Here is a 144,179-nt window from a genome sequence, read left to right on the forward strand (position 1 = left end):
GCAAAGATATGATAAAATTTAATAACAAAGGTCTTTTCAAACTATTTTAGCAGTGCTACTTCCACCAAGGAAAGAAGAAAAGCATTTAAGGCAAAAGTAATATAGGTAAGGTTTAGGATATTTAATATATATGATTATATATATACATTTTTTGAATTTTCTATGTAATTTTAACAAACATAACAATGTTTTCTCCTATTTTATTTATTACAAAATTTGAATGAAAAGGATAATTAATAGAATATTTTCTGTTGTTCAAACTCATATAATTCCTTCTCCCATACAAAAGCCAGAGAGTTTTACTCTCTTGCAACACACTTTTTTTTTTATGAAATATTCTAAGTATAGATTTCAAGCCATGTATAGTTTTTTGAGAGGTTTTAAACATCGATACAATAGTTTAAGGTATATTAACACCATATTTAATATGAACTCCTATGTAACTTGCATTGCAATAAAACAACCATAGACATTAATTCCTTTCCCGAACATAGTTATCATTTGAACATATAAGGAACATATAAAGAACTTGAAAATTTGCTCAATCCCACTAAATCTACATCCATGATATAATTTTCATTTCCAACATAGAAGTAAACTTGAAACTTGCCTAATTAAATCAACACCATTTCCATCTTATTTTGATGTGCATCTTTCCCAAATTTAAAATTTAAAATTAAGTCAGATGACACAAAAAAAAATCAACGCCAATTTTATTGGCAAACTTGATTCAAAGGCTCAGCCGAAAAAGAATCAGGAAGAAAACTCAGCTTTGTTGCCAATTACAACAAGGTTTAAAATATAATTACAATAGGATCTCAATCCCAAGTTTCAACAATTTAATCAAATTTTCTTCATGAGCTTAATCAAGGGATTTATAATGTTTTCTGCAACTCATTTCTAGAATCATGGAGGAATAGAATCTAATTAGGTGACCAAAAGCATGAACAAGAACAATTCAAAACATGCATATTTATACAAGGTTTTCACAACAAGATCTACAATAAATCAACATTAGGGAAAGGTGGATTCTTTCAACTAGGAGAAGTCGAGCACAACACCAAATCAGATGCCCAATCGGGGCTAATTATCAAGAACTTTCGTTCTTCCATTTAGAAATTCCATACTCATACGAGGTTTGTGTTGACGAGTAGGGGCCCATAACACCCTACCCTTTCTCCCTCTTCTCATCTTGAGAAGAGACTCTACGCTGGTTGGAGTCCAACTAAACAGACCTTTCTCAAAATTGGTCACTTTTGCCCTCTCCAAGGGTGAGTAATACCAAAACACCCATGCAAGAAAACTCTCAAAATTGCAAACATAAACAAGAAAGGAAAACAACCAAAATAACATGGTTTTCAAATCTTCCCAACATACCCACAACCATACAATATTGAAACAACAAAAAAGTAGCATGAGCATGAAACAATACATAAAAATTGAATAAGGGAGATGAGAATTTCCTACCTTCACAAAGAGATAATGGCAAAGAACAAGTTTGAGTAGAGTTTCCACTTCCTTCTTTCAATCTTCAAAACTCCACTCTAAATGTAGAGATTGGGTAACAACCTCCACAAGTCTAAGAAGGGCCTCTAAATAAACCTTAAACTCAACCACCAAAAGGGGCAATATCTATTTCCATCCACTAGCAATTCTAGAAACTCCTAACTCAACCTACACTATGGTTAAACCCTAAGTGAAGATGAGGAGAGGTAACACAAGATACCCATGGTCGCACAAAGGCAAAAAGAGACTTTTTGAGTGACCTCAAAAGTCAATAAAAAGGGCTTAGGGGTTGAAAAAGACCCCTAACCCATACCCATACCCTTTGGGTATAATAATATCAAGTTTTAAGCCTTAGGAAAGAGGTTTAGAGCCAAATAAAATTTAGGAATAAAATAGGACCATCTAACTACTCTAACTTTGTAGATTAAACACTAATTTGAATTAAGGGATGACTAACCTCGATTAAGAACCCAAAAGCAAACTGAAACCAACTAAACCAACTTGGGTCCAAAGGTTAAACAACTAACCCTAAAATACACACTGAAGCACATAATGATTTACGAGTGTCAAGGGACACTAAAAGAACATAATTACAAACATTAACATTCATTCAACAAAGAAGATACATACATATATCTTACAATACAATACGTCAATTATGAACAACAAGGTTTTAAAAATTTGCACAAAGAGATCAATTATGTTCCTCCGTGGGGTTTCTCGGCTAAATATCTGCACACTCATTGCACACATCAGTAGTCCCGTAAAATCACATGTACATAAATGTATACGTATCAGAAATTCATATAAATTAAAACATACATCAATAAGGATTTCTTCATCCTGCTTAATTCTTAATAATTTAAAATCTCTTAAATCAAAGTCTCAATCCTACATTTAATGGTTTCATCAACATACATATACATGAAACTTTAAATGAAAATCATCAAATATATCTGAAAGTAACATCACACAGCATGAATAATAAAGTATGTTCTAAGCATCAGATAATGTCTTGACATCTCGAGTTGTGAATATTAAAATAATAGTAATGTATCACTATGCTACGATGGGTTGGGGCGAGGCCTCACGCAAGTTTGAAAAAAAGTTGAACAGATTTAACCACGGTTGACTTGAGTTGACTAGTTTCAAAAAGAATTTTGAAATAATTAAACGAAATTATTTAATTAAATGGAGTACTTACTTCTAATTAATTAAACAAAGTTACTTAATTAAATAAGAAGCCATTCCTAATTAATTAAATGAAGTTATTTAATTAAATAAGAAAAGTGTCTCTAATTAATTAAAGATTACTTAATTAAATAGAAAAAGTAATTATGAGAGCATATATCATTTTATTAAATTAAATATCTCAACAAAATCTCTCTTCAGTTCAAAAAGAGAAATTTCCAGTTCACTATTGATAAAAAATGAGTTAAATCAGTTAACTCCTTTTTCTACTCAAATTGAATCAGTTAACTCCTTATTTTACTCAAATTAAATCTATTGACTCCCTTTAATTTGGAAATCTCCCTTTATGACTAAACTTCACCTTTAATCCTGACCGTTGATTGAAATCGATCTCAACCGTTGATGAATTCCAAGAAAGGATATTTAGGAGACCCTCATCTCTTCATTTTAAAAGGTTGAATGAGAATTTGCATCGAATTGTTGCTGGAATTCATACTCACATTTGCTCATATTCACATACGCAAAGATCAAGTTTGACCAAAAGTTGACCAGATTTAACTACGGTTGACTTGAGTTGACTAGTTTCGAAAAGAATTTTTAAATAATTAACCAAAATTATTTAATTAAATGGAGTACTTACTTCTAATTAATTAAACAAAGTTATTTAATTAAATGAGAAGCCATTCCTAATTAATTAAATGAAGTTATTTAATTAAATAAGAAAAGTGTCTCTAATTAATTAAAGATTACTTAATTAAATAAAAAAAGTAATTATGAGAGCATATCTCATTTTATTAAATTAAATATCTCAACAAAATCTCTCTTTAGTTCAAAAAGGGAAATTTCAAGTTCACTATTGATCAAAAATGAGTTAAGTCGGTTAACTCCTTCTTTCTACTCAAATTGAATGAGTTAACTCCTTATTTTACTCAAATTAAATCTGTAAACTCCCTTTAATTTGAAAATCTCCCTTTATGGTTGAACTTCACCTTTAATACTGACTGTTGAATGAAATCGATCTCAACCATTAATGAATTCCAAGAAAGTCTATTTAAGAGACCCTCATCTCTTCATTTTGAAAGGTTGAATGAGAATTTGCATCAAATTCTTGCTAGAATTCATACTCACATTTGCTCATATTCACATACGCAAAGATCAAGTTTGACCAAAAGTTGACCAGATTTAACCACGATTGACTTGAGTTGACTAGTTTCGAAAGAAATTTTGAAATAATTAAATGAAATTATTTAATTAAATGGAGTACTTACTTCTAATTAATTAAACAAAGCTATTTAATTAAATGAGAAGCCATTCCTAATTAATTAAATGAAGTTATTTAATTAAATAAGAAAAGTGTCTCTAATTAATTAAAGATTACTTAATTAAATAGAAAAAGTAATTATGAGAGCACATCTCATTTTATTAAATTAAATATCTCAACAAAATCTCTCTTCGACTCAAAAAGGGAAATTACCAGTTCACTATTCATAAAAAATGAGTTAAATGAGTTAACTCCTTTTTCTACTCAAATTGAATCAGTTAACTCCTTATTTTACTCAAATTAAATCTGTTAACTCCCTTTAATTTGGAAATCTTTCTTTATGACTGAACTTCACCTTTAATCCTGATCGTTGATTGAAATCGATCTCAACCGTTGATGAATTCTAAAAAAGTCTATTTAAAAGACCCTCATCTCTTCATTTTGAAAATTTGAATGAGAATTTGCATCAAATTGTTGCTGGAATTCATACTCACATTTGCTCATATTCACATAGGCAAAGATCAAGTTTGACCAAAAGTTGACCAGATTTAACCATGGTTGACTTGAGTTGACTAGTTTCGAAAAGAATTTTGAAATAATTAAATGAAATTATTTAATTAAATGGAGTACTTACTTCTAATAAATTTAACAAAGTTATTTAATTAAATGAGAAGCCATTCTTAATTATTTAAATGAAGTTATTTAATTAAATAAGAAAAGTGTCTCTAATTAATTAAAGATTACTTAATTAAATAGAAAAAGTAATTACAAGAGCATATCTCATTTTATCAAATTAAATATCTCAACAAAATATCTCTTGAGTTCAAAAAGGAAAATTTCCAGTTCACTATTGATAAAAAATGAGTTAAATCAGTTAACTCCTTTTTCTACTCAAATTGAATCAGTTAACTCCTTATTTTACTCAAATTAAATCTGTTAACTCCATTTAATTTGGAAATCTCCCTTTATGACTGAACTTAACATTTAATCCTGACCATTGAATGAAATTGATCTCAACCATTGATGAATTCCAAGAAAGTCTATTTAAGAGACCCTCATCTCTTCATTTTGAAAGGTTGAATGAGAATTTGCATGGAATTGTTGCTGAAATTCATACTCACGTTTGCTCATATTCACATAAGCAAAGATCAAGTTTGACCAAAAGTTGACAAGATTTAACCACGGTTGACTTGAGTTGATTAGTTTCAAAAACAATTTTGAAATAATTAAACAAAATTATTTAATTAAATGGAATACTTACTTCTAATTAATTAAACAAAGTTATTTAATTAAATGAGAAGCAATTCCTAATTAATTAAAGATTACTTAATTAAATAGAAAAAGTAATTATGAGAGCATATCTCATTTTATCAAATTAAATATCTCAACAAAATCTCTCTTCAGTTCAAAAAGGGAAATTTTTAGTTCACTATTGATCAAAAATGAGTTAAATAAGTTAACTCATTTTTCTAATGAAATTGAATCAGTTAACTCTTTATTTTACTCAAATTAAATCTGTTAACTCCTTTAATTTGAAAATCTCCCTTTATGACTGAACTTCACCTTTAATCCTGACCGTTGATTAAAATCGATCTCAACTATTGATGAATTTCAAGAAACTCTATTTAAGAGACCTTCATCTCTTCATTTTGAAAGGTTGAATGAGAATTTGCATCGAATTTTTGCTGGAATTCATACTCACATTTGCTCATATTCACATACACAAAGATTAAGTTAGACCAAAAGTTGACCAGATTTAACCACGGTTGACTTGAGTTGACTAGTTTTGAAAAAAAATTTGAAATAGTTAAACGAAATTATTTAATTAAATGGAGTACTTTCTTCTAATTAATTAAACAAAGTTATTTAATTACATGAGAAGCCATTCCTAATTAATTAAATGAAGTTATTTAATTAAATAAAAAAAGTGTCTCTAATTGATTAAAGATTACTTAATTAAATAGAAAAAGTAATTATGAGAGCATATCTCACTTTATTAAATTAAATATCTCAACAAAATTTCTCTTCAGTTCAAAATGGGAAATTTCCAGTTCACCATTGATCAAAAATGAGTTAAACGAGTTAACTCCTTTTTCTACTCATATTGATTCAGTTAACTCTTTATTTTACTCAAATTAAATCTGTTAACTCGCTTTAATTTGAAAATCTCCCTTTATGACTGAACTTCACCTTTCATCCTGACCGTTGATTGAAATCAATCTCAACCGTTGATGAATTTTAAGAAAGTCTATTTAAGAGACCCTGATCTCTTCATTTTGAAAGGTTGAACGAGAATTTGCATCAAATTGTTGCTAGACTTCATACTCACTTTTGCTCATATTCACATACGGAAAGATCAAGTTTGACCAAAAGTTGACCAGATTTAACCACGATTGATATAAGTTAACTAGATTTGAAAAGAATTTTGAAATAATTAAAAAAAATTATATAATTTAATGGAGTACTTACATCTAATTAATTAAACAAAGTTATTTAATTAAATGAGAAGCCAATCCTAATTAATTAAATTAAGTTATTTAATTAAATAAGAAAAGTGTCTCTAATTAATTAAAGATTACTTAATTAAATAGAAAAAGTAATTATGAGAGCATATCTCATTTTATTAAATTATATATCTCAAAAAAATCTCTCTTCATTTCAAAAAGAGAAATTTCTAGTTCACTATTGATCAAAAATGAGTTAAATGAGTTAACTCCTTTTTCTACTCAAATTGAATCAGTTAACTCCTTATTTTACTCAAATTAAATTTGTTAACTCCCTTTAATTTGAAAATCTCCCTTTATGACTGAACTTCACATTTAATCCAGACCGTTGATTGAAATCAATCTCAACCATTGATGAATTCTAGGAAAGTCTATTTAAGAGACACTCATCTCTTCATTTTGAAAGGTTGAATAAGAATTTGCATCGAATTGTTGCTGAAATTCATACTCACATTTGCTCATATTCACATATGCAAATATCAAGTTTGACTCAAAGTTGACCAGATTTAACCACAGTTGACTTGACTTGACTAGTTTTGAAAAGAATTTTGAAACAATTAAACAAAATTATTTAATTAAATGGAGTACTTACTTCTAATTAATTAAACAAAATTATTTAATTAAATGAGAAGCCATTCCTAATTAATTAAATAAAGTTATTTAAGTAAATAAGAAAAGTGTCTCTAATTAATTAACGATTATTTAATTAAATAGAGAAATTAATTATGAGAGCATATCTCATTTTATTAAATTAAATATCTCAAGAAAATCTCTCTTCAATTCAAAAAGAGAAATTTCTAGTTCATTATTGATAAAAAAATGAGTTAAATCAGTTAACTCTTTTTTCTACCCAAATTGAATAAGTAACTCCTTATTTTACTCAAATTAAATCTATTAACTCCCTTTAATTTGGAAATCTCCCTTTTTGACTGAATTTCAACTTTAATCCTGACCGTTGATTGAAATCGATCTCATCTGTTGATGAATTCTAGGAAAGTCTATTTAAGAGACCCTCATCTGTTCATTTTGAAAGGTTGAGTGAGAATTTGCATCGAATTGTTGCTGAAATGACTTGAGTTGACTTGTTTCGAAAAGAATATCTCATTTTATTTAAATTAAATATCTCAACAAAATCTCTCTTCAGTTCAAAAAGGGAAATTTCCAGTTCACTATTGATTAAAAATGAGTTAAATGAGTTAACTCTTTTTTCTACTCAAATTGGATCAGTTAACTCATTATTTTACTCAAATTAAATCTGTTAACTTTCTTTAATTTGGAAATCTCCCTTTATGACTGAACTTCACTTTAATCCTGACCGTTGATTGAAATCGATCTCAACCGTTCATGAATTGCAGGAAAGTCTATTTAAGAGACCTTCATCTCTTCATTTTGAAAGGTTGAATAAGAATTTGCATGGAATTGTTGCTAGAATTCATACTCACATTTGCTCATATTCACATACGCAAAGATCAAATTTGACCAAAAGTTGACGATATTTAACCACGGTTGACTTGAGTTGACTAGTTTCAAAAAAAAATTTGAAATAATTAAACGAAATTATTTATTTAATTGGAGTACTTACCTCTAATTAATTAAACAAAATTATTTGATTAAATGAGAAGCCATTCCTAATTAATTAAATGAAGTTATTTAATAAAATAAAAAAAGTGTCTCTAATTAATTAAAGATTATTTAATTAAATAGAAGAAGTAATTATTAGAGCATATCTCATTTTATTAAATTAAATATCTCAACAAAATCTCTCTTGAGTTCAAAAGGGGAAATTTTCAGTTCACTATTGATAAAAAATGAGTTAAACCAGTTAGCTCCTTTTTATACTCAAATGGAATCAGTTAACTCCTTATTTTACTCAAATTAAATCTCTTAACTTCTTTTAATTTGAAAATCTCCCTTTGTGACTAAACTTCACCTTTAATCTTGACCGTTGAATGAAATCGATCTCAACCGTTGATGAATTCTGAAAAAGTCTATTTAAGAGACCCTCATCTGTTCATTTTGAAAGGTTGAATCAGAATTTGCATCGAATTGTTGCTAGAATTCATACTCACATTTGCTCATATTTAGATATGCAAAGATCAAGTTTGACCAAAAGTTGACTAGATTTAACCACGATACACTTGAGTTGACTAGTTTAGAAAATAATTTTGAAATAATTAAACAAAATTATTTATTTAAATGGAGTACTTACTTTTAATTAATTAAACAAAGTTATTTAATTAAATGAGAATCCATTCCTAATTAATTAAATAAAGTTATTTAATTATATAAGAAAGTGTCTCTAATTAATTAAAGATTATTTAATTAAATAGAAAAAGTAATTAGGAGAGCATATCTCATTTTATTTAATTAAATATCTCAGCAAAATCTCTCTTTAGTTCAAAAAGAGAGATTTTCAGTTCACTATTGATAAAAAATGAGTTAAATGAGTTAACTCCTTTTTCTACTCAAATTGAATTAGTTAACTCCTTATTTTACTCAAATTAAATCCGTTAACTCCCTTTAATTTGAAAATCTCCGTTTACGACTAAACTTCACCTTTAATCCTGACCGTTGATTGAAATCGATCTCAACTGTTGATGAATTCCAAGAAAGTTTATTTAAGAGATTCTCATCTCTTCATTTTGAAAGGTTGAATGAGAATTTGCATCAAATTGTTTCTGGAATTCATACTCACATTTGCTCATATTCACATACGCAAAGATCAAATTTGACCAAAAGTTGACGATATTTAACCACGGTTGACTTGAGTTGACTAGTTTCAAAAAAAATTTTGAAATAATTAAACGAAATTATTTATTTAATTGGAGTACTTACCTCTAATTAATTAAACAAAATTATTTGATTAAATGAGAAGCCATTCCTAATTAATTAAATGAAGTTATTTAATAAAATAAAAAAAGTGTCTCTAATTAATTAAAGATTATTTAATTAAATAGAAGAAGTAATTATTAGAGCATATCTCATTTTATTAAATTAAATATCTCAACAAAATCTCTCTTGAGTTCAAAAGGGGAAATTTTTAGTTCACTATTGATAAAAAATGAGTTAAACCAGTTAGCTCCTTTTTATACTCAAATGGAATCAGTTAACTCCTTATTTTACTCAAATTAAATCTCTTAACTCCTTTTAATTTGAAAATCTCCCTTTGTGACTAAACTTCACCTTTAATCTTGACCGTTGAATGAAATCGATCTCAACCGTTGATGAATTCTGAAAAAGTCTATTTAAGAGACCCTCATCTGTTCATTTTGAAAGGTTGAATCTGAATTTGCATCGAATTGTTGCTAGAATTCATACTCACATTTGCTCATATTTAGATACGCAAAGATCAAGTTTGACCAAAAGTTGACTAGATTTAACCACGATACACTTGAGTTGACTAGTTTAGAAAATAATTTTGAAATAATTAAACGAAATTATTTATTTAAATGGAGTACTTACTTTTAATTAATTAAACAAAGTTATTTAATTAAATGAGAATCCATTCCTAATTAATTAAATAAAGTTATTTAATTATATAAGAAAGTGTCTCTAATTAATTAAAGATTATTTAATTAAATAGAAAAAGTAATTAGGAGAGCATATCTCATTTTATTTAATTAAATATCTCAGCAAAATCTCTCTTTAGTTCAAAAAGAGAGATTTTCAGTTCACTATTGATAAAAAATGAGTTAAATGAGTTAACTCCTTTTTCTACTCAAATTGAATTAGTTAACTCCTTATTTTACTCAAATTAAATCCGTTAACTCCCTTTAATTTGAAAATCTCCGTTTACGACTGAACTTCACCTTTAATCCTGACCGTTGATTGAAATCGATCTCAACTGTTGATGAATTCCAAGAAAGTTTATTTAAGAGATTCTCATCTCTTCATTTTGAAAGGTTTAATGAGAATTTGCATCAAATTGTTTCTGGAATTCATACTCACATTTGCTCATATTGACATGCGCAAAGATTAAGTTTGACCGAAAGTTGACCAGATTTAACCATGGTTGACTAGTTTCGAAAAGAATTTTGAAACAATTAAACGAAATTATTTAATTAAATGGAGTACTTATTTCTAATTAATTAAACAAAGTTATTTAATTAAATGAGAAGCCATTTCTAATTAATTAAATGAAGTTTTTTAATAAAATAAGAAAAGTGTCTCTAATTAATTACAGATTATTTAATTAAACAGAAAAAGTAATTATGAGAGGATATCTCATTTTGTTAAATTAAATATCTCAACAAAATCTCTCTTCAGTTCAAAAAGGGAAATTTCCAGTTCACTATTGATCAAAAATGAGTTAAATCAGTTATCTCCTTTTTCTACTCAAATTGAATCAGTTAACTACTTATTTTACTCAAATTAAATCTATTAACACCCTTTAATTTGGAAATCTTCTTTTATGACTGAACTTCAGCTTATATCCTGACCGTTGATTTAAATCGATCTCAACCGTTGATGAATTTTAGGAAAGTCTATTTAAGAGACCTTCATCTCTTTATTTTTAAAGGTTGAATGAGAATTTGCATCGAATTGTTGCTAGAATTCATACTCACATTTGCTCATATTCACATACGCAAAGATCAAGTTTGACCAAAAGTTGACCAAGTTTAACTATGGTTGACTTGAGTTGACTAATTTCGAAAAAAAATTTGAAATAATTAAACAAAATTATTTAATTAAATGGAGTACCTACTTCTAATTAATTATGTAACGCCCCGTCAAGAGATCCAAAAGAATTAACCTAAAGTTGTACTAAGTTTGCTAAACATTTTTTTTTTAAAGTAAGAATGTATAACATACACATCAAACACATAGTAGCGGAAGCAATAACATGTAATCATCAACAATCATACATAACAGGTTACATTCCTTAAGGATCCCAAGACGTTGAGTCACTTTTAAATTTAATTAAATTCTAAGTCTAACAACTACCACATACATATGAAAGAATAATCAGAAAGTCCAATGTCCATCATATACATTTGTTTCGAATGCCTCTTGAAAAATAAATTCGGAATGCTCAATCATCCACTGTACATGTCACAGGGTATGAAAGGCTTAAAAGAATATACATATGTAAAGATAAAGATACAACATCCTCAAATCCATGATACAAAGTACAGTAAAATAAATGAAATCATCCACCATACATGATACATCAATACATCCATAATGATAAAATATTCTTGTACAGAATGAAGGTAAATGCCAACTAAGAAAACTCCAGTCACGGTGACCACGGAATGAATGTCAATGGTAAGAGTAAAAAGCACTACCACCCGACCACGTGGAACCTAAATGGTCCACTCCCACCGTGCTGAGGAGATAGTCTCAAGTCCCAAATATTATAACAAAATCTATAATCATAAATACTCTCTAAGTCTAGGAAATCCTATAAGTATGCTAACTCAAGGGCTCCTAAAAAGATCGACATCTAAACTCAGAGGCACCACAAAGACACGTAGGAAACTTGCTATGCAAGCAAGAAAGTGTCATCGCAAAAATTACGTCGAAAGTTACCCGAGCAATCCCTTAGGAATCCCGGGTCCCCTGTGATCTTGCGGCCACTAGTATCCTCTCGTACTGACGAAGCATACTATAGAATGCAAGGTCGTAACCAAGCATTCTCTCTACCCCATCCTAGTCTATACTAGCACTCAAGGCATGGGAGAGAACGTACAATTATCTTATTAGATTCATTTAAGTCAGTATTTAGATGAGATATTTTCACTTATTAAAACAACTTACAATGGGTTACCCTGGCAGCCACTTAGGGCCCTGGCCCCCATCGCAAGCCACTTCCCGACACTACACATAGATAACCTACCCTAGGCTCATGAAATCACAAATCACAATTATCACCTCAGCCCTATACAAGCGACTAAAAAACATCAAATGATAATCATAATGATCACAACAGTTCTCTATCAGCAACTAAAGGCATCAATAATAAATCACAATATCCCATGGGTCTCCAACGAGCAACCAAAAAGAATTCGAATAATAGAACACAAAACTGATCGAAAACTCCAAAATGGTCAAGTCAGGTAACTCAAATATGTACACCTCAACTTCACACAAGGAAACTGGAAAGTAATAACAAATAGTAAAACATCTATATCATAGAGCATACCATCACATTACCATGGTTGGGTAAAAAAGATCGAGATCCAATCATCATAACATCACATTCACAATCTCGAACCTCTGGTAACAACCTAAAACTGGTCAATACTCTAGGACCACCCAAAACTCCAATCATATAAAGTATAAGGAAAAACAAGGTACAAGCACATGTTTTCAATTTTAAGTTGAATGTGAGGTTTCAATTTCCATTTCAAATTTTACTAATAAGCGATAGAATATTTTCATCGTTTTCCTTATAGTAAAATTTAAATAATAGCTTAAGTATAAAACAAATATTTATCCCATGATCAATTTCCTAATTTTACTAAGATAAATATTATTATATTGACTCTAAGCTGATGATGATAAAATTCTCATTGATTTTCATTAATCTAGACTTAAATTAACTAAACGCCTAATTTAAAATAATTAATTAATATTTTTAATTAATTGTACACAATATATAAATTATAAACAAAATATTAATAAGTAATATTTTGTATATATATATATATATAAAATGTATTATTAATATTAATCTTATTAATAACAATTATTAATAAAATGAATAATTATTATTAATAAATTTAATAATTATTATTAATAAATTTAATAATTAAAAGTTATACATATTATAAAAATTAAAACGTTTATAGCCCGCGCGGCTTCCTATATACAAAGTTGTCAGTCGCATCAACAGTACTATGTACTGTTGCTGCTGCCACAGTCTGTACTATGGGCAGTGGTGGCAGTTGCTGTAGGCAACAAGTGGGGATCGGGTGGGGTGACATTTTTTTATTAAAAAAATGCATTTTTTAATTAAAAAAATGTTTTAACAATAGAATTTCGTACATAATGAATTCGATTGTAAACAAACTTATTTTTAAATGAATATGTATATATATATATATATATATATATATGTATTCATTTACCAATAATTCAGAATTAAATCTGATAGACAAAAATCTAGATCCCCATTTCTTATTTTCTTAACAATATTTTAAGAAGATTTTCCAATAAGATTTCTACCCTTTCTGATACGTTTTCACAATTTACGCTCTATTGGAAATAAATTATATAGATCAAAAATATCCCAAATACAGAATAATTTTTCAATATCCAGAATTCACAAGCATGACAGGAACTAAAAGAACGTAATTGAATTATGCAAATCTTCACAAGTGTCTACCTGGACACTGATGCTAATCTGCTACGCTCCAGAAATCTGTAGAAAAAAATTCCTCTTTCAGAACCTTTCCTTCTCTAAAATTTTCCTTCCTTTCTTCAAAATTCCTCAGCCCCTTGAAAAATGAACCCCCAATTTGTGATAAAGTAGTTCTCTTCCTATAATTGGGGCACTAATTGTGCATTCCCCTCAGAGAACTCTTTGCTCACACCTTTTTAACTCTTTGTTAACTTTCATTTATCTTTTTTTTATCTTTTCCATGCACATACAATAATCCATTAAGATTAATTTATTTAATCTTTACTTGACCTCTTTTAAGTTGATTTATTTAATTTAATCTCATGCACCTATTATGTAATCATAAAACTTTTAATAATTTAATTTTTCTTTTTCCACTTCTAATTTTTTTTTTTGGAACAATAATTTTGATAACTATCTATTAATTTTAATAATAATATTATCTAGCATTTATTTAAAAATGCACTCCAAATATATGTAATATATTATTATTAAATTAATTAAATATTATCATGTTCAAATTTAAACTTATAGATTTATTCACAAATTTAATTCTTTTTATATGACTCTTCTATATAATTAATTTCTCAATTAATTAAATAAAATATTAACGTACAAATAATTTTTCATTAAATTAAATTATTAATTGAATCTTTTAATTAGACTTAATTAATAGAAAACACATCAAAGACTCATATAACAACATACGAAAACCCATCATAGAAAAATACATACTAAATCAAACAAAAAGGGTTATAATCATGAAATAACATCATTTGATGTATTCGGAGGGTACTTAACTCAGATACTTGCCCTAATTATCAATTAGGAAAATTGGGTAAAGGGTTTAGAAATTGGACTTAAGAGTTTATCTCCCCTCTCTTACCATTGAGACAATGCGATAGGGTACACTCATCCTGGAAATTCAGAGAAGTCGATACCCGATACGTGCAACCTGCATAAAATTCATGCATGTACAAACACAATATTCTAAGCTAAACAAACAATGGCAGAAAGTGGTGCATCGTGTAGATCCCGACTAGCAGGTGACTACAACTCCCTTCCTTAACCACATCAGAAACACCATACATAAAGAAAACAAACACGCACACCATACACATGCAGTATGGGGTAAGTATCCATAATAAAGCACATGTGATAATAAACCATCTAACTAATCATCCTTGATAACTAAAAACAATGAATAATCATCATACATGCATGAAATATAGAGTACCAAGTAATCTCATCATAAAATAAAATGAGTGTAAAACAACATCTGATAATCTCTAAAATAATAATACTAATCATCAAACATAAAATTGGCCTAAAAGAGTTTGGCAAGGATGACAGAAATGCGACTTAGGGGCAGGCACTACAAATTAAACAAAGTTATTTAATTAAATGAGAAGCCATTCCTAATTAATTAAATGAAGTTATTTAATAAAATAAAAAAAGTGTCTCTAATTAATTAAAGATTACTTAATTAAATAGAAAAAGTAATTATGAGAGCATATCTCATTTTATTAAATTAAATATCTCAACAAAATCTCTCTTTAGTTCAAAAAGGGAAATTTTCAGTTCACTATTGATCAAAAATGAGTTAAATCAATTAACTCCGTTTTCTACTCAAATTGAATCAGTTAACTCCTTATTTTACTCAAATTAAATCTATTAACTCCCTTTAATTTTGAAATCTCCCTTTATGACTGAACTTCACCTTTAATCCTGACCGTTGATTGAAATCGATCTCAACCTTTGATGAATTCTATGAAAGTCTATTTAAGAGACCCTCATCTCTTTATTTTGAAAGGTTGAATGAGAATTTGCATCGAATTGTTATTAGAATTCATACTCACATTTGTTCATATTCACATATGCAAAGATTAAGTTTGAACAAAAGTTGACCAGATTTAACCACGGTTGACTTGAGTTGACTAGTTTCGAAAAGAATTTTGAAATAATTAAACGAAATTATTTAATTAAATGGAGTACTTACTTCTAATTAATTAAACAAAGTTATTTAAATGAGAAGCCATTCCTAATTAATTAAATGAAGTTATTTAATTAAATAAGAAAAGTGTCTCTAATTAATTAAAGATTATTTAATTAAATAGAAAAAGTAATTATGAGAGAATATCTCATTTAATTAAATTAAATATCTCAACAAAATCTCTCTTCAATTCAAAAAGGGAAAATTTCAGTTCACTATTGATAAAAAATGAGTTAAATCAGTTGACTCCTTTTTCTACTTAAATTGAATCAGTTAACTCCTTATTTTACTCAAATTAAATCTGTTAACTCCCTTTAATTTGGAAATCTCCCTTTATGACTAAACTTCACCTTTAATCCTGACCGTTGATTGAAATCGATCTCAACCATTGATGAATTCTAGGAAAGTCTATTTAAGAGACCCTCATCTCTTCATTTTGAAAGGTTGAATGAGAATTTGCATTGAATTGTTGTCGGAATTCATACTCACATTTGCTCATATTCACATATGCAAAGATCAAGTTTGACCAAAAGTTGACCAGATTTAACCACGGTTGACTTGAGTTGATTAGTTTTGAATTTTTTTTGAAATAATTAAATGAAATTATTTAATTAAATGGAGTACTTACTTCTAATTAATTAAACAAAAGTTATTTAATTAAATGAGAAGCCATTCCTAATTAATTAAATGAAGTTGTTTAATTAAATAAGAAAAGTGTCTCTAATTAATTAAAGATTATTTAATTAAATAGAAAAAGTAATAATGAGAGCATATCTCATTTTATTAAATTAAATATCTCAACAAAATTTAGCTTCAGTTCAAAAAGAGAAATTTCCAATTCACTATTCATCAAAAATGAGTTAAATCAGTTGACTCAATTTTCTACTCAAATTGAATAAGTTAACTCTTTATTTTACTCTAATTAAATCTGTTAACTCCCTTTAATTTGGAAACCTCCCTATATGACTGAACTTCACCTTTAATCCTAACTGTTGATTAAAACCGATCTTAACAAGTTGATGAATTCTATGAAAGTCTATTTAAGAGACCCTCATCTCCTTATTTTGAAAGGTTGAATGAGAATTTGCATCGAAGCGTTGCTGGAATTCATATTCACATTTTCTCATATTCACATACGCAAAGATCAAGTTTGAGTAAAAGTTGAGCAGATTTAACCACGGTTGGCTTCAGTTGACTAGTTTCAAGAAGAATTTTGAGATAATTAAACAAAATTATTTAATTAAATAGAGTACTTACTTCTAATTAATTAAACAAAGTTATTTAATTAAATGAAAAGTCATTCCTAATTAATTAAATGAAGTTATTTAATTAAATAAGAAAACTTTCTCTAATTAATTAAAGATTATTTAATTAAATAAAAAAAGTAATTATGAGAGCATATCTCATTTTATTAAATTAAATATCTCAACAAAATCTCTCTTCAGTTCAAAGAGGGAAATTTCCTCTTCACTCTTCATCAAAAATGAGTTAAATCAGTTAACTCCTTTTTCTACTCAAATTGAATCTGTTAACTCCTTATTTTACTCAAATTAAATCTGTTAACTCCCTTTAATTTGAAAATATCCCTTCATGACTGAACTTCACCTTTAATCCTGATCGTTGATTGAAATCGATCTCAACCGTTGATGAATTTTAGGAAAGTCTATTTAAGAGACCCTCATCTCTTAATTTTGAAAGGTTGAATGAGAATTTGCATCAAATTGTTGCTAGAATTCATACTCACAATTGCTCATATTCACATACGCAAAGATCAAGTTTGACAAAAAGTTGACCAGATTTAACCACGGTTGACTTGAGTTGACTAGTTTCGAAAAGAATTTTAAAATAATTAAAGGAAATTATTTAATGAAATGGAGTACTTACTTCTAATTAATTAAACAAAGTTATTTAACTAAATGAGAAGCCATTCCTAATTAATTAAATGAAATTATTTAATTAAATAAGAAAAGTGGCTCTAATTAATTAAAGATTATTTAATTAAATAGAAAAAGTAATTATGAGAGAATATCTCATTTTATTAAATTAAATATCTCAACAAAATCTCTCTTCAATTCAAAAAGAGAAATTTCCAGTTCACTATTAATCAAAAATGAGTTAAATCGGTTAACTCCTTTTTCTACTCAAATTGAATTAGTTAACTCCTTATTTTACTCAAATTAATTCTGTTAATTCCTTTTAATTTGGAAATCTCCCTTTATGACTAAACTTCACCTTTAATCCTGACCGTTGATTAAAATCAATCTCAACCATTGATGAATTCCAGAAAATTCTATTTAAGAGACCCTCATCTCTTCATTTTGAAAGGTTGAATGAGAATTTGCATCAAATTGTTGCTGGAATTCATACTCACATTTGCTCATATTCACATACGCAAAGATCAAGTTTGAGCAAAAGTTCACTAGATTTAACCATAGTTGACTTGGGTTGACTAGTTTTTAAAAAAAATTTTAAATAATTAAACGAAATTATTTAATTAAATGGAGTACTTACTTCTAATTAATCAAACAAAGTTATTTAATTAAATGAGAAGCCATTCCTAATTAATCAAATGAAGTTATTTAATTAAATAAGAAAAGTGTCTCTAATTAATTAAAGATTATTTAATTAAATAGAAAAAGTAATTATGAGAGCATATCTCATTTTATTAAATTAAATATCTCAACAAAATCTCTCTTTAGTTCAAAAAGGGAAATTTCCAGTTCACTATTAATCAAAAATGAGTTAAATCAGTTAACTCCTTTTTCTACTCAAATTGAATCAGTTAACTCCTTATTTTACAAAAATTAATTCTGTTAACTCCCTTTAATTTGAAAATCTCCCTTTATGATTGAACTTAACCTTTAATCCTGACCATTGATTGAAATCGATTTCAACCGTTGTTGAATTTCAGGAAAGTCTATTTAAGAGACCTTCATCTCTTCATTTTGAAAGGTTGAATGAAAATTTGCATCAAATTGTTGCTAGAATTCATACTCACATTTGCTCATATTCAGATACACAAAGATCAAGTTTGACCAAAAGTTGACTAGATTTAACCACGGTTGACTTGAGTTGACTAGTTTCGAAAAGAATTTTGAAATAATTAAATGAAATTATTTAATTAAATGGAGTACTTACTTCTAATTTATTAAACAAAGTTATTTAATTAAATGAGAAGCCATTCCTAATTAATTAAATGAAGTTATTTAATTAAATAAGAAAAGTCTCTCTAATTAATTAAAGATTATTTAATTAAATAGAAAAAGTAATTATGAGAGCATATCTCATTTTATTAAATTAAATATCTCAACAAAATCTCTCTTCAGTTCAAAAAGGGAAATTTCCAGTTCGCTATTGATAAAAAATGAGTTAAATCAGTTAACTCCTTTTTCTACTCAAATTGAATCAGTTAACTCCTTATTTTACTCAAATTAATTCTTTTAACTCGCTTTAATTTGGAAATCTCCTTTTATGACTGAACTTCACCTTTAATCCCGACCGTTGATTGATATCGATCTCAACCGTTGATGAATTTCAGGAAAGTCTATTTAAGAGACATTTTGAAAGGTTGAATGAGAATTTCAATCGAATTGTTGCTGGAATTCATACTCACATTTTCTCATATTCACATACGCAAAGATCAAGTTTGACCAAAAGTTGACCAGATTTAACCACGGTTGACTTGAGTTGACTAGTTTTGAAAATAATTTTGATTTAATTAAATGAAATTATTTAATTAAATGGAGTACTTACTTCTAATTAATTAAACAAAGTTATTTAATTAAATGAGAAGCCATTCATAATTAATTAAATGAAGTTATTTAATTTATGAGGCCTCACCCAATTCGTCATAGTACCAATGAGATAATTGCATTACGGTGATTTTAATCCTATGTTTGATACACTTTTAAGACTGTAGGGTTATGTCATTTTAATATCTGCATTTTGATGATTCGCAATTACCTCTACATATTATGACCTAATTGATGCATTTAATGATTCTATTTCATTTGGTAAGCTATTGACATTGCTTTAATAGAAATTGAATGGTAGAAATGCTTGTAATATAAGAAGGTAATGTTGAAGTGAAAATTAGAGTTAAAAGATAAATTTTGTTATGCATTGAGACCTAACCCGCATACCTAGGGATTCAATAGTTATGGATTCAACATCTTGTCGTAGAATATGAAATTATTCAGAATATTAATTTGACCATGTTATGTTGATAAGTAAAGTTTAGTTTTATAGTATTTTGAACATTTTACATGGAAATTGTTAGAAGAAGTAATGTAATTATAAGGAATGAAGTATGGAACTCAAATGTCAAATGTGATATGTAAGTTTTGATATTTTAATATTTTGAAGGTTATATTTGAAATGATTAAGAAAGGGAAAATTAATTTGAGATGATGAAATATATGCAAGTCTAATGTTGAATGAGATAATGATTCATTTTACGTATGCTTATATGATTTTCTTGGACTACTGACGCTCGAGTTTAGTGTGTAGGAATTTGATCATGCGTTAAAGGGGAATTAAGTCTCAAACTACTACAAACATGACATAACCAAGGTTGAATCAATGGAAAAGATTCAAACCTAATTGTAATGTGTTTTATTTCGTATATGTGAATTGTATGTGTGCGTAGTAGCCTAGTTCATGTATTATTGTAAAACAAGTCATTTTTTTTAATATAATGTGATATTTTTTGTGTGTCACTTGACACTTGTGCTTGTTATGTGATATGACATGTTATTCATCAATGGATCATGTGGCCACCTTATTCTGTGATAAATGCCTCAATTGAGGAATTTGATTATTGCCTTAGTCAGTAAAAGGACAAGGTCATCACCTTGGGGAATTTGAAATTTGAATCACCTATCTTTGGGAGGGTCATAAAGTAACTTTAAGGTAAGTTGGGATCAAAATTAACCCCGCCCATGTTAGTACTATAGGCTAGGGAGCTATTAATGACCTCTAGGGTGTCTAGTGGACCTAGGAGACCCCATGAAAATGACATTCTTTATGGAATCCGAAAATGAGAAGGATATATATATATAGAGGTATGGCTAAATGAGAAACCACTTTGCCACTCTCTAATTTTAGAGACAGTTAGGTTTTGGAGGGAGAGGAGGGGAGCTCTACTGCAACTATCCTTACCATAGCTTGGACCAAGGTTGGCATCTCAAGCTTGCTTCCTTTCCTTTTTCTTTCTTTTAGCATGGTTAAGCCAATCTGCAAGTGTGGAGTTTATCAATGGAGTATGCATTGCATTGCATTGCATTGTGGAGTAGCATTCATGTGAGTGTTTGAATGGTGTTCATTCCATGTAGATTAGTGTGACACCATTGTGCATCTTGTTGTATTGTGTGGAGTATTGTGAGTATGAGGTTTGGATTTACTCTATTTCCTTGTTGCATTATGGGTGTTGATATTGTGTTGTGATAATGTGATGTGCTCTTGAAAATCTGTTGTTTTATTGCTACTTGGTTTTGTTTTCTTGTTGTGCTTGAGTGTTCTTATGGGTGTGGGACTTACACTCACCCTTATGGGAAGGGAAGAGAAGTCCAGGGTGAACAGGCAGCAGTTGGATTGCATAGTTGAGGACGTTGAAGTATGGGCTCCATTGTATGCCATTGTAATATTCATATTTTTCCTTGGGGGAGGATAAGAAAAAAAAAAAAAAATGGTGAGGAAGGAAGTAACTGAAGTATGGGTTTGTAGGAAGCTAAAGCTGTTGGTTGTGTGTGGTGGAGGATGTTATGTTGGTAGTGTGTGTGGTGGAAGATGTTTATGAATCCTCGAAAGGGCATGATATTATGAAGCCCCGAAAGGGCCTTGTATTTTTTTTATTTAGCCCTGAAAGGGCATGAGTTTTATGGAAAATATGATATGAAATGGTAAACCTCCTTGTGTTTCCAACTTCACCCTATGTTCAAGGTTCCAATGGTGAGCCTTTGTGAAATATCCTTGGGATGGGATTTGTTGGAGTTTTGTTATGTGGTGTATATGTTTCTTACAAGAGTGTATGTGGATTTTCTTTGAGCCTTGTTCCCCTAGTGCGGGGGTGGTCTCTTTGAGGCCTATGGTTGGGTGGAAAGCACCCATGGTCCTTGTTGTTTTGTTGTGATGCATTTGCAAGTTCTTAGAGAAAAATCTTGGAAACTTGGAGTCCTTGTTATCTTCCATGTGCATAGGAGGAGAAGACAATATTGCATTGAGATGAGATAGAGAGAAAAACTCCATTTTGTTATGTGAGCCTAAATGTATTATAAGAGAAAGCTACTATCTTGGTTTGATTGTCAATGGAAAGGTTGTGAGTGCTCATGTGTAGTAAAAGTATTTTCCATTGTGTATATTATGATATGCTGACTTCACCACCTTTTTGTGTATCATGAGGGTATCACTGAAGATAATTCATTGTAATAATATTGTTGTTTTATTAGATGGTAACACCAATTAGAGATCCAAATTACTTGATGCTCTTGAGTGGAATGCAAAAGAAATTTGATATCATAGAAGAGATAATATTCATAGGAAGGATTATCCTGGTGGATTGCTATTATCATTTTAGTTCCATTGTTTACCAATTGTGAATGTACATTCAAATCTAGATCTGCATAAGAAGATAATGTTGAGAAAATGGTTTCTGAATTTCATAATTCATAGATAGGGATAATCCAGATAACTTCATATAAAGTCTTGTCATGAAATGTTGAGTTATTGGATTAAGTTAATGCTTTGAATGCTAAATGAATCACAATTTTAAAACTATACTTAGTTTATAATTATCTCCTAATTATCCTTGCAATAACTTACCTTGAATATCCTAGATTACAGAAGAAGAAAATCAAGTGATGATATAAAATATACAAGACTTAAGACATAAGCTTGCTATAGGTGCACATTTTATCCTCTACAAAATGTATGAGAAAGTAAAATAAATCTCTTCTCTTAATACATACATTAAAATATTCAAGAGTATTCCTTAGACTCCTAGGACCCTATAACCTATAAAGCATATTTTAACATAATAAACTAACCATCATATTAATTGCATTAGAAGGGACCTAATATGAGACACATAACTCGAGTCAACACCCTATCAAATCAAAAGAAACTTTTAAAAATATATATATACAATACTCATGTTAAACAAACCTAAACTAGCACCAAGTAATATTTTAAACAAGACATAGCGTGACAAACAAACTACTATATTATCTACCCTAGGTTAGCATGGGTTGGTGGATGAGAAAATTTTTTAATATGCTATGGAGACCAAGGTATTTAATTTCTCTAACATGACCAAGACTTATTTCATCCACCTATTCCCTAGGCGCTTTGTGCCTTCAAATATTAAATTGGAATACCGTGCAAGTTTATGACATAATTCTAACAAGAGGGAATGGCTTCCATTTTGTCCTTGACGCCTTGATTTTCCTTGGAAGAAGTTATAGAATTTTATATGTCTTTCCTCACCCACCTAATTAAGACTAGGATAAACTCCATGCTGTCAACAATATGGGACCAAGTAGCAAGTCAATTTAACATGGGAATTTGAAATGCATATCTTCTAGCTCAAAATTAATAGGATTTGACTCATGGAAAAGGCGCCTATGCTTGTCTTGGCCAAAACATTGGTAAGTGAGTCCACCATGGAGAGAAACCCAAGGAATTTGCTTGGTCTATGGGTAAGTGAAGAATATTATGGGGTAGTAGCACATGGGTAGTAGGGTGATTTGGAACTTTGCTAGAGAAAAAGTATTTCATCTTCTTAAAAGAAATGTGAGTGGGGTCAAGTTAATGGACTATGACTAATAGGGTATTTTAGATAAATGGATAGTTAATATGTTCATATGCATTCATTTTGTTACCTTAGTATTAGTAAGGATAGATTATCTTTTATAATCATTCTTTTATGATATATGTTTATATAAATGAATTGATCATTCTTTTCACTACAATTTCAATTGTAGTAGGTATTGACCCTAATATTAAAATGTGATATCGCTTGCATTAGAGATATAATATGAATAATAAATAGATAATTCGATCTTAATAACTATGTCAATGAAAGATGTCAGTTGGGATATGAAAAAAATTAAAATATACACCCATTGATTTTGGGAACATTTTAAATACTCTAGCAAAGTGTTAAATAGGTATATATTGTTATTTGAATTGATTGCCTAGAGTAGCATAGTTGGCATCAAAGTTGATGATAGTTCTAATGGATGGTTAATCGAGGGTTACATGCATTGGAGAAATGTTAACTCATATGAAAAATTAGTAAAGATGACATTGAAATGTGGAGTACAGATTGAAGTGGTAGGTATGAGTATTCTCTTTCCAAACCCTGGGTCAGTAGATGTCAAAGGGATGTCCAACTCAGTGATGATATAGTTGTAACACACATATGTCTTTTGGAAGTTATTTACGCTTATGAAATTAATTAATTAAGAATAATAATAATAATAATTTTTTTAAAAAAATTGTGCTTAATGTACATTTAGGGTAAATTTAGGGCATGACATATTTAAATAAGAAAAGTGTCTCTAATTAATTAAAGATTATTTAATTAAATAGAAAAAGTAATTATGAGAGCATATCTCATTTTATTAAATTAAATATCTCAACAAAATCTCTCTTCAGTTCAAAAAGGGAAATTTCCAGTTCACTATTGATAAAAAATGAGTTAAATTAGTTAACTCTTTTTTCTACTCAAATTGAATCAGTTAACTCCTTATTTTACTCAAATTAAATCTGTTAACTCCCTTTAATTTGGAAATCTCCCTTTATGACTGAACTTCACCTTTAATCCTTACCGTTGATTAAAATCGATCTCAACCATTGATGAATTCCAGGAAAGTCTATTTAAGAGACCCTCATCTCTTCATGTAGTGCCTACCCTCGTTCACATCTTTTCTGAACATTGTTGTTATTATCAGACTATGATAGACTAGTTTTATGTTGATGGATTAGTGGTATTGTTTTGACACTATCAGAGATTATGTTATGGATTCAGTGGTTATATGATGAGATCATTTAGATTTTACATTTCATGCATACATGATGATCATTATACTGTTTTCAATTATTATTGATGATTAGATGGATGGTTTATCATCTTATGTGTTTTATTATGGATACTTACCCCATACTTGCATGTGTATGGTGTGCATGTTTTCTTATTGTATTGCTTTTCTGATGTGGTTAAGGAAGGGAGTCGTAGTCACCTGCTTAGTCGGGATCTACACGATGCACCACTTCTTGCCATTTTCTGTTTAGCTTAGCATTATATATATTGTATGTACATGCATGGTTTTTCTGCAGGTTGCAGGTACTGGGTATCGACTTCCCTGAATTGCCAGGATGAGCATACCCTATTATACTATCTCAATGATAAGAGAAGGGAGATAAATTCTCAAGTTCAAATCCCAAACCTTTAAACCAATTGTCCTAGTGAGGAAGGACAAGTATCTGGATATTTTACCCACCGAATGTGTTGGATGACATGATCTATGATTTTTAACCCTTTAGACTGATTTTGAGTGATTTGCTCTATGATGGGTTTTCATATTTTATCTTGGAGGTCTATGGTGAATTTTCTATTAATTATGTCTTAATAAATGGATTTAATTGATAAATTAATTATTTGAGAAAGTTAATATAAAATATCATGTTATTTGATATTTTTGATTGTAATTAATTAAATGTGAATTATTGAGGAAAATGAATTAAATAAAAGAAAATTAGAAATTAAAATTAATAATAATAATAAAATAATAAAAAAGTAATAAATAAATAATAATAATAAAAGTTATAAAAGTTAAAATTAAAGTTAGAAATATTTAAATAAAAATTATATAAAAAAGTGAATTGGAGTTATAAGCTTGCATGGGAATTAATGCACTTCTCTATTTCTCAAGTGTCAACAACATGGGGGTTAGTGCATCAATTAAGCACATGGTGTCTACAACCCTAAGGCTCATCTTGAAGGTTGGAAAAGACCCATGCTTAGTTGGTGACACCTTCCAGCTGTTTCTAGAAGCATTCTAGATGTTTCTTGAAAGCTCTTTATATTCAGGCATTCATAGAAGCTTAGAGATAGCGTTTGGAGTGCAATTGGAGCATTGGAGGACTCGAGAATTCTAAAGAAGGGAGGAGCTTGCTCTGCAGATTTTGTGACGAAGAGTGATTTAGTATCAGAATCCAAGTAGATTCTTGTGATTTTACTTATGCTATTTTTGCATCATGCATTCCCTGTCTTCTTCATGTCTTCCATGTCTTCTGAGAAGTTTCATATTTATATGCATTCTCAATGTGGGTAGATTAATTTAATTGGAGAATTTTATATGAATTCTATAATGAAAATATCTTATTCTTGATTGTAGATATAATCTTTGTGGGAAAAAAAAAACATACATGGTTATGTATTCAGATCTGCATACATATACATATATATAAATATATATTTATATATATGCATATGTATACATTTATTATGGATCTATTATAAAATTTGAATATATATATATATATATATACATACATATATATATACATACATACATACATACATACATACATACATACATACATATATACCTATGTATATTTATATATAATGCACCGAATTGAGCGATTAATAAAATTGCAGTGGAAAATTTATTAATTTGTATAGCGATCCATATCGCATGAAACAAAAGTTTATACATTATATGATGTGGGCACGATTCGTACCCCACGCTAGCGGAAGGCAAAGACTTGCCATCGCAGGTCTGCGGCGAAAGGGGTACTACGTACCCACTATCGGCGTAGTGCCTGCGACTGCAGGTACTGCGTACCACAACAAGAGTTGGACGGGGTTTAATTGATGTTAATGATATGAAAAAAAAAAAAAACGTTTATATACAATTCGATTCTCATATGGTGTCAATCGAAATTGTTAATTCAATTTTATGAAAACGTAATACATATATATATATATATATATATATATATATATATATATATATATATATATATATATATGTAAATATGTTATTTAAGTTATTATTTGATCAATGATTTATATTGAAGGTTTATTTTCATAAGGTAACTTTTTAATAATTTTCAACTCTTTAATAATTTAAATGTTTTAAATTATTAAATAAGGAATTGATAGTTGGGTGGGGGATGTATCAAACAAATGTTATTAATTGGAAAATGGATTTTTAGTTCTAATAAGGAAAACTTTTATTTATCCAAAAACAATATATGTGTTCCTCCATTCATTCTTCAGACTTGGAAACTTAAACTAAGATCTCTACATTTAAATTCAAGTTGTAAAACCAAAACATGTGTCTACATTGTGTATTCTTTAAGCTATTGTTTTGGGTTTTGGGTTGACTAGTGTTGACCAGTATAGGACGTCTACTAGAGGGTTGGGGGTTATGTGATTGTGGTGACATGATGATGTTTTAATCTCAATCTTTATAAACCCAACCATGGTTATGTGATAGAATGCTCTATGTATTGGTTGTAATTACTAATTGTTATACTTGAGATTCTTATGTATGAGACACTAGACTTAACCATTATTTTGGTCATCGATCAGTTATCCTTGGTTATTTTTCTAGTTGCCATGATGAGACTATTATGTGGATTTCTTTTGATGATGTCATGATGTGACATGTTTGAATCAACCATTTTTGGAGTCTTTGATCAGTATGATTGAGATATATATATGTTGGTTATTGAGAACCATTGGATATTTGGTTATCAGTTATACTTCAGTTGCCAATAGAGAGCTATTGTGTTCATGATTTTCTATGGATGTTTGCTCATGGAGATTTGATGCTTTTATGCATATTTGATGATTTTATGGATTATCTTTTGTAATTTTGAGATTTATGAGTCCATGAGCATTAGGGTAGGATATCTGCATGTAGTGATGGGAAGTGGCTTGCAATGGGGGTCGGGGCCCTAAGAGGCTGCCAGGGTAACTCATTGTAAGTTGGATTAATAGGTGATAACATTCACACCTAATACTAACTGACTAAACCTAAAAAGATAAGTGTTTTATTCTTTCCCATGCCTTGAGTGCTTGTATAGGCTAGGATGGGAGTAGTGAGATGCATGGTTGCGACCTTGCATTCCGTAGTATGCCTCGTCAGTATGAGAGGATACTAGTGGCTGCATGAAATCAGTATGGACCCGTGGAGTTTAGCTAACTGCTAGGGTAACTTGTACGTGATAATTGCGATGACACTTTCCCACTTGTATCATAGGTTCCTACATGTCATTGTGTGCCTTTGGGATTAGATGTCAGATTTTGTGTTTAGAACCTTTGAGTTAGTATACTTTTAAGATTCATGGACTTATAGAGATATGTGCTATGTGATTTTGATAGCCTATTTGGGACTTGAGATTATCTCCTTAGCACAGTGGGAGTGGACCACTTAGGTACCACGTGGTCGGCTGGTAGTGTATTTTTCCACTCTTATAATTTTGAGATTTATTGGGACATCGTGGCTGATGCGTCCTTCATGGTGGTGGATATGTATCCATTTTCATTGATGATTAGCATATGTTAGATGATGTTATCTTATGCATTTATTTGCATGTTAGATTACTTCTACATATGATGTTGTATTTATTAGGAGTGACATTCCTACTATGTATACCAATGATCTCTTTGGTGATTGGAATGTTACGCACGAAGGGATGGCTAGGATCCATGATGGTCTAATGATGTTATTGATGGTTGGGAGGAACCGTGCACTTAGTTTATTATGTTTGATCTTTATGATGGATGTATATGTTCTCTATGATGTTGTATCATGTGATTATCTCTACTCTGATGTATCATGGATTAGAATAGGATGATGTACCTTATCCTATGTATATATATTTTTGAGCTTATCACACCCTATGAAATGAACAGTGGATGAATGAGCATTTGAAATGTAATTTATAAACATTGGACTTATCATTGTTATTTCATGTGGATGTTGTGCTAGATGGATTCATGTATGTAATTCAATGTTAAGGGATCTTAAAGAATGTGATTTGTTATTTATGTTATGTTTATTTTCAGATGGACATTGCTATTGCTTTTGTTATTGTGCATAAGTTATATGTGATGTTTACTTTCATGAAAGAAAAAAAAAATGCTACTAAACTTAGTGAAATTCTAGGTTAATTCTTTGGATCCCTTGGTGGGGCATTACATTTGGTATTAGAGCTTGAGTTTCTACATTGGGAGCTCTGGGTATTTTGGAACAACTAGAACTTTGAACTATTAAGTGTAACTTTCCAAACTTGATCTAGGTGAACTGAAACAGGACTTGAACTATTACTAGAATATTTTTCATACTTCAACACTTAGTTTCAAAACTAAAAATTTTACTTAAACCTAGACATAGAACTGAACTTAGTACCTTGTACTGTTGTAGGATGGTATCTGGGACTAGGTCTTCTATTAGAGGCCATGGTAGAGGCTATGGACGTGGCAGAACTATCAGTGTCCATGAGTCTACCCATGAGGGATCGGCTCATGTAGAGAGCATGGAAGAGCACTCTAGTAGGCAGCAAGAAGAGAGCCGTAGAGAGGACCAAGCTGAGTCTGAAGAGGTTGGTTTGAGACAAATGATGAAGACTATTCTAGAATGTCTACCTCCTGTTCAAGAATAGCCTAAAGTGCATTAGACAAAACAAGAGCATAGACCCAGATCTAGAAGTCCTCAGAAGGAATGTCAGAGGTCCATTGTGTCCACTCAAATGAAGGATCTTTCAAGATCCAAGGTCAAGCCTTTCAATGGGAAAGGTTCTAGTTATGTGGCCGAGCAGTGGCTTATTTCTCTCGACAGGATTTTTGCCATGCAGGAGTTTGACAATAATGTTAAGGCAAGGTTTGCGATCACTAATCTAGAGAATTTTGGGGCCACTTGGTGGACAATAGAGGAGAAGAAGTTGGGAATATATATGAGCTGTGTTACATGGGAGTTATTCCTAAAAAAATTTCGTGAACGATTCCTTCCAGAGGAATGGAAATAACAAAGGGCTGATGAATTTCATAATCTCAGACAGTACACTTTGTCAGTGATCGAGTATGAGCGTAAGTTCTATGAGTTTATGCCTTTTTTAGGGTTCAGTGAAAATTCAACTCAGTTCTCACAACATTTTATTAGGGTTTTGAATAACCGTATTATTGGGGGAGTTAAGGTATTTGAACCAAAAACCCTCAAGGATGCGGTGCATTGACCTATCCTTGTTGAGTAAAGTGTCAACCTTGGTCAAGGTGGTTTTGTAGAAGCGCCAGTAGCATCAGGATCTGAAAGGAACTACAATTTAGGTGGTAACAAGAAGTTTTTTTTCTCTAAGGGGAAACAGTATCAGCAACAGTCTCAATAGACACAGCAATAGAAGGGCTCAAATTTTCAAGCTCAAGGCAGTGGGAAAGGTTCTAACACCAAGAACAACCACAATGCTCAATGCAATAAACAAAATCAAACCAATTAGCTAGCTCAGAGTAGCCAGTCTTTTGTGAGCAGGAATAGTCGCCAGCAATCTAATGTACCACCTATGGGAAGAGGTTCTAGCAAAAATATGGAATGCTTTTCATGTCGTCAGATTGGACATTATGCAGCTCAGTGTCCTCAATGTGCACCTCAGTTTTCAGGACCTAGACCTACAGTTTTAGAGCCTACAGTGGGTGATGTAGGTAGAGCTCATAGAGTTTTTGTAGTAGTTGATCAGCATCAGGCAGATCATCAAGGAATAGTGGTTGAGACCACAGGTGCTATTAGAGGTATATCTCTTTCAGTATTGTTTGATTCTGGAGCTATAGATTCATCTATTTCACCATCTATAGTTTCTAAGTGTAAGCTGGATGCGGTGAAGCAAGATCGTGGTTGGCAAGTGGAACTAGCTTTAGGCATTAAGGTCTCCACAGATTTTGTAGTTCATAAGTGTGGGCTTAGTTTAGGAAGCTTCGATACGGAAGTGGACCTTTGAGTCATACCCCTTGGTTCCTATGATGTGGTTTTAGGCATGGACTGACTTGGATCTCATAGAGCTAGTATAGATTGTAGGAAGAAGATTATTAGGTGCCAAGATGACCAAGGGAATGATGTGCAGATAGTTGGGATACCGAGGCCTATAACTCTGTGGATGATTTCTACTATGTAATTGAAGCAAATTTTTCGTAAGGGATGTTAGATATTTTCTATTATGGTAAATGATCTTGATGAGGAAGATTCCATGAGGGAGACTTTAGATCACCCAATTTTGCAAGAGTATGCAGATGTTTTTCCAATTGAAATTCTAGGCATGCCTCCAAAGAGGGACATTGATTTTAGTATTGATCTGATTCCTGGAGCGGAGCCTATTTCTAAAGCTCCTTATCGCATGACTACTTAGGAATTGGGTGAGCTACGTCTTCAGCTAGAGGAAATTTTGGCCAAAGGGAGCATTCAACCTAGTGTATCACCATGGGGAGCTCCAATGCTCTTTGTGAAGAAGAAAGACAGTTCTTTGCACCTTTGTATTGACTATAGACAGTTGAATAAGGTGACTATTAAGAACAGGTATCCTTTACCTAGGATTGATGACTTATTTGATCAGATCAAGGGAGCTACAATATTCTCCAAGATTGACCTTAGGTCAAGATACCACCAACTTCGCATTAAGGAGCAGATATTCACAAGACTACTTTTCAAACTCATTATGGGCATTATGAGTTCACAGTGGTACCTTTTGGATTGACTAATGCTCCATCGGTTTTCATGAGTTTGATGAATGATGTGTTTTGATCTTATCTGGACAGGTTTGTACTCGTGTTTCTTGATGACATATTGATATATTCTAAGACTCAGAAGGAGCATGAGGAACACCTGTGATTGGTTTTGCAGTGTTTAAGGGACAATCAACTTTATGCTAATGCAGCTAAGTGTGAATTCTTCAAATCAGAGACTCAGTATTTAGGGCATGTTATTTCAGGTGATGGTATTTTAGTGGATCTTGCAAAGATTCAGATGATAATAGATTGGCTGACACTGACTAATGTGTCAGAGATTCGTAGTTTCATGGTTTTAGCTAGTTATTATCGCAGATTTGTCTAGAACTTCTCTAAGATAGCACATCCTATCACTTCTCTTCAAAGGAAAGGAAAGAAGTTTGTATGGATAGAGAAATGTGAGGAAGCTTTTCAGAAGCTCAAGGAGCTTTTGACCAGTGCACTGATACTAGCTATACCAGATCCAAAAGGTGATTTCATGGTATGTATAGATGCTTCTCTTGAAGGGATTGGGGCAGTGTTAATGCAGAATGGATAGGTGATTGCGTATGAATCACGCAAGCTCAAGGATCACAAGTTAAATTATCCTATGCATGACCTTGAGTTAGCAGCAGTAGTTCATGCTTTGACAAGATGGAGACATTTCTTGTTGGGGCACAAATTTGAGATACATAGTGATCATCGTAGTCTTCAGTACATTTTTACTTAGCCTAATTTGAATGCTCGCCAGAGGTGATGGATGGAGTTTCTATGCGAGTATGATTTTGAGGTTAAGTACATTCAGGGTAAGGAGAATGTGGTGGCGGATGCTTTGAGTCACAGGAGACATGTGTTATCATCGATGACTCTTAGTGTGGATTTGAGGAGTCAAATTCTTCAAGCACTTACTACGGATTCCTGGTATCAGGAAGTGTGTAGAGAGATTGATTCGGGAAAATCTTTGGAAGGTAAGTTTGCTAGTTACGTTCGAGAGTCAAATTGTCTTTTGAGACATTTGGGGAGGATTTATGTGCCATTTTTGGATGAGCTTCGCACCTTGATACTGGAAGAAGCCCATCGTACACCTTACTCAGCACATCCAGGTGTCAAGAAGATGCATTCTGATTTGAGACGTTTATTTTTTTGGTCTGGGATGAAGCAAGATATTGCTGATTTTGTGGCTAGGTGCCTTGAGTGTCAAAGAGTTAAGGCAGAACATCAGCACCCAGCTGGACTTTTGCAGCCTAATCTCATTCCTTCTTGGAAGTAGGATATCATCTCCATGGATTTTATGGTGGGATTACCTATGACAGTTTGACGTCATGATGCTATCATGGTCACTATTGATCGATTGACTAAGGTAGCGCATTTTTCATCAATTAGGTCTTCCTACATAGCAGCTTCTGTAGCTAATGTCTTTATGTGTGATATTGTGAGGTTACATGGTATTCCTAGAAAGATCATTTCTGACAGGAATCCTGTATTCACATCTGCATTCTGGACATCGCTACAGCATGAGCTTGGAGCATAGTTAAACTTCAACTTGGCATATCATCCAGAGACTGATGGTCAGACAGAGAGGATGAATCAGGTTTTGGAGGATATATTATAGATGTATGTGATGGATAGGCAGACACATTGGGAGGATTATCTCTACTTAGTGGAGTTTTCTTACAACAACGGGTATCATAGTTCTATTGGTATGGCACCATTTCAGGCATTATATGGAAGTCCTTGTCATACACCATTGAGTTGGGATAGTCTTGAGGATGGCATCCTGTTGGTTCCTGAGATGCTTCATGATATGGAGCAATAGGTAGTGCGTATTCATGAGCACTTGACTACAACACAGGATAGGAAGAAGAAGTACGCCGATGCTCATAGGATTGATAAGCAGTTTTTTGTGGGTGATAAAGTTTTCTTAAGAGTGCGACTGCGAAAGAGTTTGATCCGATATGGAAAGGGTTCTAAGCTAGCACCTTGCTATGTGGGACCCTTCGAGATTCTAAAGAGGATTGGCCTGGTTGCTTACCGTCTTGCTCTATCGCCCAGCCTAGCTCGCATTCATGATGTTTTTCATGTTTCAGTGCTTCGATAATATATACCAGATATTGTACATGTTCTTGATTGGAATGCATTGCAGGTAGAGGGTGGGCAGCAGGCTTTGGAGCCGGTTCATATTCTGGAGCAGCGGGAGTTGACCCTCAGGGGTCAAAACATCGAGTAGGTAAGGGTCCAATGGGACCCTACTGATGATTCTTCAGCTACTTGGGAGGATGCAGCTAGATTGAGGGAGTTATATCCCTACTTTTTTATAGGCTTCCAGGAGTAAGCCTAACACAAGGGGGGGTGGATGTAGTGCCTACCCTCGTTCACATCTTTTTTGGACATTGTTGTTATTATCAGACTATGATAGACTAGTTTTATGTTGATGGATTAGTGGTATTGTTTTGACACTATCAGACATTATGTTATGGATTCAGTGGTTATATGATGAGATCATTTAAATTTTACATTTCATGCATACATGATGATCATTATACTATTTTCAGTTATTATTGATGATTAGATGGATGGTTTATTATATTATGTGTTTTATTATGGATACTTACCCCATACTTGCATGTGTATGGTGTGCGTGTTTTCTTATTGTATGACATTTCTAATGTGGTTAAGGAAGGGAGTCGTAGTCACCTACTTAGTTAGGATCTACACGATGCACCACTTCCTACCATTGTCTGTTTAGCTTAGCATTATATGTATTGTATGTACATGCATGGTTTTTCTATAGGTTGCAGGTACCGGGTATCAACTTCTTTGAATTGCCAAGATGAGCGTACCCTATTATACTATCTCAATGATAAGAGAAGGGAGATAAATTCTCAAGTCCAAATCCCAAACCTTTAAACCAATTGTCCTAGTGAGGTAGGACAAGTATCTAGATATTTTACCCACCGAATGTGTCGCATGACATGATTCGTGATTTTTAACCCTTTAGACTGATTTTGAGTGATTTGCTCTATGATGGGTTTTCATATTTTATCTTGAAGGTCTATGGTGAATTTTCTATTAATTAAGTCTTAATAAATGGGTTTAATTGATAAATTAATTATTTAAAAAAATTAATATAAAATATCATGTTATTTGATATTTTTGATTGTAATTAATTAAATGTGAATTATTGAGGAAAATGAATTAAATAAAAGAAAATTAGAAATTAAAATTAATAATAATAATAAAGTAATAAATAAATAATAATAATAAAAGTTATAAAAGTTAAAATGAAAGTTAAAAATATTTAAATAAAAATTATATAAAAAGTGAATTGGAGTTATAAGCTTGCATGGGAATTAACGCTCTTCTCTATTTCTCAAGTGTCAACAACACGGGGGTTAGTGCACCAATTAAGCACATGGTGTCTACAACCCTAAGGCTCATCTTGAAGGTTGGAAAAGACCCATGCTTAGTTGGTGACACCTTCCAGCTATTTCTAGAAGCATTCTAAATGTTTCCTAAAAGCTCTTTATATTCAGGCATTCATAGAAGCTTAGAGATAGCATTTGGAGTGCAATTGGAGCATTGGAGGACTCGAGAATTCTGAAGAAGGGAGAAGCTTGCTCTGTGAATTTTATGAGGAAGAGCGATTTAGCATCAGAATTTGGGTAGATTCTTGTGATTTTACTTATGCTATTTTTGCATCATGCATTCCCTGTCTTCTTCGTCTCTTCCATATGTCTTCTGAGAAGTTTCATATTTATATGCATTCTCAATGTGCGTAGATTAATTTAATTGAAAATTTTTATATGCATTCTATAATGAAAATATCTTATTCTTAATTGTAGATATAATCTTTGTGAGAAAAAAAAACATACATGGTTATGTATTCAGATATGCATACATATACATATATATAAATATATATTTATATATATGCATATGTATACATTTATTATGGATCTATTATAAAATTTGAATATATATATATATATATATATGCACACACACACACACACACACACACACACACACACACACACACATACACTGATATACATATATATATATACCTATGTATATTTATATATAATGCACCGAATTGAGCGATTAATAAAATCGGATTGAAAAATTTATTAATTTGTATCGCAATTCATATCGAATGAAACAAAAGTTTATCCATTATATGCTGCGGGCACGATTCGTACCCTGCGCCGGCGGAAGGCAAAGACCTGCCATCGTAGGTCTATGGCAACAGGGGTACTACGTATGTTCTCATAATTACTTTTTCTATTTAATTAAATAATCTTTAATTAATTAGAGACACTTTTCTTATTTTATTAAATAACTTCATTTAATTAATTAGGAATGGCTTCTCATTCAATTTAATAACTTTGTTTAATTAATTAGAAGTAAGTACTCCATTTAATTAAATAATGTCATTTAATTATTTCAAAATTCTTTTTGAAACTAGTCAACTCAAGTCAATCGTGGTTAAATTTGGTCAACTTTTGGTCAAACTTGATCTTAGCGTATGTGAATATGAGAAAATGTGAGTATGAATTCCAGTAACAATTCGATGCAAATTCTCATTTAACCTTTAAAAATGAAGAAATGAGGGTCTCTTAAATAGACTTTCCTAGAATTCAGGATCTACACGATGCACCACTTCTTGCCATTGCCTATTTAGGTTAGTATATATTGTGTTTGTACATGCATGGTTTTTATGCAGGTTGCAGGTACCGAGTATTGACTTCTCTGAATTTTTCAGGATGAGCATACCCTATCACATTATCTCAATGATAAGAGAGGGGAGATAAATTCTCAAGTCCAAATCCCAACCCTTTAAGCCATTTGTTCTAATTAAAAATTAGGACAAGTATCTGAGTTGAGTACCCTCCAAATGCGTCAGATGACGTAATTCGTGATTTAAACCCTTGGTTTGATTTTGTATGTATTTGGCTATAATGGTTTTCATATTTTACCTTATGAGTCTTTGATGTATTTTCTATTAATTAAGCCTAATTAAAAAGATTTAATTAATGGTTTAATTTAATGAAAAATTAATATGATATTTTAATATTTATTTCATTTAATTAATTAAAAAATTAATTAAATAAAATAATTAAATTTGAAGATAAAAGTTATAATTTTAAATTTGAAATGTGACAATATTAATTTTAATAATAATATATTTGGAGTTCATTTTTAAATAAATGACTAAATAATATTATTATTAAAGCTAATAAATATTTTAGCAATAAATAATTGGAAAATGAAATTTAAAAGTGAAAAATATATTTAAAATTATTAAAAAATTCTATATTTCATGTGATTAATATAAAAAATATATTAAGATTGAAAAGTGGAATTATTAAAGTAAGTGCATGAGATTTAATAAATAAATTAATTAAATTGGAAAGAGTAAAGTAAATATTAAATTAATTAATGTGCATTATTTTAATATTTGCTCACATAGGAGTTGGCAAATTTTCGAGAGTTGTCATGTAGACAACACTGGAGTTTGCACTCTAAGAATGCACTAGTTGTCTACACTTAAGAGTTAGCATTTTATTTGAGCACATGGTGTCTACAACCTTATGACTTATCTAGAAAGTTGGAGAAGACTTATGCTTGGTTGTCATGCTTATCTTCTAGTTGTTTTTAGAGACACTCTAGATGCATCTTAGAGGCCTTTAAATAGAGGCTCTCCTAGTGTGTTTTGGACAAGCTTAAATGGAAGCTACAAGCTACAAGCTAAAATGAAAGTTTCAAATCTTACATGCATTGGAGAAGCTCATATGCTCATATGTTCCTACATGCTTTTATATTTCTATAAGAACCTCTAGTCACTTGGAGGATTTGATTGGCTTGCATCTTGGAGGAATTGCGAATGATAGAGAAGGAAGGGATTTTCTATAGACTTCTGAGGCATAACGGATTAACATCAGTGTCCAGGTGCACTCGTGATATTTGTATATTCTCTTTGCACTATTTCTCTTAATATCTTCATCATGTCTGTTATATGTGTCTGAATACTCTTGTGAATGATTCTACAATTAAATTAGAATCTAGATATGTAGGGTTGCAAAGAAAACAACAGAAAACCCTAGTTCCAAATGAGAAAGAATTAAATCTATCGGGTTTGGGTTCGAATTAGAATCAAATTGATAAGTATATTTGAAGAGGGTTTCTAAATCTATAGTCAAACCTATTTAAAAATTAATGGTTAAATTTAGAAAACAATTATTTTAAGAGAAAATTCTTAATTCATCACAAATTGTCCTGGCGCTTCCCCTTGGATAGACCCAAACTCAGTCATTCATAACTTTTTATTGTAATCGAATTTATTTGATCGCTCTAGTTAGAATTGGCGCAACTTGGCCCTCTCCAACATATTTCAATTTCAGCCCAATCTAACGGTTCATTAGGGAGATATGGCCATTGTACTGAGACTATTTTATTCAAAGACATATATTTCTCCATTTCCCATAACCAAGAGTTCTTTATGGTTAAACTTCACAAAAATAATATATCAAAGCTTGGAATGAATTAAAGATATTATTGCAATCCCTTAGTAGAATCTTATTAATATGCATTAGTTTTATATGGTTTATTATATAATCTAATTAAATCAAATTTAATTAAGATTAGTTAATAGTAGAAGTGTAATTAATTATTAGTCAATCTAAGTAAATGGATTTTTAAATGAGAGAAAATAAAAAGAAAAGATATTGATATAGTTTATGTAGTGAATTTTTAATATTAATTATTTAATGTATATTAAATAATATTTAATATATATTAAATAGTTAAGAGGTGGTAATTATAAAGATGTTTAATGATGATTATTAAGAGATGCAAATTTTAATGATATTGGACAATGGGTCATTGTTACATTTTGACCTTGTTATAACATAGCTATGATTTCAATTATTGTTATGATTAATAAATTATGTCTTATTGATATACCTTAATGGTATTAAGAGTTAGCTAATGAAGTTTATGTAAAGGTTCTCTAGATCGATTATTTATAGTTTTGATGAGTTTATTATATATTAATGTTTGTTGGGTCTAACAAATTATTAATAAATAATAATATAAATGGTTTAAATAGCTATCAATTAATTCGATTAGAGTAATCTAGTGGAGATTATTTATTAATTGAAGTTTGTAAAAGATAATAATTTTTGGATTTGGATTATAATTGATTTTAATCAATTAATGTTCATTGAGTTGACAATATGATTATATGCGATAGAGTTTTAACTTGAAACGATTATCATGATGAATGTGATCTATTAATAAGATTCCAAATATAGCTTGTTATTAAATATTAACTAGTTATTATTATTGAACTATTAAAATGATTATTTGTGCATTGGATTGTAGTTGACTTTTAATGTACAAATTATAGTTAGTTATTAGTTAACTAATATTCATTGGGTTGATGGTTTGATTGTGAAGTTATTAATTAAATCAATTAACTAGAGTTAATTAGATTTAATTAATAATTAAGTTATGTAATGGAGATTTAAGTGATATAATTCTTTTAATGAGATTGTAGAAATACTAATATCAAAGTTGTTAGGTCTTATCCTAATAACTTGAATAAAGACTTTAGTTATTCGTATGTTTATTAGTGATGACTTTATGAAGAGGCTTAAATTTTAGTAATATTTAATTAAGCTTTAATTAAGAATTATTAGAATGATAATAGGTCATGGATGGTGTACCTATGTTAATTGATGAATTTAATTGATCATTTAAAAAAAGTTATAATCTTTTATTCGAAGATTGATAATTGGTTCTTTTATGAATGAATAATGATCCTTTGATTATTTTGAAATGTAGAAGTAACATTAACGAAGAGTTATCCAATTAGTACTATGGATCTTAGCAAACAAAGCAAATGATTTAATGAGTAAATATTTTTCCTTAAGTTATTCTTAGAATGTAATTCTTAATAATGAAAAGATAATGCTATCGGAGAATAATTGGGTTGACTTGTAGGTCAAATGATGAAACTTAAGACACTTGAAATTATACTTGCAAACAAAAAACTAGAAACCCCTACACATTATTCAACTATGTGAATTTAGTAAACCAAAACATGTGTTTGCATCGTGTATTCTATATGCTTCTTGTTTTGGGTTTTGGGTTAACTAGTGTTGACCAGTCATAGGTTGTTACCAGAGGCTTGGGGGTTATGAGATATGATGGCATGTTGATTTTATTTGGTCTCGATCTTTATAAGCCCAACCATGGTTATGTGATCGTATGCTCTATGTAATGTTTGTATTTACTGATTGTTATTGTTCATCAGTCTTCATGTGTGAAGCTGAGATGTATGTGTATGAGACACTTGAGCTAATCATTTTTGAGTCATCGATCAGTTATCCTTGGATTACTTTTTAGTCGCCATGATGGGACTAAAATGTGGATTTATTTATTGATTATGTCATGTTGTGACATGTTTGACTCAACCATTTTGGAGTCTTCGATCAGTATGATTTTGAGATATTCTTGGTTGCTTGTTGAAGAACCAATGGCTATAGTGATTTATTTTGAGATATATTTTGGTTGTTGAGAACCAATGGATATTTATGATTATCAGTGATGCATTCAGTTGCCAATAGATAACTGTTGTGGTCATGATTTTCTATGGATGCTTTTTCAGATGCTCATGGAGATTTGATGGTTCTTATCTTAGAGATTTGATGATTCTTATTATGGATATTTGATGCTTTTATGCATATTTGATGATTTTATTATGGATTATCTTTTATAATTTTGAGATTTATGATTCCATGAGCTTAAGGTAGGTAATCTACTTTTAGTGTCATGAAGTGGCTTGCAATGGAGGCTGGGGCCCTAAGTGGCTACCAGGGTAACTCATTGTAAGTTTGGTTAATAAGCGATAACAGTTACACACTAAATGAGGATTAAATGAACCTAAATAGATAATTGTTTTGGTTCTCGCCCATGCCTTGAGCACTTGTACAGGCTAGGATGGGAGTAGTGAGAATGCATGGTTGCGACCTTGCATTCCGTAGTATGCTTCATCAGTACGAGAGGATACTAGTGGCCGCATGAGATCAGTATGGACTCTTGGAGTTTACCTAACTTGTACGTGATAAATGCGATGACACTTTCCCGCTTGCATAGTAGGTTTCCTACATGTCATTGTGTGCCTCTGAGAATTAGATGTCGATTTTGTGTGATGGAACCTTTGAGTTAGTATACTTTTATGATTTTTGGACTTATAGAGGTTTGTGCTTTGTGAATTGATATCCTGTTTGGTACTTGAGATTATCTCCTCAGCACGGTGGGAGTGGACCACTTAGGTTCCATGCGGTCGGGTGGTAGTGTATTTTCCACTCTTATCATTTGAGATCCGTCCATAGACACCGTGGCTGGAGTATTCTTGGTTGGTATTTATCTTCATTTTGTTCTTGGATCATTATGATAGATGATATACCTTATGATGGATTTATTTACTGGTATGTTTCTTATATCGATGATTTGCATATGTTAGATGATGTTACTTTATGCTTTATTTTGTATGTTAGTAGGATGTTTTAGGAGTGACATTCCTACTATGATAATATCGATGATCTCTTCGATGCTTTTGAATGTTATGCACGGAGGGATGGCTAGGATCCACGATGGTCTAATAATCCTATTTAAAGTTGGGAGGAACCATGCACTTAGTTATTTATGTTTGTGATATATGGTTATATTTTATCATGGATGTTTATTGTTTCAAACTTTTCATACCTTGTAACATGTACAGTGGATGATTGAGCAATCTAAAATGTAATTACAAAAAAGACACTTGCATATTGTTTAAGAACATTGGATGTATCATTGTTATTTCATAAAGATGTGATGTTGGATGATTAGTTATGTTAGATGTCATTCAAAATTAAGAGAACTTTAAAGAATGTAACCTGTTATGATTTGTTTACTTTCAGTTGGATGTTACTATTGCTTCCGCGAATGTTATGAATGGTTTATCTTTCATATTTTAAAAAAAAATTGTTTGGTAAACTAAGTGAAATTCTTTGGATCCCTTGGCGGGGCATTACATTAAAGTCGAAGTTCAGTCATAAAGGGAGAATTCCAAATTAAAAGAAGTTAACAGATTTAATTTGAGTAAAATAAGGAGTTAACTAATTCAATTTGAGTAGAAAAGGAGTTAATTGATTTAACTCATTTTTGAACGAAAGTGAACTGAAAATTTCCCTTTTTGAACTGAAGAAAGATTTTGTTGAGATATTTAATTTAATAAAATGAGATATGCTATCATAATTACTTTTTTTATTTAATTAAATAATCTTTAATTAATTAGAGGCACTTTTCTTATTTAATTAAATAACTTCATTTAATTAATTAGGAATGGCTTCTCATTTAACTAAATAACTTTTTATAATTAATTAAAAGTAAGTACTCTATTTAATGAAATAATTTTATTTAATTATTTCAAAATTCTTTGCGAAACTAGTCAACTCAAGTCAACCATGGTTAAATTTGGTCAACTTTTGGTCAAACTTGATCTTTGCGTATGTAAATATGAGCGAATGTGAGTATGAATTCCAGCAACAATTCGATGCAAATTCTCATTCAACCTTTCAAAATAAAGAGAAGAGGGTCTCTTAAATAGACTTTCCTGAAATTCATCAATGGTTGAAATTGATTTCAATCAAAGGTCAGGATTAAAAGTGAAGTTCAGTCATAAAGAGAGATTTCCAAATTAAAGGGAGTTAACAGATTTAATTTGAGTAAAATAAAGAGTTAACTGATTCAATTTGAGTAGAAAAAGGAGTTAACTGATTTAACTCATTTTTGATCAATAGTGAACTAGAAATTTCCCTTTTTGAACTGAAGAGAGATTTTGTTGAGATATTTAATTTAATAAAATGAGATATGCTCTCATAATTACTTTTTCTATTTAATTAAATAATATTTAATTAATTAGAGGCACTTTTCTTATGTAATTAAATAACTTCATTTAATTAATTAGGAATGGCTTCTCATTTAATTAAATAACTTTGTTTAATTAATTAGAAGTAAGTACTCCATTTAATTAAAAAATTTCGTTTAATTATTTCAAAATTTTTTTCGAAGCTAATCAACGCAAGTCAACCATGGTTAAATTTGGTCAACTTTTGGTCAAAGTTGATCTTTACGTATGTGAATATGAGCAAATGTGAGTATGAATTCCAGCAAGAATTCGATGCAAATTCTCATTCAACCTTTCAAAATGAAGAGATGAGGATCTCTTAAATAAACATTCTTGGAATTCATCAATGGTTGAGATCGATTTCAATCAATGGTCAGGATTAAAGGTGAAGTTCAGTCATAAAGGGAGATTTTCAAATTAAAGGGAGTTAGCAAATTTAATTTGAGTAAAATAAAGAGTTAACTGATTCAATTTGAGTACAAAAAGGAGTTAACTGATTTAACTCATTTTTGATCAATAGTAAATTGGAAATTTCCCTTTTTGAACTGAAGAGAGATTTTGTTGAGATATTTAATTTAATAAAATGAGATATGCTATCATAATTACTTTTTCTATTTAAATAAATAATTTTTAATTAATAAGAGGCACTTTTCTTATTTAATTAAATAACTTCATTTAAATAATTAGGAATGGCTTCTCATTTAATTAAATAACTTTGTTTAATTAATTAGAAGTAAGTACTCCATTTAATTAAATAATTTCATTTAATTATTTCAAATTCTTTTTCGAAACTAGTCAACTCAAGTCAACCGTGGTTAAATCTGATCAACTTTTGTTCAAACTTGATCTTTTCATATGTGAATATGACCAAATGTGAGTATGAATTCCAGCAACAATTCGATGCAAATTCTCAGTTAACCTTTCGAAATGAAGAGATGTGGGTCTCTTAAATAGACTTTCCTAGAATTCATCAACGGTTGAGATCGATTTCAATCAACGGTCAGAATTAAAGGTGAAGTTCAGTCATAAAGGGAGATTTTCAAATTAAAGGGAGTTAACAGATTTAATTTGAGTAAAATAAGGAGTTAACTAATTCAATTTGAGTAGAAAAAGGAGTTAACTCATTTAACTCATTTTTTATCAATAGTGAACTAGAAATTTCCTTTTTTGAACTGAAGAGAGATTTTGTTGAGATATTTAATTTAATAAAATGAGATATGCTCTCATAATTACTTTTTCTATTTAATTAAATAAACTTTAATTAATTAGAGACACTTTTCTTAGTTAATTAAATAACTTCATTTAATTAAGAATGGCTTCTCATTTAATTAAATAACTTTGTTTAATTAATTAGAAGTAATTACTTCATTTAATTAAATAATTTTATTTAATTATTTTAAAATTCTTTTGGAAACTAGTCAACTCAAGTCAACTGTGGTTAAATCTAGTCAACTTTTGATCAATCATGATCTTTGCGTATGTGAATATGAGCAAATGTGAGTATGAATTCCAACAACAATTCGATGCAAATTCTCATTCAACCTTTCAAAATGAAGAGATGAGGGTCTCTTAAATAGACTTTCTTGGAATTTATCAACGGTTGAGATCAATTTCAATCAACGGTCAAGATTAAAGGTGAAGTTCAGTCATAAAGGGAGATTTCCAAATTAAAGGGAGTTGAGAGATTTAATTTAAGTAAAATAAGCAGTTAACTGATTCAATTTGAGTAGAAATAAGAGTTAACTTATTTAACTCATTTTTTATCAATAGTGAACTGGAAATTTCCCTTTTTGAACTAAAGAGAGATTTTGTTGAGATATTTAATTTAATAAAATGAGATATGCTCTCATAATAACTTTTTCTATTTAATTAAATAATCTTTAATTAATTAGAGGCACTTTTCTTATTTTTTAAATAACTTTATTTAATTAATTAAGAATGGCTTCTCATTTAATTAAATAACTTTTTTTAATTAATTAGAAGTAAGTACTCCATTTAATTAATTAATTTCGTTTAATTATTTCAAAATTTTTTTCGAAACTAGTCAACTCAAGTCAATCGTGATTAAATCTGGTCAAATTTTGGTCAAACTTGATCTTTGCGTATGTGAATATAACCAAATGTGAGTATGAATTCCAGCAAAAATTCGATGCAAATTCTCATTCAACCTTTCAAAATGAAGAGATGAGGGTCTCTTAAATAGACTTTCCTATAATTTATCAACGGTTGAGATCGATTTCAATCAACGGTCAGGATTAAAGGCAAAGTTCAATCATAAAGAGAGATTTTCAAATTAAATGGAGTTAATAGATTCAATTTGAGTAGCAAAAGGAGTTAACAGATATAACTCATTTTTGATCAATAGCGAACTGCAAATTTTACTTTTTGAACTGAAGAGAGATTTTGTTGAGATATTTAATTTAATAAAATGAGATATGCTCTCATAATTACGTTTTCTATTTAATTAAATAATCTTTAATTAATTATAGGCACTTTTCTTATTTAATTAAATAACTTCATTTAATTAATTAGGAATGGCTTCCCATTTAATTAAATGACTTTGTTTAAATAATTAGAAGTACGTACTCCATTTAATTAAATAATTTCATTTAATTATTTCAAAATTCTTTTCAAAACTAGATAACTCAAGTCAACTGTGGTTAAATTTGGTCAATTTTTGGTCAAACTTGATCTTTGCGAATGTGAATATGAGCAAATGTGAGTATGAATTTCCGCAACAATTCGATGCAAATTCTCATTCAACCTTTCAAAATGAAGAGATGAGGGTCTCTTAAATAGACTTTCCTCAAATTCATCAATGGTTGAGATCGATTTCAATCAACGGTTAGGATTAAAGGTGAAGTTCAGTCATAAAGGAAGATTTCCAAATAAAAGGGAGTTAACAGATTTAATTTGAGTAAAATAAAGAGTTAACTTATTCAATTTGAGTAGAAAAAGGAGTTAACTGATTTAACTTTTTTTTTGTCAATAGTGAACTAGAAATTTCCCTTTTTGAACTGAAGAGAGATTTTGTTGAGATATTTAACTTAATAAAATGAGATATGCTCTCATAATTACTTTTTCTATTTAAATAAATAATCTTTAATTAATTAGAGGCACTTTTTTTCTTTAATTAAATAACTTTGTTTAATTAATTACGAATGGCTTCTCAATCAATTAAATAACTTTGTTTAATTAATTAGAAGAAAGTACTCTATTTAATTAAATAATTTCATTTAATTATTTCAAAATTCTTTTCGAAACTAGTTAGCTCAAGTAAACTGTGGTTAAATTTGGTCAACTTTTGGTCAAACTTGATCTTTGCGTATGTGATTATGAGCAAATGTGAGTATGAATTCCAACAACAATTCAATGCAAATTCTCATTCAACCTTTCAAAATTAAGAAATGAGGGTCTCTTAAATAGACTTTGGTAGAATTCATCAATGGTTGAGATCGATTTCAATCAACGGTCAGGATTAAAGGTCAAGTTCAATCATAAAGAGAGATTTTCAAGTTAAAGGGAGTTAATAGATTTAATTTGAGTAAAATAAGGAGTTAACTGATTCAATTTGAGTAGAAAAAGAAGTTAACTAATTTAACTCATTTCTTATCAATAGTGAACTGGAAATTTTCTTTTTTGAACTGAAGAGAGATTTTGTTGAGATATTTAATTTAATAAAATGAGATATGCTCTCATAATTACCTTTTCTATTTAATTAAATAATCTTTAATTAATTATATACACTTTTCTTATTTAATTAAATAACTTCATTTAATTAATTAGGAATGGCTTCTCATTTAATTAAATGATTTTGTTTAATTAATTAGAAGCAAGTACTCCATTTAATTAAATAATTTTGTTTAATTATTTCAAAATTCTTTTCAAAACTAGACAACTCAAGTCAACCGTGGTTAAATCTGGTCAACATTTGGTCAAACTTATTCTTTGCGTATGTGAATATGAGCAAATGTGAGTATGAATTCCAGCAACAATTCGATGCAAATTCTCATTCAACCTTTCAAAATGAAGAGATGAGGGTCTCTTAAATAGACTTTCTTGGAATTCATCAACGGTTGAGATCGATTTCAATCAACGGTCAGGATTAATGGTGAAGTTATGTCATAAATGGAGATTTTCAAATTAAAGGGAGTTAACAGATTTAATTTGAGTAAAATAATGAGTTGACTGATTCAATTTGAGTAGAAAAAGGAGTTAACTGATTTAACTCATTTTTTATCAATAGTAAACTGGAAATTTCCCTTTTTGAACTGAAGATAAATTTTGTTGAGATATTTAATTTAATAAAAGTAGATATGCTCTCATAATTATTTTTTCTATTTAATTAAATAATCTTTAATTAATTAGAGACATTTTTCTTATTTAATTAAATAACTGCATTTAATTGATTAGGAATGGCTTCTCATTTAATTAAATGACTTTGTTTAATTAATTAGAAGTAAGTACTTCATTTAATTAAATAATTTAGTTTAATTATTTGAAAATTCTTTTCAAAACTAGTCAACTCAAGTCAATTGTGGTTAAATCTGGTCAACTTTTGGTCAAACTTGATCTTTGCGTATGTCAATATGAGCAAATGTGAGTACGAATTCGAACAACAATTCAATGCAAATTCTCATTCAACCTTTCAAAATGAAGAGACGAGGGTCTCTTAAATAGACTTTCCTGGAATTCACCAACGGTTGAGAACGATTTCAATCAACGGTCAGGATTAAAGGTGAAGTTCAGTCATGAAGGGAGATTTCCAAATTAAAGGGAGTTAATAGATTTAATTTGAGTGGAAAAAGGAGTTAACTGATTTAACTCATTTTTTATCAATAGTGAACTGCAAATTTCCCTTTTTGAACTGAAGAGATATTTTGTTGAGATATTTAATTTAATAAAATTAGGAATGGCTTCTCATTTAATTAAATAACTTTGTTTAATTAATTAGAAGTACTCCATTTAATTTAATAATTTCGTTTAATTATTTCAAAATTCTTTTCAAAACTAGTCAACTCAAGTCAATCGTGTTTAAATTTGGTCAACTTTTGGTCAAAGTTGATCTTTGCGTATGTGAATATAAGCAAATGTGACTATGAATTCCAGCAACAATTCGATACAAATTCTCATTCAACCTTTCAAAATGAAGAGATGAGGGTCTCTTAAATAGACTTTCCTGAAATTCATCAATGGTTGAAATCGATTTTAATCAACGGTCAAGATTAAAGTTGAAGTTCAGTCATTGTTGATCAATAGTGACCTGGAAATTTCTCTTTTTGAATTGAAGAGATATTTTGTTGAGATATTTAATTTAATAAAATGAGATATGCTCTCATAATTACTTTTTCTATTTAATTAAATAATCTTTGATTAATTAGAGGCAGTTTTCTTATTTAATTAAATAACTACATTTAATTAATTAGGAATGGCTTTTCATTTAACTAAATGACTTTGTTTAATTAATTAGAAGTAAGTACTCCATTTAATTAAATAATTTCGTTTAATTATTTTTAAAAAAAAATTGAAACTAGATAACTCAAGTCAACCGTGGTTAAATTTGGTCAACTTTTGGTCAAACTTGATCTTTGCGTATGTGAATATGAGCAAATGTGAGTATGAATTCCAGCAACAATTCAATGCAAATTCTCATTCAACCTTTCAAAATGAAGAGATGAGGGTCTCTTAAATAGACTTTCTTGAAATTTATCAACGGTTGAGATCGATTACAATCAACGGTCAAGATTAAAGTTGAAGTTCAGTCATAAAGGGAGATTTTCAAATTAAACGGAGTTAACAAATTTAATTTGAGTAAAATAAGGAGTTAACTGATTCAATTTGAGTAGAAAAAGTAGTTAACTGATTTAACTCATTTTTTATCAACAGTGAACTGAAAATTTCTTTTTTTGAATTGAAGAGAGATTTTGTTGAGATATTTAATTTAATAAAATGAGATATGCTCTTATAATTATTTTTTCTATTTAATTAAATAATCTTTAATTTATTAGAGCCACTTTTCTCATTTAATTAAATAACTTCATTTAATTAATTAGGAATGGCTTCTCATTTAATTAAATAACTTTGTTTAATTAATTAGAAGTAAGTACTCCATTTAATTAAATAATTTCATTTAATTATTTTAAAATTCTTTTCAAAACTAGTCAGCTCAAGACAACTGTGGTTAAATCTAGTCAACTTTTGGTCAAACTTGATCTTTGCGTATGTGAATATGAGCAAATGTGAGTATGAATTCTAACAACAATTCGATGCAAATTCTCTTTCAACCTTTCAAAATGAAGATATGAGGGTGTCTTAAATAGACTTTCCTCAAATCCATCAACGGTTGAGATCGATTTCAATCAACGGTCAAGACTAAAGGTGAAGTTCAGTCATAAAGGTAGATTTCCCAATTAATGGAAATTAACATATTTAATTTGAGTAAAATAAGGAGATAACTGATTCAATTTGAGTAGGAAAAGGAGTTAACTCATTTAACTCATTTTTTATGAATAGTGAACTGCAAATTTCCCTTTTTGAACTGAAGAGAGATTTTGTTGAGATATTTAATTTAATAAAATGACATATGCTCTCATAATTACAGTTTCTATTTAATTAAGTAATCTTTAATTAATTAGAGACACTTTTCTTATTTAATTAAATAACTTCTTTTAATTAATTAGGAATGGCTTCTCATTTAATTAAATAACTTTGTTTAATTGTTTAGAAGTAAGTACTCCATTTAATTAAATAATTTCGTTTAATTATTTCAAAATTCTTTTCAAAACTAGTCAACTCAAGTCAACCATAGTTAAATATGATCAACTTTTTGTCAAACTTGATCTTTGCGTATGTGAATATGAGGAAATGTGAGTATGAATTCCAGCAACAATTCGATGCAAATTCTCATTCAACCTTTCAAAATGAAGAGATGAGGGTATCTTAAATAGACTTTCCTGAAATTCATCAATGGTTGACATCGATTTCAATCAACGGTTAGGATTAAAGGTGAAGTTCAGTCATAAAGGTAGATTTTCAAATTAATGGGAGTTAACATATTTAATTTGAGTAAAATAAGGAGTTAACTAATTCAATTTGAGTAGAAAAAAGAGTTAACTGATTTAACTCATTTTTGATCAATACTGAACTTAAAATTTCTCTTTTTGAACTGAAAAGAGATTTTGTTGAGATATTTAATTTAATAAAATGAGATATGCCCTCATAATTACCTTTTCTATTTAATTAAATAATCTTTAATTAATTAGAGACACTTTTTTTATTTAATTAAATAACTTCATTTAACTAAATAGGAATGGCTTCTCATTTAATTAAATAACTTTGTTTAATTAATTAGAAGTAAGTACTCTATTTAATTAAATAATATTGTTTAATTATTTCAAAATTCTTTTTGAAACTAGTCAACTCAAGTCAACCGTAGTTAAATCCAGTCAACTTTTGGTCAAAGTTGATCTTTGCATATGTGAATATGAGCAAATGTGAGTATGAATTCCAGCAACAATTCGATCCAAATTCTCATTCAACCTTTCAAAATAAAGAGATGAGGGTATCTTAAATAGACTTTCCTGGAGTTCATCAATAGTTGAGATCGATTTCAACCAACGGTCAGGATTAAAGTTGAAGTTCAGTCATAAAGAGAGATTTCCGAATTAAAGGGAGTTAACAGATTTAATTTGAGTAAAGTAAGGAGTTAACTGATTCAATTTGAGTAGAAAGAGGAGTTAACTCATTTAACTCATTTTTTATCAATAGTGAACTGGAAATTTCCCTTTTCAAACTGAAGAGAGATTTTGTTGAGATATTTAATTTAATAAAATGAGATATGCTCTTATAATTAGTTTTTCTATTTAATTAAATAATCTTTAATTAATTAGAGACACTTTTCTTATTTAATTAAATAACTTCATTTAGTTAACTAGGACTGGCTTATTATTTATTTAAATAATTTTTTTTAATTAATTAGAAGTAAGTACTGCATTTACTAAATTATTTCGTTTAATTATTTCAAAATTCTTTTCGAAACTAGTCAACTCAAGTCAACCGTGGTTAAATCTGGTCAAATTTTGGTCAAACTTAATTTTTGCGTATGTGATTATGAGCAACTACGAGTATGATTTTCAGCAACAATTCGATGCAAATTCTCATTCCACCTTTCAAAATGAAGAGATGAGGGTCTCTTAAATAGACTTTCTTGAAATTCATCAACGGTTGAGATCGATTTCAATCAGCGGCCAGGATTAAAGGTGAAGTTCAGTCATAAAGGGAGATTTTCAAATTAAAGGGAGTTAATAGATTTAATTTGAGTAAAATAAGGAGTTAACTGATTCAATTTGAGTAGAAAAAAGAGTTAACTCATTTAACTCATTTTTGATCAATAGTTAACTGAAAATTTCCTTTTTTGAACTGAAGAGAGATTTTGTTGAGATATTTAATTTAATAAAATGAGATATGCTCTCATAATTACTTTTTCTATTTAATTAAATAATCTTTAATTAATTAGAGACACTTTTCTTATTTAATTAAATAACTTCATTTAATTAATTAGGAATGGCTTCTCATTTAATTAAATAACTTTGCTAAATTAATTAGAAGTAAGTACTCCATTTAATTAAATAATTTCGTTTAATTATTTCAAAAAAAATTCGAAACTAGTCAACTCAAGTCAACTGTGGTTAAATCTGGTCAACTTTTGATCAAACATGATCTTTCCGTATGTGAATATGAGCAAATGTGAGTATGAATTCCAGCAACAATTTGGTCCAAATTCTCATTCAACCTTTCAAAATGAAGAGATAAGGGTCTCTTAAATAGACTTTTCTGGAATTCATCAATGGTTGAGATCGATTTCAATCAATGGTCAGGATTAAAAGGTGAAGTTCAGTCATAAAAAGAGATTTCCAAATTAAAGGGAGTTAACAGATTTAATTTGAGTAAAATAAGGAGTTAACTGATTCAATTTGAGTAGAAAAAGGAGTTAACTGATTTAACTCATTTTTGATCAAGAGTGAACTGAAAATTTCTTTTTTTGAAGTGAAGAGACATTTTGTGGAGATATTTAATTTAATAAAATTAGATATGCTCTCATAATTACTTTTTCTATTTAATTAAATAATCTTTAATTAATTAGAGACACTTTTCTTATTTAATTAAATAACTTCATTTAATTAATTAGGAATGGCTTCTCATTTAATTAAATAACTTTGTTTAACTAATTAGAAGCAAGTACTCCATTTAATTAAATAATTTCGTTTAATTATTTCAATTTTTTTTTCAAAACTAGTCAACTCAAGTCAACCGTTGTTAAATTTGGTCAACTTTTGGTCAAACTTGACCTTTGCATATGTGAATATGAGCAAATGTGAGTATGAATTCCAGCAACAATTCGATGCAAATTCTCTTTCCACCTTTCAAAATGAAGAGATGAGAGTCTCTTAAATAGACTTTCCTTGAATTCATCAATGGTTGAGATCGATTTCAATCAACGGTCAGGATTAAAGGTGAAGTTCAGTCATAAAGGGAGATTTCCAAATTAAAGGGAGTTAACAGATTTAATTTGAGTAAAATAAGGAGTTAACTGATTCAATTTTAGTAGAAAAAAGAGTTAACTGATTTAACTCATTTTTGATAAATAGTGAACTGAAAATTTCCCTTTTTCAACTGAAGAGAGATTTTGTTGAGATATTTAATTTAATAAAATGAGATAAGCTCTCATAATTACTTTTTTCTATTTAATTAAATAATCTTTAATTAATTAGAGACACTTTTCTTACTTAATTAAATAACTTCATTTAATTAATTAGGAATGGCTTCTCATTTAATTAAATAACTTTGTTTAATTAATTAGAAGTACTCCATTTAATTAAATAATTTCATTTAATTATTTTAAAATTCTTTTCGAAACTAGTCAACTCAAGTTAACCGTGGTTAAATTTGGTCAACTTTAAGTCAAACTTGATCTTTGCGTATATGAATATGAGCAAATGTGAGTATGAATTCCAGTAATAATTCGATGCAACTTCTCATTCAACCTTTTAAAATGAAGAGATGAGGGTCTCTGAAATAGACTTTCCTGGAATTCATCAATGGTTGTGATTGATTTTAATGAATGATCAAGATTAAAGGTGAAGTTCAGTCATTGTAGTGCCTGCCCCTAGTGAACATTTTGTTATCATCGCTGAACTCATTTAGAGTTAGTTTTATGTTGTTGGTTTGCAGCATTCTTTTGAGATTATCAGATATTGTGTTATGGATTCAGTTTATCATGTGATCAGATTACTTAGACTCTACATTTCATGTATGCATGATGACTATTTTCAGTGTTTGCAGTTATTAATGATGATTAGCAAGATGATTTATTATCATATGTGTTTTATTATGGATACTTACCCCATAATTGCATGTGTATGGTGTGTGTGTTTGCTTTGCGTGTTTGCTTTTGTATGGCATCTCTGCTGTGGTTAAGGAAGGGAGTCGTAGTCACTTGCTAGTCAGGATCTACACGATGTACCACTTCCTGCTATTGCCTGTTTAGTTTAGTATATATTGTATTTGTATATGCATGGTTTTTATGCAGGTTGCAAGTACCGGGTATCGACTTCCCTTAATTTCTAGGATGAGCGTACCCTATCACATTATCTCAATGATAAGAGAGGGAAGATAAATTCTCAAGTCAAAATTCCAACCCCTTAAGCCATTTGTTCTAACTGGACAATTAGGACAAGTATCTGAGTTGAGTACCCTTCGAATACGTTGGATGATGTAATTCGTGATTTAAACCCTTGGTTTGATTTTGTATATATTTTGGCTATGATGGATTTTTTATATTTTTATCTTATGAGTATTTGATGTATTATTATTAAAGCTAATAAATATTTTAGCAATTAAGTTTTGGAAAATTAAATTTAAAAGTGGAAAATATATTTTAAATTATTAAAAGATTCTAGATTTCATGTGATTAAAATATAAATATATTAAGATTAAAAAGTGGAATTATAAAAGTTAGTGCATGAGATTTAATAAATAAATAAATAAAATTGAGAAGAGTAAATTAATTATTATATTAATTAATGTGTATTATTTTAATATTTGCTCACATAGGAGTTGGCAAATTCTCAAGAGTTGTCATGTAGACAACACTGGAGTTTGCACTCTAAGTTTGCACAAGTTGTCTATACTTAGAAGTTAGCATTTTATTTGAGCACATGGTGTCTACAACTTTAAGACTTATCTAGAAGGTTGGAGAAGACCCATGCTTGCTTGTCATGTTTATCTTCTAGTTGTTTCTAGAGACACTCTAGATGCATCTTAGAGGCCTTTAAATAGAGGCTCTCCTAGTGTGTTTTGACAAGCTGAATGGAAGCTAGAAGCTACAAGCTTAAATGAAAGCTACAAGCCTCAAGCTAAAATGGAAGCTTCAAAGCTCACACGCATTGGAGAAGCTCATATGCTCATATGTTTCTACTTGCTCCTATACTTTTTCTAGCACTTCTAATCACTTGGAAGATTCGATTGGCTTGGATCTTGGAGGAATTGCGAATGATAGAGAAGGAAGGGATTTTCTATGGACTTTTGGGGCGTGGTGGATTAGCATCAGTGTCCAGGTGCACTCGTGATAATCTCATACTTTATTTGCACTAATTATTTTCCTGTCTTCATCATGTCTATGTGTCTGAGTACTCTTATGATTGAATCTATAATTGAAATTGGTATCTAGACATTTTATTTGGTTGAGAAGAAAACAATAGAAAAATCCTATATCCAATTAAAGAGAAAACTAAATCTAAATCGGGTTTGGGCTCGAATTTGAATCAGATTGAGAAAGATGATTTTAAATTTATAGTCAAACCTATTGAATCGATTAATGGATCTGTTTAGAAAACAATTATTTGAAAGGGAAAATTCTTGTTTAGAAAAGCCCCTTTTTGTTTAAGTCTAAATATATACTCTCTTTTGCAAATCTGCATATATATATATATGCAGTGATAATTGATAACAAATTTTGTGTATATATATATATATACATACATATACATATATATACATATATACATATATGTATATATTCGTGAAAGTCGAAATAAGAAACTTTATTTACAAATTCGTATTTTTAAATCATGTATTTTAGAATGCGATGGGAAAACTTTAGTTAGAATCCGGAACGCATTTGTTAAAAAAAAATGTTTACAATACTAATGGATTTGGGGGGGGGGGGGGGCGGATATATCCACCCCTTTCCCGCACCTGCCTTTATTTAATGGCGTCGGCAGTCACCAGTACTTGCTGATGCAGGTACTGCGACTGCCGTTTAAGTTAAATTTTGATTAAGTTATTAATCGAGTTATTGAAAATTCTATAAAGCAATATAGTTAGAATTTATAACTACTTAATTAGTCTAAAGACTAATAAGAATGTTCTAAATAAATTAATGGAAGATTTTAATAGAAACGATTGTAGATAGAACTGATGGAAAGAGATATATTTATTAAATAATATTTAATATATATTAAATAACATTTAATATATATTAAATAATTTGGAGATGGTAATTTTATATTACGAGATGATTTTAAATTAAGTAATTCAAATTTTATTGATATTGAACAATGGGTCATTTCTACATTATAACATCGTTATAACATTGTTATGTTAATGTTAATACGTTCGAATTATTAGGTATCTTATTGTTATACCTTAATCATACTAAGAGTTAGTTAAATATTAACTAATGAAGTTTATGTAAAGATTCTCTAGATCGACTATTTATAGTTGTGATTAGTTTATTTATTAATGTTTGTTGGATCTAACAAACTATTAATAAATAATAAATAGTTTAAATAGATATCAAATAATCTGATTAAAGTTAATCTAGTGGAGATTATTTATTGATTGAAGTTTTGCAAAAGATAATAATTTTTGGATTTGGATTATAATTGATTTTAATCAATTAATGAGTTGTCAATATAATTAAATGTGATAGAGTTTTAACTTGAAATGATTATCATTAATACGAAATTGTTAAGAAAATATTAGTAAGACGAATATGGATGTTACAAGATTATTATTAAGATTTTCAATATAGCTTGTTAATAAATATTAACAAATTATTATTATTGAATTATTAATATGATTATTTGAGTATTGAATTATAGTTGACTTTTATCTTACAGAATTCTAGTTAGTTATTAGTCAACTGATATTAATTGGAATGTTGCCTTGGATATGTAATTATTAATTAAATTAATTAGAGTTAATTAGATTTAATTAATAATTAAGTTATGTAATAGAGATTTAATGGATATAATTTTTTTAACGAGATTGTAGATTATCTATATCGAAGTTGATAAGTCTTATGACTTGAATTATGACTTTAGATATTATATGATTGTCAATGATGATAACGATTAAATTAAAAGACTCAAACTTTAGTAATACTTAATTAAGTTTCTAATTGAAAACTAATAAGATGTTAATAGGTCATGGATGGTGTACCTATGTTAATGGATTGAGATAAATAAAGTTATCTTCTTCTTATTCGAAGATTGATAATTGTTTCTTTTATAAATGAATAATGGTCCTTGATTCATGTTGAAAGTTGAAGTAACATTAAAGGAGAGTTGATCAATTAGAATATGGATCTTAGTTAAATATAGTGAACAATTTAATTAAAGGTCAATGATGATCAGTTTAGTGAATATTTATCTTTAAGTTATTCTTAGAATGTAATTCTTAATAATGGAAGGATAATGCTTTCGGAGAATAATTGGGTTGACTTGTAGGTCAAATGATGAAACTTAAGACACTTGAAAGTATACTTGCAAATAGAAAACTAGAAACCCCTACACATTATTCAACTGTGTGAATTTAGTAAAGCAAAACATGTGTTTGCATCGTGTATTCTATATGGTTCTTGTTTTGGGTTTTGGGTTAACTAGTGATGACCAGTCTTAGGTTGTTACCAGAGGCTCGGGGGTTATGCGATGTGTTGGCATGTTGATTTTATTTATTCTCGATCTTTATAAGCCCAACCATGGTTATGTGATCGTATGCTTTATGAAATGTTTGTACTTGTTCATCAGTCTTCATGTGTGAAGCTGAGATGTATGTGTTTGAGACACTTGAGCTAATCATTTTTGAGTCATCGATCAGTTATCCTTGGATTATTTTCTAGTCATCATGATGAGACTTAAATGTGGATTTATCTCTTGATGATGTCATGTTGTGACATGTTTTGACTCAACCATTTTGGAGTCTTCGATCAGTATAATTTTGAGATATTATTGGTTGCTTGTTGAGAACCAATGGATACTTATGATTATCAGTGATGCCTTCAATTGCCAATAGAGAACTATTGTGGTCATGATTTTCTATAGATATTTTTCCAGCTGCTCATGGAGATTTGATGATTCTTATCTTGGTGATTTGATGATTCTTATTATGGATATTTGATCCTTATATTGTGGTTATTTGACAATTCTTTTTATGGATTATCTTTTGGATTTTTATTACAGTCGCTTGTATAGGACTGTGGTGATTTATGATTCCATGAGCTTAAGGTAGGTAATATACTTGTAGTGTCGGGAAGTAGCTTGCAATGGGGGCTGGGGCCCTATGTGGCTGCCAGGGTAACTCATTGTAAGTTTGGTTAATAAGTGATAACATTTACACACTAAATGGGGATTAAATGAACCTAAAAAGATAATTGTTTTGGTTCTTGCCCATGCCTTGAGCACTTGTATGGGCTAGGATGGGAGTAGTGAGATGCATGGTTGTGACCTTGCATTCCATAGTATGCCTCGTCAGTATGAGAGGATACTAGTGGCCGCATGAGATCAGTATGGACCCGTGGAGTTTAGCTAACTACCAAGGTAACTTGTACATGATAAATGCGATGACACTTTCCCACTTGCAGAGTAGGTTTCCTACATGTCATTGTGTGCCTTTGGGAATTAGATGTCGATTTTGTATGATGAACCTTTTGAGTAGTATACTTTTTAGGATTCCTGGACTTATAAAGATTTTTGTTATGTGATTTTGATAGCCTGTTTGGGACTTGAGATTATCAACTCAGCACGGTGGGAATGGACCATTTAGGTTTCACACGGTCGAGTGGTAGTGTATTTTCACTCTTATCATTTGAGATCTATCTGAGACACCGTGGCTGATGCTTTCTTGGTTGGTATTTATCTTCATTCTGTTCTTGGATCATTATGATAGATGATATACCTTATGATGGATGTATTTACTAGTATGTTTCTTATGTTGATGATTTGCATATGTTAGATGATGGTATCCTATGCTTTACTTTGCATGTTAGTACGATGTTTTAGGAGTGACATTCCTACTATGATATTACTGATGATCTCTTCGATGCTTTGGAATGTTATGCACAGAGGGATGGCTAAGATCCATGATGGTCTAATGATGCTATTAATGGTTGGGAGGAACTATGCAGTTAGTTATTTATGTTTATGGTTTCATTATGTTATTGCATCATGGATTAATATTGGATGTTGATGTACTTTATTTACTTGGATGTTTATTCTTTTAAGATTTTCATACCTTGTAACATGTATAGTGGATGATTGAGCAATCTAAAATGTAATTACCAAAAAAAAACACTTGTATATTATTTAAGAACATTGGATGTATCATTGTTATTTCATAAGGATGTAATGTTAGATGAATAGTTAGTTTAGATGTAATTCAACGTTAAGAGATCTTTAAAGAATGTAACTATTATGTTATGTTATGTTTACTTTTATTGATTTGTTACTATTGCTTCCGCTATCATGTAAATGTTATGAATGGTTTTACTTTCATGTTTAAAAAAAAAATTTCTGGGTAAACTTAGTGAAATTCTTTGGATCCCTTGGCGGGGCATTACAGTCATAAAGGGAGATTTCCAAATTAAAGTGAGTTAACAGATTTAATTTGACTAAAATAAAGAGTTAACTGATTCAATTCGAGTAGAAAAAGGAGTTAACTGATTTAACTCATTTTTTATCAATAGTGAACTGGAAATTTTCCTTTTTGAACTAAAGAGAGATTTTGTTGAGATATTTAATTTAATAAAATGAGATATGCTCTCATTATTACTTTTTCTATTTAATTAAATAATCTTTAATTAATCAAAGACACTTTTCTTATTTAATTAAATAACTTCATTTAATTAATTAGGAATGGCTTCTCATTTAATTAAATAACTTTATTTAATTAATTAGAAGTAAGTACTCCATTTAATTAAATAATTTCGTTTAATTATTTCAAAATTCTTTTCAAACATAGTCAACTCAAGTCAACCGTGGTTAAATCTAGTCAACTTTTGGTCAAACTTGATCTTTGCGTATGTGAATATGAGCAAATGTGAGTATGAATTCTAACAACAATTCGATGCAAATTCTCATTCAACCTTTCAAAATGAAGAGATGAGGGTCTCTTAAATAGACTTTCCTCTAATTCATCAACAGTTGAGATCGATTTCAATCAACGGTCAAGATTAAAGGTGAAGTTCAGTCATAAAGGGAGATTTCTAAATTAAAGGGAGTTAACAGATTTAATTTGAGTAAAATAAGGAGTTAACTTATTCAATTCGAGTAGAAAATGGAGTTAACTCATTTAACTCATTTTTTATCAATAGTGAACTGAAAATTTTCTGTTTTGAACTGAAGAGAGATTTTGTTGAGATATTTAATTTACTAAAATGAGATATGCTCTAATAATTACTTTTTCTATTTAATTAAATAATCTTTAATTAATCAGAGACACTTTTCTTATTTAATTAAATAACTTCATTTAATTAATTAGGAATGGCTTCTCATTTAATTAAATAACTTTGTTTAATTAATTAAAAGTAAATACTCCATTTAATTAAATAATTTCATTTAATTATTTCAATTTTTTTTTTTGAAACTAGTCAACTCAAGTCAACCGTGGTTAAATCTGGTCAACTTTTGGTCAAACTTGATCTTTGTGTATGTGAATATGAGCAAATGTGAGTATGAATTCCAGAAACAATTCGATGCAAATTCTCATTCAACCTTTCAAAATGAAGAGATGAGGGTCTCTTAAATAGACTTTCCTGAAATTCATCAACGGTTGAGATCGATTTCAATCAATGGTCAGGATTAAAGGTGAAGTTTAGTCATAAAGGGAGATTTCCAAATTAAAGGGAATTAACAGATTTAATTTGAGTAAAATAAGGAGTTAACTGATTCAATTTGAGTAGAAAATAGAGTTAATCGATTTAACTCATTTTTGATCAATAGTGAACTGAAAATTTCCCTTTTTGAACTGAAGAGAGATTTTCTTGAGATATTTAATTTAATAAAATGAGATATGCTCTCATAATTACTTTTTCTGTTTAATTAAATAATCTTTAATTAATTAGAGACACTTTTCTTATTTAATTAAATAACTTCATTTAATCAATGAGGAATGGCTTCTCATTTAATTAAATAAATTTTTTTAATTAATGAGAAGTAAGTACTCTATTTAATTAAATAATTTTGTTTAATTATTTCAAAATTCTTTTCGAAACTACTCAACTCAAGTCAATCGTGGTTAAATTTGGTCAACTTTTGGTCAAACTTGATCTTTGCTTATGTGAATATTAGAAAATGTGAGTATGAATTCCAGCAACAATTCGATGCAAATTCTCATTCAACCTTTCAAATTGAAGAGATGAGGGTCTCTTAAATAGACTTTCTTGGAATTCATCAACAGTTGAGATCGATTTCAATCAACGGTCAAGTTTAAAGGTAAAGTGCAGTCATAAAGGGACATTTCTAAATTAAAGGGAGTTAACAGATTTAATTTGAGTAAAATAAGGAGTTAACTGATTCAATTCGAGTACAAAAAGGAGTTAACTGATTTAACTCATTTTTGATCAATAGTGAACTGGAAATTTCCCTTTTTGAACTTAAGAGAGATTTTGTTGAGATATTTAATTTCATAAAATGAGATATGCTCTCATAATTACTTTTTCGATTTAATTAAATAATCTTTAATTAATTAGAGATACTTTTCTTATTTAATTAAATAACTTTATTTAATTAATTAGGAATGGCTTCTCATTTAATTAAATAACTTTGTTTAATTAATTAGAAGTAAGTACTCCATTTAATTAAAGAATTTTGTTTAATTATTTTAAATTTCTTTTCAAAGATAGTCAACTCAAGTCAACCGTGGTTAAATCTAGTCAACTTTTGGTCAAACTTGATCTTTGCGTATGTGAATATGAGAAAATGTGAGTATGAATTCTAACAACAATTCGATGCAAATTCTCATTCAACCTTTAAAAATTAAGAGATGAGGGTCTCTTAAATAGACTTTCCTCTAATTCATCAACAGTTGAGATCGATTTCAATCAACGGTCAAGATTAAAGGTGAAGTTCAGTCATAAAGGGAGATTTCTAAATTAAAGGGAGTTAACAGATTTAATTTGAGTAAAATAAGGAGTTAACTTATTCAATTCGAGAAGAAAATGGAGTTAACTCATTTAACTCATTTTTTATCAATAGTGAACTGAAAATTTTCTGTTTTGAACTGAAGAGAGATTTTGTTGAGATATTTAATTTACTAAAATGAGATATGCTCTAATAATTACTTTTTCTATTTAATTAAATAATCTTTAATTAATCAGAGACACTTTTCTTATTTAATTAAATAACTTCATTTAATTAATTAGGAATGGCTTCTCATTTAATTAAATAACTTTTTTTAATTAATTAAAAGTAAATACTCCATTTAATTAAATAATTTCATTTAATTATTTCAAAAAAAAATTTGAAACTAGTCAACTCAAGTCAACCGTGGTTAAATCTGGTCAACTTTTGATCAAACTTGATCTTTGTGTATGTGAATATGAGCAAATGTGAGTATGAATTCCAGAAACAATTCGATGCAAATTCTCATTCAACCTTTCAAAATGAAGAGATGAGGGTCTCTTAAATAGACTTTCCTGAAATTCATCAACGGTTGAGATCGATTTCAATCAATGGTCAGGATTAAAGGTGAAGTTTAGTCATAAAGGGAGATTTCCAAATTAAAGAGAGTTAACAGATTTAATTTGAGTAAAATAAGGAGTTAACTAATTCAATTTGAGTAGAAAATAGAGTTAATTGATTTAATTCATTTTTGATCAATAGTGAGCTGGAAATTTCCCTTTTTGAACTGAAGAGAGATTTTTTTGAGATATTTAATTTAATAAAATGAGATATGCTCTCATAATTACTTTTTCTGTTTAATTAAATAATCTTTAATTAATTAGAGACACTTTTCTTATTTAATTAAATAACTTCATTTAATCAATTAGGAATGGCTTCTCATTTAATTAAATAACTTTGTTTAATTAATGAGAAGTAAGTACTCTATTTAATTAAATAATTTTGTTTAATTATTTCAAAATTCTTTTCGAAACTAGTCAACTCAAGTCAACCGTGGTTAAATTTGGTCAACTTTTGGTCAAACTTGATCTTTGCGTATGTGAATATTAGAAAATGTGAGTATGAATTCCAGCAACAATTCGATGCAAATTCTCATTCAACCTTTCAAATTGAAGAGATGAGGGTCTCTTAAATAGACTTTCTTGGAATTCATCAACAGTTGAGATCGATTTCAATCAACGGTCAAGTTTAAAGGTGAAGTGCAGTCATAAAGGGACATTTCTAAATTAAAGGGAGTTAACAGATTTAATTTGAGTAAAATAAGGAGTTAACTGATTCAATTCGAGTACAAAAAGGAGTTAACTGATTTAACTCATTTTTGATCAATAGTGAACTGGAAATTTCCCTTTTTGAACTTAAGAGAGATTTTGTTGAGATATTTAATTTCATAAAATGAGATATGCTCTCATAATTACTTTTTCGATTTAATTAAATAATCTTTAATTAATTAGAGATACTTTTCTTATTTAATTAAATAACTTTATTTAATTAATTAGGAATGGCTTCTCATTTAATTAAATAACTTTGTTTAATTAATTAGAAGTAAGTACTCCATTTAATTAAATAATTTTGTTTAATTATTTCAAATTTTTTTTTGAAACTAGTCAACTCAAGTCAACCGTGGTTAAATCTGGTCAACTTTTGGTCAAACTTGATCTTTGTGTATGTGAATATGAGCAAATGTGAGTATGAATTCCAGAAACAATTCGATGCAAATTCTCATTCAACCTTTCAAAATGAAGAGATGAGGGTCTCTTAAATAGACTTTCCTGGAATTTATCAACGGTTGAGATCGATTTCAATCAACGGTCAGGATTAAAGGTGAAGTTTAGTCATAAAGGGAGATTTCCAAATTAAAGGGAGTTAATAGATTTAATTTGAGTAAAATAAGGAGTTAACTGATTCAATTTGAGTAGAAAAAAGAGTTAATTGATTTAACTCATTTTTGATCAATAGTGAACTGGAAATTTCGCTTTTTGAACTGAAGAGAGATTTTGTTGAGATATTTAATTTAATAAAATGAGATATGCTCTCATAATTAGTTTTTCTATTTAATTAAATAATTTTTAATTAATTAGAGACACTTTTCTTATTTAATTAAATAACTTCATTCAATTAATTAGGAATGGCTTCTTATTTAATTAAATAACTTTGTTTAATTAATTAGAATTAAGTACTTCATTTAATTAAATAATTTCGTTTAATTATTTCAAAAAAAAATTTGAAACTAGTCAACTCAAGTCAACCATGGTTAAATTTGGTCTACTTTTGGTCAAACTTGATATTTGCATATGTGAATATGAGCAAATGTGAGTATGAATTCTAGCAACAATTCGATGCAAATTCTCATTCAACCTTTCAAAATGAAGAGATTAGGGTCTCTCAAATAGACTTTCCTGAAATTCATCAACGATTGAGATCGATTTCAATCAATGCTCAGGATTAAAGGTGAAGTTCAGTCATAAAGAGAAATTTCCAAATTAAAGGGAGTTAACAGATTTAATTTGGGTAAAATAAGGAGTTAACTGATTCAATTTGACTAGAAGAAGGAGTTAATTGATTTAACTCATTTTTGATCAATAGTGAACTGGAAATTTCCCTTTTTGAACTGAAGAGAGATTTTTTTGAGATATTTAATTTAATAAAATGAGATGTGCTCTCATAATACTTTTTCTATTTAATTAAATCATCTTTAATTAATTAGAGACACTTTTCTTATTTAATTAAATAACTCCATTTAATTAATTAGGAATGGCTTCTCATTTAATTAAATAACTTTTTTTAATTAATTAGAAGTAAGTACTCCATTTAATTAAATAATTTCACTTAATTATTTCAAAATTCTTTTTGAAACTAGTCAACTCAAGTCAACTATGGTTATATCTGGTCAATTTTTGTTCAAACTTGATCTTTGCGTATGTGAATATGAGCAAATGTTAGTATGAATTCCAACAACAATTCGATGCAAATTCTCATTCAACCTTTCAAAATGAAGAGATGAGGGTCTCTTAAGTAGACTTTCCTGGAATTCATCAATGGTTGACATCGATTTCAATCAACAGTCAGGATTAAAGGTGAAGTTCAGTCATAAAGGGAGATTTCCAAATTAAAGGGAGTTAACAGATTTAATTTGAGTAAAATAAAGAGTTAACTGATTCAATTTGATTAGAAAAAGGAGTTAACTGATTTAACTCATTTATTATTAATTGTGAACTGAAAATTTGCCTTTGTGAGGCCTCGCCCCAACCCATCGTAGCATAGTGATACATTAGTATTATTTTGATATTCACGACTCGAGATGTCGAGACATTATCTGATGCTTAGAAAATACTTTATTATTCATGTTGTGTGATGTTACTTTTAGATATATTTGATGATTGTCATTTAATGTCTCATGTATGTGTATGTTTATGAAACCAGTAAATGTAGGATTGAGACTTTGATTTAAGAGCTTTTAAATGATTAAGAATTAAGAAGGATGAAGAAACCCTTATTGATGTATGTTTTAATTTATGTGAATTTCTGATACGTATACATTTATGTACATGTGATTTTACGGGACTACTGATGTGTGCAATGAGTGTGGAGATATTTAGTCGAGAAACCCTACAGAGGACCAAAACTGATCTCTTTGTGCTGTATTTTGGAAACCTTGTTGTTCGTAATTCATGTATTGTATTGTGAGATATATGTATGTATCTTCTTTATCCAGTGAATGCTAATGTTCGTAATTATGTTCTTTTAGTGTCGCTTGACACTCGTCAATCGTTATGTGCTTCAGTGTGTTGTTTAGGGTTATTTGTTTAACCTTTGGACCCAATTTGGTTTAGTTGGTGTCAGTTTGGTAATTGGTTTCTTAATCGAGGTTAGTCATCCCTTAATCCAGATTAGTGTTTAATCTGCAAAGTTAGAGTAGTTAGATGGTCCTTTTTTTTTCTAAATTTTATTTGGCTCTAAACCTCTTTCCTAAGACTTAAAACTTGATATTATTATACCCAAAGGGTATGGGTATGGGTTAGGGGTCTTTTCCAACCCCTAAGCCCCTTTTATTGACTTTTGAGGTCACTGAAAAAGTCTTTTTTTGCCTTTGTGCGAAAATTGATCATGGTTATCTTGAGTTACTTCACCTCATCTCCACTTAGGGTTTAATCATAGTGTAGGTTGAGTTAGGTGTTTCTAGAATTGCAAAAGGGTGGGGGTAGTTATTGAGCCCTTGGGTGGTTGAGTTGGAGGCCTATTTAGAGGCCATTCTTGGTCTTGTGGAGGTTGTTACTCAATCTCTACATTTAGAGAGGAGTTTTGAAGGTTGAAAGAAGGAAGTGAAAACTCTACTCAAACTTATTCTTTGCCATTACCTCTTTGTGAAGGTAAGAAATTCTCATCTCTCTTATTCAGTTTTCATATTTTGTTTCATGCTCATGCTACTTTGTGGTTGTTTCAATGTTTGTATGTTTGTGGGTATGTTGGGAAGATTTGAAAACCATGTTATTTTGTTTGTTTTCATTTCATGTTTATCTTTGCAATTTTTGAAAAAAAAATTCTTGCATGGGTGTTTTGGTATTACTCACCCTTGAAGAGGGTAGAAGTGACCAATTTTGAGAAAGGTTTATTTAGTTGGACTCCAACCAGTGTAGAGTCTCTTCTCAGGATGAGAAGAGGGAGAAAGGGTAGGGTGTTATGGACCCCTACCCGTCAGCACAAACCTGGTATGAGTATGGCATTTCTAAATGGAAGAACGAAAGTTCTTGATAATTAGCCCCGATTGGGCATCTGATTTGGTGTTGTGCTTGACTTCTCCTAGTTGGAAGAATCCACCTTTCACTAGTGTTGATTTATTGTAGATCTTGTTGTGAAAACCTTGTATAAATATGCATGTTTTCAATTGTTCTTGTTCATGCTTTTGGTCACCTGATCAGATTCTATTTGCTCCATGGTTCTAGAAATGAGTTTCAGAAAATATTATAAATCCCTTGATTATGATCATGAAGAAAATTTGATTAAATTGTGAAATTTGCGATTGAGATCCTATTGTAAATTGTATTTTAAACTTGATGTAAATGGCAACGAAGCCGGGTTTTCTTCCTGATTCTTTCCCGGCTGAGCCCTTGAATCAGGTTTACTAATAAAATTGGTGTTTGAGTACAATTGTTTATCATGTGATTCAATCGAAATTTTAAATTAGATGGATGCATATCAAAAATAGGATGGAATTTATGATGTTCAATTCGGTAAAATTTTCAAGTTTTCCCTTATGATTGAAAATGAAAATTATGATCATGGATGTAGATTCAGTTTGCAGAAATATTTAAATCAAGCAATCCTTGCATCATTGATTAAAATGGATAATTTAAATTCTTAGTATATTAAGTTGTAACAAGTTCTTATAGATTTGCTTTGAAAAGAAAAATTTAATCCACTCTTGGTAATATATCACTTTAAAAATAGTTGTTTCCCCATACAAATTCCAGAGACTATATGGCTCTTGGATACAACTTTTTTTTTTGAAATCTATCTAAGTATAGAATTACAAACAATGCATGTATATATATATACATGCATTGTTTGTAATTCTATACTTAGATAGATTTCAAAAAAAAAAGTTGTATCCAAGAGCCATATAGTCTCTGGAATTTGTATGGGGAAACAACTTAAATGCCCCTTTCATTACAGAGAATATTCTTTTAAATATCCTCTTTTAAATCATTTGTAAAATCTTGTAAAATTAAATTAAAATTATAATGATAATAGAAATTGTGTATAGCATAATTTAAAATTAATATAAACTAAATATCCTTTCTTACCTATAAAACTTTATCTCTTAAATGTCTAACCACCTTCTTTGGGCGTCAGTTTAGATTTGCTTTAAAAAAAAAAGTTTTATTTTGAAAATTCTTTTGTCATCATAGTAGATGATGTCACCTTTCTAGTCTCTCCTTGTTTTGGATGTTGCCTTTGGATGAGTGTAAAATTTGTTTAAAATTTTGTTTTTACTTTATTTGTTTCACCCCGCCTTTCTTTTCCACCAATCACCATGGAGGGGAGATCTTGTATTTGATTGACCTGCTGACCCACGTACTTGGGCCAGTTCTTCCTAGGGTTGCGAATTGCAGACCCTCGATTCCCTCGAGCTATTTTGGGGTAGCGTGGAGAGTGCATGGGGGTCTGTGGGGGGGCTAGGTTAGTATGGGGAGTTAGGGCTGTAGGGGTTAGCTTAGGTTAGTTTAGGTGATTGTTAGTAATGTTTTGTTAGCATTCTTTTTTGTTACAGTTAGTTAGTGTCATTGTAATTTAATTTAGTTTATGTAATATTGTTATTCTTTTATTTTAGTAATTGTTAGTAGATTTGTTAGTTAGTTGATTCATATCAAATGTGAGGTGTGTTAAATTAGTTCTAGTTTAATATGAGTTAGTTAGTATGTTTTTAATTAAGTTAATGATAAATGTTAGTTTAGATTAAGTTATTTTAGTTTGATTTTAAGATTATTTAATTTAATAAAAAGGGTAGTTAGATAGTTGTATGCTTTAGTTAGTTAGTCTTAATTTTATTTAAGTTTTAAAGTTAAGGTTTATTTAAAATTTAGTCACTTATTCTACTTATGATTAGATTAAATTTATAGTTAGTTAGTTGTTAATTGATTTTCAGTAAGATTTTGTCAGTTAATTATTGTGTTAAAGTAGTCGAAATATTTAAAGTTAATAAATTATATATATACATATATAATATGTTTTAATTCTAGTTAATCATTTTTTTAAAGCGGCTTTTCAATATCGATTAAATTGTAAATCGATAATTGTCTATGAGATTTGTAATTGAACTTGATCTAGTCGAACTTGTTTAAAATTTCTTTCTTATAATGTTAACTTTATATGAGATAAAAGATGCTATGTAATAAACGTTAAATCTATCTTAATGATATTGTTATAGAGAAAATTTTAAATTTATTGTTTCAGGATTAATATGAAATGAAGGAAACATCGATATTATTGTTATATCGAGAGCTTCAGTTTAACAATGTATTCCTCCACGAGAGTTTATAAACTTATGATGTAATCAAGTGAATCTTTTCTTGTAATGTGATCGCAAACTTATCAACTTGAGCATTATAATAATTATTAATTTTTATTTAAAAAAAATTTGTGTTTTTGCTCTCGTAGTTTTGGGCATGACACCCTTTTCGAACTAAAGAGAGATTTTGTTGAGATATTTAATTTAATAAAATGAGATATGCTCTCATAATTACTTTTTCTATTTAATTAAATAATCTTTAATTAATCAGAGACACTTTTCTTATTTAACTAAATAACTTCATTTAATCAATTAGGAATGGCTTCTCATTTAATTAAATAACTTTGTTTAATTAATTAGAAGTAAGTACTCCATTTAATTAAATATTTTCGTTTAATTATTTCAAAATTATTTTCGAAACTAGTCAACTCAAGTCAACCGTGGTTAAATCTAGTCAACTTTTGGTCAAACTTGATCTTTGCGTATGTGAATATGAGCAAATGTGAGTATGAATTCCAGCAACAATTCGATGCAAATTCTCATTCACCCTTTCAAAATGAAGAGATGAGGGTCTCTTAAATAGACTTTCTTGGAATTCATCAACAGTTGAGATCGATTTCAATCAACGGTCAGGATTAAAAGTGAAGTTTATTCATAAAGGAAGATTTCAAAATTAAAGGGAGTTAACAGATTTAATTTGAGTAAAATAAGGAGTTAACTGATTGCATTTGAGTAGAAAATGGAGTAACTGATTTAACTCATTTTTGATCAATAGTGAATTGGAAATTTCCCTTTTTGAACTGAAGAGAGATTTTGTTGAGATATTTAATTTAATAAAATGAGATATGCTCTCATAATTACTTTTTCAATTTAATTAAATAATCTTTAATTAATTAGAGACACTTTTCTTATTTAATTAAATAACCTTATTTAATTAATTATGAATGGCTTCTCATTTCATTAAATAACGTTGTTTAATTAATTAGAAGTAAGTATTCCATTTAATTAAATAATTTCATATAATTATTTCAAAATATTTTTCGAAACTAGTCAACTCAAGTCAACTGTGGTTAAATCTGGTCAACTTTTGGTCAAAATTGATCTTTGTGTATGTGAATATCATTAAATGTGAGTATGAATTCCAGCAACAATTCGATGCAAATTCTCATTCAACCTTTCAAAATGAAGAGATGAGGGTCTCTTAAATAGACTTTCTCGGAATTCATCAACGGTTGAGATCGATTTCAAGCAACGGTCAGGATTAAAGATGAAGTTCAGTCATAAAGGGAGACTTCCAAATTAAAGGGAGTTAATAGATTTAATTTGAGTAAAATAAGGCGTTAACTGATTCAATTTGAGTAGAAAAAGTAGTTAACTCATTTAACTCATTTTTGATAAATAGTGAAATGGAAATTTCTCTTTTTGAACTAAAGAGAGATTTTGATGAGATATTTAATTTAATAAAATGAGATATGCTCTCATAATTACTTTTTCTATTTAATTAAATAATCTTTAATTAATTAGAGACACTTTTCTTATTTAATTAAATAACTTCATTTAATTAATTAGGAATGGCTTCTCATTTAATTAAATAACTTTGTTTAATTAATTAGAAGTAAGTACTCCATTTAATTAAATAGTTTCATTTAATTATTTCAAAATTCTTTTCGAAACTAGTCAACCGTGGTTAAATCTGGTCAACTTTTGGTCAAACATGATCTTTGCGTATGTGAATATGAAGAAATGTAAGTATGAAATTCAGCAACAATTCGATGCAAATTCTCATTCAACGTTTCAAAATTAAGAGATGAGGGTCTCTTAAATAGACTTTCCTAGAATTCATCAACGGTTGAGATCGATTTCAATCAACGGTCAGGATTAAAGGTGAAGTTCAGTCATAAAGGGAGATTTCCAAATTAAAGAGAGTTAACAGATTTAATTTGAGTAAAATAAGGAGTTAACTGATTCAATTTGAGTAGAAAAAGGAGATAACTGATTTAACTCATTTTTGATCAATAATGAACTGGAAATTTTCCTTTTCGAACTGAAGAGAGATTTTGTTGAGATATTTAATTTAATAAAATGAGATATGCTCTCATAATTACTTTTTCTATTTAATTAAATACTCTTTAATTAATTAGAGGCACTTTTCTTATTTAAATAAATAACTTGATTTATTTATTTAGGAATGGCTTCTCATTTAATTAAATAAATTTGCTTAATTAATTAGAAGTACTCCATTTAATTAAATAATTTCGTTTAATTATTAAAAAAATTCTTTTCAAAACTACTTAACTTAATTCAACCGTGGTTAAATCTGGTCAACTTTTGGTCAAACTTGATCTTTGCGTATGTGAAAATGAGAAAAATGTGAATATGAATTCCAGCAACAATTCGATGCAAATTCTCATTCAACCTTTCAAAATGAAGAGATGAGGGTCTCTTAAATAGATTTTTCTGGAATTCATCAACGGTTGAGATAAATTTCAATCAACGGTCAGGATTAAAGGTGAAGTTCAATCATAAAGTGAGATTTCCAAATTAACGGGAGTTAACAGATTTAATTTGAGTAAAATAAGGAGTTAACTGAGTCAATTTGAGTAGAAAAAGGTGTCAACTGATTTAACTCATTTTTGATCAATAGTGAACTGGAAATTTCCCTTTCTGAACTGAAGAGAGATTTTGTTGAGATATTTAATTTAATAAAATGAGATATGCTCTCATAATTACTTTTTCTATTTATTTAAATAATCTTTAATTAATTAGAGACAATTTTCTTATTTAATTAAATAACTTCATTTACTTAATTAGGAATGGCTTCTCATTTAATTAAATAACTTTGTTGAATTAATTAGAAGTAAGTAGTCCATTTAATTAAATAATTTCGTTTAATTATTTCAAAATTCTTTTCGAAGCTAGTCAACTCAAGTCAATCATAGTTAAATTTGGTCAATTTTTGGTCAAAGTTGATCTTTGCATATGTGAATATGAGCAAATGTGAGTATGAATTTCAGCAACAATTCGATGCAAATTCTCATTCAACTTTTGAAAATGAAGAGATGAGGGTCTCTTAAATAGACTTTCCTGGAATTCATCAATGGTTGAAATTGATTTCAATCAACTGTCAGGATTAAAGGTGAAGTTCAGTCAGAAAGGGAGATTTCCAAATTAAAGGGAGTTACCAGATCTAATTTGAGTAAAATAAAGAGTTAACTGATTCAGTTTGAGTAGAAAAAAGAGTTAACTCATTTAACTCATTTTTTATCAATAGTGAATTGGAAATTTCCCTTTTTGAACTGAAGAGAGATTTTGTTGAGATATTTAATTTAATAAAATGAGATATGCTCTCATAATTACTTTTTCTATTTAATTAAATAATCTTTAATCAATTAGAGACACTTTTCTTATTTAATTAAATAACTTCATTTAATTAATTAGAAATAGATTCTCATTTAATTAAATAACTTTATTTAATTAAGTAGAAGTAAGTACTCCATTTAATTAAATAATTTCGTTTAATTATTTCAAATTTTTTTTCGAAACTATTCAACTCAAGTCAACCGTGGTTAAATTTGGTCAACTTTTGGTCAAACTTGATATTTTTGTATGTGAATATGAGCAAATGTGAGTATGAATTCTAGCAACAATTCAATGTAAATTCTCATTCGACCTTTCAAAATGAAGAGATGAGGGTCTCTTAAATAGACTTTCCTGGAATTCATCAACGGTTGAGATCGATTTCAATAAACGATCAGGATTAAAGGTGAAGTTCAGTCATAAAGAGATATTTCCAAACTAAAGGGAGTTAACAGATTTAATTTGAGTAAAATAAGGAGTTAACTGATTCAATTTGAGTAGAAAAAGGAGTTAACTAATTTAACTCATTGTTGATCAATAGTGAACTGGAAATTTTCCTTTTTGAACTGAAGAAAAATTTTATTGAGATATTTAATTTAATAAAATGAGATATGCTCTAATAATTACTTTTTCTATTTATTTAAATAATCTTTAATTAATTAGAAGTAAGTAGTCCATTTAATAAAATAATTTTGTTTAATTATTTCAAAATTCTTTTCGAAACTAGTCAACACAAGTCAACCTTGGTTAAATCTGGTCAACTTTTGGTCAAACTTGATCTTTGCGTATGTGAATATGAGCAAATGTGAGTATGAATTCCAACAACAATTCGATGCAAATTCTCATTCAACCTTTCAAAATGAAGAGATGAGGGTCTCTTAAATAGAGTTTTCTCGAATTCATCAACGGTTGAGATCGATTTCAATCAACGGTCAAGATTAAAGGTGAAGTTCAGTCACAAAGGGAGATTTCCAAATTAAAGGGAGTTAACAGATTTAATTTGAGTAAAATAAGGAGTTAACTGATTCAATTTGAGTAGAAAAAAGAGTTAACTGATTTAACTCATATTTTATCGATAGTGAACTGAAAATTTTTCTTTTTGAACAGAAGAGAGATTTTTTTGAGATATTTAATTTAATAAAAAGAGATATGCTCTCGTAATTACTTTTTCTATTTAATTAAACAATCTTTAATTAATTAGAGACAGTTTTCTTGTTTAATTAAATAACTTCATTTAATTAATTAGGAATGACTTCTCATTTAATTAAATAACTTTGTTTAAATAAGTAGAAGTAAGTACTCCATTTAATTAAATAATTTCATTTAATTATTTAAATTTTTTTTTCGAAACTATTCAACTCAAGTCAACCGTGGTTAAATTTGATCAACTTTTGGTCAAACTTGATATTTGTGTATGTGAATATGAGCAAATGTGAGTATGAATTTTATCAACAATTCAATGTAAATTCTCATTTGACCTTTCAAAAGGAAGAGATGAGGGTCTCTTAAATAGTCTTTCCTGCAATTCATCAATGGTTGAGATCGATTTAAATAAATGATCAGGATTAAAGGTTAAGTTCAGTCATAAAGAGATATTTTCAAATTAAAGGGAGTTAACAAATTTAATTTGACTAAAATAAGGAGTTAACTGATTCAATTTGAGTAGAAAAAGGAGTTACCTGATTTAACTCATTTTTTATCAATAGTGAACTGGAAATTTTTCTTTTTGAACTGGAGTGAAATTTTGTTGAGATATTTAATTTAATAAAATGAGATATGCTCTCATAATTACTTTTTCTGCTTAATTAAATAATCTTTAATTAATTAGAGATACTTTTCTTATTTAATTAAATAACTTCATTTAATTAATTAGGAATGGCTTCTCATTTAATTAAATAACTTTATTTAATTAATTAGAAGTAAGTATTCTATTTAATTAAATAATTTCGTTTAATTATTTCAAAAAAAAATTCAAAACTAATCAACTCAAGTCAACCGTGGTTAAGTCTGGTCAACTTTTGGTCAAACTTGATCTTTGCGTATGTGACTATGAGCAAATGTGAGTATGAATTCCAGCAACAATTCGATGCAAATTCTCATTCAACCTTTCAAAATAAAGAGATGAGGGTCTCTTAAATAGACTTTCCTCGAATTCATCAACAGTTGAGATCGATTTCAGTCAACGGTCAAGATTAAAATTGAAGTTCAGTCACAAAGGGAGATTTCCAAATTAAAGGGAGTTAACAGATTTAATTTGAGTAAAATAAGTTGGTATCTGATTCAATTTGAGTAGAAAAAAGAGTTAAATGATTTAACTCATTTTTTATCAATAGTGAACTGAAAATTTCCCTTTTTGAACTGAAGAGAGATTTTCTTGAGATATTTAATTTAATAAAAAGAGATATGCTCTCGTAATTACTTTTTCTATTTAATTAAACAATCTTTAATTAATTAGAGACAATTTTCTTGTTTAATCAAATAACTTCATTTAATTAATTAGGAATGGCTTCTCGTTTAATTAAATAACTTTGTTTAATTAATTAGAAGTAAGTACTCCATTTAATTAAATAATTTTATTTAATTAGTTCAAAATTTTTTTCGAAACTACTCAACTCAAGTCAACCGTGGTTAAATCTGGTCAACTTTTGGTCAAACTTGATCTTTGCGTATGTGAATATGAGCAAATGTGAGTATGAATTTCAGCAACAATTCGATGCAAATTCTCATTCAACGTTTCAAAATGAAGAGATGAGGGTCTCTTAAATAGATTTTCCTAGAATTCATCAACGGTTGAGATCGATTTCAATCAATGGTCAAGATTAAAGGTGAAGTTCAGTCATAAAGGGAGATTTCCAAATTAAAGGCAGTTAACCGATTTAGTTTGAGAAAAATAAAGAGTAAACTGATTCAATTTGAGTAGAAAAAGGAGTTAACTGATTTAACTCATTTTTGATCAATAGTGAACTGAAAATTTTTCTTTTTGAACTGAAGAGAGATTTTGTTGAGATATTTAATTTAATAAAATGAGATATGCTCTCATAATTACTTTTTTTATATAATTAAATAATTTTTAATTAATTAGAGACACTTTTTTAATTTAATTAAATAACTTCATTTAACTAATTAGGAATGGCTTCTCATTTAATTAAATAACTTTGTTTAATTAATTAGAAGTAAGTACTCCATTTAATTAAATAATTTCGTTTAATTATTTCAAAATTCTTTTGGAAACTAGTCAACTCAAGTCAACCGTGGTTAAATCTGGTCAACTTTTTGTCAAACTTGATCTTTGCGTATGTGAATATGAGCAAATGTGAGTATGAATTCCAACAACAATTCGATGCAAATTCTCATTCAACCTTTCAAAATGAAGAGATCAGGGTCTCTTAAATAGAGTTTTCTCGAATTCATCAACGGTTGAGATTGATTTCAATCAACGGTCAAGATTAAAGGTGAAGTTCAGTCACAAAGGGAGATTTCCAAATTAAAGGGAGTTAACAGATTTAATTTGAGTAAAATAAGGAGTTAACTGATTCAATTTGAGTAAAAAAAAGAGTTAACTGATTTAACTCATATTTTATCGATAGTGAACTGGAAATTTTTCTTTTTGAACTGAAGAGAGATTTTTTTGAGATATTTAATTTAATAAAAAGAGATATGCTCTCGTAATTACTTTTTCTATTTAATTAAACAATCTTTAATTAATTAGAGACAGTTTTCTTGTTTAATTAAATAACTTCATTTAATTAATTAGGAATGGCTTCTCATTTAATTAAATAACTTTGTTTAAATAAGTAGAAGTAAGTACTCCATTTAATTAAATAATTTCGTTTAATTATTTAAATTTTTTTCGAAACTATTCAACTCAAGTCAACCGTGGTTAAATTTGATCAACTTTTGGTCAAACTTGATATTTGTGTATGTGAATATGAGCAAATGTGAGTATGAATTTTATCAACAATTCAATGTAAATTCTCATTTGACCTTTCAAAATGAAGAGATGAGGGTCTCTTAAATAGTCTTTCCTGCAATTCATCAATGGTTGAGATCGATTTAAATAAATGATCAGGATTAAAGGTGAAGTTCAGTCATAAAGAGATATTTTCAAATTAAAGGGAGTTAACAGATTTAATTTGACTAAAATAACGAGTTAACTCATTCAATTTGAGTAGAAAAAGGAGTTACCTGATTTAACTCATTTTTTATCAATAGTGAACTGGAAATTTTCCTTTTTGAACTGGAGAGAAATTTTGTTGAGATATTTAATTTAATAAAATGAGTTATGCTCTCATAATTACTTTTTCTGCTTAATTAAATAATCTTTAATTAATTAGAGATACTTTTCTTATTTAATTAAATAACTTCATTTAATTAATTAGGAATGGCTTCTCATTTAATTAAATAACTTTATTTAATTAATTAGAAGTAAGTATTCTATTTAATTAAATAATTTCGTATAATTATTTCAAAAAAAAAAATCAAAACTAATCAACTCAAGTCAACCGTGGTTAAGTCTGGTCAACTTTTGGTCAAACTTGATCTTTGCGTATGTGACTATGAGCAAATGTGAGTATGAATTCCAGCAACAATTCGATGCAAATTCTCATTCAACCTTTCAAAATAAAGAGATGAGGGTCTCTTAAATAGACTTTCCTCGAATTCATCAACGGTTGAGATCGATTTCAGTCAACGGTCAAGATTAAAATTGAAGTTCAGTCACAAAGGGAGATTTCCAAATTAAAGGGAGTTAACAGATTTAATTTGAGTAAAATAAGTTGTTATCTGATTCAATTTGAGTAGAAAAAAGAGTTAAATGATTTAACTCATTTTTTATCAATAGTGAACTGAAAATTTCCCTTTTTGAACTGAAGAGAGATTTTCTTGAGATATTTAATTTAATAAAAAGAGATATGCTCTCGTAATTACTTTTTCTATTTAATTAAACAATCTTTAATTAATTAGAGACAATTTTCTTGTTTAATCAAATAACTTCATTTAATTAATTAGGAATGGCTTCTCGTTTAATTAAATAACTTTGTTTAATTAATTAGAAGTAAGTACTCCATTTAATTAAATAATTTTATTTAATTACTTCAAAATTCTTTTCGAAACTACTCAACTCAAGTCAACCGTGGTTAAATCTGGTCAACTTTTGGTCAAACTTGATCTTTGCGTATGTGAATATGAGCAAATGTGAGTATGAATTTCAGCAACAATTCGATGCAAATTCTCATTCAACGTTTCAAAATGAACAGATGAGGGTCTCTTAAATAGATTTTCCTAGAATTCATCAACGGTTGAGATTGATTTCAATCAACGGTCAGGATTAAAGGTGAAGTTCAGTCATAAAGGGAGATTTCCAAATTAAAGGCAGTTAACCGATTTAGTTTGAGAAAAATAAAGAGTTAACTGATTCAAGTTGAGTAGAAAAAGGAGTTAACTCATTTAACTCATTTTTGATCAATAGTGAATTGAAAATTTTTCTTTTTGAACTGAAGAGAGATTTTGTTGAGATATTTAATTTAATAAAATGAGATATGCTCTCATAATTACTTTTTTTTATATAATTAAATAATTTTTAATTAATTAGAGACACTTTTCTTATTTAATTAAATAATTTCATATAACTAATTAGGAATGGCTTCTCATTTAATTAAATAACTTTGTTTAATTAATTAGAAGTAAGTACTCCATTTAATTAAATAATTTCGTTTAATTATTTCAAAATTCTTTTGAAAACTAGTCAACTCAATTCAACCGTGGTTAAATCTGGTCAACTTTTTGTCAAACTTGATCTTTGCGTATGTGAATATGAGCAAATGTGAGTATGAATTCTAGCAACAATTCGCTCCAAATTCTCATTCAACCTTTCAAAATGAAGAGATGAGGGTCTCTTAAATAGACTTTCCTAAAATTCATCAACGGTTGAGATCGATTTTAATCAACGGTCAGGATTAAAGGTGAAGTTCAGTCATAAAGGGAGATTTCCAAATTAAAGGGAGTTAACAGATTTAATTTGAGTAAAATAAGGAGTTAACTGATTCAATTTGAGTAGAAAAAGGAATTAACTCATTTAACTCATTTTTGATCAATAGTGAACTAGAAATTTCCCTTTTTTAACTGAAGAGAGATTTTTTTGAAATATTTAATTTAATAAAATAAGATATGCTCTCATAATTACTTTTTCTATTTAATTAAATAATCTTTAATTAATTAGAGACACTTTTCTTATTTAATTAAATAACTCCATTTATTTAATTAGGAATGGCTTCTCATTTAATTAAATAACTTTTTTTAATTAATTAGAAGTAAGTACTCCATTTAATTAAATAATTTCACTTAATTATTTCAAAATTCTTTTTGAAACTAGTCAACTCAGGTCAACTATGGTTATATCTGGTCAACTTTTGTTCAAACTTGATCTTTGCGTATGTGAATATGAGCAAATGTTAGTATGAATTCCAACAACAATTCGATGCAAATTCTCATTCAACCTTTCAAAATGAAGAGATGAGGGTCTCTTAAATAGACTTTCCTGGAATTCATCAATGGTTGAGATCGATTTCAATCAACAGTCAGGATTAAAGGTGAAGTTCAGTCATAAAGGGAGATTTCCAAATTAAAGGGAGTTAACAGATTTAATTTGAGTAAAATAAAGAGTTAACTGATTCAATTTGATTAGAAAAAGGAGTTAACTGATTTAACTCATTTTTTATTAATTGTGAACTGAAAATTTGCCTTTGTGAGGCCTCGCCCCGACCCATCGTAGCATAGTGATACATTAGTATTATTTTGATATTCACGACTCGAGATGTCGAGACATTATCTGATGCTTAGAACATACTTTATTATTCATGTTGTGTGATGTTACTTTCAGATATATTTGATGATTGTCATTTAATGTCTCATGTATGTGTATGTTTATGAAACCAGTAAATGTAGGATTGAGACTTTGATTTAAGAGCTTTTAAATGATTAAGAATTAAGAAGGATGAAGAAACCCTTATTGATGTATGTTTTAATTTATGTGAATTTCTGATACGTATACATTTATGTACATGTGATTTTACGGGACTACTGATGTGTGCAATGAGTGTGGAGATATTTAGTCGAGAAACCCTACAGAGGACCAGAACTGATCTCTTTGTGCTGTATTTTGGAAACCTTGTTGTTCGTAATTCATGTATTGTATTGTGAGATATATGTATGTATCTTCTTTATCCAGTGAATGCTAATGTTCGTAATTATGTTCTTTTAGTGTCGCTTGACACTCGTCAATCATTATGTGCTTCAGTGTGTTGTTTAGGGTTATTTGTTTAACCTTTGGACCCAATTTGGTTTAGTTGGTGTCAGTTTGGTAATTGGTTTCTTAATCGAGGTTAGTCATCCCTTAATCTAGATTAGTGTTTAATCTGCAAAGTTAGAGTAGTTAGATGGTCCTTTTCTTTTCTAAATTTTATTTGGCTCTAAACCTCTTTCCTAAGACTTAAAACTTGATATTATTATACCCAAAGGGTATGGGTATGGGTTAGGGGTCTTTTCCAACCCCTAAGCCCCTTTTATTGACATTTGGGGTCACTCAAAAAGTCTTTTTTTGCCTTTGTGCGAAAATTGATCATGGTTATCTTGAGTTACTTCACCTCATCTCCACTTAGGGTTTAATCATAGTGTAGGTTGAGTTAGGTGTTTCTAGAATTGCAAAAGGGTGGGGGTAGTTATTGAGCCCTTGGGTGGTTGAGTTGGAGGCCTATTTAGAGGCCCTTCTTGGTCTTGTGGAGGTTGTTACTCAATCTCTACATTTAGAGAGGAGTTTTGAAGGTTGAAAGAAGGAAGTGAAAACTCTACTCAAACTTATTCTTTGCCATTACTTCTTTGTGAAGGTAAGAAATTCTCATCTCTCTTATTCAGTTTTCATGTTTTGTTTCATGCTCATGCTACTTTGTGGTTGTTTCAATGTTTGTATGTTTGTGGGTATGTTGGGAAGATTTGAAAACCATGTTATTTTGTTTGTTTTCATTTCATGTTTATCTTTGCAATTTTTGAAAAAAAAATTCTTGCATGGGTGTTTTGGTATCACTCACCCTTGAAGAGGGTAGAAGTGACCAATTTTGAGAAAGGTTTATTTAGTTGGACTCCAACCAGTGTAGAGTCTCTTCTCAGGATGAGAAGAGGGAGAAAGGGTAGGGTGTTATGGGCCCCTACCCGTCAACACAAACCTGGTATGAGTATGGCATTTCTAAATGGAAGAACGAAAGTTCTTGATAATTAGCCCCGATTGGGCATCTGATTTGGTGTTGTGCTTGACTTCTCCTAGTTGGAAGAATTCACCTTTCACTAGTGTTGATTTATTGTAGATCTTGTTGTGAAAACCTTGTATAAATATGCATGTTTTGAATTGTTCTTGTTCATGCTTTTGGTCACCTAATTAGATTCTATTTGCTCCATGGTTCTAGAAATGAGTTTCAGAAAATATTATAAATCCCTTGATTATGATCATGAAGAAAATTTGATTAAATTGTGAAATTTGCGATTGAGATCCTATTGTAAATTGTATTTTAAACTTGATGTAAATGGCAACGAAGCCGGGTTTTCTTCCTGATTCTTTCCCGGCTGAGCCCTTGAATCAGGTTTACTAATAAAATTGGTGTTTGAGTACAATTGTTTATCATGTGATTCAATCGAAATTTTAAATTAGATGGATGCATATCAAAAATAGGATGGAATTTATGATGTTCAATTCGGTAAAATTTTCAAGTTTTCCCTTATGATTGAAAATGAAAATTATGATCATGGATGTAGATTCAGTTTGCAGGAATATTTAAATCAAGCAATCCTTGCATCATTGATTAAAATGGATAATCCAAATTCTTAGTATATTAAGTTGTAACAAGTTCTTATAGATTTGCTTTGAAAAGAAAAATTTAATCCACTCTTGGTAATATATCACTTTAAAAATAGTTGTTTCCCCATACAAATTCCAGAGACTATATGGCTCTTGGATACAACTTTTTTTTTTGAAATCTATCTAAGTATAGAATTACAAACAATGCATGTATATATATATACATGCATTGTTTGTAATTCTATACTTAGATAGATTTCAAAAAAAAAAGTTGTATCCAAGAGCCATATAGTCTCTGGAATTTGTATGGGGAAACAACTTAAATGCCCCTTTCATTACAGAGAATATTCTTTTAAATATCCTCTTTTAAATCATTTGTAAAATCTTGTAAAATTAAATTAAAATTATAATGATAATAGAAATTGTGTATAGCATAATTTAAAATTAATATAAACTAAATATCCTTTCTTACCTATAAAACTTTATCTCTTAAATGTCTAACCACCTTCTTTGGGCATCAGTTTAGATTTGCTTTAAAAAAAAAGTTTTATTTTGAAAATTCTTTTGTCATCATAGTAGATGATGTCACCTTTCTAGTCTCTCCTTGTTTTGGACGTTGCCTTTGGATGAGTGTAAAATTTGTTTAAAATTTTGTTTTTACTTTATTTGTTTCACCCCGCCTTTCTTTTCCACCAATCACCATGGAGGGGAGGTCTTGTATTTGATTGACCTGCTGACCCACGTACTTGGGCCAGTTCTTCCTAGGGTTGCGAATTGCAGACCCTCGATTCCCTCGAGCTATTTTGGGGTAGCGTGGAGAGTGCATGGGGGTCTGTGGGGGGGCTAGGTTAGTGTGGGGAGTTAGGGCTGTAGGGGTTAGCTTAGGTTAGTTTAGGTGATTGTTAGTAATGTTTTGTTAGCATTCTTTTTTGTTACAGTTAGTTAGTGTCATTGTAATTTAATTTAGTTTATGTAATATTGTTATTCTTTTATTTTAGTAATTGTTAGTAGATTTGTTAGTTAGTTGATTCATATCAAATGTGAGGTGTGTTAAATTAGTTCTAGTTTAATATGAGTTAGTTAGTATGTTTTTAATTAAGTTAATGATAAATGTTAGTTTAGATTAAGTTATTTTAGTTTGATTTTAAGATTATTTAATTTAATAAAAAGGGTAGTTAGATAGTTGTATGCTTTAGTTAGTTAGTCTTAATTTTATTTAAGTTTTAAAGTTAAGGTTTATTTAAAATTTAGTCACTTATTCTACTTATGATTAGATTAAATTTATAGTTAGTTAGTTGTTAATTGATTTTCAGTAAGATTTTGTCAGTTAATTATTGTGTTAAAGTAGTCGAAATATTTAAAGTTAATAAATTATATATATACATATATAATATGTTTTAATTCTAGTTAATCATTTTTTTAAAGCGACTTTTCAATATCGATTAAATTGTAAATCGATAATTGTCTATGAGATTTGTAATTGAACTTGATCTAGTCGAACTTGTTTAAAATTTCTTTCTTATAATGTTAACTTTATATGAGATAAAAGATGCTATGTAATAAACGTTAAATCTATCTTAATGATATTGTTATAGAGAAAATTTTAAATTTATTGTTTCAAGATTAATATGAAATGAAGGAAACATCGATATTATTGTTATATCGAGAGCTTCAGTTTAACAATGTATTCCTCCACGAGAGTTTATAAACTTATGATGTAATCAAGTGAATATTTTCTTGTAATGTGATCGCAAACTTATCAACTTGAGCATTATAATAATTATTAATTTTTATTCAAAAAAAATTTGTGTTTTTTCTCTCGTAGTTTTGGGCATGACACCCTTTTCGAACTAAAGAGAGATTTTGTTGAGATATTTAATTTAATAAAATGAGATATGCTCTCATAATTACTTTTTCTATTTAATTAAATAATCTTTAATTAATTAGAGACACTTTTCTTATTTAACTAAATAACTTCATTTAATCAATTAGGAATGGCTTCTCATTTAATTAAATAACTTTGTTTAATTAATTAGAAGTAAGTACTCCATTTAATTAAATAATTTCGTTTAATTATTTTAAAATTATTTTCGAAACTAGTCAACTCAAGTCAACCGTGGTTAAATCTAGTCAACTTTTGGTCAAACTTGATCTTTGCGTATGTGAATATGAGCAAATGTGAGTATGAATTCCAGCAACAATTCGATGCAAATTCTCATTCACCCTTTCAAAATGAAGAGATGAGGGTCTCTTAAATAGACTTTCTTGGAATTCATCAACAGTTGAGATCGATTTCAATCAACGGTCAAGATTAAAAGTGAAGTTTATTCATAAAGGAAGATTTCAAAATTAAAGGGAGTTAACAGATTTAATTTGAGTAAAATAAGGAGTTAACTGATTGCATTTGAGTAGAAAAAGGAGTAACTGATTTAACTCATTTTTGATCAATAGTGAATTGGAAATTTCCCTTTTTAAACTGAAGAGAGATTTTGTTGAGATATTTAATTTAATAAAATGAGATATGCTCTCATAATTACTTTTTCAATTTAATTAAATAATCTTTAATTAATTAGAGACACTTTTCTTATTTAATTAAATAACCTTATTTAATTAATTATGAATGGCTTCTCATTTCATTAAATAACGTTGTTTAATTAATTAGAAGTAAGTACTCCATTTAATTAAATAATTTCATATAATTATTTTAAAATATTTTTTGAAACTAGTCAACTCAAGTCAACCGTGGTTAAATCTGGTCAACTTTTGGTCAACATTGATCTTTGTGTATGTGAATATCATTAAATGTGAGTATGAATTCCAGCAACAATTCGATGCAAATTCTCATTCAACCTTTCAAAATGAAGAGATGAGGGTCTCTTAAATAGACTTTCTCGGAATTCATCAACGGTTGAGACCGATTTCAAGCAACGGTCAGGATTAAAGATGAAGTTCAGTCATAAAGGGAGATTTCCAAATTAAAGGGAGTTAACAGATTTAATTTGAGTAAAATAAGGAGTTAACTGATTCAATTTGAGTAGAAAAAGTAGTTAACTCATTTAACTCATTTTTGATAAATAGTGAAATGGAAATTTCTCTTTTTGAACTAAAGAGAGATTTTGATGAGATATTTAATTTAATAAAATGAGATATGCTCTCATAATTACTTTTTCTATTTAATTAAATAATCTTTAATTAATTAGAGACACTTTTCTTATTTAATTAAATAACTTCATTTAATTAATTAGGAATGGCTTCTCATTTAATTAAATAACTTTGTTTAATTAATTAGAAGTAAGTACTCCATTTAATTAAATAGTTTCATTTAATTATTTCAAAATTCTTTTCGAAACTAGTCAACCGTGGTTAAATCTGGTCAACTTTTGGTCAAACATGATCTTTGCGTATGTGAATATGAAGAAATGTAAGTATGAAATTCAGCAACAATTCGATGCAAATTCTCATTCAACCTTTCAAAATTAAGAGATGAGAGTCTCTTAAATAGACTTTCCTAGAATTCATCAACGGTTGAGATCGATTTCAATCAACGGTCAGGATTAAAGGTGAAGTTCAGTCATAAAGGGAGATTTCCAAATTAAAGAGAGTTAACAGATTTAATTTGAGTAAAATAAGGAGTTAACTGATTCAATTTGAGTAGAAAAAGGAGATAACTGATTTAACTCATTTTTGATCAATAATGAACTGGAAATTTTCCTTTTTGAACTGAAGAGAGATTTTGTTGAGATATTTAATTTAATAAAATGAGATATGCTCTCATAATTACTTTTTCTATTTAATTAAATACTCTTTAATTAATTAGAGGCACTTTTCTTATTTAAATAAATAACTTGATTTATTTATTTAGGAATGGCTTCTCATTTAATTAAATAAATTTGCTTAATTAATTAGAAGTACTCAATTTAATTAAATAATTTCGTTTAATTATTAAAAAAATTCTTTTCAAAACTACTTAACTCAAGTCAACCGTGGTTAAATCTGGTCAACATTTGGTCAAACTTGATCTTTGCGTATGTGAATATGAGAAAAATGTGAGTATGAATTCCAGCAACAATTCGATGCAAATTCACATTCAACCTTTCAAAATGAAGAGATGAGGGTCTCTTAAATAGATTTTTCTGGAATTCATCAACGGTTGAGATAAATTTCAATCAACGGTCAGGATTAAAGGTGAAGTTCAATCATAAAGTGAGATTTCCAAATTAACGGGAGTTAACAGATTTAATTTGAGTAAAATAAAGAGTTAACTGATTCAATTTGAGTAGAAAAAGGTGTCAACTGATTTAACTCATTTTTGATCAATAGTGAACTGGAAATTTCCCTTTCTGAACTGAAGAGAGATTTTGTTGAGATATTTAATTGAATAAAATGAGATATGCTCTCATAATTACTTTTTCTATTTATTTAAATAATCTTTAATTAATTAGAGACAATTTTCTTATTTAATTAAATAACTTCATTTACTTAATTAGGAATGGCTTCTCATTTAATTAAATAACTTTGTTGAATTAATTAGAAGTAAGTAGTCCATTTAATTAAATAATTTTGTTTAATTATTTCAAAATTCTTTTCGAAGCTAGTCAACTCAAGTCAATCATGGTTAACTTTGATCAATTTTTGGTCAAAGTTGATCTTTGCATATGTGAATATGAGAAAATGTGAGTATGAATTTCAGCAACAATTCGATGCAAATTCTCATTCAACTTTTGAAAATGAAGAGATGAGGGTCTCTTAAATAGACTTTCCTGGAATTCATCAATGGTTGAAATTGATTTCAATCAACTGTCAGGATTAAAGGTGAAGTTCAGTCAGAAAGGGAGATTTCCAAATTAAAGGGAGTTACAAGATCTAATTTGAGTAAAATAAAGAGTTAACTGATTCAGTTTGAGTAGAAAAAAGAGTTAACTCATTTAACTCATTTTTTATCAATAGTGAACTGGAAATATCCCTTTTTGAACTGAAGAGAGATTTTGTTGAGATATTTAATTTAATAAAATGAGATATGCTCTCATAATTACTTTTTCTATTTAATTAAATAATCTTTAATCAATTAGAGACACTTTTCTTATTTAATTAAATAACTTCGTTTAATTAATTAGGAATAGATTGTCATTTAATTAAATAACTTTATTTAATTAAGTAGAAGTAAGTACTCCTTTTAATTAAATAATTTCGTTTAATTATTTCAAATTTTTTTTCGAAACTATTCAACTCAAGTCAACCGTGGTTAAATTTGGTCAACTTTTGGTCAAACTTGATATTTTTGTATGTGAATATGAGCAAATGTGAGTATGAATTCTAGCAACAATTCAATGTAAATTCTCATTCGACCTTTCAAAATGAAGAGATGAGGGTCTCTTAAATAGACTTTCCTGGAATTCATCAACGGTTGAGATCGATTTCAATAAACGATCAGGATTAAAGGTGAAGTTCAGTCATAAAGAGATATTTCCAAACTAAAGGGAGTTAACAGATTTAATTTGAGTAAAATAAGGAGTTAACTGATTCAATTTGAGTAGAAAAAGGAGTTAACTAATTTAACTCATTGTTGATCAATAGTGAACTGGAAATTTTCCTTTTTGAACTGAAGAAAATTTTTGTTGAGATATTTAATTTAATAAAATGAGATATGCTCTAATAATTACTTTTTCTATTTATTTAAATAATCTTTAATTAATTAGAAGTAAGTAGTCCATTTAATAAAATAATTTTGTTTAATTATTTCAAAATTCTTTTCGAAACTAGTCAACACAAGTCAACCTTGGTTAAATCTGGTCAACTTTTGGTCAAACTTGATCTTTGCGTATGTGAATATGAGCAAATGTGAGTATGAATTCCAACAACAATTCGATGCAAATTCTCATTCAACCTTTCAAAATGAAGAGATGACGGTCTCTTAAATAGAGTTTTCTCGAATTCATCAACGGTTGAGATCGATTTCAATCAACGGTCAAGATTAAAGGTCAAGTTCAGTCACAAAGGGAGATTTCCAAATTAAAGGGAGTTAACAGATTTAATTTGAGTAAAACAAGGAGTTAACTGATTCAATTTGAGTAGAAAAAAGAGTTAACTGATTTAACTCATATTTTATCGATAGTGAACTGGAAAATTTTCTTTTTGAACAGAAGAGAGATTTTTTTGAGATATTTAATTTAATAAAAAGAGATATGCTCTCGGAATTACTTTTTCTATTTAATTAAACAATCTTTAATTAATTAGAGACAGTTTTCTTGTTTAATTAAATAACTTCATTTAATTAATTAGGAATGGCTTCTCATTTAATTAAATAACTTTGTTTAAATAAGTAGAAGTAAGTACTCCATTTAATTAAATAATTTCGTTTAATTATTTAAATTTTTTTTCGAAACTATTCAACTCAAGTCAACCGTGGTTAAATTTGATCAACTTTTGGTCAAACTTGATATTTGTGTATGTGAATATGAGCAAATGTGAGTATGAATTTTATTAACAATTCAATGTAAATTCTCATTTGACCTTTCAAAATGAAGAGATGAGGGTCTCTTAAATAGTCTTTCCTGCAATTCATCAATGGTTGAGATCGATTTAAATAAATGATCAGGATTAAAGGTGAAGTTCAGTCATAAAGAGATATTTTCAAATTAAAGGGAGTTAACAAATTTAATTTGACTAAAATAAGGAGTTAACTGATTCAATTTGAGTAGAAAAAGGAGTTACCTGATTTAACTCATTTTTTATCAATAGTGAACTAGAAATTTTCCTTTTTGAACTGGAGAGAAATTTTGTTGAGATATTTAATTTAATAAAATGAGATATGCTCTCATAATTACTTTTTCTGCTTAATTAAATAATCTTTAATTAATTAGAGATACTTTTCTTATTTAATTAAATAACTTCATTTAATTAATTAGGAATGGCTTCTCATTTAATTAAATAACTTTATTTAATTAATTAGAAGTAAGTATTCTATTTAATTAAATAATTTCGTTTAATTATTTCAAAAAAAAATTCAAAACTAATCAACTCAAGTCAACCGTGGTTAAGTCTGGTCAACTTTTGGTCAAACTTGATCTTTGCGTATGTGACTATGAGCAAATGTGAGTATGAATTCTAGCAACAATTCGATGCAAATTCTCATTCAACCTTTCAAAATAAAGAGATGAGGGTCTCTTAAATAGACTTTCCTCGAATTCATCAACGGTTGAGATCGATTTCGGTCAACGGTCAAGATTAAAATTGAAGTTCAGTCACAAAGGGAGATTTCCAAATTAAAGGGAGTTAACAGATTTAATTTGAGTAAAATAAGTTGGTATCTGATTCAATTTGAGTAGAAAAAAGATTTAAATGATTTAATTCATTTTTTATCAATAGTGAACTGAAAATTTCCCTTTTTGAACTGAAGAGAGATTTTCTTGAGATATTTAATTTAATAAAAAGAGATATGCTCTCGTAATTACTTTTTCTATTTAATTAAACAATCTTTAATTAATTAGAGACAATTTTCTTGTTTAATCAAATAACTTCATTTAATTAATTAGGAATGGCTTCTCGTTTAATTAAATAACTTTGTTTAATTAATTAGAAGTAAGTACTCCATTTAATTAAATAATTTTATTTAATTAATTCAAAATTCTTTTCGAAACTACTCAACTCAAGTCAACCGTGGTTAAATCTGGTCAACTTTTGGTCAAACTTGATCTTTGCGTATGTGAATATGAGCAAATGTGAGTATGAATTTCAGCAACAATTCGATGCAAATTCTCATTCAACATTTCAAAATGAAGAGATGAGGGTCTCTTAAATAGATTTTCCTAGAATTCATCAACGGTTGAGATCGATTTCAATCAATGGTCAAGATTAAAGGTGAAGTTCAGTCATAAAGGGAGATTTCCAAATTAAAGGCAGTTAACCGATTTAGTTTGAGAAAAATAAAGAGTTAACTGATTCAATTTGAGTAGAAAAAGGAGTTAACTGATTTAACTCATTTTTGATCAATAGTGAACTGAAAATTTTTCTTTTTGAACTGAAGAGAGATTTTGTTGAGATATTTAATTTAATAAAATGAGATATGCTCTCATAATTACTTTTTTTATATAATTAAATAATTTTTAATTAATTAGAGACACTTTTCTTATTTAATTAAATAACTTCATTTAAATAATTAGGAATGGCTTCTCATTTAATTAAATAACTTTGTTTAATTAATTAGAAGTAAGTACTCCATTTAATTAAATAATTTTGTTTAATTATTTCAAAATTCTTTTGGAAACTAGTCAACTCAAGTCAACCATGGTTAAATCTGGTCAACTTTTTGTCAAACTTGATCTTTGCGTATGTGAATATGAGCAAATGTGAGTATGAATTCCAACAACAATTCGATGCAAATTCTCATTCAACCTTTCAAAATGAAGAGATGAGGGTCTCTTAAATAGAGTTTTCTCGAATTCATCAACGGTTGAGATTGATTTCAATCAACGGTCAAGATTAAAGGTGAAGTTCAGTCACAAAGGGAGATTTCCTAATTAAAGGGAGTTAACAGATTTAATTTGAGTAAAATAAGGAGGTAACTGATTCAATTTGAGTAGAAAAAAGAGTTAACTGATTTAACTCATATTTTATCGATAGTGAACTGGAAATTTTTCTTTTTGAACTGAAGAGAGATTTTTTTGAGATATTTAATTTAATAAAAAGAGATATGCTCTCGTAATTACTTTTTCTATTTAATTAAACAATTTTTAATTAATTAGAGACAGTTTTCTTGTTTAATTAAATAATTTCATTTAATTAATTAGGAATGGCTTCTCATTTAATTAAATAACTTTGTTTAAATAAGTAGAAGTAAGTACTCCATTTAATTAAATAATTTCGTTTAATTATTTAAATTTTTTTCGAAACTATTCAACTCAAGTCAACCGTGGTTAAATTTGATCAACTTTTGGTCAAACTTGATATTTGTGTATGTGAATATGACCAAATGTGAGTATGAATTTTATCAACAATTCAATGTAAATTCTCATTTGACCTTTCAAAATGAAGAGATGAGGGTCTCTTAAATAGTCTTTCCTGCAATTCATCAATGGTTGAGATCGATTTAAATAAATGATCAGGATTAAAGGTGAAGTTCAGTCATAAAGAGATATTTTCAAATTAAAGGGAGTTAACAGATTTAACTCATTTTTTATCAATAGTGAACTGGAAATTTTCCTTTTTGAACTGGAGAGAAATTTTGTTGAGATATTTAATTTAATAAAATGAGATATGCTCTTATAATTACTTTTTCTGCTTAATTAAATAATCTTTAATTAATTAGAGATACTTTTCTTATTTAATTAAATAACTTCATTTAATTAATTAGGAATGGCTTCTCATTTAATTAAATAACTTTATTTAATTAATTAGAAGTAAGTATTCTATTTAATTAAATAATTTCGTTTAATTATTTCAAAAAAAAATTCAAAACTAATCAACTCAAGTCAACCGTGGTTAAGTCTGGTCAACTTTTGGTCAAACTTGATCTTTGCGTATGTGACTATGAGCAAATGTGAGTATGAATTCCAGCAACAATTCGATGCAAATTCTCATTCAACCTTTCAAAATAAAGAGATGAGGGTCTCTTAAATAGACTTTCCTCGAATTCATCAACGGTTGAGATCGAGTTCAGGCAACGGTCAAGATTAAAATTGAAGTTCAGTCACAAAGGGAGATTTCCAAATTAAAGGGAGTTAACAAATTTAATTTGAGTAAAATAAGTTGTTATCTGATTCAATTTGAGTAGAAAAAAGAGTTAAATGATTTAACTCATTTTTTATTAATAGTGAATTGAAAATTTCCCTTTTTGAACTGAAGAGAGATTTTCTTGAGATATTTAATTTAATAAAAAGAGATATGCTCTCGTAATTACTTTTTCTATTTAATTAAACAATCTTTAATTAATTAGAGACAATTTTCTTGTTTAATCAAATAACTTCATTTAATTAATTAGGAATGGCTTCTCGTTTAATTAAATAACTTTGTTTAATTAATTAGAAGTAAGTACTCCATTTAATTAAATAATTTTATTTAATTACTTCAAAATTCTTTTCGAAACTACTCAACTCAAGTCAACCGTGGTTAAATCTGGTCAACTTTTGGTCAAACTTGATCTTTGCGTATGTGAATATGAGCAAATGTGAGTATGAATTTCAGCAACAATTCGATGCAAATTCTCATTCAACTTTTCAAAATGAAGAGATGAGGGTCTCTTAAATAGATTTTCCCAGAATTCATCAACGGTTGAGATCGATTTCAATCAACGGTCAGGATTAAAGGTGAAGTTCAGTCATAAAGGGAGATTTCCAAATTAAAGGCAGTTAACCGATTTAGTTTGAGAAAAATAAAGAGTTAACTGATTCAATTTGAGTAGAAAAAGGAGTTAACTCATTTAACTCATTTTTGATCAATAGTGAACTGAAAATTTTTCTTTTTGAACTGAAGAGAGATTTTGTTGAGATATTTAATTTAATAAAATGAGATATGCTCTCATAATTACTTTTTTTATATAATTAAATAATTTTTAATTAATTAGAGACACTTTTCTTATTTAATTAAATAATTTCATTTAACTAATTAGGAATGGCTTCTCATTTAATTAAATAACTTTGTTTAATTAATTAGAAGTAAGTACTCCATTTAATTAAATAATTTTGTTTAATTATTTCAAAATTCTTTTGGAAACTAGTCAACTCAAGTCACCCGTGGTTAAATCTGGTCAACTTTTTGTCAAACTTGATCTTTGCGTATGTGAATATGAGCAAATGTGAGTATGAATTCCAGCAACAATTCGATCCAAATTCTCATTCAACCTTTCAAAATGAAGAGATGAGGGTCTCTTAAATAGACTTTCCTAAAATTCATCAACGGTTGAGATTGATTTTAATCAACGGTCAGGATTAAAGGTGAAGTTCAGTCATAAAGGGAGATTTCCAAATTAAAGGGAGTTAACAGATTTAATTTGAGTAAAATAAGGAGTTAACTGATTCAATTTGAGTAGAAAAAGGAATTAACTGATTTAACTCATTTTTAATCAATAGTGAACTAGAAATTTCCCTTTTTTAACTGAAGAGAGATTTTTTTGAAATATTTAATTTAATAAAATAAGATATGCTCTCATAATTACTTTTTCTATTTAATTAAATAATCTTTAATTAATTAGAGGCACTTTTCTTATTTAATTATATAACTTCATTTAATTAATTAGGAATGGCTTCTCATTTAATTAAATAACTTTGTTTAATTAATTAGAAGTAAGTACTCCATTTAATTAAATAATTTCGTTTATTTATTTCAAAATTCTTTTCGAAACTAGTTAACTCAAGTCAACCATGGTTAAATCTAGTCAACTTTTGGTCAAACTTGATCTTTGCGTATGTAAATATGAGCAAATGTGAGTATGAATTCCAGCAACAATTCGATGCAAATTCTCATTCAACCTTTCGAAATGAAGAGATCAGGTTCTCTTAAATAGACTTTCCTAGAATTCAACAACAGTTGAGATCGATTTCAATCAACGGTCAGGATTAAAGGTGAAGTTCAGTCATAAAGGGAGATTTCCAATTTAAAGGGAGTTAACAGATTTAATTTGAGTAAAATAAGGAGTTCATTGATTTAATTTGAGTAGAAAAAGGAGTCAACTGATTTAACTCATTTTTGATCAATAATGAACTGAAAATTTCCCTTTTTGAACTAAAGAGAGATTTTGTTGAGATATTTAGTTTAATAAAATGAGATATGCTCTCATAATTACTTTTTATATTTAATTAAATAATCTTTAATTAATTAGAGACACTTTTCTTATTTAATTAAATAACTTCATTTAATTAATTAGGAATGGCTTCTCATTTAATTAAATAAATTTGTTTAATTAATTAGAAGTAAGTACTGCATTTAATTAAATAATTTTGTTTAATTATCTCAAAATTCTTTTCGAAACTAGTCAACTCAAGTCAAGCGTGGTTAAATCTGGTCAACTTTTGGTCAAACTTGATCTTTGCGTATGTGAATATGAGCAAATGTGAGTATGAATATCAGCAACAATTCGATGCAAATTCTCATTCAACCTTTCAAAATGAAGAGATGAGGGTCTCTTAAATAGACTTTTCTGGAATTCATCAACGGTTGAGATCGATTTCAATCAACGGTCAGGATTAAAGGTGAAGTTCAGTAATAAAGGAAGATTTCCAAATTAAAGAGAGTTAACAGATTTAATTTGAGTAAAATAAGGAGTTATCTGATTCAATTTGAGTAGAAAAAAGAGTTAACTGATTTAACTCATTTTTTATCAATAGTGAACTGGAAATTTCCCTTTTTGAACTGAAGAGAGATTTTGTTGAGATATTTAATTTAATAAAATGAGATATGCTCTCATAATTATTTTTTCTATTTAATTCAATAATCTTTAATTAATTAGAGACACTTTTCTTATTTAATTAATTAGGAATGGCTTCTCATTTAATTAAATAACTTTTCTTAATTAATTAGAAGTAAGTACTCTATTTAATTAAATAATTTCGTTTATTTATTTCAAAATTCTTTTTGAACCTAGTCAACTCAAGTCAACCACGGTTAAATTTGGTCAACTTTTGGTCAAACTTGATCTTTTCGTATGTGAATATGAGCAAATGTGAGTATGAATTCCAGCAACAATTTGATGCAAATTCTCATTCAACCTTTCAAAATGAAGAGATGAGGGTCTTTTAAATAGACTTTCCTGGAATTCATCAACGGTTGAGATCAATTTCAATCAACGGTCAAGATTAAAGGTGAAGTTCAGTCATAAAGGGAGATTTCCAAATTAAAGGGAGTTAACAGATTTAATTTGAGTAAAATAAGGAGTTAACTGATTCAATTTGAGTAGAAAAAAGAATTAACTCATTTAACTCATTTTTTATCAATAGTGAACTGGAAATTTCCCTTTTTGAACTAAAGAGATATTTTGCTGAAATATTTAATTTAATAAAATGAGATATGCTCTCATAATTACTTTTTCTATTTAATTAAATAATCTTTAATTAATTAGAGGCACTTTTCTTATTTAATTATATAACTTAATTGAATTAATTAGGAATGGCTTCTCATTTAATTAAATAACTTTGTTGAATTAATTAGAAGTAAGTACTCCATTTATTTAAATAATTTCATTTAATTATTTCAAAATTCTTTTCGAAACTAGTCAACTCAAGTCAACCGTGGTTAAATCTAGTCAACCTTTTGTCAAACTTGATCTTTGCGTCTGTGAATATGAGAAAATGTGAGTATGAATTCCAGCAACAATTTGATGCAAATTCTCATTCAACCTTTCAAAATGAAGAGATCAGGATCTCTTAAATAGACTTTCCTATAATTCATCAACGGTTGAGATTGATTTAAATCAACGGTTAGGATTAAAGGTGTAGTTCAGTCATAAAGGGAGATTTCCAAATTAAAGGGAGTTAACTCCACTAAGCTTCAAGTAACTCAAGATGGAGGTTTGGTTTCACTAACCTAAGTAAAGAGCAACCCATTCTCGAAATCATCCTATAATAGGGTTTTTAAGAGACCCTAAGAGTTAACCTAGGAGGCTAAAGGGTTGGAAAGTACCCCCACCCATACCCTTACCCATAGGGTGCTTAAATTTAATGTTTCTAAGCCTTTAAAGGCTTATTTGGAACAATTAAAGGTTAGGAGAATAGTAAGATCAAATTACAACCTTTAAAGAATTATAATATAAAGTTAGCACAAAATTAACAAGTAGTTTAGCTCCACTTTTTCCTTGAGTTGTTTCGGCTAATTTTTCCTACACACTCATTGCACACATCAGTAGGTCCAAAACCACATGCATAATGTGAATTACATATTAGAGGAATTATCCAATAACTGAAGTAAAACATCACACATCGTAAAAATAGCTGAACAATGTTCAATGTATCCAATAATGTTCTGACATAACAAGAATGAGTATGAAAATAACAATGTATCATCGGTGCTAGGATGGGTCAGGGTGAGGCCTCACATCCTCTCCCACTAGGCATGAACCTCCTCTTGGAGTTCATCAAAAAGATAAGGGTACTGTGCTCGCATCTGCACTGCATCCTCCCAAGAAGTTGTAATCTCATCGTAGCAATCCCACTGGACTCTAACCTGGTCTAGCTCTCGACCTCGAAGTGCTAGGGTACGTCGAGCAATAATACAGATGGGCTATAGCGCTAACTAGCCATCTGAATCCACCTGCAAAGCATCCCCATCTATAATATGAGACTCATCATAAATGTATCCTCTAAGTATGGAAATGTGAAACACATCGTGGATGCCTGACAGGATAGGTGGCAAGGCTAAACGGTAGGCAATTGGTCCTATCCTCTCTAGGATCTCGAACGGTCCAATGAACCGGGGTGCCAACTTAGAGCCCTTTCCAAAATGAATCAAACTCTTATGTGGTTGCACTCTTAAGAAAACTCTATTGCCAACCTGATAATCCTGATCAATCCTCTTCGCATCTGCATACTTCTTCTGTCGATCTTGTGCCTCTCTCAGGCGCTGTCTAATCAGAGTCACCTGCTACTCCATCTCCTTAACCAACTAAGGGCCAATAGATACTCGATCCTCGATCCTATCCCAACTCAATGGTGTCCTGCAAGGTCTTTCGCACAAGGCCTCATAAGGTGGCATACCTATGGAAGAATGGTGCCCATTGTTATAGGCAAACTCGACAAGATGTAGGTATTCCTCCCACTTGACCTGATGGTCCATCATGTACATGTGCAACATGTCCTCCAAAATTTGATTCACTTGCTCGGTCTGCCCATCAGTCTGAGGATGGTACGCTGTACTAAAATTGAGCCTAGTGCCCAATGCCAACTGCAACTCTCTCCAAAAAGATGAGGTGAACAAGGAATCCCTATCGGAGATGATCTTACGGGGAACACCATGAAGTCTGACAATATCCCGTAGAAATACCTGCACTATTTTTTGTGCTGTATATGTAGTACGCATGGGAGAGAAGTGGGCAACCTTGGTCAATGTGTCAACTATCACCAAAATGGCATCATAGCTATGAGATGACAAGGGGAGACCAACAATAAAGTCCATAGATATAACATCCCACTTCCACTCAGCGATCTCGTGAGGTTGAAGGAGCCCACTGGGATGCCGATGCTCTGCCTTCACCCTCTGGCACTCAAGGCATCTTGCAACTATGTTAGCGATCAACACTCTCATGCCTGGCCAGTGATATAAGTATCTCAAATCTGCATGTAACTTCTTAACACCGGGATGCACTGCATAAGGTGCTCTATGAGCCTCAAGTATAATGAACTCACGCAATCCCCCAGTGGAAGGTACGTACATATGTCCTCTATGGTGCAAGATTTTGTCAGACTCCAAGGAATACTCTGAATACTTCCCTTCTAAGGGTCTCTGAGAATGCACCACTTGACTAACCTCTGTATAAAGCTCATCCGCTGGCAAGTGCTAAAGAATCCTCTCCCTCAAATCAGTACAAGTTGCCATAGATGATAACTCATGGCGCCTTCTACTTAAGGCATCTGCAACTACATTCTCCTTCCCCTTGATGTAATGGACATCAAAATCGTACTCACAAAGGAACTCCATCCACCTTCTCTGCCTAGCATTAAGGTTCAGCTGTGTGAATATGTACTGTAAGCTCTGGTGGTCAAAATGAAGCTCAAATCTATGACCCAGTAGGAAGTGTCACCACCTTAGTAAGGCATGAACTACTGCCGCAAGCTCTAGGTCATGAGTAGGGTAGTTGAGTTCATGAGTCTTCAACTTCCTAGACTCGAAGGAAATAGGTTGGCAATCCTGCATAAGAACTGCTCCTATACCATCCAAAGATGCATTAGTGCACACCACGAAGTTCGTGAATGGGTCTGGTACTACAAGAATCGGTGCACTTGTGAGGGCTCTCTTGAGCTCTTGAAAAGCTCTATCACACATCTTGGTCCACTCATACTTCTTTCCCTTCCTTTGAAGAGATGTGATGGGGTGTGCCAATCTGGAGAATCCTGCAATAAAGTGTCGATAATACCCTACTAGACCCATAAAGCTCCTCACCTCAGTGACACTGGTGGGTGTCGGCCAATCCATGATGGCCCTAATCTTCGATGGGTCTACTAAGACACCATCACCTGATATGACATGACCCAAATAATGTATCTCAGGTCTAAAGAGTGCACACTTCGACAAGCTGCCAAACAATTGGTTCTCCCTCAATTTCTGCAATACCTGTCTCAAGTGCTCTTCGTGCTCCTTCTCATCACATGAATATATCAAGATGTCATCCAAGAAAACAACCAAAAAATTATCCAAAAAGTTATGAAATACTCCATTCATGAGGCTCATGAATACAATTGGAGCATTTGTGAGGCCAAATGGTACCACAGTGAACTCGTAGTGACCATACCTAGTATGAAATGCAGTCTTTGGAATATCACTATCCACAATCCTCAACTAATGATAGCCTAACTTGAGATCAATCTTTGAAAATACTTGAGCGCCCTGCAACTGATCAAAGAGGTCATCAATCCTAGGAAGAGGGTATCGGTTCTTGATGTTTACTTTGTTCAATTGCCAATAATCAATACACAACCTAATGAAACTTAAGTTCACTAAGCTCATGAGTAGTCATCGTGTACGATGCTCTTGACACTGGCTCTGCTCCTAGCACAAGATCAATATGAAAATCCACTGCTCTAGGTGGAGGCCTACCAGGGAGCTTTGAAGGAAAAATATTTGCAAACTCCTACAAAATAGGAAAATCATCAAGGGATGGCTCCCCCTCCAGATCTTCCTCCCTGTCACTAATGGTGATAGCGAGCAACTGACATCCCCTCTGCATGCACCATCTAAGCTGCATAGTGGAAATCATACGAAGGGATATGGGTCTCTTAACTCCAAGGATCACTCTAGAGATACCATACTCATCCACACATTCCACTCTCTTTTGTCGACAATCCATCTTGGCATTGTGGGCATACAACCAATCCATGCTAAGAACAACATCATAAGAACCTAGAGGGGTAATATGTAGATCCGACATCGTGGACATGTCTCCAATCTGAATCAGGCAACTATGCACCATGGAACTAACTGACACTCTGGCTCTTGAGGCTAACTCTACCTCTCAGCGGACATCCTGACTAACTGCCACTAGCCCACAACGCTCCACGACGAAAGGAGATATAAATGAATCAGTAGCTCTAGAATCAAATAAAATAGTAACCATGCCACCTCATATACTACCTGTAGCCTCAATAATCATGGCCTGATGCTCGGCTTGGCACTTGTCAACCGCTGCAAAAACTCTATGGGATCTACCTATGTCGCCAACTGTCGGCTCTGAAAACGCCCCTCTCTAACCGCTGGAGGATTATCCCTGAGAACACTCTCTAGCAATATGCCCCATGCCACCACAAGTGTAACATGGTCCTCGTGTATAGGATCGAGCACCCTGTGATCCAGACTGCTGTGGGCCTCCTGACCTGCTAGATCCACTAAATCCACCCCTAGAAGACTGCTAAGTCTTCGCTGGCTATGACTGTGGGGCCTGCACTTTCTGATCATGGCTTGAACCCTGTGAATGCCACTACTTGGGCTTGGAGCCCTGATAACCCTGTGAGGGTTTCTGCTGCTGCTATTGGGGTTTCTACTACTGAGGCTGTTGGCCCTTAGAGGACCCTTCTGTGTAGTTTTGATTCCCTTTCCAAGGGGGTTTCTGCTGGGTAGAGTTTCGGTTCTGAAACTGATCTCATGACTCTTGTCTACCTTGAGTTTCCTCTGCCACTAGTGCCATCTCAACAACCTATTTGAAGGTGGTAGGAAAGGCCATGTGAACTAGACCTTGAAGTGAAAAATTTAGGCCCGTGATAAATCAATGCACTTGCAATTTCTCATCCTTCATGCACTGGACATAAGGAAGGAGCTCAAGAAACCTGCTCTCATATTGAGCCATGGTGAGACCCCTCTGATGTAGTGAATGAAATTCCTCTATCTGCTTCTGCCTAAAATGCTCAGATAGGTACCTCTCCCCGAACCTCCCTAAGAATGACTCCCAAGTGATGGTATCCATGCTCACTCCTCCAATTGTCTCCTCCTGATGCCACCAATTGGAGGCATCACCTCTCAACTGATGAACTACTAGTCATGCCTTTAGATTACTCCCATACGGACGTAATCCAAAGCACTGTTGTAGGCTCTGTAACCATGCCTTTACTACTGTCCCATCAGTGGAACCGGTAAATAAAGGTGGCTCGAGTCGAATCAATTCCCTGATATCATCTCCTAGATGTCTAGGAGGTCTATCATGTGGGGGTTCTCTCTGGTGTATTGACTCTTCCTCATGCTCACCCTGTCCCTCTAACTATCTCAGTGGGGGACTCCTAGTCCTCTCTCTGACTTTGGGTCCACCTCCTCTGGGTCCCTCTGCTTCCACAACTGGAATCTGCTGACCTGGCTGAACTACAGATCCTACTCTCTGTTGAACTACACCGATCAAAGTCTGAAGTGCATCTATAATGTCCTGGTTTGGGTTCGATGGTGGTGGAGGTGGAGGTGGTGGTGGAGGTGGAGGTCCATCCTCCTATCCTGCTCTACCACCTCTCGCCCTACAACCTCTACCTTGTCGGTTGCTCCGTGTAACAGGAGGCATCCTACACAATTAAAGTTTTTAGTTAAGTTCAGAAGCATAATGGTTTTAGGTTCCTAGTGTTGAAACACGGGCTCTGATACCAAAATGTCATGCCCTAAAAGTAAGGACAAAAGCACACACAATTTTTTAAAAAAAAACTAATTAAGATAATGGGGTCTACAAATGTTCTTATGATTAACTAAGATTAAGCAAGACAACATGGTCAAAAAGGTTTTAGGGGTTTTACCATAATGGAACTAATTGTGATCAATTGTTACAACCTTAAGGATGGTCTAATTAACTAGGCCCTTACTACTAAATGAATATCTTGATTGTTGTTACATCTTTAATCCATTGCCCTAGGCTTAATGTCATGAATTAACTTCTTTCAACTTCATTCAGATTACTTTTTTTAATTTTAAACTAGAATCCATCTAACCTTTATGTACATACCAAGGAGATAACAACATTAACGATTTTACTTTCTACATTTTAAATTTTCAAATTTATTTCCTTCGTTCTCATATCTATCTAATTAATTAATTTAATGTTCACTATTAAGGTTGGTGACTATGTTCAATGAATCCATATTTTAAATCTAAGCTTTATTCAAATTATCGCAATTTAAGTCCATATTAAAATTAATCAATGAAGCTCATAATAGAATAAAACTAATTAATGAGACATCAAATTTGTTTAAATTACTATATTCAATTTTCCAAGTTAAAACTTTTAAAATAACTAATTTAATATTAACATCATTTCTTACATCAATACATTACCTCCTAATGCCATCAAATTACACTTTAGTTTATCGATTAATGCCATACTTAATTTAAAATGACCAATCTATAACTTAACTAAACATCTAATACACTAGCATAGAATACTACTGGTAAAAAAAAAAACAATAACAACTAATTCACATTTAAATTAACATATATCTCCAACTAACTAAACATAAACATTAGCTAGAACGAACCTTGACTACTAAAAATAAATTAACTTACACTATCCTAATTATACTTAAAATTGAAACAACTTAATCTAATCTTAAATAATAAATTTAACTAAAAACAAAAATAAACTAAAACAAATACTAATAAATATAATGTTAACCTAACATCTAAGCAAACTAACATACTAACTAAACAACTAACATACTAACTAAACCATCCTAACCTGAACTATACCCTAGCCACCCTAAGTCCATACACATACCCTACATGCCGCCCCATGCTGTCCTGCACGTTGACTAAGACTCCAGCGCAGACCCGACTCTATTGCACCTACCCCACGCTAACCCCAGGCTATGCCTACCCACGCTAACCCCAGGCTATGCCCGCCCACCCTAGGCCTGTTCCTTGCGGGTCCAAAGCCTGCACATGGCAGGCCTGTCCCCCGTCTCGCATGGGAAGACGTCACGCAGGGGGAAGACCTTGCGTTGGGGAAGATCATGGGGGACAGGGAGTAAGTACGTCCCTTCTCACAAATTTAAACATTACTTGCCCCCCCGCCCCCCCTCCCTCTTTTAAATGAAGCAAGGTCAGCTCTAATTGCGGAAAAGACATGATGTGCGTTAAATGGAAGGAGATTTTAAACTAATTCTGCCCTCCCTCATGATGGGTTGACCCCCTGTGCTTGCTGACAGGTAGGTGCAAAGTTTAATTTTTAATCTTTTCTATGTGATTCGACTAGCATCAAAGTTCTATGGAATTAAATGCCAAAAATTTTATAGTTGAGAGATGAATTTTAAAAGCATTAACATATATAATATAGATGCTTTATATTCAAACTTATTAAAGTTATATTATAAAATGAAATAACAATGATTTTTAATTTGCAATGCAAGGAAGGATATTACATGGAATATTCTCTATGACATGGGAATTTTAAGGCTTCTCTATACATTTTCCAGAGAGGGTTTTTAGACCTGAAGATGCACAATTTAAAAAAAAAACAATTTCTTTCTACTATAGTTCATGTTAATTCAATCTTCTAAGGGCAAGGTTGTAAGTTTTTATATATAGTCATCATAACAAGGTATGTGTTCTTTCATCTTCATTTAAATTAGAGAAATTTAAAACCTCTTAATCAAATTGCTCTTGTTCTTTGTGACTCTTATCAAGGAATTATGAACCTAAATTCAAAGTTCAAAAAGGTGATGAATAATTCTTATCAAATTCAATTGTATTACTAATGGGGCTTAACAATGAATGTACTAGCTTGGTGATCACAATGTAAGAGTATTATTATAACATGTTATTGTTCAAAACATTGAAATGAAACTTCAACACATCCATTTCCCTTTCATTATCATAATTGAAACTCAGAATTCCCAATTCAAGACATTTACTATCATTCTAATTTCTCACATACGTATGCCAAAGTTTGGGTACACATCAGAACATTGCAAGAAAAATCTCAAAATCTTTTTTTTTCTTTCCTCTATTATTCATCCTGGTTCAAGGCTCCATCAGGGAAGATACAGTAAGTAAACCCAATGTCTTTGCCACTATATCAAATTCAATTACAACTTACATAATATTTCAAAATTCTTTTCAAAACTAGTCAACTCAAGTCAACCATGGTTAAATCTGGTCAACTTTTGGTGAAACTTGATCTATGCATATGTGAATATGAGCAAATGTGAGTATAAATTCCAACAACAATTTGATGCAAATTCTCACTCAACATTTCAAAATGAAGAGATGAGGGTCTCTTAAATAGACTTTCCTGGATTTCATCAACGGTTGAGATCGATTTCAATCAACGGTCAAGATCAAAGATGAAGTTCAGTCATAAAGGGAGATTTCCAAATTAAAGGGAGTCAACAGATTTAATTTGCGTAAAATAAGGAGTTAACTGATTCAATTCGAGTAGAAAAAGGACTTAACTGATTTAACTCATTTTTGATCAATAGTGAACTGAAAATTTCCCTTTTTGAACTGAAGAGAGATTTCATTGAGATATTTAATTTAATAAAATGAGATATCCTCTCATAATTACTTTTTCTATTTAATTAAATAATCTTTAATTAATTAGAGGCACTTTTCTTATTTAATTAAATAACTTCATTTAATTAATTAGGAATGGCTTCTCATTTGATTAAATAACTTTGTTTAATTAATTAGAAGTAAGTACTCCATTTAATTAAATAATTTTGTTTAATTATTTCAAAATTCTTTTCAAAACTAGTCAACTCAAGTCAACCGTGGTTAAATGAGGTCAACTTTTGGTCAAACTTGATCTCTGCGTATGTGAATATGAGCAAATGTGAGTATGAATTCCAACAACAATTCGATGCAAATTCTCATTCAACCTTTCAAAATGAAGAGATGAGGGTCTCTTAAATAGACTTTCCTAGAATTCATCAACGGTTGAGATCAATTTCAATCAACGGTCAAGATTAAAGGTGAAGTTCAGTCATAAAGGGAGATTTCCAAATTACATGGAGTTAACAGATTTAATTTAAGTAAAATAAGGAGGTAACTGATTCAATTTGAGTAGAAAAAGGAGTTAACTAATTTAACTCATTTTTGATCAATAGTGAACTGGAAATTTCGCTTTTTGAACTGAAGAGAGATTTTGTTGAGATATTTAATTTAATAAAATGAGATATGCTCTCATAATTACTTTTTCTATTTAATTAAATAATCTTTAATTAATTAGAGGAACTTTTCTTATTTAATTAAATAATTTTGTTTAATTATTTCAAAATTCTTTTTGAAACTAGTCAACTCAAGTCAACCGTGGTTAAATCTGGTCAACTTTTGGTCAAAATTGATCTTTGCATATGTGAATATGAGAAAATGTGAGTATGAATTCCAGCAACAATTCGATGTAAATTCTCATTCAACCTTTCAAAATGAAGAGATGAGGGTCTCTTAAATAGACTTTCCTGGAATTTATCAGCGGTTGAGATCGATTTCAATCAACGGTCAGGATTAAAGGTGAAGTTCAATCATAAAGGGACATTTCAAAATTAAAGAGAGCTAATAGATTTAATTGGAGTAAAATAAAGAGTTAACTGATTCAATTTGAGTAGAAAAAGGAGTTAACTGATTTAACTCATTTTTTATCAATAGTGAACTGGAAATTTCCCTTTTTGAACTGAAGAGAGATTTTGTTGAGATATTTAATTTAATAAAATGAGATATGCTCTCATAATTACTTTTTCTATTTAATTAAATAATCTTTAATTAATTATAGACACTTTTCTGATTTAATAAAATAACATCATTTAATTAATTAGGAATGGCTTCTCATTTAACTAAATAACATTGTTTAATTAATTAGAAGTAAGTACTCCATTTAATTAAATAATTTCGTTTAATTATTTCAAAATTCTTTTCGAAACTAGTCAACTCAAGTCAACCGTGGTTAAATATGGTCAAATTTTGGTCAAACTTGATCTTTGCGTATGTGAATATGAGCAAATATGAGTATGAATTCCAGCAACAATTCGATGCAAATTCTCATTCAACCTTTCAAAATGAAGAGATGAGGGTCTCTTAACTAGACTTTACTAAAATTCATCAACGATTGAGATCGATTTTAATCAACGGTCAGGATTAAAGGTGAAGTTCAGTCATAAAGGGAAATTTCCAAATTAAAGGGAGTTAACAAATTTAATTTGAGTAAAATAAGGAGTTAACTGATTCAATTTGAGTAGAAAAAAGTGTTAACTCATTTAACCCATTTTTGATCAATACTGAACTGAAAATTTCCCTTTTTGAACTGAAGAGAGATTTTTTTGAGACACTTAATTTAATAAAATGAGATATGCTCTCATAATTACTTTTTCTATTTAATTAAATAATCTTTAAGTAATTAGAGACACTTTTCTTATTTAATTAAATAACTTCATTTAATTAATTAGGAATGGCTTCTCATTTAATTAAATAACTTTGTTTAACTAATTGGAAGTAAGTACTCCATTTAATTAAATAATTTCGTTAAATTATTATAAAATTCTTTTCGAAACTAGTCAACTCAAGTCAACCGTGGCTAAATCTGGTCAACTTTTTGTCAAACTTGATCTTTTGCGTATGTGAACATGAGCAAATGTGAGTATGAATTCCAGCAACAATTCGATGCAAATTCTCATTCAACCTTTCAAAATGGAGAGATGAGGGTCTCTTAAATAGACTTTCTTGAAATTCATCAACGGTGGAGATCGAATTCAATCAATGGTCAGGATTAAAGGTGAAGTTCATACATAAAGGGAGATTTCCAAATTAAAGGGAGTTAACAGATTTAATTTAAGTAAAATAAGGAGTTAACAGATTCAATTTGAGTAGAAAAAGGAGTCAACTGATTTAACTCATTTTTGATCAATAGTGAACTGGAAATTTCCCTTTTTGACCTGAAGAGAGATTTTGTTGAGATATTTAATTTTATAAAATGAGATATGCTCTCATAATTACTTTTTCTATTTAATTAAATAATCTTTAAATAATTAGAGACACTTTTCTTATTTAATTAAATAACTTCATTTAATTAATTAGGAATGGCTTCTCAATTAATTAAATAAATTTGTTTAACTAATTAGAAGTAAGTACTCCATTTAATTAAATAATTTCATCTAATTATTTCAAAATTCTTTTTGAAACTAGCCAAGTCAAGTCAACTGTGGTTAAATCTGGTCAACTTTTTGTAAAACTTGATCTTTGCGTATGTGAATATGAGCAAATGTGAGAATGAATTCCAGCAACAATTCGATGCAAATTCTCATTCAACCTTTCAAAATGAAGAGATGAGGGTCTCTTAAATAGACTTTCTTGGAATTCATCAACGGTTGAGATCGATTTCAATCAACGGTCAGGATCAAAGGTGAAGTTCAGTCATAAAGGGAGATTTCCAAATTAAAGGGAGTTAACAGATTTAATTTGAGTAAAATAAGGAGTTAACTGATTCAATTTGAGTAGAAAAAGGAGTCAACTGATTTATCTTATTTTTTATCAATAGTGAACTGAAAATTTACCTTTTTTAACTAAAGAGAGATTTTGTTGAGATATTTAATTTAATAAAATGAGATATGCTCTTATAATTACTTTTTCTATTTCATTAAATAATCTTTAATTAATTAAGCACTTTTCTTATTTAGTTAAATAACTTCATTTAATTAATTAAAAATGACTTCTCATTTAATTAAATAACTTTGTTTAATTAATTAGAAGTAAGTACTCTATTTAATTAAATAATTTCGTTTAATTATTTCAAATTTTTTTCAAAACTAGTCAACTCAAGTCAACCATGGTTAAATCTGGTCAACTTTTGGTCAAACTTGATCTTATCGTATGTGAATATGAGCAAATTTGAGTATGAATTCTAGTGACAATTCGATGCAAATTCTCATTCAACCTTTCAAAATGAAGAGATGAGAGTCTCTTAAATAGACTTTCCTAAAATTCATCAACGGTTGAGATCGATTTCAATCAACAGTTAGGATTAAGGGTGAAGTTCAGTCATAAAAGGAGATTTCCAAATTAAAGGGAGTTAACAGATTTAGTTTGAGTAAAATAAGGAGTTAACTGATTCAATTTGAGTAGAAAAAGGAGATAACTGATTTATCTCATTTTTTATTAATAGTGAACTAGAAATTTCTCTTTTTAAACTGAAGAGATATTTTGTTGAGATATTTAATTTAATAAAATGAGATATGCTCTCATAATTACTTTTTCTATTTAATTAAATAATCTTTAATTAATTAGAGACACTTTTTTTATTTAATTAAATAACTTCATTTAATTAATTAGGAATGGCTTCTCATTTAATTAAATAACTTTGTTTAATTAATTAGAAGTAAGTACTCCATTTAATTAAATAATTTCGTTTAATTATTTCAAAATTCTTTTCGAAACTAGTCAACTCAAGTCAATCGTGGTTAACTCTGGTCAACTTTTGGTCAAACTTGATCTTTGCATATGTGAATATGAGCATATGTGAGTATGAATTCCAACAACAATTCGATGCAAATTCTTATTCAACCTTTCAAAATAAAGAGATGAGGGTCTCTTAAATATACTTTCCTCGAATTCATTAATGGTTGAGATTGATTTCAATCAACGGTCAGGATTAAAGGTGAAGTTCAGTCATAAAGAGAGATTTTCAAATTAAAGCGAGTTAATAGATTTAATTTGAGTAAAATAAGGAGTTGACTGATTCAATTGGAGTAGAAAAATGAGTTAACTGATTTAACTCATTTTTGAGCAATAATGAGCTTTAAATTTCCCTTTTTGAACTGAAGAGAGATTTTGTTGAGATATTTAATTTAATAAAATGATATATGCTCTCATAATTACTTTTTCTATTTAATTAAATAATCTTTAATTAATTAGAGACACTTTTCTTATTTAATTATGTCTTGCCCTAAATTTACCCTAAATGTACATTAAGCACAATTTTTTTTAAAAAATTATTATTATTATTATTATTATTCTAAATTTATTAATTTCATATGCCTAGATAACCTCCTAAAGACATATGTGTGTTACAACTATATCATCACTGAGTTGGACTTCCCTCTGAGATCTACTAACCCAAGGTTTGGAAAGAGAATACTGATACCTACTACTTCAATCTGTACTCCACATTTCAATGTCATCTTTACTAATTTGTGATATGAGTTAACATTTCTTGAATGCATGTAACCCTCGATTAACCATCCATTAAAACTATCATCAACTTTGATGCCGACTATGCTACTCTAGGCAATCGATTCAAATAACAATATATACATAATTAACACTTTTCTAGAGTATTTAAAATGTTCCCAAAATCAATGGGTGTATATTTTTATTTTTTTCATATCCCAACTTACATCTTTCATTGACATAGTTATTAATATTGAATTATCTATTTATTATTCATATTATATCTCTAATGCAAGTGACATCACATTTTAATATTAGGGTCAATACCTACTACAATTGAAATTGTAGTGAAAAGAATGATCAATTCATTTATATAAACATATATCATAAAAGAATGATTTTAAAAGATAATCTATCCTTTCTAATACTAAGGTAACAAAATGAATGCATATGAACATATTAACTATTCATCTATCTAAAATACCCTATTAGTCATAGTCCATTAACTTGACCCCACTCACATTTCTTTTAAGAACATGAAATACTTTTTCTCTAGCAAAGTTCCAAATCACCCTACTACCAACATGCTACTACCCCATAATCTTCTTCACTTACTCATAGACCAAGCGAATTCCTTGGATTTCTCTCCATGGTGGACTCACTTACCAAATTTTTGGCCAAGACAATCATAGGTGCCTTTTCCATGAGTCAAATCCTATTAATTTTGAGCTAGAAGATATGCATTTTGAATTCCCATGTTAAATCGACTTGCTACTTGGTCCCATATTGTTGGCAGCATGGAGTTTATCCTAGTCTTAATTAAGTGGGTGAAGAAAGACATATAAAATGCGATAACTTCTTCCAAGGAAAATCAAGGCGTCAAGGACAAAATGGAAGCCATTCCCTCTTGTCAGAATTATGTCATAAACTTGCACGGTATTCCAATATAATATTTGAAGGCACAAAGCGCCTAGGGAATAGGTGGATGAAATAAGTCTTGGTCAGGTCAGAGAAATTAAATACCTTGGTCTCCATAGCATATTAAATTTTTTTCTCATTCACAAACCCATGCTAGCCTAGGGTAGATAATATAGTGAGTTGTTTGTCACACTATGTCTTGTTTAAAATATTACTTGGTGCTAGTTTAGGTTTGTTTAACATGAGCATTGTATATTTTTGTTTTTTAAAGTTTCTTTTGATTTGGTAGGGTGTTGACTCAAGTTATGTGTCTCATATGAGGTCCCTTCTAATGCAATTAATATGATGGTTAGATTTTTATGTTAAAATATGCTTTATAGGTTATAGGGTCCTAGGAGTCTAAGGAATACTCTTGAATATTTTAATGTCTATATTAAGAGAAGAGATTTATTTTACTTTCTCATACATTTTTCAGAGGATAAAATGTGCACCTAAAGCAAGCTTATGTCTTAAGTCTTGTATATTTTATATCATCACTTGATTTTCTTCTTCTGTAATCCAAGATGTTCAAGGTAAGTTATTGCAAGGATAATTAGGAGATAATTATAAACTAAGTATAGTTTTAAAATTGTGATTCATTTAGCATTCAAAACATTAACTTAATCCAATAACTCAACATTTCATGACAAGACTTTATATGAAGTTATCTGGATTATCCCTATCTATGAATTATGAAATTTAGAAACCATTTTCTCAACATTATGTTCTTATGTAGATCTAGATTTGAATGTACATTCACAATTGGTAAACAATAGAACTAAAATGATAATAGCAATCCACCAGGATAATCCTTCCTATGAATATTATCTCTTCTATGATATCAAATTTCTTTTGCATTCCACTCAAGAGCATCAAGTAATTTGGATCTCTGATTGGTGTTACCATCCAATAAAACAACAATATTATTACAATGAATTATCTTCAGTGATACCCTCATGATACACAAAAAGGTGGTGAAGTCAACATATCATAATATACACAATGGAAAATACTTTTACTACACATGAGCACTCACAACCTTTCCATTGACAATCAAACCAAGACAGTAGCTTTCTCTTACAATACATTTAGGCTCACATAACAAAATGGAGTTTTTCTCTCTATCTCATCTCAATGCAATATTGTCCTCTCCTCCTATGCACATGGAAGATAACAAGGACTCCAAGTTTCCAAGATTTTTCTCTAAGAACTTGCAAATGCATCACAACAAAACAACAAGGACCATGGGTGCTTTCCACCCAACCATAGGCCTCAAAGAGACCACCCTCGCGCTAGGGGAACAAGGCTCAAACAAAATCCACATACACACTTGTAAGAAACATATACACCACATAACAAAACTGCAACAAATCCCATCCCAAGGATATTTCACAAAGGCTCACCATTGGAACCTTGAACATAGGGTGAAGGTGGAAACACAAGGAGGTTTACCATTTCATATCATATTTTCCATAAAAATCATGCCCTTTCAGGGCTAAATCAACAAAATACAAGGCCCTTTCGGGGCTTCATAAACATCTTCCACCACACACACTACCAACACAACATCCTCCACCACACACAACCAACAGCTTTAGCTTCTTACAAACCCATACTTTAGTTACTTCCTTCCTCACCATTTTTTTTTCTTTTTCTTATCCTCCCCCAAGGAAAACTATGAATATGACAATGGCATACAATGGAGCCCATACTCCAAGTTCCTCAACTATGCAATCCAACTGCTACCCGTTCACCCTGGACTTCTCTTCCCTTCCCACAAGGGTGAGTTTAAGTCCCACATCCATAAGAACACTCAAGCACAACAAGAAAACAAAACCAAGTAGCAATAAAATAATATATTTTCAAGAGCACATCACATTATCACAACACAATACAACAAGATGCACAATGGTGTCACACTAATCTACATGGAATGAACACCATTCAAACTCTCACATGAATGCTACTCCACAATGCAATGCAATGCATACTCCATTGATAAACTCCACACTTGTAGATTGGCTTAACCATGCTAAAAGAAAGAAAAAGGAAAGGAAGCAAGCTTGAGATACCAACCTTGGTCCAAGCTAGGGTAAGGATAGTTGCAGTAGAGCTCCCCTCCTCTCCCTCCAAAACCTAACTTTCTCTAAAATTAGAGAGTGGCCAAGTGGTTTCTCATTTAGCCATACTTCTATATATATATATCCTTCTCATTTTTGGATTCCATAAAGAATGTCATTTTCATGGGGTCTCCTAGGTCCACTAGACACCCTAGATGTCATTAATAGCTCCCTAGCCTATAATACTAACATGGGTGGGGTTAATTTTAATCCCAACTTACCTTAAAGTTGTTTTATGACCCTCCCAAAGCTAGGTGATTCAAATTTCAAATTCTCCAAGGCGATGACCTTGTCCTTTTACTGACTAAGACAATAATCAAATTCCTCAATTGAGGCATTTATCACGGAATAAGGTGGCCACATGATCCATTGACGAATAACATGTCATATCACATAACAAGCACAAGTGTCAAGTGACACACACAAAATATCACATTATATTAAAAAAAATGACTTGTTTTACAATAATACATGAACTAGGCTACTACGCACACATACAATTCACATATACGAAATAAAACACATTACAATTAGGTTTGAATCTTTTCCACTGATTCAGTAGTCCAAGAAAATCATATAAGCATATCTAAAATAAATCATTATCTCATTCAACATTAGACTTGCATATATTTCATCATCTCAAATTAACTTTCCATTTCTTAATCATTTCAAATATAACCTTCAAAATCTTATAATATCAAAACTTACATATCACATTCGACATTTGAGTTCCATACTTCATTCCTTATAATTACATTACTTCTTCTAACAATTTCCATGTAAAATGTTCAAAATACTATAAAACTAAACTTTACTTATCAACATAACATTGGCAATTTAATATTCTGAATAACTTCATATTCTACGACAAGATGCTGAATCCATAACTATTGAATCCCTAGGTATGCAGGTTAGGTCTCAATGCATAACAAAATTTAACTTTTAATTCTAATTTCCACTTCAACATTACCTTCTTATATTACAAGCATTTCTACCATTCAATTTCTATCAAAGCAATGTCAATAGCTTACAACATGAAATAGAATCATTAAATGCATCAATTAGGTCATAATATGCAGAGGTAATTGCGGATCATCAAAATGCATATACTAAAATGACATAACCCTACAGTCTTAAAAGTGTATCAAACATAGGATTAAAATCACCGTAATGCAATTATCTCATTGGTACTATCACGAATTGGGTGAGGCCTCACAAATTAAATAACTTCATTTAATAAATTAGGAATGGCTTCTCATTTAATTAAATAACTTTGTTTATATAATTAGAAGTAAGTACTCCATTTAATTAAATAATTTCGTTTAATTATTTCAAAATTCTTTTCGAAACTAATCAACTCAAGTCAACCGTGGTTAAATTTGGTCAACTTTTGGTCAAACATGATCTTTGCGTATGTGAATATGAGAAAATGTGAGTATGAATTCCAACAACAATTCAATGCAAATTCTCATTCAACCTTTCAAAATGAAGAGATGAGGGTCTCTTAAATAGATTTTTCTGGATTTCATCAATGGTTGAGATTGATTTCAATCAACAGTCAGGATTAAAGGTGAAGTTCAGTCATAAAGGGAGATTTTCAAATTAAAGGGAGTTAACAGATTTAATTTGAGTAAAATAAGGAGCTAACTGATTCAATTTGAGTAGAAAAAAGGAGTTAACTCATTTAACTCATTTTTTATCAATAGTGAACTGGAAATTTCCCTTTTTGAACTGAAGAGAGATTTTTTTGAGATATTTAATTTAATAAAATTAGATATGCCCTCATAATTACTTTTTCTATTTAATTAAATAATTTTTAATTAATTAGAGAGAATTTTCTTATTTAATTAAATAACTTTATTAAATTAATTAGGAATGGCTTCTCATTTAATTAAATAACTTTGATTAATTAATTCGAAGTAACTACTCCATTTAATTAAATAATTTCGTTTAATTATTTCAAAATTCTTTTCAAAACTAGTCAACTCAAGTCAACCATGGTTAAATCTGATCAACTTTTGGTGTAACTTGATCTTTGCATATGTGAAAATGAGCAAATGTGAGTATGAATTCTAGCAACAATTCGATGCAAATTCTCATTCAACCTTTCAAAATGAAGAGATGAGGGTCTCTTAAATAGACTTTCCTAGAATTCATCAACGGTTGAGATCGATTTCAATCAACGGTCAGGATTAAAGGTGAAGTTCAGTCGTAAAGAGAGATTTCCAAATTAAAGGGAGTTAAAATATTTAATTTAAGTAAAATAAGGAGTTAACTAATTCAATTTGAGTAGAAAAAGTAGTCAACTGATTTAACTAATTTTTGATCAATAGTGAACTGAAAATTTCCCTTTTTGAACTGAAAAGAGATTTTGTTGAGATATTTAATTTAATAAAATGAGATATGCTCTCATAATTACTTTTTCTATTTAATTAAATAATCTTTAATTAATTAGAGACACTTTTCTTATTTAATTAAATAACTTCATTTAATTAATTAGGAATGGCTTCTCATTTAATTAAATAACTTTATTTGATTAATTCGAAGTAAGTACTCCATTTAATTAAATAATTTCAGTTAATTATTTCAAAATTCTTTTCGAAACTAATCATCTCAAGTCAACCGTGGTTAAATTTGGTCAACTTTTGGTCAAACTTGATCTTTGCGTATGTGAATATGAGCAAATGTGAGTATGAATTCTAGCAACAATTCGATGCAAATTCTCATTCAACCTTTCAAAATGAAGAGATGAGAGTCTCTTAAATAGACTTTCCTAAAATTCATCAACGGTTGAGATCGATTTCAATCAACAGTCAAGATTAAAGGTGAAGTTCAGTCATAAAGGGAGATTTCTACATTAAAGGGAGTTAACAGATTTAATTTGAGTGAAATAAGGAGTTAAGTGATTCAATTTGAGTAGAAAAAAGTGTCAACTGATTTAACTCATTTTTTATCAATAGTGAACTGGAAATTTCCCTTTTTGAACTGAAGAGAGATTTTGCTGAGATATTTAATTTAATAAAATGATTTAATTTTATTTAATTATTTCAAAATTCTTTTCAAAACTAGTCAACTCAAGTCAACCATGGTTAAATTTGGTCAACTTTTGGTCAAACTTGATCTTTGTGTATGTGAATATGAGCAAATGCGAATATGAATTCCAGCAACAATTCGTTGCAAATTCTCAATCACCCTTTCAAAATGAAAAGATGAGTTTCTCTTAAATAGACTTTCTTGGAATTCATCAACTTGTTGAGATCGATTTCAATCAATGGTATAGATTAAAGGTGAAGTTTAGTTGTAAACAAAAATTTCCAAATTAAAGGGAGTTAACAGATTTAATTTGAGTAAAATAAGGAGTTAACTGATTCAATTTGAGTAGAAAAAGGAGTCAACTGATTTAACTCATTTTTTATCAATAGTGAACTGGAAATTTCCCGTTTTGAACTGAAGAGAGATTTTGTTGAGATATTTAATTTAATAAAATGAGATATGCTCTCATAATTACTTTTTCTATTTAATTAAATAATCTTTAATTAATTAGAGACACTTTTCTTATTTAATTAAATAACTTCATTTAACTAATTAGGAATGGCTTCTCATTTAATTAAATAACTTTGTTTAATTAATTAGAAGTAAGTACTCCATTTAATTAAATAATTTTGTTTAATTATTTCAAAATTCTTTTCAAAACTAGTCAACTCAAGTCAACCGTGGTTAAATTTGGTCAACTTTTGGTCAAACTTGATCTTTGCGTATTTGAATATGAGCAAATGTGAGTATGAATTTCAGCAGCAATTCGATGCAAATTCACATTCAACCTTTCAAAATGAGGAGATGAGGGTTCTTAAATAGACTTTCCTAGAATTCATCAAAGCTTGAGATCGATTTCAATCAACGGTTAAAATTAAAGGTGAAGTTCAGGCATAAAGGGAGATTTCCAAATTAAAGGGAGTTAACAGATTTAATTTGAGTAAAATAAGGAGTTAACTAATTCAATTTGAGTAGAAAAAGGTGTTAACTGATTTAACTCATTTTTGTTCAATAGTGAACTGGAAATTTCCCTTTTTGAACTAAAGAGAGATTTTGTTGAGATATTTAATTTAATAAAATGAGATATGCTCTCATAATTACTTTTTCTATTTAATTAAATAACTTTGTTTAATTAATTAGAAGTAAGTGTTGGAGTTGAGGAAATCCAACTCCGAAGAGGCCAAGATCACCTGCATGCGAGAACCTGTGAAAGAGAAGCCATAAAATGGGAGAGCATGGAGCACGGGCAAAACCTTAAACGGACATGAGAGACACCATGAATGCAAACACAAGAAGAAATTTATTTACAATAAGAAATGATGTGATGTTGTGAAAATACAAAGAGGGAGCCCGAATATAAAGAGCTCATTGAAGCTTGTAGAACAAGCTGGAAGGAGGTAGAGGACAAAAATGACAACTCAGCACATATCCGCAAAAAAGTGGAATATGCTAAAAAAGGAGCGAACGCTCGAATCGTCAACAACTAACCACTACATGCATTAAATACTAAATATTAAATAAATGCATGACCTAAGGAAGCTTAAGCAATAGAATAAATAATTAAATATTAATTATTTACTCTAACACCCCCCCTTAAGTGCAACTTAGGGAAATGCCTTAAGCTCACAAAACAAAGATGAAATGCATAATGGGTCCCAGCAACGAGGCCATTTTAGGTACCCAAGTACTATGCAAGAAAATGCAACCTCTGTAAGCAGGGAAAGAGAGAAAACCACATGGAAAAAACCCTCCCCCAAAAAGAGGTAAGAACCTAGTGAAGAATGGAAGAAGTCTCCAACTAGGGAAATTGTCCCCTAAAACAGGAACAAGGAATGATCATGAAGAAGCAGCATCACTGAAGCATGAAGAAGCCACAAATCTACCAAACTTCTGATCTAAAGAACCTCCATGGAAGAAGAAGGCACGAACGGAGCATGTCTATATGGTAGATGATCCATCTCACTGAAATGCATAGGTAGCCAGCCACTGCAATTGCCTTGTACATAGGATCAACCACTGAATACATAGTTCACACTATCGAACCATTGAACCATGGATGCATTAGAACATAGCATAACCCCCCCTTAATGTAGACAGGGTGTGATGACAGGCAACTGAGAAGGTGGGCCAAAATCTCCTACAAATGAAGCAAGAATGAAGAGAGAGGGAAAGAGGTACAGACATCGATAAAGACACAGTCTAACTAACTCTGCATGAGGCTAATGTCGTGGAAGGGACAATCACTTGACAAAGGGAGAATGCCTAAAACAACAAACAATAATCCCCCCATGGTGCTTTATGAAAATAGTGCAAGTACAACTGACTCAAAGCAAAGTTCATGACCCTCGGAATGCAAAAGTGACACTTTATCTCAGTGCGAAACAAAAAAGTACTTCAAAAAGATAGCTACAATGATTAGAACTGAAAAAGAGCTAAACCAAAAGAAAGTACAGCCAAAAAGAAAGCAAACCATGCTAGGAAAATGATCCTCGGGCCTAAAACACTCAAGATATCCACCATATAGCAAAAATGCCAAAACTATGATAGAAAGAGTAGAGGCCAAAAAAATTAGAAAAAGTAATACATTTCTGAAAAGTACACAGAACTAGCATTTCAAAAATATAAAGTTTTCAAAAAACTGACATGGGACGCAAAAGATATGCATGCCGGAGTTAAAAAAAGGACTTCAGACTTTGACTAAAAAAATGGGCAATAAAAAAGAATCAAAACCAAAAAATACCTGCAACAAAATCTCCGTCTTGAAACCAGCTTTCTGGCGCTTCTTTCGGATTAGAAAAATACCTTCGTATGCAAAAGTTATGGCCAAAAAACCACAAGTAGGTCCAAAACCAAATTAGGAGAGGTGCATGCAAGGGCTGATGCAGCGATGACATCATGCTGATGTCAACAATTCATGCAATTAAATTTAACGGCTTGGAGGCCATCGCCGCAAAAAAGAATTCCATGTGGCACGCCACGTGGCAGCCACGTGGCACGCCACGTGGCAGCCACGTGGCAAAACTGACGTGGCAGGGGTGACGTGGTGGGTCCATGTGGCAAGGTGCCACATGGAGCCCAGGCCATGTGTCACCCCCGCAGAGGCTGTAGATGCTGACGCAGCGCTGAGTGTGCAGACGGTGGCAGGCGGAGCGGTCGGAGGCAGAGGCGGCAGATGCGGGAGGAGGTGGCCGCAGGGGCAGCGGACGAGGATGCGTTGCCGGCAGAGGTCCGCAGTCGAGCGGTGGCCAGGAGGCGGCCGGGCCGCAGCAGAGACTGGGCGGCGCTACCTGCTGCGGCCGCTGCGGGCTGCGCGCAGCTGGCGCCCAAAATTTTTAAAAATTTTATGCTGAAATCATCCGTACAATCTGTACGGAAGCTCTGCAATCAAAAATTTTTTGCCTCCTGGAGCTCTGTCTCCAAAATTGAAAAGTTTTATATGAATCCTGATTGCAAATGGCCTTTCGGATCCAATGGTGATGTTAGTTTGGGCCCAAAGTGCTCCGAAAAATCGTTGATCCCCTGATTTGAAGAAAAAATGCATAAACAAAATAGGGTTTGTGACTTCAAATCATGGCTTCAAAATTTCTTCAATGAAGCTACAACAGGAAGGCTCTGATACCATGTTGGAGTTGAGGAAATCCAACTCCGAAGACGCCAAGATCACCTGCATGCGAGAACCTGTGAAAGAGAAGCCATAAAAGGGGAGAGCATGGAGCACGGGCAAAACCTTAAACGGACATGAGAGACAGCATGAATGCAAACACAAGAAGAAATGTATTTACAATAAAAAATGATGTGATGTTGTGAAAATACAAAGAGGGAGCCCGAATATAAAGAGCTCATGAAAATTTGTAGAACAAGCTGGAAGGAGGTAGAGGACAAAAATGACAACTTAGCACATATCCACAAAAAAGTAGAATATGCTAAAAAAGGAGCAAACTCCCGAGTTGTCAACAACTAATCACTACATGCATTAAATACTAAATATTAAATAAATACATGACCTAAGTAAGCTCAAGCAATAGAATAAATAATTAAATATTAATTATTTACTCTAATAGTAAGTACTCCATTTAATTAAATAATTTCGCTTAATTATTTAAATTTTTTTTGGAAACTAGTCAACTCAAGTCAACTGTGGTTAAATCTGGTCAACTTATGGTCAAACTTGATCTTTGCGGACGTGAATATGAGCAAATGTGAGTATGAATTCTAGCAACAATTCGATGCAAATTCTCATTCAACCTTTCAAAATCAAGAGATGAGGGTCTCTTAAAGAGACTTTCCTAGAATTCATCAACGGTTGAGATCGATTTCAATCAACAATCAGGATTAAAGGTGAAGTTCAATCATAAAGGGAGATTTCCAAATTAAAGGGAGTTAACAGATTTAATTTGAGTAAAATAAGGAGTTAATTGATTCAATTTGAGTAGAAAAAAGAGTTAACTGATTTAACTCATTTTTGATCAATAGTGAACTGAAATTTTTTCTTTTTGAACTGAAAAGAGATTTTGTTGAGAAATTTATTTTAACAAAATGAGATATGCTCTCATAATTACCTTTTCTATTTAATTAAATAATCTTTAATTAATTAGAAACACTTTTCTTATTTAATTAAATAACTTCATTTAATTAATTAGGAATGGCTTCTAATTTAATCAAATAACTTTGTTTAATTAATTAGAAGTAAGTACTCCATTTACTTAAATAATTTTGTTTAGTTATTTCAAAATTTTTTTTGAAACTAGTCAACTCAAGTCAACCATGGTTAAATCTGGTCAACTTTTGGTCAAACTTGATCTTTGCGTATGTAAATATGAGCAATTGTGAGTATGAATTCTACCAACAATTCGATGCAAATTCTCATTCAACCTTTCAAAATGAAAAGATGAGGGTCTCTTAAATAGACTTTCTTGGAATTCATCAATGGTTGAGATCAATTTCAATCAATGGTCAGGATTAAAGGTGAAGTTTAGTCATAAAGGGAGATTTCCAAATTAAAGGGAGTTAACAGATTGAATTTGAGTAAAATAAGGAGTTAACTGATTCAATTTGAGTAGAAAAAGGAGTTAACTCATTTAACTCATTTTTTATCAATAGTGAACTCAAAATTTCTCTTTTTGAACTGAAGAGAGATTTTGTTGAGATATTTAATTTAATAAAATGAGATATGCTCTCATAATTACTTTTTCTATTTAATTAAGTAATCTTTAATTAATTAGAGACACTTTTCTTATTTAATTAAATAACTTCATTTAATGAATTAGGAATGGCTTCACATTTAATTAAATAACTTTGTTTAATTAATTATAACTACTCCATTTAATTAAATAATTTTGTTTAATTATTTCAAAATTCTTTTTAAAACTAGTCAACTCAAGTCAACCGTGGTTAAATCTAGTCAACTTTTGGTCAAACTTGATCTTTGCATATGTGAATATGGGCAAATGTGAGTATGAATTCCAGCAACAATTCGATGCAAATTCTCATTCAACCTTTCAGAATGAAGAGACGAGGGTCTCTTAAATAGACTTTTTTGAAATTCATCAACGGTTGAGATCGATTTCAATCAACGGTCAGGATTAAAGGTGAAGTTCAGTCATAAAGGAAGATTTCCAAATTAAAGGGAGTTAACAGATTTAATTTGAGTAAAATAAAGAGTTAATTGATTCAATTTGTGTAGAAAAAGGAGTTAACTGATTTTATTCATTTCTTATCAATAGTAAAGTGAAAATTTCCCTTTTTGAATTGAAGAGAGATTTTGTTGGGATATTTAATTTAATAAAATGAAATATCCTCTCATAATTACTTCTTCTATTTAATTAAGTAATCTTTAATTAATTAGAGACACATTTCTTATTTAATTAAATAACATCATTTAATTAATTAGGAATGGCTTCTCATTTAATTAAATAACTTTGTTTAATTAATTAGAAGTAAGTACTCAATTTAATTAAATAATTTTTTTAATTCTTTCAAAATAAATTTGAAACTAGTCAACTCAAGTCAACCGTGGTTAAATCTGGTCAACTTTTGATCAAACTTGATCTTTGCATATGTGAATATGAAAAAATGTGAGTATGAATTCCAACAACAATTCGATGCAAATTCTCATTCAACAATTCAAAATGAAGAGATGAGAGTCTCTTAAATAGACTTTCTTAGAATTCATCAATGGTTGAGATCGATTTCAAACAACGGTCAAGATTAAATGTGAAGTTCAGTCATAAAGGAAGATTTTCAAATTAAAGGGAGTTAACAGATTTGATTGAGTAAAATAAGGAGTTAACTTATTAAATTTGACTAGAAAATGGAGTTAACTGATTTAACTCATATTTGATCAATAGTGAACTGAAAATTTCCTTTTTTGAACTAAAGAAAAATTTTGTTGATATATTTAATTTAATAAAATGAGATATGCTCTCATAATTACTTTTTCTATTTAATTAAGTAATCTTTAATTAATTAGAGACAGTTTTCTTATTTAATTAAATAACTTCATTTAATTAATTAGGAATGGCTTCTCATTTAATTAAATATCTTTGTTTAATTAATTAGAAATAAATACTTCATTTAATTAAATAATTTCATTTAGTTATTTTCAAATTCTTTTCGAAACCAGTCAACTCAAGTCAACCATGGTTAAATATGGTCAACTTTTGGTCAAACTTGATCTTTGCGTATGTGAATATGAGCAAATGTGAGTATAAATTCCAATAACAATTCGATGCAAATTCTCATTCAATCTTTCAAAATGAAAAGATGAGGGTCTCTTAAATAGACTTTTTTGGAATTCATCAACGGTTGAGATCGATTTCAATCAACGGTTAGGATTAAAGGTGAAGTTCAGTCATAAAGGGAGATTTCTAAATTAAAGGGAGTTAACAGATTTAATTTGAGTAAAATAAGGAGTTAACTAATTCAATTTGAGTAGAAAAAGCAATTAACTGATTTAACTCATTTTTGATAAATAGTGAATTGAAAATTTTCCTTTTTGAACTGAAGAGAGATTTTGTTAAGATATTTAATTTAATAAAATGAGATATGCTCTCATAATTACTTTTTCTATTTAATTAAGTAAACTTTAATTATTTAGAGACACTTTTCTTATTTAATTAAATAACTTCATTTAATTAATTAGGAATGGCTTCTCATTTAATTAAATAACTTTGTTTAATTAATTAGCAGTAAGTACTCCATTTAAGTAAATAATTCCATATAATTATTTCAAATTTTTTTCGAAACTAGTCAACTCAAGTCAACCGTGGTTAAATCTGGTCAACTTTTGGTCAAATTTGATCTTTGCGTATGTGAATATGGGCAAATGTGAGTGTGAATTCCAGCAACAATTCGATGCAAATTCACATTAAACCTTTCAAAATTAAGAGATGAGGGTCTCTTAAATAGACTTTCCTGAAATTCATCAACGGTTGAGATCGATTTCAATCAACAGTCAGGATTGAAGGTCAAGTTTAGTCATAAAGGAAGATTTCCAAATTAAAGGGAGTTAACAGATTTAATATGAGTAAAATAAGGAGTTAACTGATTCAATTTGTGTAGAAAAATGAGTTAACTGATTTTATTTATTTTTTATCAATAGTGAACTGGAAATATCTGTTTTTGAACTGAAGAGAGATTTTGTTGAGATATTTATTTTAATAAAATGAGATATGCTATCATAATTACTTTTTCTATTTTATTAAGTAATCTTTAATTAATTAGAGACACTTTTCTTATTTAATTAAATAACTTCATTTAATTAATTAGGAATGGCTTCTCATTTAATTAAATATTTTTGTTTAATTAATTAGCCGTAAGTACTCCATTTAAGTAAATAATTTTATTTAATTATTTCAAAAAAAATTTTGAAACTAGTCAACTCAAGTCAACCGAAGTTAAATTTGGTGAACTTTTGGTCAAACTTGATCTTTGCATGTGTGAATATGGGCAAATGTGAGAGTGAATTCCAGCAACAATTCAATGCAAATTCACATTCAACCTTTCAAAATGAAGAGATTAGGGTCTCTTAAATAGACTTTCTTGAAATTCATCAACGGTTGAGATCGATTTCAATCAACAGTTAGGATTAAATGTGAAGTTCAGTCATAAAGGGAGATTTCCAAATTAAAGGGAGTTAACAGATTTAATTTAAGTAAAATAGGGAGTTAACTTATTCAATTTGAGTAGAAAAAGGAGTTAACTGATTTAACTCATTTTTGATAAATAGTGAACTAGAAATTTCCTTTTTTTAACTGAAGAGAGATTTTGTTGAGATATTTAATTTAATAAAATGAGATATGCTCTCATAATTACTTTTTCTATTTAATTAAGTAATCTTTAATTAATTAGAGACACTTTTCTTATTTAATTAAATAACTTCATTTAATTAATTAAGAATGGTTTCTCATTTAATTAAATAAGTTTATTTCATTAATTAGAAATAAGTACTCTATTTAATTAGATAATTTTGTTTAATTATTTCAAAATTCTTTTCGAAACTAGTCAACTCAAGTCAACCGTGGTTAAATCTGGTTAACTTTTGTTCACACTTGATCTTTGCGTATGTGAATATGAGCAAATGTGAGTATGAATTCCAACAATAATTTGATGCAAATTCTCATTCAACCTTTCAAAATGAAGAGATGAGGGTCTCTTAAATAGACTTTCCTAAAATTCATCAACGGTTGAGATCGATTTCAATGAACGGTCAAGATAAAAGGTGAAGTTCAGTCATAAAAGGAGATTTCCAAATTAAAGGGAGTTAACAGATTTAATTTGAGTAAAATAAAAAGGTAATTGATTCAATTTGAGTAGAAAAAAGAGTTAACTGATTTAACTCATTTTTTATCAATAGTGAATTGAAAATTTCTCTTTTTGAGCTGAAGAGAGATTTTTTTTGAGATATTTAATTTAATAAAATGAGATATGCTCTTATAATTACTTTTTCTATTTAATTAAGTAATCTTTAATTAATTAGAGACACTTTTGTTATTTAATTAATTAGGAATGGCTTCTCATTTATTTGAATAACTTTTTTTAGTTAATTAGAAGTAAGTATTCTATTTAATTAAATAATTTTGTCTAATTATTTCAAAATTCTTTTCGAAACTAGTCAACTCAAGTCAACCGTGGTTGAATCTAGTGAACTTTTGGTCAAACTTGATCTTTGCCTATGTAAATATGGACAAATGTGAGTATGAATTCCAGCAAAAATTCGATGCAGATTCTTATTCAACCTTTCAAAATGAAGAGATGGGGGTCTCTTAAATAGACTTTTCTGAAATTCATCAACGGTTGAGGTCGATTTCGATCAACGGTCAAGATTAAAGGTGAAGTTCAATCGTAAAGGGATATTTCTAAATTAAAGGGAGTTAAAAGATTTAATTTGAGTAAAATAAGGAGTTAACTGATTCAATTTGAGTAGAAAAAGGAGTAATTGATTTAACTCATTTTTTATCAATAATGAACTGGAAATTTCCATTTTTTAACTGAAGAGAGATTTTGTTGAGATATTTAATTTAATAAAATGAGATATGCTCTCATAATTACTTTTTCTATTTAATTAAGTAATCTTTAATTAATTAGAGACACTTTTCTTATTTAATTAAATAACTTCATTTAATTAATTAGGAATGGCTTCTCATTTAATTAAATAACTTTGCTTAACTAATTAGAAGTAAGTACTCCATTTAATTAAATAATTTCAAAAAAAATTTCAAAACTAGTGAACTCAAGTCAACCGTGGTTAAATCTAGTCAACTTTTGGTCAAACTTGATCTTTGCGTATGTGAAAATGAGCAAATGTGAGTCTGAATTTTGGCAACAATTCGATGCAAATTCTCATTCAATCTTTCAAAATGAAGAGATGAGGGTCTTTTAAAAACACTTTCCTAAAATTCATCAACGGTTGAGATCAATTTCAATCAACGGTCAAGATTAAAGGTGAAGTTAAGTCATAAAGGGAGATTTTCAAATTAAAGGGAGTTAACAGATTTAATTTGAGTAAAATAAGAAGTTAACTGATTCAATTTGAGTAGAAAAACTACTCAACTCATTTAACTCATTTTTGATCAATAGTGAACTGAAAATTTCCCTTTTTAACTAAAGAGAGATTTTGTTGAGATATTGAATTTAATAAAATGAGATATGCTCTCATAATTACTTTTTGTATTTAATTAAATAATCTTTAATTAATTAACGACACTTTTCTTGTTTAATTAAATAACTTCATTTAATTAATTAAGAATGGCTTCTCATTTTATTAAATAACTTTGTTTAATTAATTAGAAGTAAGTACTCCATTTAATTAAATAATTTTGTTTAATTATTTCAAAATTCTTTTCGAACCTAGTCAACTCAAGTCAACCGTGGTTAAATCTGGTCAACTTTTGGTCTAACTTGATGTTTGCGTATGTGAATATGAGCAAATGTGAGTATAAATTCTAGCAACAATTCGATGCAAATTCTCATTCAACCTTTCAAAATGAAGAGATGAGGGTCTCTTAAATACACTTTCCTAGAATTCATCAATGGTTGAGATCAATTTCAATGAACGATCAGGATTAAAGGTGAACTTCAATCATAAAGGGAGATTTTCAAATTAACGGGAGTTAACAGATTTAATTTGAGTAAAATAAGAAGTTAATTGATTCAATTTGAGTAGAAAAAGGAGTTAACTGATATAACTCATTTTTGATCAATAGTGAACAGGAAATTTCTCTTTTTGAATTGAAGAGAGATTTTCTTGAGATATTTAATTGAATAAAATAAGATGTGCTCTCATAATTACTTTTTCTATTTAATTAAATAATCTTTAATTAATTAGAGACGCTTTTCTTATTTAATTAGATAACTTCAACTAATTAATTAGGAATGGCTTCAAATTTAATTAAATAACATTGTTTAATTAATTAGAAGTAAGTACTCCATTTAATTAAATAATTTCGTTTAATTATTTCAATTTTTTTTTTAAACTAGTCAACTCAAGTCAACCGTAGTTAAATCTGGTCAACTTTTAGTCCAACTTGATCTTTGTGTATGTGAATATGAGCAAATATGAGTATGAATTCCAGCAATAATTCGATGCAAATTCTCATTCATACTTTCAAAATGAAGAGATGAGGGTCTCTTAAATAGACTTTCCTGAAATTCATCAACGGTTGAGATCGATTTCAAACAACGGTCAGGATTAAATGTGAAGTTCAGTCATAAAGGAAGATTTTCAAATTAAAAGGATTTAACAGATTTAATTTGAGTAAAATAAGGAGTTAACTTATTCAATTTGACTAGAAAAAGGAGTTAACTCATTTAACTCATTTTTGATCAATAGTGAACTGAAAATTTCCTTTTTTGAACTAAAGAGAAATTTTGTTGATATATTTAATTTAATAAAATGACATATGCTCTCATAATTACTTTTTCTATTTAATTAAGTAATCTTTAATTAATTAGAGACAGTTTTCTTATTTAATTAAATAACTTCATTTAATTAATTAGGAATGACTTCTCATTTAATTAAGTAACTTTGTTTAATTAATTAGAAGTAAGTACTCCATTTAATTAAATAATTTCATTTAATTATTTCAAAAAAAAATTCGAAACTAGTCAACTGAAGTCAACCATGGTTAAATTTGGTCAATTTTTGGTCAAACTTGATATTTGCGTATGTGAATATGAGCAAATGTGAGTATGAATTCTAGCAACAATTCGATACAAATTCTCATTCAACCTTTCAAAATGAAGAGATGAGGGTCTCTTAAATAAACTTTCTTGGAATTCATTAACGGTTGAGATGGATTTCAATCAACGGTCAGGATTAAAGGTGAAGTTTAGTCATAAAGGGAGATTTTCAAATTAAAGGGAGTTAATAGATTTAATTTTTCTAAACTAAGGAGTTAACTGATTCAATTTGAGTAAAAAAAAGAGTTAACTGATTTAACTCATTTTTTATCAATAGTGAACTGGAAATTTCCCTTTTTCAACTGAAGAGAGATTTTGTTGACATATTTAATTTAATAAAATGAGATATTCTCTCATAATTACTTTTTCTATTTAATTAAATAAAACTTTAATTAATTAGAGACACTTTTCTTATTTAATTAAATAACTTCATTTCATTAATTTGGAATGACTTCTCATTTAATTAAATAACTTTGTTTAATTAATTATAAGTACTCCATTTAAATAAATAATTTTGTTTAATTATTCTAAAATTCTTTTCGAAAGTAGTCAAATCAAGTCAACCATGGTTAAATTTGGTCAACTTTTGGTCAAACTTGGTCTTTGCGTATCCGAATATGAGCAAATCTGAGTATGAATTTCAATAACAATTCAATGCAAATTCTCATTCAACCTTTCAAAATAAAGAGATGCGGGTCTCTTAAATAGACTTTTCTGAAATTCATCAACGGTTGAGATCGATTTCAATCAACGGTCAGGATTAAAGGTGAAGTTTAGTCATAAAGGGAGATTTCCAAATTAAAGGGAGTTAACAGATTTAATTTGAGTAAAATAAGGAATTAACTGATTCAATTTGAGTAGAAAAAGGAGTTAACAGATTTAACTCATTTTTTATCAATAGTGAACTGAAAATTTCTCTTTTTGAACTGAACAGAAATTTTGTTGATATATTTAATTTAATAAAATGAGATATGCTCTGATAATTACTTTTTCTATTTAATTAATTAATCTTTAATTAATTAGAGACACTTTTTTTATTTAATTAAATAACTTCATTTAATTAATTAGGAATGGCTTCTCATTTAATTAAATAATTTTGTTTAATTAATTAGAAGTAAGTACTCCATTTAATTAAACAATTTTATTTAATTACTTCAAAATTCTTTTTGAAACTAGTCAACTCAAGTCAACCGTGGTTAAATCTGGTCAACTTTTGTTCAATCTTGATCTTTGCGTATGTGAATATGAGAAAATGTGAGTATGAATTGCAGCAACAATTCGATGCAAATTCCCATTCAATCTTTCAAAATGAAGAGATGAGGGTCTCTTAAATAGACTTTCTTTAAATTCATCCATAGTTGAGATCGATTTCAATCAACAGTCAGGATTAAAAGTGAAGTTCAGTCATAAAGGTAGATTTCCAAATTAAAGGGAGTTAACAGATTTAATTTTAGTAAAATAAAGAGTTAATTGGTTCAATTTGAGTAGAAAAAAGAGTTAACTAATTTAACTCATTTTTTATCAATAGTGAACTGGAAATTTCCCTTTTCGAACTGAATAGAGAATTTGTTGAGATATTTAATTTAATAAAATGAGATATGCTCTCATAATTACTTTATTTATTTAATTAAATAATCTTTAATTAATTAGAGACAATTTTCTTATTTAATTAAATATCTTCATTTAATTAATTAGGACTGGCTTCTCATTTAATTAAATAACTTTGTTTGATTAATTAGAATTAAGTACTCCATTTAATTAATTAATTTTATTTAATTGTTTTAAAATTCTTTTCGAAACTAGTCTACTCAAGTCAACCGTGGTTAAATCTGGTCAACTTTTGGTCAAAGTTGATCTTTGCGTATGTGAATATGAGCAAATGTGAGTATGAATTCCAGCAACAATTTGATGCAAATTCACATTCAACCTTTCAAAATGAAGAGATAATGGTCTCTTAAATAGACTTTGCTGGATTTCATCAATAGTTGAAATCGAGTTCAATCAACAATCAGGATTAAAGGTGAAGTTCAGTCATAAAGGGAGATTTTCAAATTAAAGGGAGTTAATAGATTTAATTTGAGTAAAATAAGGAGTTAACTGATTCAATTTGAGTAGAAAAATGAGTCAACTAAATTAACTCATTTTTTATCAATAGTGAACTGAAAATTTCCCTTTTTGAATTGAAGAGAGATTTTGTTGAGATATTTAATTTAATAAAATGAGATATGCTCTCATAATTACTTTTTCTATTTAATTAAATAAACTTTAATTAATTAGAGACACTTTTCTTATTTAATTAAATAACTTCATTTAATTAATTAGGAATGGCTGCTCATTTAATTAAATAACTTTGTTTAATTAATTAGAAGTAAGTACTCCATTTAATTAAAGAATTTCGTTTAATTATTTTAAAATTATTTTCGAAACTAGTCAACTCAAGTCAACTGTGGTTAAATCTAGTCAACTTTTGGTCAAACTTGATCTTTGCGTATGTAAATATGAGCGAATGTGAGTATGAATTCCAGCAACAATTCGATGCAAATTCTCATTCAACCTTTCAAAATGAAGAGATGATGGTCTCTTAAATAGACTTTCTTGGAATTCATCAATAGTTGAGACCAATTTCAATCAACGATCAAGATTGAAGGTTAAGTTCAGTAAAAAAGGGAGATTTCCAAATTAAAGGGACTTAACAGATTTAATTTGAGTAAAACAAGGAGTTAACTGATTCAATTTGAGTAGAAAAATGAGTCAACTGAATTAACTCATTTTTTATCAATAGTGAACTGGAAATTTCCCTTTTTGAACTGAAGAGAGATTTTGTTGAGATATTTAATTTAATAAAATGAGATATGCTCTCATAATTACTTTTTCTATTTAATTAAATAAACTTTAATTAATTAGAGACACTTTTCTTATTTAATTTAATAACTTCATTTAATTAATTAGGAATGGCTTCTCATTTAATTAAATAACTTTGTTTAATTAATTAGAAGTAAGTACTCCATTTAATTAAATAATTTCGTTTAATTATTTCGAAAAAAAATTCGAAACTAGTCAACTCAAGTCAATTGTGGTTAAATCTGGTCAACTTTTGGTCAAACTTGATCTTTGCGTATGTGAATATGAGCAAATGTGAGTATGAATTTCAACAACAATTTGATACAAATTCTCATTCAACCTTTCAAAATAAAGAGATGAGGGTCTCTTAAATAAACTTTCCTAGAATTCATCAACAGTTGAGATTGATTTCAATCAACGGTCAGGATTAAAGGTGAAATTTAATTATAAAAGGAGATTTCCAAATTAAAGGGAGTTAACAGATTTAATTTGACTAAAATAAAGAGTTAACTGATTCAATTTGAGTAGAAAAAGGAGTTAACTGATTTAACTCATTTTTGATTAATAGTGAACTGAAAATTTTCATTTTTGAACTGAAGAGAGATCTTGTTAAGATATTTAATTTAATAAAATGAGATATGCTCTCATAATTACTTTTTCTATTTAATTAAGTAATCTTTAATTAATTAAAGACACTATTCTTATTTAATTAAATAACTTCATTTAATTAATTAGGAATGGCTTCTCATTTAATTAAATAACTTTGTTTAATTATTTAGAAGTACTCCATTTAATTAAATAATTTCGTTTAATTATTTCAAAATTCTTTTCGAAACTAGTCAACTCACATCAACCGTGGTTAAATCTAATTAACTTTTGGTCAAACTTTATCTTTGTGTAAGTGAATATGGGCAAATGTGAGTATGAATTCCAGCAACAATTCGATGCAAATTCTCATTCAACCTTTCAAAATAAAGAGATGAGGGTCTCTTAAATAGACTTTCTTGAAATTCATCAACGGTTGAGATCGATTTCAATCAACAGTCAGGATTAAAGGTGAAGTTCAGTCATAAAGGGAGATTTCCAAATTAATGTTAGGCTGTGGTGATAGATTTTCAAATTAAGTTTATATGGCTTGAAGCAAGCACCTCGTCAACGGTATCTGAAATTTGACAGTTTTATGCATGAGCATGGATATAATAGGTGTCATTCAGATTACTGTGTTTATTTTAAGAGGTTGGATGATGATAGCTACATTATTTTATGTCTATATGTTGATGATATGCTTATAGCTATGTCTAACATGCATCATATTAAGGGGTTAAAATGCCAGTTAGCACATGCATTTGCTATGAAAGATTTGGGGGCAGCAAAACAAATCTTTGGTATGAAGATTTTGATGAGATAGGAAGAACAGAACCTTGACGCTATCTCAGGCTGATTATGTTGAGAAGGTGTTGCAACGTTTCTCTATGAAAAATGTTAAAGCTGTCAAGACACCTTTATCCAGTCATTTGAAATTGACTAAAAAAATGTGTCCCAAGACACAACAAGAGGAGGATAAGATGTCCAAGGTACCCTATGCTTCAGCTGTAGGAAGCTTGATTTATGCTATGTTATGCACTAGGCCAGATATTGCACATGCAGTGGGAGTGGTTAGCAGGTATATGAGTCATCTAGGATTTGAGCATTGGAATGCTGTCAAGTGGATTCTTAGATATTTAAGAGGAACATCCAATAAGTGTTTACACTTTGGGGGCTCTACTACTAATTTACAGGGCTATGTTGACTCAGATTTGGCTGGGAATATTGATACCAGGCAGAGTACTACAGGTTATGTCTTTACTGTTGGTGGGGCAGCCGTGAGCTAGGTTTCTAGGTTACAAAAGATTAATGCTCTCTCCACTACAGATGCAAAGTATACTGCTGCTACAGAGCAGCCAAGGAGATGATATGGCTTCAGTTCTTCTTGGAAGAATTGGGACATCCTCACAAAGATAATTATTTGTTCACAGATAGTCAGAGTGTCATTCATCTTGCTAAGAATTCAGCTCTGCATTCTAAGACCAAACACATACAGTTGCGGTACCATTTCATTCGGTTAGTTTTGGAGGATGGACAGTTAAAGCTAGTGAAGATACATACCAATGACAATCTAGGAGATATGTTGACAAAGGTTGTAACAAGAGAGAAGCTGAACTCCTCTTCAGCTTCGGTTGGTCTTTTAGACTGAACATGAATAAAAGAACAGTAGAGTCTAGGATAGTTTGATCCAGTGGGAGCCCCATGTGGTAGTGGTATTTCTACAGGATCAGTCTCTAAGTGGGAGATTGTTAGACTGTGGTGACTGATTAGGAAAGTACTGTACATATTATGGTCGACATATGGCTGACATGTTATAACCCTAAAGTAGTTTAATACTTGTAGAAAAGGGATTAGGGTTGGGTATTTTTTATTATGTTGTGATACGAAATTGGTTCTTGCGACGGTATTGAGCTGTAAGGGATTACAGATTGTAATTAGGTTGTAATCACTGGATTGTAACAAGATCGAACTTGTTGTTTGGTGGACGTAGCCCAGGGACTGGGTGCACCATGTTAAATCTTGGTGCCTTCTGTTCATTTTTTGTCTGATCTATTATTTTTCTGTTATTGGTTATATTTGCATGCAGTTTTTTATTTTTGTCCGTAGTTTATCCTAACAATTAAAGAGAGTTAACATATTTCATTTGAGTAAAATAAGGAGTTAACTGATTCAATTTGAGTAAAAAAAGGAGTAATTGATTTTACTCATTTTTTATCAATAATGATCTGGAAATTTCTCTTTCTTAACTAAAGAGAGATTTTGTTGAGATATTTAATTTAATAAAATGAGATATGCTCTCATAATTAATTTTTCTATTTAATTAAGTAAGCTTTAATTAATTAGAGACACTTTTCTTATTTAATTAAATAACTTCATTTAATTAAATAGGAATGGCTTGTCATTTAATTAAATAACTTTGTTTAATTAATTAGAAGTAAGTACATGATTTAATTAAATAATTTTGTTTAATTATTTCAAAATTCTTTTCAAAATTAGTCAACTCAAGTCAACCGTGGTTAAATCTGGTCAACTTATAGTCAAACTTGATCGTTTCGTATGTGAATATGAACAAATGTGAGTATGAATTCCAACAACAATTCCATGCAAATTCTCATTCAACCTTTCAAAATGAAGAGATGGGGGTTTCTTAAATAGACTTTCCTAGAATTCATCACTGGTTGAGATTAATTTCAATCAACGGTTAGGATTAAAGGTGAAGTTCAGTCATAAAGGAAGATTTTGAAATTAAAGGTAGTTAACAGATTTAATTTGAGTAAAATAAGGAGTTAACTGATTCAATTTTAGTAGAAAAGGGAGTTGACTGATTTAACTCATTTTTGATCAATAGTGAATTGGAAATTTCCCTTTTTGAACTGAAGAGAGATTTTGTTGAGATATTTAATTTAATAAAATGAGATATGCTCTCATAATTACATTTTATATTTAATTAAGTAATCTTTTATTAATTAGAGACACTTTTCTTATTTAATTAAATAACTTCATTTAATTAATTAGGAATAGCTTCTTATTTAATTGAATAACTTTGTTTACTTAATTAGAAGTAAGTACTCCATTTAATTAAATAATTTCATTTGATTATTTTAAAATTCTTTTTGAAACTAATCAACTCAAGTCAATCGTGGTTAAATCTGATCAACTTTTGGTCAAACTTGATCTTTGCGTATGTGAATATGAGCAAATGTGAGTATGAATTCCAGCAACAATTCAATGCAAATTCTCATTCAACCTTTCAAAATGAAGAGATGAGGGTCTTTTAAATAGACTTACCTGAAATTCATCAACGGTTGAGATCAATTTCAATCAACGGTCAGGATTAAATGTGAAGTTCAGTCATAAAGGGAGATTTTCAAATTAAAGGGAGTTAATAGATTTAATTTGAATAAAATAAGAAGTTAACTGATTCAATTTGAGTAGAAAAAGGGGTTAACTGATTTAACTCATTTTTTATCAATAGTGAACTCGAAAATTTTCCTTTTTGAACTGAAGATAAATTTTGTTGAGATATTTAATTTAATAAAATGAGATATGCTCTCATAATTACTTTTTCTATTTAATTAAGTAATCTTTAATTAATTAGAGACACTTTTCTTATTTAATTAAATAACTTCATTTAATTAATTAGGAATGGCTTCTCATTTAATTAAATAACTTTGTTAAATTAATTCGAAGTAAGTACTCCATTTAATTAAATAATTTCGTTCAATTATTTTAACATTTTTTTGAAACTAGTCAACTCAAGTCAACCGTGGTTAAATATGGTCAACTTTTGGTCAAATTTGATCTTTGCGTATATGAATATGAACAAATGTGACTATGAATTCCAACAACAATTTGATGCAAATTCTCATTCAACCTTTCAAAATGAAGAGATGAGGGTCTCTTAAATAGATTTTCTTAAAATTCATCAACGGTTGAGATCGATTTCAATCAACAGTCAGGATTAAAGGTGAAGTTCAGTCATAAAGGGAGATTTCCAAATTAAAGGGAGTTAATAGATTTAATTTGAGTAAAATAAGGAGTTAACTGATTCAATTTGAGTATAAAAAGGGGTTAACTGATTTAAATCATTTTTCATCAATAGTGAACTGAAAAATTTCCCTTTTTGAACTGAAGATAAATTTTGTTGAGATATTTAATTTAATAAAATGAGATATGCTCTCATAATTACTTTTTCTATTTAATTAAGTAATCTTTAATTAATTAGAGAAAGTTTTCTTATTTAAATAAATAACTTCATTTAATTAATTAGGAATGACTTCTCATTTAATTAAATAACTTTGTTAAATTAATTCGAAGTAAGTACTCCATTTAATTAAATAATTTCGTTTAATTATTTCAACATTCTTTTCAAAACTAGTCAACTCAAGTCAACCATGGTTAAATCTAGTCAACTTTTCATCTAATTTGATCTTTGCGTATGTGAATTTGAACAAATGTGACTATGAATTTCAGCAACAATTTGATACAAATTCTCATTCAACCTTTCAAAATAAAGAGCTGAGGGTCTCTTAAATAGATTTTCATTAAATTCACCAATGGTTGAGATCGATTTCAATTAACGGTCAAGATTAAAGGTGAAGTTTAGTCATAAAGAGAGATTTCCAAATTAAAGGGAGTTAACAGATTTAATTTGAGTAAAATAAGGAGTTAACTAATTTAATTTGAGTAGAAAAAGGAGTTAACTGATTTAACTCATTTCTAGTCAATAGTGAACTGGAAATTTCCTTTTTTTGAATTGAAGAGAGATTTTGTTGAGATATTTAATTTAATAAAATGAGATATGCTCTCATAATTACTTTTTCTATTTAATTAAATTTTTTTTAATTAATTAGAGACACTTTTTTTATTTAATTAAATAACTTCATTTAATTAATTAGGAATGGCGTCTTATTTAATTAAATAACTTTGTTTAATTAATTAGAAGTAAGTACTCTATTTAATTAAATAATTTCATTTAATTATTTCAAAAAAAATTGAAACTAATCAACTCAAGTCAACCGTTGTTAAATCTGGTCAACTTTTTGTCAAACTTGATCTTTGCGCACGTGAATATGAGCAAATGTGAGTATGAATTCCAGCAACAATTCGATGCAAATTCTCATTCAACCTTTCAAAATTAAGAGATGAGGGTCTCTTAAATAGACTTTCCTGAAATTCATCAACAGTTGAGATCGATTTCAATCAACGATCAGGATTAAAGGTGAAGTTCAGTCATAATTGGAGATTTTCAAATTAAAGGGAATTAACAGATTTAATTTGAATAAAATAAGGAGTGAACTAATTTAACTCATTTTTTATCAATAGTGAACTGGAAATTTCTTTTTTTGAACTGAAGAGATATTTTGTTGAGATATTTAATTTAATAAAATGCGATATGCTCTCATAATTACTTTTTCTATTTAATTAAATAATCTTTAGTTAATTAGAGACATTTTCTTATTTAATTAAATAACTTCATTTAATTAATTAGGAATGGCTTCTCATTTAATTAAATAACTTTGTTTAATTAATTAGAAGTAAGTACTCTATTTAATTAAATAATTTTATTTAATTATTTAAATTTTTTTTTCGAAATTAGTCAACTCAAGTCAACCGTGGTTAAATTTTGTCAAGTTTTGGTCAAAGTTGATCTTTGCGTATGTGAATATCAGCAAATGTGAGTATAAACTCGAGCAAAAATTCGATGCAAATTCTCATTCAACCTTTCAAAATGAAGAGATGAGGGTCTCTTAAATAGACTTTCTTGGAATTCATCAACGGTTGAGATCGATTTCAATCAATGGTCAGGATTAAAGTTAAAGTTCAATCATAAAGGGAGATTTCCAAATTAAAGAGAGTTAACATATGTAATTTGAGTAAAATAAAGAGTTAACTGATTCAATTTGAGTAGAAAAAGGAGTTAACTCATTTAACTCATTTTTTATCAATAATGAATTGGAAATTTCTTTTTTTGAACTGAAGAGAGATTTTATTGAGATATTTAATTTAATAAAATGAGATATGCTCTCATAATTACTTTTTCTATTTAATTAAGTAATCTTTAATTAATTAGAGACACTTTTCTTATTTAATTAAATAACTTCATTTATTTAATTAGGAATGGCTTCTCATTTAATTAAATAACTTTGTTTAATTAGTTAGAAGTAAGTACTCCATTTAATTAAATAATTTCGTTTGATTATTTTTAAAAAAAAATTAAAACTAGTCAACTCAAGTCAACCGTGTTTAAATCTGGTCAACTTTTGGTCAAACTTTATCTTTACGTATGTGAATATGAACAAATGTGAGTATGAATTCCAACAACAATTCGATGCAAATTCTCATTCAACCTTTCAAAATAAAGAGATGAGGGTCTCTTAAATAGACTTTCATGGAATTCATCAACGGTTGAGATCGATTTCAATCAACGGTCAGGATTAAACGTGAAGTTCAGTCATAAAGGGAGATTTCCAAATTAAAGGGAGTTAATAGATTAAAATTGAGTAAAATAAGAAGTTAAGTGATTCAATTTGAGTAGAAAAATGAGTTAACTGATTTAACTGATTTTTAATCAATAGTGAACTGAAAATTTCCCTTTTTGGACTGAAGAAAGATTTTGTATAGATATTTAATTTTATAAAATGAGATATGCTCTCATAATTATTTTTATTTAAGAGACCCTCATCTCTTCATTTTGAAAGGTTGAATGAGAATTTGCGTTGAATTTTTGCTGAAATTCATACTCAAATTTGCTCATATTCACATACGCAAAGATCAAGTTTGACCAAAAGTTGACCAGATTTAACTACGGTTGACTCGAGTTAACTAGTTTCGAAAAGAATTTTGAAATAATTGAACAAAATTATTTAATTAAATAGATTACTTACTTCTAATTAATTAAAAAAAGTTATTTAATTAAATGAGAAGCCATTCCTAATTAATTAAATGAAGTTATTTAATTAAATAAAAAAATTGTCCCTAATTAATTAAAAATTATTTAATTAAATAGAAAAAGTAATTATGATAGCATATATCATTTTATTAAATTAAATATCTCAACAAAATCTCTCTTCAGTTCAAAAAGAGAAATTTCCAGTTCACTATTGATCAAAAATTAGTTAAATTAGTTAACTCCTTTTTCTACTCAAATTGAATCAGTTAACTCCTTATTTTACTCAAATTAAATTTGTTAACTCCGTTTAATTTGGAAATCTCCCTTTATGACTGAACTTCACATTTAATCCTGACCGTTGATTGAAATCAATCTCAATCGTTGATGAATTACAGGAAAGTCTATTTAAGAGATCCTCATCTCTTCATTCTGAAAGGTTGAATTAGAATTTACATCGAATTGTTACTAGAATTTATACTCACATTTGTTTATATTCACATACGCAAAGATCAAGTTTGACCAAAAGTTGATCAGATTTAACCATGATTGAGTTGAGTTGACTAATTTTGAAAAGAATTTTGAAATAATTAAATGAAATTATTTAATTAAATGAAGTACTTACTTCTAATTTATTAAACAAAGTTATTTAATTAAATGAGAAGCCATTCCTAATTAATTAAATGAAGTTATTTAATTAAATAAGAAAAGTGTCTTTAATTAATTAAAGATTATTTAATTAAATAGAAAAAGTAATTATGAGAGCATATCTGATTTTATTAAATTAAATATCTCAACATCTCTATTTAGTTCAAAAAGTGAAATTTTCAGTTCACTATTGATAAAAAATGAGTTAAATCAGTTAACTCCTTTTTCTACTAAAATTGAATCAATTAACTACTTATTTTACTCAAATTAAATCTGTTAACTTTTTAATTTGAAAATCTCTTTTTATGACTAAACTTCACCTTTAAATCCTGACCGTTGATTGAAATCGATCTCAACCATTGATGAATTTCAGGAAAGTTTATTTAGGAGACCCTCATCTCTTCATTTTGAAAGGTTGAATGAAAATTTGCATTGAATTGTTGCTGGAATTCATACTCACATTTGCTCATATTCACATACGCAAAGATCAAGTTTGACCAAAAGTTGACCAGATTTAACCACGGTTGACTTGAGTTGACTAGTTTCGAAAAAAAATTTAAAATAATTAAACGAAATTATTTAATTAAATGGAGTACTTACTTCTAATTAATTAAACAAAGTTATTTAATTAATTGAGAAGCCATTCTTAATTAATTAAATAAAGTTATTTAATTAAATAAGAAAAGTGTCTCTAATTAATTAAAGATTATTTAATTAAATAGAAAAAGTAATTATGAGAGTGTAGTGCCTCCCCCTGGTTCACATTTTTTTATCGTTGCTAAACTCTTTTAGAGCTAGTTTTATGTTGATGGTTAGTAACATTGTTTTGAGATTATCAGATATTGTGCTATGGATTCAGTTTATTATGTGATGAGATTACTTAGACTCTACATTTCATGTATGTATGATGATTATTTTTAATGTTTGCAATTATTGATGATGATGATTACATTGCTTTCAGTTAATAATGATGATTAGTTAGATGGTTTATTATCATATGTATTTTTTTATGGATACTTACTCCATACTTGCATGTGTATGGTGTGTGTGTTTGCTTTTGTATGGCGTGTCTGATGTGGTTAAGGAAGGGAGTCGTTGTCACCTGCTAGTCGGGATTTACACGATGTTCCACTTCCTACCATTACCTATTTAGTTAGTATATATTGTGCTTGTACATGCATGGTTTTTATGCAGGTTGTAGGTACTGGGTATCGACTTCCTTGAATTGCTAGGATGAGCGTACCCTATCACATTATCTCAATGATAAGAGAGGGGAGATAAATTCTTAAGTCGAAATCTCTACCTTTTAAGCCATTTTTCCTAATTGAAAATTAGGACAAGTATCTGAGTTGAGTACCCTCCGAATATGTCGAATGACATAATTTGTGATATTAACCCTTGGTTTGATTTTGTATGTATTTTGGCTATGATGGATTTTTCGTATTTTACCTTTTGAGTCTCTGATGTATTTTCTATTAATTAAGCCTAATTAAAAGATTTAATTAATGATTTAATTAAATAAAAAATTAATATGGTATTTTAATATTTATTTTATTTAGTTAATTAAAAAATAAATTAAATAAAATAATTAAATTTGAAAATAAAAGTTTAAAGTTTAAATTTGGAATGTGATATTATTTATTTTAATAATAATATATTTGGAGTTCATTTTTAAATAAATGACTAAATAATATTATTATTAAAGCTAACAAATATTTTAGCAATTAAGTTTTAGAAAATAAAATTTAAAATTGGAAAATATATTTAAAATTATTAAAAGATTCTAGATTTCATGTGATTAAAATATAAATATATTAAGATTGAAAAGTGAAATTATTAAAGTTAGTGCATGAGATTTAATAAATAAATAAATTAAATTGGAAAGAGTAAAGTAAATATTATATTAATGATTGTGCATTATTTTAATATTTAGGAGTTCACAAATTCTCGAGAGTTGTCATGTAGACAACACAGAAGTTTGCACTCTATGAATGCACTAGTTGTATACACTTATGAGTTAGCATTTTATTTGAGCACATGGTTTCTACAACCTTAAGACTTATCTAAAAGATTGGTGAAGGCCCATGCTTGTTTATCATGCTTATCTTCTAGTTGTTTCTAGAGACACTCTAGATGCATCTTATAGGCCTTTAAACAGAGGCTCTCCTAGTATGTTTGGACAAGCTGAATGGATGTTACAAGCTACAAACTTAATAGAAACTACAAGCTTCAAGCTAAAATGGAAGCTTCAAAGCTTACATGCATTGGAGAAGTTTATATGTTTCTATATTTTCTACATGTTTCTATGCTCCTTCTAGCTCTTCTAGTCACTTGGAGATTTTCGGTTGCCTTGGATCTTAGAGGAATTGCGAATGATGGAGAAGGAAGAGATTTTCTATAAACTTCTAAGGCATGACAAATTTAGCATCAGTGTCCAGGTGCACTCGTGATATTCGCATATTCTCTTTGTACTATTTCTCTTCCTGTCTTCATCATGTCAATTATATGTGTCTGAATACTCTTTGTGATTGAATCTACAATTAAATTGGAATCTAGATATTTTATTGGTTGAGAAGAAAATATTAGAAAACCCTAGATCCAATTAAAGAGGATTTAGAACTAAACGGGTTTGTGTTCGAATTAGAATCAAATTGAGAATGATAATTTCAAATTTATAGTTAGACTTATTGGATGGATTAATGGTTATGTTTAGAAAACAATTATTTTAAGAGAAAATTTTTAATTCATCACAAACTGTCCTGTCGCTGCCCCTTAGATAGACCCGAATTCAGTTATTCATAATTTTTTATCGTGATCAAATTTATTTGATCCCTCTGGTCAGAATCGGCGCAACTTGGCCCTCTCCAACATATTTCAATTTCAGCCCGATCCAATGGTTCATTTAGGAGATATGGCCGTTGTATTGGGACTATTTTATTTAAGGACAGATATTTTTCCATTTCCCATAACCAAGAGTTCTTTATGCTTAAACTTCACAAAAATAATATATCAAAGTATGGAATGAATTAAGATATTATTGCAAATTTTTTCTTAGTAGAATCTTATTAATATGCATTAGTTTTATATAGTTTATTATCTAATCTAATTAAATCAAATTTAATTAAGATCAGTTAATAGTAGAAGAAGTGTAATTAATTATTAGTCAATTTAAGTAAATGGATTTTTAAATGAGAAAAAATTTTTAAAAAAGAGATATTGATAAGTAGAATTAAATAATTGAATGAGATTGATTTACTTAAAATCAAGTAGGATTATTGTCCTTGAAGTGTTTAAAGGAAATTGTAAATCGACTTATTGAAATGATAAATGATATATGATTAATAATAATTTGTCAATTATTATTAATAGGGAAGAGATATTAATAAAGTTTATATAGCGAAATTTTAATATTATTTAATGTATATTAAATACTATTTAATATATATTAGATAATTAAAGGATGGTAAAGATATTTAATGATGATTATTATGATGATTTTAATTAAGAGACTTTAACGATATTGGTTAAGATCTATTGATCAAGGGTCATGGTTATATTATAACAATGTTATAATATTACTATAATTTGAGTTATTATGTTATTATAATATATTATGTATTATTAAATAAATTATTGATATATCTTAATGGTGTTAAGAGTTAGTTAAATATTAACTAATGAAGTTTATGGAGGGATTCTCTAAATCGATTATTTATAGTTTGATGAGTTTATTATTTATTAATATTTATTGAGTCTAACGAACTATTAATAAATAATAGTATAAATAGTTTAAATAGTTATTAATTAATCAGATTAAAGTTAATGATTGAAGCTCTGTAAATGATATTAATCAATTTGAATTGGTTAATAAGTTAGAGGAGTATTAATTAATTGAATTTTTAAATCAACATACATAGGGAAAAACTATTTGAGGATATTAATATTGGAGATTTATTATAACTTGATATTATTAAAATATAAATGAGAACATTGTTGCAGAGTGACGAATGTGGTCATTATAGATTTATTAATAAGATTCTCAATATAGCTTGTTATTAAATATTAACAAGTTATTATTATTGAATTATTAATATGATCATTTGAGTGTTGAATTATAGTTGCCTTTTATCTTACAAAATTTTAGTTAGTTAATGGTCAACTAATATTCATTGGGTTGATGATTTGGTTGTGAAATTATTAATTAAATCAATTAACTAGAGTTAATAGGATTTAATTAATAATTAAGTTATGTAATGGAGATTTAATTGATATAATTCTTTTAATGAGATTGTAAAAATACTGATATCAAAGCTGATAAGTCTTATTCCGATGACTTGAATAACAACTTTAGATATTTTAATGGTGAAGACTTAGTAATATATATAATTGAGAATTATTAGAACGATAAAAGGTCAAGGATTGTGAACCGATGTTAATTGATCATTCTAATGAAGTTATGATCTCTTATTCGAAGAATGATAATTGGTCCTCTTATAATATAACAAATAATGATCCTAAAAAAGTTGAAAGGTTAATCAATTAAAATATGGATCATGATTAAATATAGAGAACAATTTAATTAAAGGTCAATGATGATTAGTTTAGTAAATATTTATCCTTAAGTTATTCTTAGAATGTAATTCTTAATAATGGAAGGATAATGCTATCGGGGACAATGGGTTGACTTGTAGGTCAAATGATGAAACTTAAGACACTTGAAAGTATACTTACAAACAAAAAACTAGAAACCCCTACACATTATTCAACTATGTGAATTTAGTAAACCAAAATATGTGTTTGCATCATGTATTCTATATGCTTCTTGTTTTGGATTTTGGGTTGACTAGTGTTGACCAGTCCTAAGTTGTTACCAGAGGCTCAGGGGTTATGAGATATGATGGCATGTTGATCTTTTTGGTCTCGATCTTTATAAACCCAACCATGGTAATGTGATCGTATGCTCTATGAAATATTTGTATTTGTTCATCAGTTTTCATGTGTGAAGCTGAGATGTATGTGTATGAGATACCTGAGCTAATCATTTTTGATTCATCGATCAGTTATCTTTGGATTATTTTCTAGTCACCTTGATGGGACTGAAATTTGAATTTATTTCTTGATGATGTCATGTTGTGACATGTTTGACTCAACCATTTTACAGTCTTCGATTAGTATGATTTTGAGGTATTCTTGGTTGCTTGTTGAGAACCAATGGATATTGTGATTCATTTTGAGATATATTTTGGTTATTGAGAACCAATGGATACTTATGATTATCAGTGATGCCTTCAGTTGCCAATAGAGAACTGTTGTTGTCAAGATTTTCTATGGATTCTTTTCGGATGCTTATGGAGATTTGATGATTCTTATCTTGGAGATTTGATGCTTATATTGTGGATATTTGATGATTCTTTTTATGGATTATCTTTTAGATTTTATTTACAGTCACTTGTACAGGACTGTGGTGACTTTATGATTCCACGAGCTTAGGGTAGGTAATCTACTTGTAGTGTCGGGAAGTGGCTTGCAATGAAAGTCGGAGCTGTAAGTGGCTGCCAGGATAACTCATTGTAAGTTTGATTACTAAGTGATAACATTTACACACTAAATGGGAATTAAATGAACCTAAAAAGATAATTGTTTTGGTTTTCGCCCATACCTTGAGTGCTTGTACAGGTTAGGATGGGAGTAGTGAAAACGCATGGTTGCGACTGTGCATTCCGTAGTATGCCTCGTCAGTATGAGAGAATACTAGTGGCTGCATGGGATCAGTATGGACCCGTGGAGTTTAGCTAACTGTCAGGATAACTTGTACATGATAATTGTGATGACACTTTTTCGCTTGTAGAGTAGGTTTCCTACATGTCATTGTGTGGCTCTGGGAATTAGATGTCGGTTTTGTGTGATGGAAACCTTGAGTTAGTATACTTTTAGGATTCTTGGAATATTAAAAATTTGTGCTTTGTGAATTGATATCTTGTTTGGGACTTGAGATTATCTCCTTAGCATGGTAGGAGTGGACCACTTAAGTTCCACGCGGTTGGGTGGTAGTGTATTTTCTACTCTTATCATTGGAGATCCGTCTAAGACACCGTGGCTGGAGCATTCTTGGTTGGTATTTATCTTCATTATGATCTTGGAGCATTATGATAAATGATATACCTTATGATAGATGGATTTACTGGTATGTTTCTTATATTGATGATTTGCATATGTTAGATGATGGTATCCTATGCTTTACTTTGCATGTTAGTAGGATATTTTAGGAGTGACATTCTTACTATGATAATATCGATGATCTCTTTGGTGCTTTGAAATGTTACGCACAGAGGGATGGCTAGGATCCACGATGGTCTAATGATGCTATTTACAGTTGAGAGGAACCGTGCACTTAGTTATTTATGTTTATGATATATGGTTATCTTTTATGATGGATGTTTATATCTTTTGTGATGTTGTATCATGTATGATATGTGGTTTCATTTACTCTAATTGCATCATGGATTAATATTAGATGATGATGTTTTTTATTTATATGGATGTATATTCTTTTATGTCTTTCATATCTTGTAACATATACAGTGGATGATTGAGCTAAACTAAAATGTAAATTCTAAAAGGACACTTGTATATTGTTTAGGAATATTGGATGTATCATTGTTATTTTATAAGGATGTGATGTTAGATGAATAGTTAATTTAAATGTGATTCAATGTTAAGGGATTCTTAAAGAATGTAATCTATTATGTTATGTTATGTTTACTTTCAATTGTATTGTTATTGCTTTTGCTATTGTGCGAATGTTAAGAATGGTTTTACTTTCATGTTTTAAAAAAAATTATTTGGTAAACTTAGTGAAATTCTTTGGATCCCTTGGCGGGGCATTACAGAGAGCATATCTCATTTTATTAAATTAAATATCTCAACAAAATCTCTCTTCAGTTCAAAAACGGAAATTTTCAGTTCACTATTGATAAAAAATGAGTTAAATTAGTTAACTCCTTTTTCTACTCAAATTGAATTAGTTAACTCCTTATTTTACTCAAATTAAATCTATTAACTCCCTTTAATTTGGAAATCTTCCTTTATGACTGAACTTCACCTTTAATCCTGACCGTTGATTGAAATCGATCTCAACCGTTAATGAATTCCAAAAAAGTCTATTTAAGAGACCCTCATCTCTTCATTTTGAAAGGTTGAATGAGAATTTGCATCGAATTGTTGCTGGAATTCATACTCACATTTGCTCATATTCACATACGCAAAGATCAAGTTTGACCAAAAATTGACCAGATTTAACCACAGTTGACTTGAGTTGACTAATTTCGAAAAAAAATTTAAAATAATTAAACGAAATTATTTAGTTAAATGGAGTACTTACTTCTAATTAATTAAACAAAGTTATTTAATTAAATGAGAAGCCATTCCTAATTAATTAAATAAAAAAAGTGTCTCTAATTAATTAAAGATTATTTAATTAAATAGAAAAAGTAATTATGAGAGCATATCTCATTTTATTAAATTAAATATCTCAACAAAATCTCTCTTCAATTCAAAAAGAGAAATTTTTAGTTCACTATTGATCAAAAATGAGTTAAATCAGTTAACTCCTTTTTCTACTCAAATTGAATCAGTTAACTCCTTATTTTACTCAAAATAAATCTGTTAACTCCCTTTAATTTGAAAATCTCCCTTTATGACTGAACTTCACCTTTAATCCTAACCGTTGATTGAAATCGATCTCAACCATTGATGAATTCTAGAAAAGTCTATTTAAGAGACCCTCATCTCTTCATTTTGAAAGGTTGAATGAGAAGTTGCATCGAATTGTTGCTGGAATTCATACTCACATTTGCTCATATTCACATACGCAAATATCAAGTTTGACCAAAAGTGGACCAGATTTAACCATGGTTGACTTGAGTTGACTAGTTTCAAATTTTTTTTAAAAATAATTAAACGAAATTATTTAATTAAATGGAGTACTTACTTCTAATTAATCAAACAAAGTTGTTTAAGTAAATGAGAAGCCATTCCTAATTAATTAAATGAAGTTATTGAATTAAATGAGAAAAGTGTCTCTAATTAACTAATGATTATTTAATTAAATAAAAAAAGTAATTATGAGAGTATATCTCATTTTATTAAAATAAATATCTCAACAAACTCTCTCTTCAGTTCAAAAAGGGAAATTTCCAATTCACTATTGATCAAAAATGAGTTAAATCAATTAACTCATTTTTCTACTAAAATAGAATCAGTTAATTTCTTATTTTACTCAAATTAAATCTATTAACTACATTTAATTTGAAAATCTCCCTTTATGACTGAATTTCACCTATAATCCTGACCGTTGATTGAAATCGATCTCAACCATTGATGAATTCCAAGAAAGTCTATTTAAGAAACCCTCATTTCTTCATTTTGAAAGGTTGAATGAGAATTTGCATCAAATTGTTCCTAGAATTCATACTCACATTTGCTCATATTCACATACGCAAAGATCAAGTTTGACCAAAAGTTGACCAGATTTATCCATGGTTGACTTGAGTTGACTAGTTTCGAAAAGAATTTTGAAATAATTAAATAAAATTATTTATTTAAATGGAGTACTTACTTCTAATTAATTAAACAAAGTTATTTAATTAAATGAGAAGTTATTCATAATTAATTAAATGAAGTTATTTAATTAAATAAGAAAAGTGTCTCTAACTAATTAAAGATTATTTAATTAAATAGAAAAAGTTAGTATGAGAGCATATCTCATTTTATTAAATTAAATATTTCAACAAAATCTCTCTTCTATTCAAAAAGAAAAATTTTCAATTCACTATTGATCAAAAATTAGTTAAATGAGTTAACTCCTTTTTCTACTCAAATTGAATCAGTTAACTCTTTATTTTACTCCAATTAAATCTGTTAACTCCTTTTAATTTCAAAATCTCCCTTTATGAATTAACTTCACCTTTAATACTGACCGTTGATTGAAAT

The sequence above is a fragment of the Cupressus sempervirens genome, chromosome 9 (assembly GCF_028749045.1).
Source record: "Cupressus sempervirens isolate cs-2001-9-10 chromosome 9, ASM2874904v1, whole genome shotgun sequence".
Lineage (NCBI taxonomy): Eukaryota > Viridiplantae > Streptophyta > Pinopsida > Cupressales > Cupressaceae > Cupressus > Cupressus sempervirens.